General features: G+C 38.3%; 3 protein-coding genes across 3 annotated transcripts; 2 read left to right on the top strand and 1 right to left on the bottom strand.

Annotated features, from left to right (window-relative positions):
* Positions 1 to 33,198: 33,198 nt before the first annotated feature.
* Positions 33,199 to 36,720, bottom strand: LOC100485774 (cystatin-C). Its single transcript, XM_002934869.4, has 3 exons — positions 36,487 to 36,720; positions 35,222 to 35,335; positions 33,199 to 33,478 (listed from the first exon to the last, which is right to left on the bottom strand). Exons 1-3 carry the CDS (start codon positions 36,691 to 36,693, stop codon positions 33,401 to 33,403), a joined length of 399 nt encoding a protein of 132 aa, XP_002934915.1. The 5' UTR covers positions 36,694 to 36,720; the 3' UTR covers positions 33,199 to 33,400.
* A 778-nt stretch (positions 36,721 to 37,498) lies between these two features.
* On the top strand, positions 37,499 to 83,998 carry ufl1 (UFM1-specific ligase 1). The gene is made up of 19 exons (XM_002934873.5): positions 37,499 to 37,652; positions 41,068 to 41,213; positions 41,340 to 41,368; positions 43,140 to 43,237; positions 51,722 to 51,836; positions 52,147 to 52,277; positions 53,888 to 53,946; positions 58,259 to 58,405; positions 65,817 to 65,992; positions 66,590 to 66,769; positions 69,773 to 69,893; positions 73,243 to 73,362; positions 73,708 to 73,828; positions 75,626 to 75,792; positions 75,877 to 76,007; positions 76,886 to 76,966; positions 77,306 to 77,391; positions 78,452 to 78,632; positions 80,348 to 83,998. The coding sequence occupies exons 1-19, from the start codon at positions 37,576 to 37,578 to the stop codon at positions 80,564 to 80,566; spliced, it is 2,385 nt and encodes a 794-aa protein (XP_002934919.3). The 5' UTR covers positions 37,499 to 37,575; the 3' UTR covers positions 80,567 to 83,998.
* A 39,635-nt stretch (positions 83,999 to 123,633) lies between these two features.
* Positions 123,634 to 130,354, top strand: fhl5 (four and a half LIM domains 5; the record flags this gene model as incomplete). The annotated part of the gene is given in 5 exon segments (NM_001123485.1): positions 123,634 to 123,805; positions 124,541 to 124,715; positions 126,854 to 127,023; positions 127,525 to 127,711; positions 129,260 to 130,354. Coding segments are annotated over 5 exon segments (849 nt in total). The 3' UTR covers positions 129,418 to 130,354.
* Between the last annotated feature and the right edge of the window lie 13,825 nt (positions 130,355 to 144,179).

Here is a 144,179-nt window from a genome sequence, read left to right as displayed (position 1 = left end):
AAAAAGCTGTGTAAAATAAATGGAGAATGTTCGCTGTCCGAACACGAGATCTAACGCCTTTATCTTACATTATGCCAATTTTACGCATTTTTTACACAGCGAAGCTTTGCAAATTTTGTTGCCATTTTTTACACAGCATGATAAATCTGCCCCTAGATCTTTACCGTGTTCCTTTTTAGTTGTTTCTTTTCCTTTTAAAACCATATTTTTTTCCATTTTTAGTTCTAAACACTTCCTGGTAATTAAAGAGCAATTAGAAAACTTTCATTCAAAAGCCTCTTAGGTACATTTGTATGCACACTCACTCAAATTTCCAAGCTTACTTGTCATTTGCTGCAATCGCTCTTTATTCTTCCTTGGATCCAGATGTACCATTAAAATGCAAATTGAAACCATGGAAAATAACGTAGGCAAATAAGGGCTACACTGCAAAGGAAGGTGCAAATGTGGCTTTCCTGTATTTTTCCCTGTTTTTTTTAAGAGGCTATAAATTAAGCACTACTTTATGGGGTGAACTCTTCCCTTGGGTGTCACAGTGTAACGCAATTGCAGCCAGATAGGATACATACCCACCCTTTATCATTAACCCTGAAACGCTTTTAAAATAAATTTTTTATTTTATTATCTGTGAGAGATACAGTACAAGCAGTAAGGACACTGTTTGGTGTATTTTCCACCATTGTTAAAGGTGGGATACTTGTAGCATACTTCCCAACATTTTGAAAATGGAAAGAAGGACAAAAATAAATACCGTGATTTTTTTTTTACCACGTCCATTTTTGCGACCACTCCCCCAAAATACCACTCCCATTGGACTAAATTTGGCAGGTTATTTAAAGTTTGAACATATTTCTGGGGGTTTTGGGGTCTTTTTTTATGTGTTATTACAGTTTTGCTGAAAAGGTGAAATTGCCCTTTAAACTGTGAGTTTCAGTTCCCCCAAGAGACCTGTTTAGCTTATTAGTTATAATTGTATCTCAGTGCAGGGGGCTTTTTACCTTTCTAGGCTCTCTGCCAAAAGCTACTTATTTAATTAAGAGTGAGAAACAATGTTTCTAAGTGCAGGTGACGCTCGTTAAGATTTCTGGGTTCTCTGCCACAAGCTACTTTTAATTAAGGCTAATGCAAGCGAGGCGTAGGGTGGATATTTTCAGCAAGCGGAAAAGTGCTTGCTGAAAATTCCGCCCTACGCCTCCTACATGTGCCTGCACCTGAATGAATGGAAAACGCATAAAAACGCGAGTCTTTCAAACTCTCACGTTTTTATGCGTATTTCCGCTACATGTGCCTGCACCCGAGCGTATTCTATTCTTTCGGGTGCAGGCACAAGTAGGAAGCGTAGGGCGGAATTTTCGCCAAGCGTTTTTTCCGCTTGATGAAAATATCCGCCCTACGCCTCGACATCAGCCTTTTTTAGCTTCAGTGCAGGAGGTCAAAGGGAAATGAGGGACTTTTCAGTAAGAATCCGGGACTGCGGGTTGAGCTGTCAAAAGAGGGACTGTCCCCCAAAAATTGGGACAGTTGGGAGGTATGATGTAGCACGAGGGAAAATGCCTGGTGAAGCAGCAGCTAATGCTGTTATTCATGCAAGTGGATTAGGAAAAGCCAGATAGGTGAGTCCTGGAATAAATGGAGGGTTAATAGGTTATGTCCTCTATTCCTTACTCCAGTTTAGCATTTTGTAGCTGCCTGATTAGGCTGCAGGTGAGCAGTACATAAAAGAGCTTTGGGATTACCCGGGGTGGGGGGAAGACGGGTGATTGGTGATTAAGGTTGGGGACTCAGAGGGGTTCACTCTCAGAGCAGGAAGGCTGCCTGCCTGTGTTAGGAACTCCCAGAGGAGCTGGGGGTGCCACCTGCCACTGCAAGGTGCAGAGGGAGTTGTAACCAGCTGAAAGGTCTCTCAGAGCAGGACACAGGGCAGGAAGGTTGCCTGCCTGTGTTAGGAACTCCCAGAGGGGCTGGGGGTGTCACCTGCCACTGCAAGGAGCAGAGGGAGCGGTAACCAAGTGAGGAGTCACCCAGAGAAGTGCCAGGAGTCACAGAGAAAGGACTCTCAGAGCAAGGCACAGGGCAGGAAGGTTGCAGGACTGTGTGAGGAACTCCCAGAAGGTCTGGGGTGCTGCTTGCCACTGCAAGGAGCAGAGGGAGCCAGGACCACGTGTTTCTGGGCCGGAATGTTGAGGCTTGGTGAGAAGCCAAAGTGTGCCAGAAGCTGGTGAGCTGATATCCCAGGAGGGGAAAGACAGCAGGGCTGAGTGAGTAGCCCACAAGTGTGAGAGTCACCTTGAATGTGTGAAAGCCATTGGAGATGGTGGGAAGCCCCAGGAAAAAGGTTCCAGTGTGAAAGTTACCCTGGAAGGTGAGAGCCCTGAAACAGGGACAAATCATAACCATGTTTGATTAAATGTTTATGAACTGACTGTTATGTTTATGTTGGGAGAAGTTTACCCCAAATAACCGTATGTTTTTGAGGAAAAAAACGTGATGTCACATGTGGTGTCCCTGTCTCTTATGCTCCTGAACCTCTGCATACATGCCTACCTGCTAATTCCCCCAGAATTACTTGTACAGGCAGTCAGCATGTCACATACCCTTAGGGACACATTTACTAAAACTATCAAATTTCTCCTAATTTTATTTTTAAAAATTCTACACCATATTCAGGAATATCTGACATTTCCAAAAAGATCCCAACTGAAAAACTCAGAGCAGAAGCTGCAACTTTTTCAAATTGTTGCCCCGGAAACTCGAATTTTTTAAATTGTTGCACAATATCCAATGTCCAAAGTTTCAAGGCAAGAGAAGCATTGTCAGGAAAGGAAAGGGGCATCTGCTATTGACTTCTACATGATTGCTGAATGTTTTAGCTGGCAAATTTTCTGATTTTTAGCCATTTAGACGCATAGTTAATCCAATATGCCTTTTTATTAAGTAGATAATTGATAATCTCTTATTCTATACTGCAGGAGTGTGAATCTAAGTCATGCTTTAGAAAGGGCTGGCATTCTGTGAGACCATCAGCTAGTTAACACTGGGTTGATGTGTAGTGTAGCTTTTATAGAGCAAGTCTATAAAAATGGTTTTATAAGTAGGTTGAGAGATACTCAGGCCACATACATTTAAATGTAAAATATGTTATTACATTTTTACTTGCCATTACTAAATCAGTCTTCTGATTATCGGGATCATCCATAATTTTTTTATAGATCCCATGCAGTATAAAACCTCATGCCTGTATCCAGTTAAAGGGTTGTAAACCCAGCCATAATGCTGTCCCACTGCGCCCCCTAGTTTTACTATAGAAGTTGCCAAAAAACATAATTATAGATGCAAAAAGAATCACCAATGAGAAATCTACTGATTTATTATAAATGCAAAACAATTGACCAGTGATAATGCTGATTCCCAGCACTATATCAGGCACCTTGCTGTTAAATTTTTGTCATTTTTTGAATTAATTATATGACACTGAAATCAGACAGGAACGAAGAACAAGGAGCTAGATTTACATAGATCAGCTGTGATTCTCATTGGAAGACTTTTTGTGTTTTAGAAAAGTTTTGTTGTGCACGATTACTTTAAGAATAAAATCCTGATGTTTCTGGACTACAGCTCTCAGCATGCCTCTACCTTCATTATATTATTATCCTGGGATTTGTAGTCCAGCAATAACTGAGTAAAGTTTGGTTGAGCAGAGCAGTGTAGCAGGGTTTACATCACCTTTAATATAGGTATATCACCTTGCTCTTAGTAGCTTTACATTAATTAAATAAACAATGGCACATCATAGCTACAAGCATTCTGGAGAGAAACTTGGACCTCCAAAACAGATGATATTATTTGGTGGAATAATACTGTTGACAAAATGTGGGTTCCATGGCAGTGAGGTTGCATTGTACTGTTGTGACTGGCCATTGGATCTATCCAGGCTCTTTCTTTAACATTAGACCTTTCATATAATTGCAAGTCTCTTTGTTACATTTCTGCTGAGATAGGATTTAATGTGAAATCCATGGTTCGCTGCTAACATATCCTTTAGATAACACTGATAAATCTTTATGTAAGGTCATAGAGTAAAAATTACTTATTGTACAGTTAAATGTAACTTCACTTTCACAGTGTCTTGATCTTTATAATCTTTTTTTTCTCTCTAATGGAAGTGGTATATTTAATGCTTGCTGTTCCCTTGTGGTTATGGACCAATTACACATAATTATGCCTAGTTAGCCATTTAAATCATAATTAAAACATCATAACTTTGCAATGTTATAGTGCTGGTAAGACTGTTTAGAGTGAGAAAGAAATATCTCGCATCTGCATAAAATGGGGATAATTGAGACAATATCATGTTTAATTTATAATACAAATTAAACACTGTATTTTCTTTCAACAATGTCTTCATGGCTTAAATAAAGTGTAATGGCTAATTAATAACAACACAAACTGTCAGCAAATTATAATTATGTAATTAAAGGGATACAGACAATACACAATGATTCCTCCTTTTTATAAACCCATTTATTAGTTACAAGCTTGAATGGAACAGTATTGTGTTATTTTCTGTCAAATTAAAGATTTGGCGTTCATAACTTAAAATATTTTAAAAGTTGAGTGCCATTGTTTGCCTTGATTTAACTAAGTTTACTTTTGTCAGTCTCTTTTACTGACAAATAAGAAGGTCATATAAGGGTTGGTAAAAGCAGCCAACTCATCGTTCCAGACCACTTCAGAAGCGTATTGACTTACATATGGGGCCTGCCGACTGACCATGCAGCTGTGGTGCTCAGTATGTAGGTAAGACTATTCAGTGTGCTAGTACTCGTATTTTGGAACATATGTAAGCAATAGAAAGAGGTGATACCAAATCAAATTATCGATTATCGATAAACTTAATATAAAAGGAGGTGATTTTGTTAGAAGGCTGAATAAACACCTCAAGACAAAAAAAGTGGGATGAATTGTGAGTGGGATGTCAGTTGTTTCTACTAAATATTTAGGATGTATATTCCATCACTGAATCTGTAGGATTCATATTTTATTATCCTAATCGGTAATAAGTTTGTGGTTTTTTTTCTCTCTTTATCTCTTTTCCCTTTAATGGTACCTTGTTTGGAGTAAGACCGAGACTGCTAGTGGCAAGGGCTAATTGTTTTTAATGAGAGGATCTTATATGGATATTTAAACCTGTGGAAGGGTTAAACACCCAGCTTCTGAGGAAGTGGCTAAGGGCCACGAAACGCGTTAAGCTAAACAGGTGATACTTTGGGGTGAAGCCTACTATGTTGCCTTGATGTTTTTATTACACCAATAAAGACTTTTTTACTTTTAACCTTACTGGCTAGTCCTCCATGCTATGAATTAATATCCTACTGACTGACCTGCCTGTCTAATATCTGACTGAAAATCAGTGTTGGTCTCTGCATTGTTTTTCTAAAGAAACCATTGTGATGGTGACTGAAACTTGGTAGTGTAAGTACCATTTCTGTTTAGGAAACACCTTTTTTTTTTTTTTTTGCACAATCCATACTACCTTCTTTGTTTAAAGAACTAAGGTAGGTCTCTGGACACTGTATTGGAAAGCAAAGAACTTTGACAACCCCCATGAATACAGCCCTGCAGTGCTATTTACGCATACATAAGACCTGTGAATTCCACTATCTTTGATGGGAAATAGTCATTTTATATTCCTGTGGTTTTGCCACTCAAAACATACACAGGCTTAGCTGTGGTTTCAAATAAAGTAGTTGACTCTTTATTCAAAATGTCAAATATAAATGGAATATAAATTCTTGCAGTTACTGCAGGGGTCCCCATGTTGACTGTCAGGAGACTACAGGAGGCTCTGTTTGGCAGTACACATGGTTATATGCCTCATAACTTGCCTCCAAGCCAGAAATGTAAAAAATAAGCACCTGCTTTGAGGCAACTGGGAGCAACATGTTCCCTGTAAGTCACTAGTTGGGGATCACTGGGTTATTGTATATTACATTTCTGTAGGAGTTGTACCCTATTATTTCCAGTCCTCAATAAAGATTAGCAAATATTATGCTGGTAATATATGTAGACTTTTATGGAGTTTTAATTTAAAAGGTATTAAAGACAAAAATACTAATTTTGTTCACTTACTGTATGCAGTTGTCCCTCATAGTACACAGTGAGAAAGCTAATGTAGTGCCACTGAGTATTCTTCCTGCTGAAAAAGTACCATGTATTCAAAATGAAAGATAAATACCTATAAAGTGTTTCTTATTCAATCTACCCTTTATGACCCTGTTCTGGCATATAATGCGAAAGACATGAACCGAAATGTTTATGGCAGACCATAACTACGTGTGAAAATTGGTTCCAAATTGCACTCTCAGTCTATTCAAAGTTGAAGAGTTTGCTGAGAAGTATAGCAATCACAGACTGTCAGCAGCATCATTTTTCGGAGATGCAACATTTAACAATTCCCTCATTGAATCTAATGGTCCAGACATACAATGTCATTTGAAATGCTACATTGAAGCTAGTATAAAGTTAGAACACTTATCTGTGTGATGAATAACATGCAGCATTTAACTTTGGCTTCCTGAAGTTACAGAGAATTTGGAGTACATAGAAAAGTGCTACTAAACAGACATAAATGTGTAATTTAGTCATGTGAATTTGTATGCCATAGTTTATTCATTATAGTTTTTAGCACTTCTCACAGGATATTTTAATTCCTTGTTATTTGGGGAGCAGTTACATAGAATGGTATCCAACAGGGGTGGCATTAGTTGGCACAGTAATTGCTGGTTTAACACTAATATTAGCGCTGATTTGCTAATATTGGCAGGGAACTGTTTTCTTCTGAATTGCTCAGGAACTCTGCAGCTGGCTCATTAATGAATCACTCAGATTCATTTATACATTGTATATATTAGAAGTAAAACAGATTATTTTACAAATGCATATATTGCATGGAAGAGGGTAGATTCAGTCTGTCAGTTCATTACAGCACAATATTTTCTTTTTCATCATCATCATCAACATCATCATCTATTTATATAATGCTAGCAAGTTACACAGCACTTTACAATTATAGCTTTTCCACAGAGCAGAGAAGTTGTAACAGCTAAAATATGTTAATCAACTGGTTCTTGGTCAGACTCAGAGTCATTATCAAAAATCATGGGGCCTCATACTACTTAGAGCTTAGGACCCTCCCAGAGCCTTGGACAACTATGTATTAAGGACCCCAATTTTAAATGTTCATTCAAACGGAAATGCCTGACCTTGCCATTCCCTGTTACAGACAAGTGCAATCTGCACAAAGCAACCACATCTTTTCAGAATCTACCACCCCATCTGTGCCTTGTGTATCGGGACATCCTATCTGAATGGGTACCCCACTATAATGGGGCCCCTAACAAGTCTTGAAGAGGAAAGATAGGAAAACACAAAAAACAAAAATGGCTCTTAGCCTTTTATTAATACAGGTATGGGACCTGTTATCCCGAAAACTCAGGACCTGGGGTTTTCCAGATCTTTCTGAAATTTCGTCTATTTAAAACATTTAAACATTAAATAAACCCAATTGTTTTGCCTCCAAAAAGGATTAATTATATCATAGCTGGGATCAAGTACAAGTTACTGTTTTATTATTACAGATAAAAAAGGAAAATGGAGTCTATTGGATATGGGCTTCCCATAATTCAGAGCTTTTTCGGTAACCAAGCACATGAATGTAGTCATGGATGTGTCAGAATGTTCAATGTTTTTAATGTTCCCTTCCTTAGGGACATGTCTTTAACATAAAGGCGGCCCTGGACAGACTGAAAAATTGTACCGTATACTCATCAGCTCACTTTTATCATTTAAGTTTTTAGTGACATATTCTTCTACTAAAAGGATCCATCACTTCATATGAAGTCGACTTAAAGTCTCTTTGCTTTCCAAAGATAACTTTTGCACACTAGGGGGAGATTTACCAAGACCCGAACGCTCGGAGCATTCATGCGAAGAGACTTTCAGATCACCAATACGATATTATCGTGAGTAATACAATTTTTTCGTAAGCATTTTCGTGATATTTGCAATCTTCAGAAATTTTCGTATCCAATCCGAATTTTTCCCATTCGCGATTCGAACTCGTGATTTGATAAATCTGCCCCTAGGTGTAATAGTGTGCACAATAGATATTTTTTGCACATACAACCAAAAAGAGATTAGAAGAAGTACTGATTTGCAGTTGAAGCAAGAATGCCAAAGTCAAAGTCCAATCCTGCAGTTCTACGCTGCCTTTAATCATGTAAAGGGGAGCAGGTCATTTTGGAATGAGTTAAATTTCACATAAGGAAACATAGGTGCTTAATCATAGGCTAGATCCAGGTGTCCATGAAATACATGAAACATAAGGCTAGCCTTATATCATATGTAATTCTAAATAAATTTCCTGCATTCATTTATCATGTGTTCCAAGCCTGATGAGAAGGTTAAGGCAGTCGCAGTAATGTCCAAGGACCAGTTTATTAAAGAGATCTGTCATCAACAAATCCCATCAACAAATCCCTTATCTGAGATACAAGAAATGGTTTTGTACTGGCCATACTTGATCACTTTTGTCAGATAATGTAATCAATTTCAATTGTACGGCTCGACCACCTTATCTGCCCTGATGGAAAATTCCACTGCTTAGTCAAAAGAACTTACTGCTGTTCAGATTGTTTCTGCGTTTGACCCAAACAAACAGAACAATAGAAAAGTGGTTATACATACAGTATATATGGCCAGTATCCATCCGTCCAATCAGTTGGCACACCATACAGATCAGCCTGTGTATGATCACTTTGCATAGTAAAAGCTTTAAGACTTAAAGTAAATGATGCAAGCTTAGTTAAATTCTTTATACAAATCAACCCAGTTGCATTAGTGTATCATGATTATTAATATACTACAGTAGTTAGGGGGCCTACTGTGGGAGGTATAGATTTTTCACAGTTTGTAGATGTTGCTATATTCCTCATTTACAAAAATTAGGTTCAATGCTAATATAAGATCACAAAGTAAGGCAATGTTTTGAAATTAGTACTATTTAAATATTCATGTAATAATAACATGTAATGTTCCAATAGGTATAGACATGGGTATAGATGTGTAGATTTGTTTGTGACATGCTTGCGTATAAGGTTAAAACTCCCATATGGTTGCCCTTTTATTGGCTCCATTGGGATTACCTGACTGTAGCTGTCAGGTGATCCCAATGGAGCCAATAAAAGAGCAACCATATGGGAGTTTTAACCTTATACGCAAGCATGTTGCAGGTAAAACTTAGTCCCTTTGCTCAGTACTAATCTTAAATTACTTATATAGGTCAGTCAGTGTAGGACTGGCCAGAAGGGATGACTTTGACGTAGTTGGCCAGCTTGAAGTATATTGCAATGTACGGACAAACAATCCCTCTTTTTGGGGTGGGGAGGGAAGGCATTTCTTAGCAGCTGAATGCACAGAAATGTCCTAATGTCCTATTTCTACATATTGATAATGGGTGAGTGCAGAGGATTTTTGCGGTTGTTTAAATGTATTTTGTGGTCACAGCCTCATTGCACCCCCGCCTAATGGTTTACAATTTAGTAGTTGAGCACAACTTTCCCTTTTTCTTGTGTTATTGTTTATACAGGAGCTGTGGCCAGCTCCATGTTGTAGCCCCCACTATTCCCAGCTACAGTCAGGTGATCCCAATGGAGCCAATAAAAGGGCAACCATATGGGAGTTTTAACCTTATACGCAAGCATGTTGCAGGTAAAACTTAGTCCCTTTGCTCAGTACTAATCTTAAATTACTTATATAGGTCAGTCAGTGTAGGACTGGCCAGAAGGGATGACTTTGACGTAGTTGGCCAGCTTGAAGTATATTGCAATGTACGGACAAACAATCCCTCTTTTTGGGGTGGGGAGGGAAGGCATTTCTTAGTAGCTGAATGCACAGAAATGTCCTAATGTCCTATTTCTACATATTGATAATGGGTGAGTGCAGAGGATTTTTTGCGGTTGTTTAAGTGTAGACCATACCACATTTACAATACTTCTCCTTCCATCTATTCCAGGTAAAAATAAAACCTAGTGTAACCCTTTCTTGGTACACTCACTTGACTTGAGCTGTGTATAGGCTTAGAAAACAGGAGATTTGGCCCTCTTAGGATTTTAAGATACTGGGAACTGGAATGTAGCGCAGTGCCTCCACCTAGTAGACACTGAGGAACACACCTCAAGGGAATTTCCACTAGGAATAATCACATACAGTTTTGCAGCAATATCAAACTTTATATAACTATTGAAATAGAATATAACACAGCTTTAGGGATAACTGAATTTCCTGTCCTGAGGAACTTGTGCAGTCTATCACTCCTGGCACAGTCTCTGTAGGTGCCCAGTCCCAACTTGGATTCGGATAGACCCCAACCCCTAAAATCAGTTCAGTCCCTTCCCCAAGAGCTCTTTAGTCCCCCCAGGTAGTGCTACCTGCCCCAAAGTACCTTACCCTTTGAAAAGGTGGCTGCTCCCACGTAGCAGGCAAACGAGCAATACCTGTTCACTCCAGGGGACACACACAGAGATTCCACAGAGGACTTGTACTCTCTGGCAGCCCAGACGACTTTTATTCTTTCAATCTGAACACACAACACTTTGTACTGGCTGCTCACTCTGGCTCTCTCTTTCAACACTGGCAAACAACAGCAGGGGCTCTCTTTATAAACTGCTGTGCCCGCCCCTTGATTTTTGGCTCCAAACCTTAAAGGAAAAGTAACACTAAAAATTTTTAACTAAAAAATCTATTCTACCCTCCCCCAATAATTTCCCTATCCTGAAAACCATTTGTTATTTTGAATGCTTTAGTAGAACATACCTGTAAAAAACTTGGCTTCCTGTCATTTGAACAAAGGCGATATGGCAATGCCGGAAAAGTATCAGGAGATGCATCAACTATCGGCAATCGATTGATTGAGCCTAGCCTGACTTCTGTATAGGAAGGAGTCAGGCTAGGCTCGATCAATCGATCCCCGCAGTTAGTGTTACTTTTCCTTCTCCCAGACGTGCACTGGGGCATCCAGCCAATCGGGTCCTTCCCCAGTCTGTAGCTAGGCTGGATGATATCACAGACTGAGAAACAGGGGACAGGGTTCTCTGATCCCCTACACTAGTAATCATAGTTTATTAGATTATATTGGATTGTATCTGATGAGGCCTTGGATATATGTATTTTGGATGAGATTTGGCTAGAAAGAATATCCAAAGACCTAAGAGTAGAGACTGAGGAAACAGAAAAGGGAGCTAATTTCATATTTCTATGTTCTCCTCCCCTATTTTCCATAATTGTAAAGTGTGGTTGAGCAATGTAGCACTGTAAGGTTAAGACTATCTGATCAAAATTACAGAAAACTCCCTTATTAGAAGCCCCAGATTCAAAGCATTCTGGATAATAGATCCCATACCTATAGAGAATAGAAGAACATAACTAGTTGCTTAAAATTCCTTTTTCAAGTTTGGCATCAAGATGTTAGCAACACTTGCTAACTGTGCTGTACATACAGTAAACACTACTGAGAATAATCAAATTCCAAATAAATCACCAATAACAAATAATTTATTTAATGGAAAAGAGTTTTTGCTTTGTGATTTAAATGCTGTCTGGTTATGCACTGAGGGCTCTGTGACAAATATGTTATTATTCATCATTGGTTTACAACACCTGTGAATGAGAAGTAGTTACATTCTTGCTGTGTGCTCACAAGGCATATTTATATCTGAAGTATGAATTATTTGTATAAAAAACATAATTGTTTATAATTAAGCTATATCAACAATTTATGTCAGAGGGAATACACAGAGAGCATTACTTAGAATATGCAGTTAATGAGGTCTTATGATATTTATGTGCATTTAAAAACATATCTGTTTTCACTAGTAATTTGTTGTGTTTGTAGCTGATAAATAGCTGATAGATATGTGGAGGGATATTTGAATGACTCTGCTTTAAGACTGTGCTTCCCCAAATTTACAGTATGTACCCTGGAGTGCAGTTATACTGGGTCATTTACCAAACACCTGAGTGCAATTCAGATGTTGCTGAAGTTGCAGGAAGTTGCTGTAAAGTTACCAGTGCAAGATATGTGACTGGTGGAGGGTCCCATCAACACTGATTTTATCAATGATCTGGGTTTAGACAGTACAGCCTTTAACAAATCATTGAGATTGAGAGAACAGCCAGCATTTCCAGCATTTTAGGGCAGTGATCCCCAAGCAGTGGTTAGGAAGCAACATGTTGCTTACTAGCCCATTGGATGTTGCTCCCAGTGGTCTCAAAGCAGGTGCTTATTTTTTTATTCTTGGGGGGCAAGTTTTGGTTGCATAAAAACCATGAGTACTGCTAAACAGAGTCTCCTGTAGGCTGTCAGTTCACATAGGAGCTACCAAATAGCCAATAACAGCCACTATTTGGTACCCCATTAACTTTTTTCTTTAGTAGTGTACATAGTACATAGTTATGAAGAGTAGCATAGGAAAGAAAAGTAACATATTTACTCTAAAGCAGTGTTCCCCAACCAGTGGCTCATGAAGAACATGTTGCTCACCAATCCCTTTGATGTGGCTTTCAGTGGCCTCAAAGCAAATGCCCATTTTTACATTTCTGGCTAGGAGGTAAGTTTTGGAAGCATAGAGACACAGATTTACTCCAAACAAAGCCTCCTGCAGGTTAGCAGTACACATGCAGCTACCAAATAGCTAATGACAGCTTTTATTTGGCATCCTCAAGGAACTTTTTTCATTCTTGTGTGGCTCACCAACACGTGTGGTTCACGAGTAAAAAAAAGGTTGGCGAACCCAGCTCTACAGAATAGTGAATAAATTGGCCAATACTGGCAATCTAAGTGACCCCTGCACTACAAAGACAATTAGATGACCACAAAACACTTAGCATTCCCTGAAAGTACTGAGGTAGAAGATCAACAAACTCTGTAATGGAGTTTTAATGCCAGCACAATCTTGATACATTTTATGGCTCATTAGAGGATCATAGATATAACAGTAATCCCATAAGGGTTCCTGATTTAACCTAAGGGAGTAATAAACCCTGCAGCACTGCATGGCTCAGCCAACTTTACAGAATAATGTACAGTGTTACAGATGGTGTTATTATTGGGTTTACAACCCCTTTAAGGCATGATTCCAAAAATTGCACAGTTAAAGGTTTTCTGTTAAATGTACCCTTAACATATATAATAATATTTGTGTAATTTTATATTTGTGAGATGAAAAACATGGCTATTAGTTTTTAATTCATTATTCTCCTCAGAATTGACTTTTCTTACTGATACCTAAGAAACATAGAGTTTAGGAAGTTGCAGAAGAATCTGGGTGTATAGCAGCACTTATTTTGTTTTGCTTAATTGTTATCATCTGTTTGTTCATCAGTGTGATAAAATCACAAAATGCTGCAAATAAATATGTGCCCTTTTACTCTGTTCTGAATGCAAACTGAGTGATGCCAGGTTAGGGCTTTGATGGTTTTTGGCAAAACATTCATTATCGCTCAGCACGCGTTTTCATTTCCTGAATCAACATCAAGTGCGACCTTTTCTCCTTTCCCTTTTCTAAAACAGTATATAAAGTTGTCTTTGTAAAGTGCACTGTGTTGAAAAGCTATTTAATAAATACAGTTTAGAAGCTGCAACAGGTATTGTGAAAGTGCTGACAAGGCATCGTGGGAGAAATCTACTTGCTTTCATCTTCTGCAAATGTGTTCCTATTACCACATTTTGTACTGCAAGTGATAACAAAGTAATTCACCAGATATATTACTCAGAAAAATAATCATCTTCAGACATATTTCTATAAAAAATATATATATAAAAAGTGGCAGGAAGCACATTCCTTAGTTTGATGTTTGTAACTGAAATTTCACTTATGAAATTCTTATGCACAATTCAATTCCCTCATACTGTATGTATTTCTTTTTCTTGTTAAATATAACAGGAACCAAACTGAATACAAAGAAAAGTATTGTGTGATCTTATTTTCTCATATATTAAAGAATATACTGTAAAAATTCCAAAAAAAAAAAAGCAGCAACAGTGAAGCACAGTAATGACCTTCTTCGGGTAGTGTAATCTATGGCTGTTTAATCAACAAGCTGCAGCATATTTTGAACATATAAAATGTTAATTTAAATGTAATTTCATTTATAAATATGGCTATTTACTTCTTTCAGTGCAGATTTAAGACCCATGGCACAACGGGCATTGCTCCAACAGAGTATTTGTGCAGGTGATAGATCGTCGCCATTCACATCAATGGTACACACTTTCAAGGGGAAGTTAATCCCAGCATTGTTTTCTATTTTACACACTTTCAAGGGGAAGTTAATCCAATCATTGTTTTCTATTTCACACAGTGAAACTTAAACACATTATTATTTTCCAAGAATAAGCAGCAATGCTTCTAAAATGGCCACTGAAGCACTTCCTGTGTGGGGGAAAAAAAAAGGAAATAAACATCCATTTAGCATTCTCAATTTTTTTTTAAAGAATTTCCTGCAATATTATCAAAATTTTGGGGAAACATTCACCAAATTTTTCGATAAACAAATTCTTGAAATTTTCACACAACTTACAAATTACCATGAATATTAATAAATACATCACCGACTTTGAATTTTTTCATAAAAAAACTCTTCGGAGTTTATGTAAGTTTCTAAAAACCAAAAAATTTGATTTTTTTATTAAATGTGCGAATACTAAAAATTTGTTTTAGAACTGTGTGTATTTTCTACGATATATTTGTTCATTTGCACAAGTTTTTCGTACTTTGTGACAATTTGCAACAATCATATTTGTCGCAACGAGTACGAAAGTTTGGGATTCATTCAAGCTTCAGTATCGTGACTTTCCTTTGGCCAGGCTGGAGCTGCAGAGTGCCATTGAGTCCTATGGGAGGCTTCCAAAATCATGCACTGAAGGATCAAAGTCAGAAAGGTTTTCGCGCCATTTACGATCGTTTGGATACGAAAATTTCTGAACTTTTGGATCATACCATAATATTCTCTTATGGCCACGATGCGATCCTAAATTTTCGGATCTAATACAATTTTTTCCCATTCGGACTTTGATAAGTCAGCCCCTTAGGGGCACATTTACTAACCCACGAACCTGAATCCGAATTGGAAAAATTCCGATTGGAAAACGAACATTTTGCGACTTTTTCGTATTTTTTGCGATTTTTTCGGCGCCTTTACGACTTTTCGGAAATTGTCGCGACTTTTTCGTTACCAATACGATTAGCGCGAAAAAACGCGAGTTTTTCTTAGCCATTACGATGCGCTCGTATCTTGTCACGACTTTTTCATATTGAGCGCTCGTAAGCGGCGGGCGAAACTTTCAGACTTAGCATGATTTTGGAAGCCTCCCATAGGACTCAATGGCACCCTGCAGCTCCAACCTGGCCCAAGAAAAGTCACCATACTGAAGCTTGAATGAATCCGAATCTTTCGTACTCGGCGCGAAGGCTATGAAAAAGTTGCGACTTTTCGCGCAAGTAGTAACGCTACGAAAAAATCGCCAGATTTTGCGCAACATTCGGAATGGCAACGAAAAAGTCACAACAATTTTCCGAAAAATCGCCAAATACCGATCATTACGAAAAAAACGCAATCGGACGCATTCGGCCCGTTCGTGAGTAAGTAAATGTGCCCCTTAGTGTTCCATTTTTTCATATGTTGCCATCAGGCTTTATTCTCCAACATCTTCATTTAGGAAGTTATTTTCTACAAATAAAACCTACAGTGAAAAAGTATTTGGTATAAAATTCAATCATCTTAGAGGCATTGGAATTTAAATATCACTTCTGCTGGCACAATACACTGAAATCCTGTATTCGTGACAACAACGTTCTTTAAAAATGCAAGGAGAACAAATAAAATATTATAGTAGATTCAGCTCACGGTGTCAGAGTTTTTACAGCACTTGCTATACAATGGTCTTGAGGCTGCCAAAAGGTTTGTACAGGTATGGGATCCATTATCTGGAAACCCATTATCCAGAAATTTCCAAATTTAGGGGCAGATTTGCTAAAATTCTCTAACAATTCAACTCATTTCCACGAATGTCTGACATTTACTAAAAAACCTGAACTGAAAAAGTCTGTGTGGGAAAAAGTTGCAAAAAATACACTCGAAAATTCACGGCTTTTTGTTTCCGCAACTTTTAGAAAGAAATATCCAAATCTGATGAAAAAAAAAATACAGACGGTTAATAAATGGACCTGGGTAAAGGCCATTATTTAAATTTAAAAAAATAATTTGCTTTTACTCTGTAATAATAAAACAGTACCTTGTACTTTATCCCAACTAAGATACAATTCATTCTTATTGCAGAACAATCCTATCAGGTTTAATTAATGTTTAATTAACTCATTTTCTTTAGTAGACGTAAGGTAAGGAGATCCAAATTACAGAAAAAACCCCCAAATCCCAGGTCCCAAGAATTCTGGTTAAAAGATCCCATACCTGTACATTATGCTCCAAATTAGCACAATCTGAGACAAAGCAGAATTGGAATATGTACTCTCATCTTAATATATAGTTATTCGGTTTGAAGATAAAGGCTGGTGTTGGAACTAAAGCTAGCAACCACATTCCCTATTACATTGCTAATAATAGCTTGCCTGACTGGTCCTGAAGCTTTCAATAAGTAATTAACTTACTGGTCAAGCCTACAGACTGTTGCAGGAAAAGGATTTTTAGGAAACTGAGATATATTATAAAAAAAAAACACCAGGCATGCATCCAGCAGCTATTTATACCTCTCCCAAGCTTTACAATCCCATCCATACGTGCATCATACCTTTTTTGTCATCTGTGCTGCATGATCAGACATCAAAGAAAAATTTTCTCCCATGTCAGAGTAGCAACTGTCAAGTAAGGGTTCCCTTTAAACAAACAATACTTGAACCTTGTATAACAGTTATTTGTAAATGTAATACCATTTGAAAGCAGTATCTGTCCTTTATGGGCTGCTGGTACTGACTTTGGAAACAGTAGCAAAAGACAGCTCTCCTCTAGCCAAGACTGCAGTCCACACAATGCCTTGCAAGCTTCTTCATAAGTTCAATCAGCTGTCTTCTGCTACATTGTTTGGATAGTCAGAAATACTGCAGCTTTCCTCTTTGAACGCAGGCCCCCTAACAGAAAATTAAGCAGAAGCACCACAAGTCATTCAGATCACTTTAGTGGTCACTAACAAGAAGATAGGACTGAATAGGTTAAAACACATTTAAATACTTTTAGCAAATCTACATCACAGCATGAAAGGCAGTTTTAAGTCACTAAAGCATAACAATTCAGATGGAATTTCAAAAAAAGGGAATTCATTATGATTAATATACTGTAAGTTAGGATGCAAAAGCATTACACTCAAAAACCCAAGACTTACTCATATTACAAAGTTAAGAGACAGCACTGATGTAGATAGTTATGAAACATTAGCAACATTATGTGGAGTGCTATAGTGGTTAAATAAATGAGTCAACCTAGTGCAAACACTTAAGATATATAATGGCTAAAGCATGAATTGCACAAACCTTAACTGATCTTTGGAAATGCAAAGAACATTCTACACAAAAAAATGGTTATCAATGTGGTTTATTAGCAAGAGACTGTTTCAAAATCACCAAGACAGGTAATGACAAGTTACAGCTACTTTTTTTGCTCTAAGTCACATTATGGGGGCCATTTACAAATGGTTGGATTTTGTTTTTTTCAAGTCAGATTTTTTAGCTCTAATCTCACAGTTTAATAAATCTGCCCCTAAGGGCAGTGATACACGGGGAGAAGAGTCGTTTCCTCTCAAGACAACTTTGGGCGACTGTGGGACATCGCAGCGACATGTACTGTATGTCATCCCACCAGCGATTTACATTCTAGCCGGTGGGATGGCATTGCGGGAAGATTAGTAAAGTCTGAAAGGAAATCTGTATGGACAAATCATTCATATGTAGATGCATCAGATGAATCTCATACACTAACGTGAAATATAAGTTTCATTAAAGTGATACATTTCCAAGCCCAGTGATTTCACATGCCATCTGTGTACATCTGCATATGTCAGTCACACTGGGCAGGGCTGCCATCAGAAATCATGAGTGCCCTACCTGTTTTGGGGCCCCCATGAAGCACATAGTGCCAACATTTTTGTCCACAGCCCAAAAGATCCACTAGCAGGTAGATAGGTTTAGGTAAGAGGCAATATTAAATGTAATAAATGTTTTTTTTCAACTACAGCTACTATAATATAAACTCACAAGTTAATTACCAACTAGAAAAACTAGGAACTATATGGACCCAGAGGGATAAGCAGCTGCAATATATATATATATATATATATATATATATATTATATATATATATATATATATATATATAGTGTAAAAAAAGACCAGCAACACCGGGATTTCTTGTGAAAAATGAAAAACATATATTTAAAGCAACATGAACATGTTCATGTTCCTTTAAATATATGTTTTTCATTTTTCACAAGAAATCCCGGTGTTGCTGGTCTTTTTACACTATTGGAATTTTTTACCGCGCACCCAGGGTATGTTACATAGCGGTGTGCCATCCTTTGTGTATGTATATATATATATATATATATATATATATACATATATATGAAAAATATCTCCTTCCCAAAGCTTAGAGACCCAATGATCATGCTGTGGAGCCCAATAACTAGTCATCCCATTGCTGGAAATTCATGTAGGCTCATATAATTGAGTAAATACTCACAAGATAAACAGTAAATGTATATGCTTTAATACATGGTTAATATACAGTAATTCATAAATGTGCTAATAAGTGGGTCCATTTATTAATGATCAGTGGAATTTTCCCTAATTTTAAGCCCTGCACACCTGCCTGCCCCTGCTCTGCATTATGATTACCTAATACGTAATTTATTATTAGTGATGAGCGACTCTGCCCCGTTTCGCTTCACTGAAAAACTCAAAAAATGGCAAAAATTAATGGAATGCATTAAAGTCTATGGGTGTTTTTTTGCAGTGACTGGTTCCACATCTTGCAACTTTTTTTTTTTACTGTGTAACTTTTTTTTGTCACCATTGCAGTCTACTGGCCTGCGGCAAAACCATGGCTCATCACTAGTTACTATGTAAGCTATGTAAGCTTCTATGTAAGATATGCAATTTATGTAACTTTACGCTAACCTGGAAAACAGTTTCTTCTGTATCCCCTCCCATGGCAGCCCTGCAAGGGGGTGACACAATCCTCCTAAAGCCTGGAAATTATAATCGAGAGGAAAGTCTCAGTTTCAGTTGACCTAAACCTGTTTTTTAGTCTTCTGAAGTATGCATCAAAAACATACATAATAAAATATTTATATTACAGTGCTACAGTTACTACACTCGAACATCAGGAATGAGTGCGTAGGAGCCTGCTGAAGTCAAATAGGAGTCCTATTGAAGGCTCAGTTGGGCAAGCGCCAAAAGCAGATGGAAAGCAGCTTGAAATGCCCAGGTATAAGAGCCCTAAGGATTGAATCAGTTTAGTGACTCCTGTTGTCAGACAATAAAGTACCTGCAGTATTAAAAGATCATTATTTTAACATAATTCCTCCCAGAATAATCTTCTCCACAAATATTTTGCAACAAATCAAAATCTGCAGTAGCATTACAAAGCAGAAAGTAAAATTTTAATATGTTTACTTTGAAATAACAACAATAATCTCATAAAGAAATGCCATCATAACATTAAAAAGCCTTTATCTCTGCATACTAATCCTATGTGATAATAATAACACAGCAGGGATACAATTTACTTTAATTTTTAAAAGGCCACAGTCACTGATGCAAGCTGATTTCATATTGGATATGTTTTTTAAAATGGATGGTTAGGCTCTTGTTCAGCAATACCTTGCCTTTAATTTTTCTGGACTACAATTCCCAGCATATTTTATCATATTAGAAAAAGATAAGTTACATTTACCAAACCCCCAGCTGTCCTATGAAAATTAAGATAGTTTGGTAAATGTAACTTATGTTTTTCTAATATGATAAAATATGCTGGGAATTGTAGTCCAGAAAAATTAAAGGTAATGTATTGTATCCTAATTTCCATGGGAAGCCTTGATTGTGAAGGTATGTCCTGTGATCCCGGAGAGCTACTCATGGTCGAAATTTAGCATCAGCCCTGGAGATGACATCTGGGACTCAAGACCTTGGTGAGCACTCTTTTCCCTCCTCACTAATGACTTCCTTTTCTCCTACTGTCACAAATGAGTATCATGAAGTGGATGAAAGGTGTCAACAGGTGATCTGAAGAACTTTCTTTCTCGTATTTGGAATGGAGCAGAAGAAAATAAGGGAAAAAAGAATGGAAGGCAAGATCAGAGGAAGCATGAGGTCAGTTCAGGAGGGGATCATTTTGATTATATTTTATTATTACAGGGAAACTCCTCCAAACACAACTTGAGTTTTTTGAAAAGTACACATAATTTCAAGCAAAAATAACAAGTAATAATATGTTTTGGAACAATTACCTAAACCTTACCCCCTGTTCTCCTGCTTTTCTGGCCGACTACTTTTAGGCTAAAAAAAAATACAACAGGAACCAACTGTCCTTAGCCTGCTTTCAGCCTGCATCCTCCAAATCCCACAATTCCCTGCACACATGATGTCAATAAGCACAGAAACATCACAGTGCAATGTATTGTGGGTTGTGTAGTTCCTGCATGCTGTCTGTAAACTGTGGATAATTTGTAACATCAATGTTTGAGTCCCTCCTCTCCTGCCAGGATTTCAAATGATGCAGATGAAAACAACTGATTTGCAGCTGGATTTCATCATACCCCTAGTTCTATATAGAAGAAGAAGAAGGGACACTAAAACCAAACGTGAAGTTGTTCTGCTGTGCCCCCTAATACTCTGTAAAAGTTGAGAAAAAACTTAATAACAAATGCAAGAAATTACAGTTACAGAAGAAGGACCCACCCCCAAAGGATTGAAATACCTCTCTCCGCCATCCAGATTCCCTTTTCGTTCATCTTCTTTGTACCAAGGCCCCTTGAGTGCAGGGAGACAGAGGCTGTATTGACGCAACTTCAATTCTCTTCTCAAGGTGCTTGGTGGGGATGCAGAGAATATGGGTCCAAGACAGTGTTTCTGAACCAGTTTGAGGGAACAAGCGTGATCGTCCATTCAGACAGTAGTAGCTTATATCCGTAAGTAGGTGGAACCAGGAGCATGAGGCTTATGGGAGAAGGGGACTCCCATTTTTATTTGAGCTTAGAGGCACCTACCGTATGCAATTTGACAGCATATTACATTCTGGGATCCCAGAACCTCTATACAGATTATTTGAGCAGGAATCCAATCAGCAGAGGGATGGGAGCTCAATGAGGCAATATTCACCCAGATTGTGAGGTTAGGATTGCCCCAGATAGTTACATAGGGTTGAAAAAAGACCAGAGTCCATCAAGTTCAACCCTTCCAAGTAAACCCAGCACACACAAACCTATACTTACCTATATATACTTTGTATCACCCCAAAATCTTGTGTATGTGCCAGAATAGGGGACCAGATGCCCATGCCTATGCACTGGCTATACAATTAGATGGTTAGGAGGGAGGGGGAAAGTGAGAACTGAATTGAAAGTTATGCCTTAGGCATAGAGGCGGGGCAGACAATATATGGTTGACAGCTGGGATTTTTAAATGTCTTTATAATGGGTTTGGATTATGTTAATATAGAAAAGAATTTGGGTTTCTAGTTTAATTTTGAAAAGTACTTTTATTATACAGCTTTTTATGTCTGGGTGACAGGTCCACTTTAAAGGCATTAATAGAATCTGCCATTACAACATCACTAGGAAGGGCATTCCACAACCTCAGTGCCCTCACCGTGAAAAACCACCTACGCTGCTTCAAATGGAAGCTCCATTCCTCTAATCTAAAGGGGTGACCTCTGGTGCATTGATTGTTTACTAGGGACCTATAAAGAGGCAAAATTATGTTTATTATCCCTTGAGTCAATGCCCTTTTTTATACAAGACAGCACTTTATTTGTATTAGTAGCCACAGAATGACAGTGCCTGGAATTAGACAACTTGTTATCTACAAAACCCAGATCCTTCTCCATGAAGGATATCCCCAACAAACTACCATTTAGTAGATAGCTTGCATTTATATTATTTCTACCAAAGTGCATAACTTTGCACTTGTCAACATTGAACCTCACTTTCCATTTTGCTGCCCAGTTTTCCAATTTTGTCAAATCGCTCTGCAAAGTGGCAGCATCCTGCATGGAACTTATAGTTGCTTTTTAAAGTACACAAAATTCGTATTTGAAAATACGAAAAAATTGTATCTGATCATATAATGGCCGAAGAGTATGATTTTTTTGTATCTGAATGATCGTAACATGCAGGAAAACCTTGCTGACTTCAATCCTTCTGTGCATGATTTTGGAAGACTCAATGGCACTCTGCAGCTCCAACTTGGCCCATGGAAAGTCACAATACCGAAACTTGAATGAATCCGAAACTTTCGTACTCGGCGAAACAATACGATTTTGTTGCGCTTTTTGTCTCAAATGTACGAAAAAGTCGCAGAAAATACGCAAAACTTGTAACCTTTAAAAAAAATACTATTTTTATGTATTTGGACCAATCGTACTTTGATGAATGTGCACCTTGGTGTCATTAGCAAAAATAGAACCAGTAATTTCTATGCCCACCTCCAGGTCATTAATAAACAAGTTAAAAAGCAAAGGACCAAGGACTGACACCTGCGGTACTCCACTAACAACACTGGTCCAATTAGAAAATGTTCCATTTACCACCATGATCTGTTACACAAATAACCATGCTGGCACAAACTTATAGTATTTTGAACTGCAATGTATTCAAGTACCCTATCCCTTATAACCCCTTCCAAAATCTTTCCTACTACTGATGTCAGACTAACAGGCCTATAGTTTTCAGGCTGAGAACGGGATCCCTTTTTAAATAACGGCACCACATTAGCAATTCGCCAGTCTCTCAGCACAATGCCAGACCTCAATGTCGTGGGCGACTAGTCTCCCCATGTGCCAGAGCCCTAACACTTTTTCTCAGCCATAAAGGTTTTGCTTTTCGATGCCTCTCCTTGCTTACAAGGAAAATATACTGATCTGTACACATGCTAAGCAATGTTTTAAAGATGTTCCATTTTCCTTCTGTGTCTAAGACTATGAAAAGCCTTCTCCAGTTGACACGTTGCAGAGATTCCCTTATACTGGCAAAGTCTGCACGTCTAAAATTGAGTGTTTTAGTTAATCCCTTCCCTAATCTCTGCAGCATTATCTCACAGGAGACAATGTTATGATCAATGTTCCCCAAATGCTCACCCACACAAATGTTAGAGATGAGTTCAGTATTATTAGATGTTACCAGGTCCAAAATAGAGTCATTCCTAGTAGGTTCTTGACCTGCCTGAAATAAAAAGTTGTCGTTTAGCACAGTGCTGTCCAACTTCTGTGGTGCCAGAATTTCTCTAGCATACATGGTGGAAGGCCGCTAATGGAAGCCAGTTTTGACCACTCCCTCTATTTAAACCACACCCACTTCAAACCACACCCATTTTATCACAATGGTGGTAGTGCAGCTAAAACCCAAATGTTTAGTCCTCACTGCGGGGATATAACCATCATTCATATGTGAAAGAATTATATTATGTCATATTAAGACACAACCTTAAATCCATATGCCTCCTCCTCCTCTGTGGATAGCACAGCAACCCCCAGCACATAATTACACACCTTAGGGACCATTTAATGGTTATTTCCAACTTCTAACAAACTCCCAGAACAAACCCCTGCCAGGTTCACCTCCCACAGGCAGCATAGGGCAGGAAGAGTACGGAACACACAAGCAGCACTCTGCCTGTCCTATGCTGCCTGTGTGTGCCATGCTCTGCCTGCCCTATGCTGCCTGTGTGTGCCATACTCTGCCTGCCCTATGCTGCCTGTGTGTGCCATACTCTGCCTGCCCTATGCTGCCTGTGTGTGCCATACTCTGCCTGCCCTATGCTGCCTGTGTGTGCCATACTCTACCTGCCCTATGCTGCCTGTGTGTGCCATACTCTGTCTGCCCTACCCTGCCTGTGTGCTATACTCTGCCTGTCCTATGCTGCCTGTGTGTGCCATACTCTGCCTGCCCTATGCTGCCTGTGTGTTATACTCTGCCTGCCCTATGCTGCCTGTGTGTGCCATACTCTGCCTGCCCTACCCTGCCTGTGTGTGCCATACTCTGCCTGCCCTATGCTGCCTGTGTGTGTCATACTCTGCCTGCTCTATGCTGCCTGTGTGTGCCGTGCTCTGTCTGCCCTATGCTGCCTGTGTGTGCCATACTCTGCCTGCCCTACCCTGCCTGTCTGTGCCATACCCTCCCTGCCCTATGCTGCCTGCAGCATAGGTCAGGCAGTACATACAATGTCTGAGGTATGAACAGGTGAACAATTACAGCCTGAGGTGTGAATTCTGCAGGGGGTGAAAAATGCATGGATTAAAAGGTGTGAACAACACAGGGGATTACATTATTAAACAATACAGGTGGTTTACAGCCTGAATCTGAGGTGAGAACCATTCAGGGAGCCAGTTAATCTCAGTACTGATACAATTTAAATCTTACACAAAGGTAAGCCATCAAAGCAGCCAGACAGGTGGGGGCCACACAGAGGGGGGTTGCCAGTTGGACAGCACTGGTTTAGCATATTTACAAACCTACTAGCTTTTTCTGACTTAGCCACCCCCATTACTCCTGTCAATGTCCGAATAATTAAAGTCCCCCATAATAACAACTTGACCTAGTTGAGAAGCCTCCTCCATTTGCAATAGTAGCTGGGCCTCATCTCCCTCACTTATACAGGGTGGTTTAGCCCTGCTGAAATTTCTACCCAAAGGGATTCAACATTTTCATTGATAATGTCTTTAGCACATGGCTTTAAATCTGACTTTACATAAAGACAAACCCCTCCACCCTTTTTAATCTCTCTGTCCTTTCTAAAAAGTGTATAACCATTTAAATTTACAGCCCAGTCGCATTTATCATCCCACCAGGTCTCAGTGATACCAATTAAATCATAATTTTCAATACATGCAATAGCTTGCAGCTCCCCTAATTTACCCGACAAGCTACGCGCATTAGCCAGCATGCAGTGGAGATTACTACTTCTCCCTCTGTTTACATTAGCTAACGGAGAGTTAGACCTAGGTTAGTGTTAGTCTGTTTCCCTTGTAACAATGGAAACTCTTTTCTAAATAGCACCCAGCTTACTGCCTCATCATCCTTTCGCTGCTCCCCTCCCCTAAACTATCTGACCCCGCTAGCTCCTGCTAAGTGAGCAAAAGACTCCTCTCAAGATTGTCAATTGAACACAGTGTTGCAACTTGTTTCTCTAGGGCTCTAATACGAGCAATTCGCTAAAATCCACAATAGAGGTATGCACTTTGGAACTGTTGCTCCACAACTGCATACATGTGGCAGCTGTGCACTTTGTCAGACCTTCAGTGTTGCTGCCACTCATTTTCTCAGTTACAGAAAAGCAGTTAAACAAAACTAGGGGAAAAAAACTTTGAATAAATACAAATGTTGTACCTTGTTTTAAATCCTTTCATTTGTAACTCCTGTTTATAACTCCACTTACAGAGTCCCCACTTCAACAGCAATCAGTTAAAGAGCACCAACCACCAGAGCAAGATAGATAGATGCAATGGCTTCACCCAGGAATGCAAAGGTACAAGTTTTCTTCTCAAGATTTTCTTGCCTGCAGGCCATGGTTGGCCTAGGATTGGAGGGGATTATTGATTTATGGGTTCCCTCCTTTTCCCTTGATTCTGCCAGTCCTTCTGAAAATTCCACAAGAGAAGGCAGCGGTGATATTGATAACCCCATTATGGCCTCACAGACACAGGGTTTCCCCCTGTTGTTGAAGATGTCAAGGGCCAGTCCTTGGAGATTGCTATTGAGGGACGACCTTTTGAGCCAGGGACCGGTGTTTTACCTGAGGAGTCAGTTATTTTAAGTCTTACAGCATGGAGGCTTAGTGGCAAAGACTGAAGCCGCAAGGTTTTTCTGAAGCCACAATGGAAATTCTTTTAAAATTATTTAAGAGATCAACCTCAGTGATGTATGAGAAAATCTGGGAGAAGTTTGTGGATCTAGCTATCAGAGAAAAAAGGTGGCCATACACGGCAAGATCCACTCCTAAGGTGGATGATATCGGGCTAATTCGAACGCTTGGGCCAAATGATCAAACTACAACGGTGGGCCATTCTTCCATGAACCTTCCTGTCAGCAGGATTCTGGCATAATCTGTATTTGTGCAGATGTTTGCAAATTTATTTGGACAGAGTCAAAGAATTTCAGAAAGTCGGATAGGCTATTTGTCATTCCATTTGCTCCCGGGAAGGGGCAGGCAGCCTCTACATCACCTGTTGGTAGATCGATAGTATTGGCAATTTCTAAACCATATACAGTTACAGGCAAGCCCATCCTTCAGTTTGTGAAGGCACATTCAACCAGGGCCATGGTAGCATCATGGGCATTTGAGGCAGGGATGTCAACAGAATCTGTCTGTAAAGGGGCTGTCTGGTCCTTGGTCCGTACGTTTGCTAAGCATTACTGGCTGGATGTTAAAGCTGTGGCAGAAGCATAATTTTGGCAGAATAAATATTTTCAGGTTTTGTATCAATTTGAGTCTTGGGTATCTTTTCTTTCCCCTCCCTGAATGTTTGCTTGGGTATTTCCCATAGTTTTTATGCTGCCAGGGAGATTGGCCAGGAAAAGAAAATTACAGTAAGTACGGGCAAGAATTTTCTTTTTTCTTTGTGTTTGAGCATATTTACTGCCCCAAAGACAGCATAGTAACAAAAGGTCACATTACTGTCAAATTATATTATACTTCTCTTTTAGAATTGGAAACTAGACTATATTATTGAAATGTAAAACTAAAATCATAATAGAAATATTCCAGTAAATATAAGCATTGAACATAATACCAGACGTAAGCTAACTTTTAGTGAGATGCAGACTAGTAGAGATAATGACTGGAACTCACGTTAAATCAACTATTGTTATTTTAATAACATTTTGGATTTCTAATTTGAATTAGATGAGATAAAGAAAACCATTTCTTTGGAATTTACGAAAATATTTTTTCTTCCTCTAATGCATCTTCATATTTAAACCCATTATTTATTATCATGGGATCTAACTTTCTTAAATTGAGCTGAGCCATAAAGCACATGCAAGTTATCTAGGGATGCATAGAAAATGATTTACTTAACAACAGAAATGTATTGAGAAAATATACTACAATCTGGAAAAAATTACTGAGAATGAAAGCAAGGTGGTTTAGAATTACTAATAAGCTAATAAATTATTTTCATAGAAGAGATCAATATCAACACACTTTGCTAAGATAATTCAAAAGCACAAATTTGTCTTACAGTCAAAGCTTAATCAAAATTGTAATGCAGAAGTTCTTGTTATAGAAATAATGGATATGTTTAGCAGTGCCAGGCCTAGCCGGAATAGGGGAGCAGAGGAGGTACGTGCCTAGTGCTTCCCCGTAATGCATAGGCATGTGCTTCTTCTGCCTACCCCCAGTTCTGACCCAATTTTACATAAATATACATGGTGTGACGTCCCTGAGCACGGGACCAGACTATGGGCACATAAGCAGCACAGGGGCAGGTAACGGTACAACACAGCTTTAATAACAAGCAATCCCTTAGGCACAAACAAGGTGTAACTGCCCAACAAAGGCACAACTGTAGGGGGTATTTGTGGCCCAGTCCCTTATATTAGTCACTTGCAGCTCCCAGGCAGCCCAGTAACAGCTCCCCTCACAGTGAGGCTCCCAGTTGCACTTCTGTAGGTGGGGGGTATAACTGGCAGATTAACTTAACTGCTGGAGTGTAACTCAGGTGCTGGAGTGTAACTCAGGTGCTGGAGTGTGACTCAGGTGCTGGAGTGTGACTCAGGTGCTGGAGTGTGACTCAGGTGCTGGAGTGTGACTCAGGTGCTGGAGTGTGACTCAGGTGCTGGAGTGTGACTCAGGGGCTGGAGTGTGACTCAGGGGCTGGAGTGTGACTCAGGTGCTGGAGTGTGACTCAGGTGCTGGAGTGTGACTCAGGTGCTGGAGTGTGACTCAGGGGCTGGAGTGTAACTCAGGGGCTGGAGTGTAACTCAGGTGCTGGAGTGTGACTCAGGGGTCAGTGCTGGGGAAATCCAATCCAAAATGAGGGGACGCCGCAGCTTATCCCACTCTGCTTTGCAGTCACCAGTTCCCACTGCAGCCTTTCCAGCAGCTTCTTTCTCAACAGCCACTTCCTCTTCCCTCTGACCTCTCTGAGCCAACTGCTTCCTGTCCCTGGGACCTCCCGGCCCCTCCCTCCTGAGCCAGCAGCTTCCACAGCTATTAGGAGTCTTTTCACACATGGGACTAACAATAGGAATGTGTTGTTGTCTTCAGTTCGGTGGCCAAAAAGTTCTTCACCACTGATCATAGCTCTTCTAATGTACCAAGACAAATAGGCACAGCCTAGCAACCCAAATAGTCTGGGGAATATAATATTGGACATGGCTCTCTGTCTAGTGCTCTAAATAGAGTTCTTTATAGCACAGGCAATAGTTTAAAGGGAACAAAAACCATACATCAACAACCTCAACCTTTTTAGGTTCACCTTATAGAAGAACTTTATTGTTACCTGCTTGCTAGACAGGCAGCAGAGATCAGCACCGCCTCAGGGGTCCTAGCTGCCTGAGGCGGCCAAGTTGATGCGCCCCCCTCGTGTTTAGCTTTTTTGCGTCAGAGGGGGGCGACTGTGGACCACATAGCTAGTGCAGAGAGAGCAATAGTGCTCTGTGCACTAGAAGAGCCAAAATTTATAAGGAGTTTTAAAGGAGAAGGAAAGGCTAGTAAAGAGTTAATCTCAAGCTGCAGGCATACCTTCAGTTGTCTCAATAGGGCCCTTAAGTCTCCCCATATTTCACCTGTTCAGAAGATCTAAAGCCAAACAGGAAGAAAAAACGCTGAGCTGTGTAAAAAAGTTCCCATAATGCCTTACTCCTGCACAGACACCCAGACCAAACTGAACATGCTCAGTTAGTAAGACTATAGGGCTGATTTACTAATCCACGAATCCGAATCCCGAATGGGAAAAAATCGGATTGGAAACGAACATTTTGCTATTTTTTCGTCACCGCCGCGACTTTTTCGTAGCCGTTACGACTTGCGCGAATTGTCGCGACTTTTTTGTAGCTGTTACGACTTGCACGAGTTGTCGCGACTTTTTCGTATTGAGCGCTAGTAAATGGCGGGCAAACCTTTCCAATTTTTTTTTGCGACGGCTACGAAAAAGTCACGACAATTCGCGCAAGTTGTAACGGCTACGAAAAAGTCGCGACGGCGACGAAAAAAACCGCAAAATACCAATCATTACAAAAAAAACGCATTCGGGCGCTTTCGATCCGTTCATGGATTAGTAAATCGGCCCCTATGAGTCAGCTTCCTGCTGATTGGCTCAGATCCACATTCCTAAGGGGGGGTTGAGTTCTTAGCATTCTTGAGGGAGGGGGAACAGGAAAGAGCAGAGAACAGAAAGCTGCGTGTCTCTGGCACAGGAATTACAGACACAACTAATATTTTTTCAGAGAAGTCAGTGCAGCGTTTCTGTGAGTGCTTATGGCTGTATTTACATCGACCTTTCTGATAAAGCTTACTTAGTTTTTACCTTTCCTTCTCCTTTAAACATCAGAAATTTGGCTCTTTAATTTATCAGAAGCGTCTTTGTGCTACCCCTGGTAACTTGCCGGGCACTACCACCTGAGGTGAGTTTCTCAACTTGCCTCATGGCTGCAGCGACCCTGGCAGAGATGGTTGAACAGGGGGGAAAGTCTTCTCACCCAAAGCTCTACAAAGCCTCCAGACTTCAAAGCCCTTAACATTAGTTTTAAACAATCTGAGAAAAAATCATTTGTTTCCTTCAAATTATACCAACCCTGGGGCACTTCACCATATGTAGGTGATAAACCTAGGTGAAATACATACCCCATTCACAACTTTTTCAGCCAGTGCATCATATTATACAGTATATCCACACCTGTCTCTTCTTTTATTCTCTCCTTTTTCCCTCACCCTGTATTTCTGGTTTTCCCCTAATCATAGCCTTACAATCTCTATGAGAAATGTTTTTTAAGAGCTCAGTTTCAAGACAGAACTGTCATAACCTGTAGAAAGGTGTTTCTGGAATAATGCTTCAACATCTGCCAGTCTGGCAAATTTGGGTTTGGCAGATGCCTAGAAAACGCTACATGTATGCATAGTAACAATTGTATTTATTAGGAATAATGGCCTGGGTTTTTAACAATGTTCTAGATAAATTGTTGGGGGGCAATTTTTTAGTTTCAACTTGACTAGGTCCAGGAAGAAATGGTTTCAAAGGTTAATAACCAGTGTCCAGCAACAATAGGGTTTAAATACTTTTTTTAGCAATAGGAACTTGTAAAAACGACTTTAAGGCTTTAAGGGCCACTAACCCCTTCTGTGCTGCTCAAGTACACTTTATTCAGTATTATTACAGTGCAATATAAGTCAAAACAACATACTGTATATACTCAAGTATAAGCCTACTTTTTCAGTACCCAAAATGTGCTGAAAGTCACCCTCTACTTAAACTCAAGTTGGGTGCCATGGGTCCCTCCTGACTAGCACCTTGTTAAAAGGCAAAAGTTACACTATTACTGGACCCCCTTGCTTGAGACCCAAAACAAAGTAGCAAGTCTGACTCCTTGTCACCAGGATAGCTGCTAGGCTGATTTGGAAACAATTTTAACAACACACACAGCTCGGCTCCTGGGTGCAGCTGCTGGCTTACAAACAGAGTAACAAGTCTGTATGTATATCTTTATTTATAAAGCGCTACTTATTGTACTTACTGTATGCAGCGCTGTACAGTAGAATACATTAATATAAACAGGGGGTATTAAGATAATAATAAATACAAAGTACAAATATAAATACAGATGGATACAAGATAAATACAGTTGCAATAAGTTAAGAGTCAAAGCCACTAGAGGATGGAGGTCCCTGCCCTGTAGAGCTTACAATCTATATGGGAGGGTAACTTACAGACACAAATAGGCAAATGCAGTATAAGTGCTGTAGGACACAGTGGGTGACACTATAATATAAGTGCGGATTCCCAGATCAGGTGCTGGGTGAGTGCTCCAAAAGGTAGTCTTTAAGTTTAGTTTTAAAAAGACTGGGGGAGGATTCTCTTTGGAGGAAATCAGGGAGGGCATTCCAAATGTAAGGGGCAGCAAGGCAGAAAGGGCTAAGGCAGGAAACAGCAGTAGTAGTGAGGGGCGCAACCAAACGATTGCTCTACGAGGAACAAAGGAGTCGGCCAGTAACATACGGAGACACAAGAGATGAGATGTAGTGAGGAGCAGAGGAATGTAGAGCTTTGAAGGTTAAGAGAAGGAGTTTGTAAGATATTCTTTTTTTAATAGGAAGCCACGATAAGGACTTTAGCAGGGGAAGGGCCTGAACCCTCCTGGATGAGAGGAGGAGAATTCTGGCAGCAATATTTAATATAGACTGTAGGGGGGAAAGATGGGAGTTAGGGAGGCCGATTAGTAGCAGGTTATAGTCCAGTCGGGATAGGATGGGAGCATGCATGAGCAGCCTGGCTGTTGCAGTAGAAAGAAAGGGACGGATTTTGGCAATATTGCGTAAGAAAAAGTGACAGGTTTTGACAGTGGTGTTAATATGGTCAGAGAAGGAGAGACTGGAGTCAAAGATCACTCCCAAACAACGTGCCGAATCGACAGGGTTGATGAGGGTGCCATCAATAGAGATAGAAAAGGGGGGTTAGGACCAGGCTTAGGCGGAAAGATCATTAGTTCAGTTTTTGTTAGGTTCAGTTTGAGGTGGCGTTGGTTCATCAAATTAGAGATAGCCAGGAGGCAGTTAGAGATTTGAGTCTCAGTTTCAACTGTTAACGAAGGGGACGACAAATAAATTTGGATACCATCAACATACAGATGATATTTAAAGCCGAATGAACGGATAAGATCTCCCAAAGACAATCTGTAAAGGGAGAACAACAACGGCCCAAGTACAGAGCCTTGGGGTACCCCCACATTAAGAGGAACTGGAGATGAGGTTTTGTTAGCATAGGAGTGGATTTTCTTGCTGCTGCTTTGTTGAGCTAACCTAACCTGCTGCAGCAAACTTTGGGGGTGGGGTATTCCGTAATGCCCATGGCACACGGCCACCTTCTTTACCAGGCAGCTTCTTAAATTTAATTTAATTTTTAAATCCCAAAAGTCTGTTTCCCCCTTTAGTTTGCTGTCCCACATTTTTTTTTTTTAATCTTTATGCCTGAACTGTCCCCTTCTCTCTATGCTCTACCCACAGGCATCCTTCTATAGACTCTGGCTGCAACTTTTTCACCTCCAGTTGCTTCAACCACCATCCTCACCTGCCGCATCCTGCACTAGACATTGCACTTTATATTCTATATAAACTATATATAGTTTTGGACAATTTTAACTCTTGGTTGCTGATTGAGCTAAGTGGGTAGTACTCTTAAAGTATCATTCTTAATACCATATTGTTTTTGTTGACCCGTTTCTCCACTTACAGAGCTAGATACTGGTTTTCTTTGAAATAAATATTTAAAAACATATTCCCACTGATGCCTTAATTAATGTTATTTTATTGGTATTTATTTTGATTATTGAAACTTACCAGTAGCTGCTGCATTTCCCACTCTAGGCTCACAACATGTACCTATGAACTGCCAGTGCAGTTACTGCTCATGCCTATCCCTTCACTCATTTACAGAGTTTGTATTGACAATCAACATGATTTATGTATTGCTAATGAGCAGGAAGAACTGAAACTTGCACTGCTCTGCCTGTTCCAGAGGAAGAAAATTCTGAACCTAATCGGTAAAGTTCATATTTGACTACAAAAGTGTGAAGAAACAGCAATTTTCTATGACAAGTCTTTTATGCTTATTTTGGCAGTAGGGACTTATGCTTTGTTTAGCAGACGGATTTCATTTTCTAAATAGACAGCATAGCATTTGCAGGAAACCACTCGTTACAATATACAAACTACCATAGGTATCAAATCCTTTATTTAGATTTTTGAAATTTTTGTTAAAATGCTTTTAATTTAAGCTTTAAAACACTTACATTTCAGTGCAAAGTATGTTAGACAGCAAAGTTAAAAACAAGCATGGCTTTAAAATATTGCTAGATAACTTAATGGATTAGCTGTATTACAATATTCATGATCAAGAAGATCTTGAATTAGGAGCACTCATGCTTTTCCAGTGAAATTGTTCTCATCCAAGGAACAGAAAACACTTCAAATTTGCAATTCATACTCTGCAAGACAAAATAAGAGTCAGAACTACATAGTACAAGGAACTCTATACCACAATAAACTTTCACATTTTCTCAATTTAAAAAAACAGGACATTTTAGAGCTAGTCTAAGTCATGCAGACAGGCCCAGACTGGAAATCTGTGTGTTACGGCAAATACCAAAGGGGCTGCTGTAAGACGTCATCCACAGTCACAATTAATTGGGCCTGTGTTAGGTTGCTTGGCCCTCTGTGTACTTGAAATGCCAGAGCCTATTTTGATACCCAGTCCAGACCTGCATGCAAACATCCTAACTACCCACAACAACTTAGTAAAACTAGAGGCTTTTATCATGTAACTTATTAAAAACAGGCTCAGCCCATTTACACTATAATAAAGAATTATAGCGCAAATGGACAGAGCCTGTTTTCAAAGGGGATGTAAACCTTGCTACACTGCTCAACCAAACTTTGCTGGACTACAAATCCCAGAATAACGTAACATTTAATGAAGGTTGTGGCATGCTGGGAGCTGTAGTCCAGCAACATCAGGGTTGTATTCATAAAGCAATATTGCTCAATAAAACTTTTCCCCAAATCTCCACAGCCAGCAACTGCTTTGAAATGTGAAAGGAGGACTGCACCAATAGACAATCAATACAAGTATTGTGTATGTATGTATGTATGTATGTATGTATGTCTTTATTTATAAAGCGCTACTTATGTACGCAGCGCTGTACAGTAGAATACATTAATACAAACGGGGTTATTAAGATAATAGATAAATACAAAGTATAACAATAAATACAGTTAAAGGTAAATACAGTTGCAACAAGTTAAAGGAACAGTAACACCAAAAAATTCAAGTGTATGAAAGAAATTCCAATATAATATACTGCTGCCCTGCACTGGTACAACTGGGGTGTTTGCCTCAGAAACACTACTATGGTTTATATAAAGAATGCAGCTATGTAGCCATGGGGGCAGCCATTCAAAGGAGAAAAGGCACAGGCACTTAGCAGATAACAGATAAAACACTATTGTATTCTACAGAGCTTATTAGTTATCTGCTATGTAACCTGTGCCTTTTCTCCATTTTTCCAGCTTAAATGGCTGCCCCCGGGGCTAAACAACACCTTATTATATATAAACTATAGTAGAGTTACTGTAGCAAACACACAACTTTTACCAGTGCAGGGCAACAGTACATTATATTTCATTTACTTTAAAACTCTTTAATTTTTTGGTGTTACTGTTCCTTTAAGAGTGAAAGACACAAGATGAAGGAGGTCCCTGCCCCATAGAGCTTACAATCTATATGGGAGGGTAACTTACAGACACAAATAGGCAAATATAAGTGCTGCGGGTCACAATAAGTGACTCTACAATATTAGCGCTAGTTCCCAGATCAGGTGCTGGGTGGAAAGTAACAGTGAGTGCATGGACTTGTTACTTATTGTTTAAAACTGGCAGGCAAATTGTGATTCCGAAAATATTAATAAGAAACCCAGAAACATCTGGGAATATTATACCTTAAAATAAGAATATTTTAAGTCATCAATAAGTTCTATAACCATACAAAGGCACAAGGCTAAAGGCAGAGTACTTTTATACAGGTCATGGACTTCTAACATCCTCAAAATTTACAACAGGAGGCACATTATTTTTATAGTATAAAAGTGAGTCAGACACAAATTACATCACTAAGCAGCGATTATAACTGATGACAGTTAAGCAGTTATTTATTTTAATTAACTAAAGCATACCTTGACAAAGTCTGGGTCAGTGTGGAGAGGACAATTTTGTACACCAACAGCTGACTTTTTGCACTCAGTCCGAGCTATGTCAGCATCTATACGGTACAGCGTACCGGCCACAATCTGTAAAAGCAGTTAATATAAGTGTCAGATCATACAGACAGTATCAGACGATCATGGCTACTTTTGAACACTTATAGCAATTCCTTATTATTCAGTTAGAACTACATAGTATAATGTAAGTCATTCAATAATAATTAAAAACATATGGGGAATATAGTAAGAGTCATTAAAAAAAATAAAACCTGCAAAATGATTTATTTAGTAGACTTAAAGGAGAAGGAAAGGCTAAGTCACTTGGGGGTGCCAAAATGTTAGGCACCCCCAAGTGACTTAGATCGCTTACCTTTTACCCTGGGCTGGTGCCCCTGTACAGACAGAAAAGTACCAGCCCGGGGTAGCAGCGAGCGCTTCCTCCTTCCTATTCGCATGCGCAGTAGAGTGAAAAGCCGAACTTAAACAAGAAAGTCGGCTTTTCACTCTACTGCGCATGCGCCGCCCGACGGATTTCGCCGGGAGAAGAAAGAGGAAGCGCTTCCTGCAGCTACCCCGGGCTGGTGCTGTTTTCTCCTAACAGGGGCACCAGCCCAGGGTACAAGGTAAGCGATTAAAGTCACTTGGGGGTGCCTAACATTTTGGCACCCCCAAGTGACTTAGCCTTTCCTTCCCCTTTAAGGTATGGGGATCCAAATTATGAAAACATCCCTTATCCAGAATGCCCCAGGTTCCAAGCTTTCTGGATAACAGGTCTCATACCTGTATTACATTAAATAATGCCATGCTGTGGGCATTTTTGGAACAAAAACAACTTTCACAAAATGGAAGAAAGAGAAAAAGAAGCTCTGCCTTCACCTAAACCCACAAATACTATACACACAGAACAGACCTACAGTAGGCTGCTAACAGCAGATCTCATTTATGAACAAGTCAGAATCCCATAGAAACCAATTAGTAATTAGCTTTGGTCAGACAGCTAAAAGAAATACAGCAAAAGCAAAAATGCGATTGGTAGTCATTGCACTAGTACATATTCGCCCATTGTTAGTAAATATCCCCTTTCTTCTCTGAGTGTTGTTGCAAGTAATCTAATCACCCTAAAAAGCGATTTCTCTACGGTACTTGTTGTTTACATCCAGCACAGTCTATACCTCTTACAGCACAATACCCCATTTACCTCCCCAGTCCATGTCACCCCCAAGGTGCGCTCTACAGACCTGTTTGGTTACTCCGTTAACCTTGGTGATCGTATTGACGAACATGTCGTTGCTGCGTTTGTTATATTCTTCCATGGCGAACGCCATAGCTTGCTGCACACCTTGTTCATTTACACTTGCAGGTCGCAGTCCACCTACGGCTGTACCTCTCGAAGCCGATGCGGCGGCCGCAACCATGAGAAACATAACCACCACAGCCGCATCCATTGCTAATCTAGCGGATTTGTTCTGGAATTCCCTTAGGGGCGGGGTTATATACTGCGTGAGTCATGTGGGCTGGATGCCTGTTATTGTGGTGTTAGTCTGAACGTTTCGATGTTCTTATTTGCAACATTTACTTCACGCTGTAACACAGGGAATAGAAATAAGGAGATAATCCACATGTGAGATACAATTCCAATCTTGCTTATTCGCTATGTGTTACAATGCGTTTTTTATTTAATTAAGCATACAATATTTTGCCAACATCAAATATGTCCGCGCATTTCTCCATGTTCGCAGATGACGCAGGGCGTTACCTCCACGCCCATAGCGTGAGAAAGTAAATAACAATACAGTGTGTAGTTCGATGCGGAACCTTTTATTTGCTTAAATATGTATATTTTAGCGTTATTTCAGACTTATTAAGAATTATTAATGTAGTATTTTTGTATATTTAAAATAAAAAGCATTCTGGGAAGGAAACCCAGTTTCGATTTTTGTTTTCCTAGCATACGGTATCATGCACAGCACAGGTATCTGGCGACGTGCCCAAATAATCTTAAAAGCTCTGTTATACTTTTTTTTATAGAAATCAATCGATATAGACATGAAATAAGCAACAACAGCAACATTATTTTTGGCAGCGGCAGCTCAATTGTCTACGTCAAACCTCCAATTCATTTCCATAACCGGACCATTTACTAAACTACATTGCGGCGTTAATGTGATCAGCTATTTTGACATTCTGTTAATAATAAAAAAAACACAGGTCCTTAAACTGCTTTGCATATAACTCATAGCTGCGTTTTGAAGTATTCTGGTTCTTCTCGCTCGCCGTAGTTAGCTGACGTGTGTCAGTAGAGAGCGCTACAGGTATCCACCACAAACATGTCCGCTGATTGGGAAGAGATTCGGCGACTGGCCGCTGATTTTCAGCGGGCCCAGCTGAGTGATACAGTGCAGAGGTAATAGTGCCGGACTTTCTGTAAATCATAGATAAGTGCAAAATAGAAATGGGGGCGCTGCTGTCACACTGTGAACAAACCTAAATTGGTCCTTTACAGCTGTTGCAGAATACAACTTCGAGCGAAGCCCATTTAGGGAGACAGATTAGATTGTGGCAGGCTTTGGTGAATAAGGAGCAGACGTATAACATATGCCATGTAGTATATGCAGGGTCACAAGACTGACTGCAAGAAAAATAACATGCTGCTGTCAGAAGATGTCCCATACAACGTGAAATAGGTCACTATTTTATATATGATAACGTTTAGATTAACATAACCTAATTTGTGCCCACCCCAGTTTTCTTCTGGTATACTTCTACATGCAGATGCTTTATTATGGGCTTAGAGAGCAATAACAAGTGCCTGAGGCATCAAATTCAACATATCTAGAATCAAAAAGCTCAAAACAAAGGCTGTAGTGACTGAAATGAGAAGGAAAGTCATTTTGGCATTTTACTGGCAATAGATTTGCCACATTAGTGCCACCTAGAATGCTATATTTAATCTGCAGAAAGCATTACCATACCTGAGTACCTGAGCACCCTAGATGCTGCTGGTTTAAGATTGCAGCTGCCATTTAGCTTGGTCTTCCTAGCTTCCTGCTGCAGCTCTAACTGTTGGTAGCTCAGATTACACATTCCTAAGGGAGGGGGAGTGAGTTTTATGAATTCTTAAGGGAGCTGGGAGCAGGAGAGATCTTTGCAGACTCTGGCCTTGGAATGAAGAATTTTTCTGAAAGAGAAAGTTTGATGATAAAGAAAATGTTTATAAAAAAGGATACAAGAAATCATGTGTTTCTTTAGATAGAGGACTCAGTGCAGCTTTTCAATGGGTGCTTATGACTGTATTTACATAAACCTTTCTGATAAAGCTTACTTAGTTTTTGCCTTTCCTTCTTTAAAGGATTATGGGTGAAACTACACATGAGATTTTGATCTGATCTTGTGTTGTTTCCACAATGTATGTAGCGTGTGACATCACTTCTGTGACCTAGGTTGGCACTGGACCTAAATACAGCCCTGGACTTACTCTACAATTAACTTGCTTTCTGAATTTTTCCAATCGAAAATAACCACGTTAACTTCAGCATTTGCTGTAGAAAAAAAAAATTCAAGAAAAAGCCAATATTACACTGCCATCATAAGAAAAGTAGACGCAGTTTTGTTTTGTGTTTGGGCTAGCAACTAGTATGTTTAAGGCTTTAAAGTGGTAGTTCAAATGTATTTAATTTTTACACAGGCATACCTGATTCCACAAAATGAAAGGAAACCATAATAATCAGTTTGTGCATTTGCTAGTTCCTTAACCCTCCAGATTCTAACTCTAATGCCACCCAAGTTGTGGATTTTATTCCATTGGAAGTAATGAATTCTGGGATATGAAGTCCCTCTGCTTTCCAGAGTCCCTCTGCACCAGAATTCATAACTTCACAGGGAAGTGGGAGGGGGTTGCACTGTCATTATAAGGGATCTTGGGAAATAGCTTGTTGGAATTATCATGGTTTCATGGTATGTGGTAAAATGTATATTTGTGTAAAACCATGTGTCTGTGTATATATATATATATATATATATATATATATATATATATATATATATATATATGTGTGTGTGTCTGAAAGTTCATGCAAAAAGGGGAATATATTTTCTCTTTAACACTTGATAATATGCTGAGCTATGCTGGATATTGTAGTTCAACAGCATCTAGATAAAGCTGTTCTGTTTGAGAACGTGTTCTCATCTGCTTTAATTCTGGTATGTACAGTCATATATAGTTTATCATATGGATCTAATTTCATTCTAATAACCCATGCAGTATGAGGAATTTATATGTGCGCATTTAATCTGTGATCCGGAAACAGTGATCACATGCAGTCTTATGATTTGTGTGGTGTCATCCACTTCTAAATGATAACCTGCAGCTGGACTGTGTTGGTTAGTTTTTGCCCTCAGGCTAAATTACCGCAGCTTGTATTGGTGTACTCTAGAAACTCTAAATAATACAAATGAATAGTACAAATGAATTGTGGATGTTTTTGCAGAATAAGCACATTAGATAAGAGCATTACAAGTTTTCATGGAAATGGAATATCCCTATGAAAATTTTCTAAAAAAAAAAACCAAGGAAACCACACCAATGCTAGTGAAGATGCACTGGTTGTAGCCTATAGCCCCCCCCCCCCCCCTTGTGTGGGCTGTACCACCTCTTAGTGACCCTAAAGTGAATCTATATGCTACCTATTACCAGGAAAAAAGAGAAGAGAGAACGAAAGAAAGAGATGGTGAAAAGACAGTGGTTATGGAAAGGAAATAAAAAGGGGGGTTTGATTTAGTCGCTGCAGTTTATAAAAAGTGGGTTCCAGCGACTAGTCACTCGTTTTGCCTCTATATAGAGAAGAATATAAATTGGCAGTACCTAAACTGTCAATACTACTTCAAATGGCTTATCACTCTGAAGTGCTATGAGACCCCTTTTGGAGCAATTTTACAAAGAAAGCATTGTCATTTAAAACTGTAGGAATCGCGGAAAGTAAAACCCACTGAGAAGTAAGTCACAGTTATTTCCCTGTTGCACTGAATGATTTCTAATTGTGGGCCGAGAATATGACACCTGGATTTGTGGGAAATAGAATCACTAGTAATTGCTTGTTAGGAAAAGATGAGCGACTTGTCACTGTAACTTGCTTTTTAAAAATCGCAGCAACTAAATCTACCTGTGGGACACTAGCCTTAATGTAGAGAACCTAAAAGAGAAAGATCACAAATAGGAAAAAATCCATATCTATCTTATGATTGTATAAATAAAAGTTGTTTTTATTGTGGAGGAGGTAGGGTTTTTGTTAGAAATTTAAGTTAGAGAAAAAGAAAGAATTTGGCCTTCCGTTTCTAAAGGTCCCCATACACGGGCAGATTGTAGCTGCCGATATCGGTCCCTTGGACCGATATTGGAAGCTTATCTGCCCGTGTAGGGGCAGAAACGAGGGGCCTGGCCGACCGATATCTGGCCTGAAATTGGCCAGATATTGATCGGCCAGGTTAGAAAATCCAGTTGGATCGGGGACCGCATGGGCCGTCAATATAATTCGATCGTTTGGGTGCAGATCATATCGGGTGCGAGATCGCCAGTCGAGCGGATCTCAGCGTGTATGGGGACCTTTAGAAGTTGGACAGACTTGATCTGTGGGGTTTCTGGACAGGACTTTTGAATAGATACAGTATGGTAACTCCCAATAATAAAATCAGATCAGTCCTCACTCTATTTACATAATGGTGATATCCATCAAAAAAGAAGGTATCGCTATTACAGTAATTTATATTTTTGTAGACGTTCTGGTAACCTTTATAGCTTAAATGTTATATTTCTGTAAATGCAGGTTATCGGAACGTAACTGCATAGAAATTGTTGCCAAGTTAATTGCTGAAAAACAACTGGATGTAGTACACACTCTTGATGGAAAGGAATATGTTACACCCTCGCAGATTACTAAAGAAATTAAGGATGAGCTACAGATCCGAGGAGGTGCGTATCCTCCCTTCTCGTTTTTATTTGTACTTTTTAATACATTAATGTTACAGTTTAGGTCAATGTCCATGTGAAATACTTTCATTTTCTAAAATTAATTTTCATAAATTTTGTTGTTTAAAGGTCGCGTCAACATAGTTGAACTTCAGCAGGTAAGTTTGCTTTTCAGGCTCTTGCCCAAAATAATTTCATAAATATATTGTATTTATCTTAATTAAGTCCCATTTCTAACTTTTACAAATGTTACAGTTTTCAAGGCAATCTTTTAATTTGAACCTGAATTTTTTACTCTTGCAAACTTGTGTTTAGTTCAAAGGAATACCTGTACAGGCTATAGCCAGCCTTTGGAACATGTTCTTTCTGTGGCTTTGTCTGTTTAGTTCCATTGTCAACCTTTTCATCTTGACATGCCCCCAGTAAAAATCAGACCATGTCTCCTTGGTTGTTGACTTAAAGGGAATGTGTTTACTGAAGTACTATGGGTTTTATTAATAAAGCTTTTCAATAGATGGCAAGTGGAGCGTGGTAATTTACATTTGGCACTAAGTACAAACTAATTTATTAAAACTTTTGTAGAAAGTAATAAAAGCAAATTGAAAAGTAAGTAAATTTAGTGCTAGATTAAATTATAATACAAAGATTTGCAATCAAAATTGAATTAATGTTCAGTGGAATTACTTTCCAGTTACTAGAATTTCCTTTAAATCTGTTTAGGTGATCTGCATTTATAGAAAATAGCAAGAAATTATGGATTAGTTATGAAGGGGCATAGTCACCAAAACAACTCCCCAAACCAAAGTAAAAAGCAATCATTACAAGTAAAGTATTAGAAAACATATCTGAAGACATTTTTATATGCAATTGGTAATTACCAATATTCCTTAGCTCCCTCTTTACAAAGAGTATATATGAATAAAAATCAATTAAAAACTACAAAAATATTTCTAAAATGCACGATTCATTCCCCCCATTTTTTTTTTGGTCCCCTGAAAGATGTAAGATAGGGGTCCTACTGTATTTGTAATACAATAAGCAGACAGAGTATAAATAATCAAGACTCATATTTTTCAGAGTATGCATAGAACACTTCATATAAAAGACAATTTATCATTTACACTGGCTATAAAAAAAACACACAAATTAAAATCCCTCTTCAAACCCCTGGGATTAAGTATCAAGTTTATAGATCCAATGTACTTAACACCTTTTCAACATCAAAATTCAGTTAGCTTCTCTTGTTATTTGGGGATGTGTTGTATAACTCAGAATGTATAATCTTTATCTGAAAGACGTGTCTTCAAAAATGTTTGTATTGAAGTGTAATGCTTCTGTTAATTGTTAACCTACTATATACTGAGATCTGATATTAGACCTTTTGTGTGGTCTTGCCAACATAATTCAAATCACAGGAACACACCAATATGTATACCACAAAACTGATAGCACTGCTGGTATTTTCTCCCTGTATCATGTGTAGCATTTTAAAATAAGGATGCAAAAATGCTGGTACTGTTAACAGGGCCAGACTGGCCTGCCAGGAGAAATCCCAGTGGCTTTGCTGCACCTTACCCACATCATGTCCAGGATTTGCTGTGTGGAGGGAGCAGTTTGTCTATGGGGGGTGTGAGAAGCACCAGGCTATGTTGGCATGTGGGATGCTGCAGGGGAAGGAAGGTGTGGGGTTGGTTCACAATAGGATTGAGTTAGGTCATCTGTTTTTCTTCACATTTCATTCTTTCCTACACATTTACACCTCGTTGCAACTATCTGTTGGGAGCTCTCCTATCGTCCTTGTCTGCTTTGCTGTTAGTTTCACCTTTCTTTCGTTGTCTGTGTTTTTTTTTTTTTTAGTAAAAAAATTGTATTTTGATATATGCAATTTTTGCCACAGAAATGGTATCTAATGTTATGCATCTAATGTAGGTGATCAATGTTGATTTGACACATATCGAAAGCAGAGCCAATGATCTTGTTAAATTAGATAAAGATATCCAGCTTGTACTTGGACAGCTTGTGGATGGGTAAGTAATCAGAATAGCATAGTACTGTTTACTGTTTTAATAAATTATATTCAGCCTGGAACATACGAATGCCAGGTTCTTATGCTTATCTGCTTGGCTTGTTAGTCTAACAAATGTTTTATATATTTTTACCCAGTTGCATTTTACTTTTGATGGCTAATATTAAGATGTGTTGTCACAAATTTGGGATTTTTTTATTTTTTTCTGAATAAGTTTGGCCAAGTATCAAACCAAATTCAAGCTTATTTCAAGCTTATTTAGATGTAAGAAACAATTAAAAAAAGGCATCATCTGTGAACATGCATTTGTCACATTTTGATGTCCAGAGCTTTGAAATCATATAGTTACATAGTTACACTGGGTTGAAAAAAGATCATCAAGTTAAAGGAGACATTTTATATAAAGTTCATATTCAGTTATAATATTCATCCTCCCTCAAAATGTTAAATGATGCAGAAAGAAAGATGTTTTGAAAGCATTTTACCTCCTAAAACTGCCATAATATGAGAGCTGCATACACAACCTCACTGATCAGAAGTCAAAGCCAAATGAGACATGGGAGTGTCGCTTTAGTCTCCCACAGGAACTGGTCACAGCACTGACTGTCAGGCTTTACTCAGCAGCAGCAAGGAAAACCCCTCCCTCCTTCTGTGTCTCTCTGCTTGTGCTGCTGCGGGGGGGGAGGAGTAGAGCAGGAACTGACTGCCTGTGACATTGCTAAGCCCCGCCCACTCTATGAATATTCACTTCACTTTAAATAGGTGAGGGTGTAATAGAAGTCTATGAGGGCCGGCGGCTCTGAGCGATATACTGAAGAGTCTAAACCGGAAGCTGGCATAAGGTCTGGGTAAAGCACAGTAGTTATGGGCATATTTGAACCCAAAGGTATTAAAATAAAAGCACTTCCTTCTATTTTACATTATTTGACATGGTTTAGTGCATTGTAAAAATTTATGGTATATATCCCCTTTAAGCCCTTCCATGTAAACCCAGCACACACAAATCTATACTGACCTATCTTTACACTCACATACATAAACTACATATACCAACATTAATACTAACTGAAGATTTTAGTATCACAATAGCTTTGGATACTATGCTTGTTCAAGAAATCATCCTGGCCCCTCTTAAAGGCATTAACAGAATCTGCCATTACAACATTACAACATCTGTGAAAAAACACTTACGCTGCTTCAAATGAAAGTTACTTTCCTCCAATCTAAAGGGGTGGCCTCTGGTGCGCTGATCGTTTTTATGGGAAAAAAGAACACCCCTTATCTGCCTATAATCCCCTCTAATGTACTTGTACAGAGTAATCATGTCCCCTTGCAAGCACCTTATTTTCAGAGACAACAACCCCAACCTTGACAGTCTAACCTCATAGTTAAAATCTTCCATCCCCTTTACCAGTTTATTTGCATGTCTCTGCACTCTCTCCCGTTTATTAATATCCTTCTTAAGGACTAGAGCCCAAAACTGAACTGCATACTCAAGGTGAGGCCTTACCAAAGACTTAAAAAGACAAGACAGCACTTTATTTGCTTTAGTAGCCGCAGAATGACACTGCCTGGAATTAGACAACTTGTTATCTACAAAAAACCCCAGATCCTTCTCCATTAAATGACATGTAAACCCCACACACAAAAATGTAATCAGTGAACAGCCTCTTTGAAATCTTTCAATACCTGCTACACTGGTCGTCCAGAGGTTAATAGTAAGGCTGCAACATCTTCTTAATCACTTAGATTTCCTTTCTCCTCCAGTAACCGACTTAGCCCCTCCCTCGGGAATTTTCTTTGGCTGTTGGCTTGTGGGCATGCTCAGTTGTTCTAAGATCAGATTACTAAACATGCCCCCAGTCTAGCAGCCAGTAAAGAGATGGCATTGCTTGTTCCCATTGAAACTAAGCTCTAGCTGTCTGCTTCAATTTTTTTCTCCCAACTAACTCTCCTGAGCAGAAATTTTATCAGAGACAGTTCTGCCTGGTGAGCCTGTATTCTTGATGAAATGTATGCTGAATAAGGGTCTGTGTGTGTGTATGCTGTTTGCAGATTTAAATGTAACTGATTATGTATCAGAGGAAAAATGGCCACCGGGTGAAAGTTGCTATTTGCTTTAGGAACATGTGATGGTGCTGCCAAGTGGAGGGGATATATGCAGTAGAAATGATGCCATTTGGATGGGAGAGACATGCCCAACTGATATACATTGTAGGCAAATGTAGGCTTCACATGTCCTTTAAGGATACCCTATAGGGGCAGATTTATCAAAGTACAATTTTTGTACGTTTAAAAAGCACGATACAAAAAAATCGCATCAAATACGATTTTTTTGTATCGTGCTTTGTAAAGTCCGAAAAATTCGGATTTGAAAATACGGAAAAATCGTATCTGATCGTAACCTTGCTGACTTTGAGCTTTCTGTGCGTGATTTTGGAAACCTCCCATAGGACTCAATGGCATTCTGCAGCTCCAACTTGGCCCAAGGAAAGTCACAATACCAAAACTTGAATGAATCTGAAACTTTCATACTCGGCGCGACAATACAATTTTGTTGCGCTGTTTTGTCGCAAATGTACGAAAAAGTCGCAGAAAATAGGCAAAAGTTGTAACCTTTAAAAAAAATACAAATGTTTTGTATTCGGACCTGTCGTACTTTGATGAATGTGCCCCATAGTGTATAACTTGCATTTACAGTCATGGACAAAATTGTTGGCACCCCAGAAATTTTTCCAGAAAATCAAGTATTTCTCACAGAAAAGTATTGCAGTTACACATGTTTTGCTATACACATGTTTATTCCGTTTGTGTGTATTGGAACAGAACAAAAAAGGGAGGAAAATAAGCAAATTGGACATAATATCACACAAAACTCCAAAAATGGTTGGACAAAATTATTGGCACCCTTTCAAAATTGTGGATAAATAAGATTGTTTCAAACATGTGATGCTCCTTTAAACTTGTCTGGGGCAAGTAACAGGTGTGGGCAATATAAAAATCACACCTGAAAGCAGATAAAAAGGAGAGAAGTTCACTTTGCATTGTGTGTCACACTAAGCATGGACAACAGAAAGAGGTGAAGAGAACTGTCTGAGGACTTGAGAACCAAAATTGTGGAAAAATATCAACAATCTCAAGGTTACAAGTCCATCTCCAGAGATCTAGATTTGCCTTTGTCCACAGTGCGCAACATTATCAAGAAGTTTGCAACCCACGGCACTGTAGGTAATCTTCCTGGGCGTGGACGGAAGAGAAAAATTGATGAAAGGGTGCAATGCAGGATAGTCCGGATGGTGGATAAGAAGCCCCAAACAAGTTCCAAAGAAATTCAAGCTGTCCTACAGGCTCAGGGAGCATCAGTGTCAGCGCCAACTATCCGTCAACATTTAAATGAAAGAAACGCTATGGCAGGAGACCCAGGAGGACCCCACTGCTGACACAAAGACATAAAAAAGCAAGACTACAGTTTGCCAAAATGTACTTGAGTAAGCCACAATCCTTCTGGGAAAACGTCTTGTGGACAGATGAGACCAAGGTAGAGCTTTTTGGTAAAGCACATCATTCTACTGTTTACCGAAAACGGAATGAGGTCTACAAAAAAAAGAACACAGTACCTACAGTGAAATATGGTGGAGGTTCAATGATGTTTTGGAGTTGTCTTGCTGCCTCTGGTCCGAGATCTTGGGTCTTCCAGCAGGACAATGACCCCAAACATATGTCAAAAAGCAACCAGAAATGGATGGCAACAAAGCACTGGGGAGTTCTGAAGTGGCCAGCAATGTGTCCAGATCTAAATCCCATTGAACATCTGTGGAGAGATCTTAAAATTGCTGTTGGGAAAAGGCGCCCTTCCAATAAGAGAGACCTGGAGCAGTTTGCAAAGGAAGAGTGGTCCAAAATTCCCCGTGAGAGGTGTAAGAAGCTTATTGATGGTTGTAGGAAGCGACTGATTTCAGTTATTTTTTCCAAAGGGTGTGCAACCAAATATTAAGTTAAGGGTGCCAATAATTTTGTCCAGCCCATTTTTGGAGTTTTCTGTGACATTATGTCCAATCTGCATTTTTTTCCTCCCTTTTTTGTTCTATTCCAATACACACAAAGGGAATAAACATGTGTATAGCAAAACATGTGTTACTGCAATACTTTTCTGTGAGAAATACTTGATTTTCTGGAAAAATTTCTGGGGTGCCAACAATTTTGGCCATGACTGTATATTATTTCTACCAAAGTACATAACTTGTTGCACTTGTCAGCATTGAACCTCATTTTCCATTTTGCTTCGCAGTTTTCCAATTTAATCAAATTGCTCTGCATTGGCAGCATCCTGCATGGAACCTATAGTTTTGCACAATTTAGTATCATTAATAAACAAATTAAAAAGCAAAGTACCATGGACTGACCCCTGCGGTACTCCACTAACAACACTGGCACAATTCCATTTACCACCACTATTTGTAATCTATCCTTCAGCCAGTTTTCTATCCAATTACAAATATTATGTTCTAGGCCAATATTCCTCAATTTTATCATTAACTTTCCGTGAGGTACTGTATCAAACACTTTAGCAAAATCTAAGTAGATGACATCCACTGCCATTCCAGCATCAAGCTTCCTGCTCACCTCCTCATAAAAGGCAATTACATTACTCTGGCAAGATCTGTTACGCATAAAACCATGCTGGCACAAACTTATAGTATTGTGATTTGCAATGTATTAAAGTACCCTATCCCTTATTACCCCTTCCAAAAGCTTTCCTACTACAGACTAAACAGGCCTATAGTTTTCAGGCTGAGAACGGGATCCCTTTTTAAATAATGGCACCACAACAGCAATTTACCAGTCTTTCTGCACCATGCCAGATTTCAGTGAATCCTAAAAGATTAAGTGAAGAGGTATGGCAGTCACAGAGCTAAGCTTGTTTAATACTCTGGGATGAATACCATCAGGTCCTGGACCTTTGTATACCTTTATATGTTGAAATCTCTTTTGAATTATGACTTTAGGTATTCAATCAAGCAAATTTCAAGCTCTAATTATTCGGCCAAGTCCTGCAAGAAGTGATGGAATTCAGCCAAATCCTAGCTGAATCTGGGATTTGGTGCATCCCTAGTTAAGAGTATATTACAGTTCTTTATCCAAACAGTGTACTATAAGCAGTATCATAACTGCAAAAATACAGAAAGTAGTAAGGCTTAAAGGAGAATGCAAGTCAAAATTTAAAAAGCATACTGCCCAATAGTCCTCCTATTGTTTAGTAAAAACACTTTTGGCTCACCTAATCAAATATTTACTCAGTCACACTTACTTCACATTTTCTAGAACAGGCAGCCATCTCTAAAAAGGTATTCTCCCTTCCTTTCCCTCCTTGCTTCATACCGCACATGTGTTTCATTCCCTCCCCCCCCTCCCCTCTGGCAGATCCGCTTCTGATTGGCTGGTGGGCATGTGTAGCTCAGAACAGGAGACAGGATCAAGTTACACACATGCTCAGAGAATAGGAAGGCTGCCGCTGGCAGCCTACAGGAAGGACAGAGAGATTTCAGTGATGTCACTGTAGTCTTCACACTGCTGTAGGCTGCCAGCACCATATCTCAGAGGAGCAAGCAGGGATCTGGGAATTTAGATATGTAATAAGTACTTAAAAAGAATGCCTTCAGACTTACTTTTAATTTATATTAACCTTTCATTGTCCTTTAAGGATTTATGATATGGCTAGTTATCCATTACCTGGAACCTGGTAGTTTTAATTGCTTACCTCTTCAGACATTTTCACCCACTTCTTAGTGCAAATCCAAACACAGTGAGTTGTTGAAAATGTTTTACAGCAGAACCTTAGGCTGTTGAGGCCCTCCAGCAAGTGTCACCTGTCACTGGAGATGTGCTGAACACATTTCCCAGCTATTCTCACTTTATTTAGGGAGTCAGGCAGTTTTCAGCTCACAGGTTCACTTTTGAACAGGCCACAAGTGATGAAAGGAAGTTCCCACATGCATTACTGTTTCTGACCAACCATGTGCATTTAGGGGCAGATATATCAAAATTCGAGTTCTTGAAAAGAAAAAAAAAATACACTGATGTGAAAAAAAATAACATGACAAACTTGTGCGACTTTTCTTCTCGAATGCTAGCTTTTAATAAAAAAACACAACAGAATATTCCCGCATGCGTTTTGTATTAGAAAAAAGTTGCATGCTGGTGAGAACCTTCTACCTAATTCTTCACTTTGTAGTTGTCTCCTCACAAAAGGCAACTACAAGAAACCAATGTTGTGCAATCTGTGTGACCCCAGCCTAGGGTTTTGTTTTGTATGTAAACTGCAGTCCTCCGGTCCCGCCACAGATTTGTATTTCAGTATATTTAGGTTAGAAATTTTGCTAGGCCTCTCAAGTGTAGCACCTGACATTATTATAGTATTGTAGCTTGCTAATGGCTAAACTTACATTTGCAAGAATATACAATTAATTTGTATTTAAACCCCTTATAACAGGGCCCACAAAAAGGAGTGCCAATTCTAGGTATCTTGTTTATGAGAAGATTAACTGTCCAGCTGTATTATTTTGTATCCTCTATTGTAATTTTGTCATGCTTCATATTTAATGATGCCAAGCAAACTGCTAGTAATTAATCTAAAATACTTTACAGCAGCCATAATCTACTTTTCAGTTGCAAGACCATAAATAGGAGTTATTACCTGAATTAAGTTGCAGTTAACTGTGTTTCTTCCAAATTAATATGTTTAGCGAAAGTAAAAAATACATAGGTGTTGCTTAATAACAAAGCCCCACATTTGGAGTTTATATTAAAGAATGAGCAATGGTAAGGATTGTCAATTGGTAAAAATATTGGGCAACGTGAATAGAGTATCTTAAACTTTCTCTGCTGCTTCATGCTACTGCAATAGCTCACAAATCTCTCCTCATTGCTAAAAATCCTCTCCTTGTGTTCAAGAGCTGAATTATATTAATATGATGATGTCATGCAGCAAAGTCAGACTGGGGCTATAAAAACCCTTTGGAGGGCCACATCTGGCCCATGGTCCTCCATTTGGACAACCCTGGTTTAGGCCTTGCCTTAAAATAAATCAAACATGGTACTTGAGTTTAATGTCATTTGAGATTTTATCATATACTTCAGTGCTGTCCAACTTCTGCGGTGCCGAGGGCCGGAATTTCTCTAGCATACATATTGGAGGGCCGCTAATGAAAGCCGGTTTTGACCACTCCCCCTTTTAAACCACACCCACTTCAAACCACACCTATGTTATCACAAGAGCTTTTAAGACCATGCCCACATTAATAGTGGTAGTGCAGCAAAAACCCAAATGGTTGGTGCTCACTGCAGGGATATCAGACTTCATTCAAATGTGAAAGAATTATATTATGTCATATTAAGACATACCCTTAAATCTATATGCCTTTCCCTCCCATGTGGGTATCACAGCAACCCCCAGCACATAATTACACACCTTAGGGACCATTTAATGGCTATATCCAACTGCTAACACACTCCCAGAATAAACCCCTGCCAGGTACACCTCCCACAGGCAGCATAGGGCAGGCAGAGTATGACACACACAGGTAGTATAGGGCACGCAGAGTATGGCACACATAGACAGCATAGGGCAGCCAGAGTATGGCACACACAGGCAGCATAGGGCAGGAAGAGTATGGCACACAAAGGCAGTACTCTGCCTGCCCTATGTTGCCTGTGTGTGCCATACTCTGCCTGCCCTATGCTGCCTGAGTGTGCCATACTCTGCCTGGCCTACTCTGTCTGTGTGTGCCATACTCTGCCTGGCCTACTCTGTCTGTGTGTGCCATACTCTGCCTGCCCTATGCTTTTCTATGTGCCATACTCTGTCTGTCTGTGTCATACACACAGGCAGAATAGGGAAGGTAATACATACAGTGACACAATACTGGCACTGCTCCTACTGTCTGAGGTGTGAACAGGTAAACAATGTGGGTGATTAGAGCCTGAGCCTGAGGTGTGAACACTGCAGGGGGTGAACAATGCAGAAACTAAAAGGTGTGAATATGTCTATGAAGATTTTCATTCATCCAGGTCATGGTATATCTAGTATAAATAAATTTGAAGCAACTGGACTTGTTTAGTAATCATTGAAGACGTTTCACTACTCATCCGAGCAGCTTCTTCAGTTCAACTGACTGGTATGGGAAGTCCTCAGCATATATACTCTTCCACTAATCCAATCACAATGGCACTATGTAACTCTTCAGAAAGGTGACATCTGTACTGTGTGAACAGTACAGGGGATTAAATGTTTAAACAATACAGGGGGATTACAGCCTGAAAATGAGGTGTGGGCAATGCAGTACCATTTGAATCTTACACAATAGTAAGCCATCAAAGCAGCCAGACAGGTGGGGGGCCACACAGAGGGGGGTCGCAGGCCACCAGTTGGACAGCACTGATATACTTTATGCTGTTTTATATAGGAACATGTATTTTCTGTTTTCAGCAACTATCTGGACCAAATTGCAGAAGAGGTTAACGATAAACTGCAGGCAGCTGGCCAAGTGACTATATCAGAATTGTGCAAAACATACGACCTTCCCGGAGACTTCCTGAAAGAGGTGATAAAAGATTAATCCACAAGCATATTTTATGAATGCTATTCCTATTATTTTATTTATTACTCCATTATGGCACCAAATCAATTACATTTAAATCTGACATTTACTGGAATGCAATGTTTCTGGTAAATATAAACACTGCTCTTAAAAAATGGGAAGGCCTTCAAAAATATGGAAATTAATGTTATAGATTATCTTCTGTGTGTGATGATATACAGTATACATTTATGAATTTGAATTTGTTTGCATAAGGATCTATGTTGCAAGAAATAGTTTAGCCATAATGAGCACTGTATTTTTTTATCCACAGTCTTTCAGTTTGCGTCTTGGCAGGATAATTCAGGGAAAGATCGATGAAAGTAACAGAGGCGTATTCTATACAGAGGCTTTTGTGGCACAACATCGGGCACGTATAAGGGGCCTATTTACAGCAATCACAAAGTAAGGGTTCCTTTTTACAAAAACCATTAGAAATAACAATTGTTCTTAACATTGATGTCATGTCAATGGACAAGTAGTTTTATATAGCTTTTTCAGGAATACAGCACATCTTCAACTTACTATAAGTTTTACAGTATGATTTTTTGATTCGATTGGGCTGGCCTCCCTGAATGACAAAATGCCACACCCCTTCTTCTCTGACGTTTTGTGATGGTATTATAAAAACAATAGTATCCCTTAGAATGGTAAAAAGAAGTCTCTGTCAAGCCTTGTAGATTGTAAGCTGTTTTGGGCAGGGCTCTCTTCACCTCTTGTATCGGTTATTAATTGCTTTATATGTTACTCTGTATGTCCAATGTATGAAACCCACTTGTTGTACAGCGCTGCGGAATATGTTGGCGCTTTATAAATAAATGTTAATTAATAATAAAGGCTACCAGTAAAACTGTGGTTGTTTAAAGATGCACATATGCAAATAAAAATAGATTAGAAATATGAAATAAATAAAATTTAGCTCCTCTATTTCCTAAGGACATAGAAAAAAAATATTTTTTTTGCTTATTTTTTTGCTTATTAAATGTCCCAACAAGGACCAAAACGTTGGAATACACAGTGTAATAAAATAGCACTTGTTTTCACTCTTTTTACTGATATTCATCTATTTTTGCTCCAGAACCCTAATAAGACAAGTTTGCATGGGGACACACAACTGATATATGTGTGTATAAATATATTGGTTCTTAAAATCTTGCTTGTTTGTGTTTATAGAGATAGATATGCCTTTTTTTACATTTTGAACAGATGTATATCTCTGTTCATCTGTGTGTATATATATATGGATTTGGGTCTACAGATATTTTTTGTTGTTATCTTAAAAAACAGTTATGTGAATGCATTTTTGGGGGGTGTTCCTGTCTTTTTCAATTGTAAAACACAGGGGTTATGTGTTCCTCAAAGCTGCCTGTGAAGAAAACATACTAGGAAAGATGTGCAGATATATATGTTATATATACACTCACCTAAAGGATTATTAGGAACACCATACTAATATCCTTCTCTGACCTCTAGCATCAACAAGGCATTTTCGCCCACAGGACTGCCGCATACTGGATGTTTTCCCTTTTCACACCATTCTTTGTAAACCCTAGAAATGGTTGTGCGTGAAAATCCCAGTAACTGAGCACCAACAACCATGCCACGCTCAAAATTGCTTAAATCACCTTTCTTTCCCATTCTGACATTCAGTTTGGAGTTCAGGAGGTTGTCTTGACCAGGACCACACCCCTAAATGCATTGAATCAACTGCCATGTGATTGGTTGATTAGATAATTGCATTAATGAGAAATTGAACAGGTGTTCCTAATAAACCTTTAGGTGAGTGTATATATAATATCTGCAGACCCAAATCACATTTTTTTTTATAATTAACTTTTAATCTGCTAATTTATTACTGAAACCATTGTTTTTTTGTTGAATTTCAAATGCTAACATTTTTTACCTGAACCAAAGGAAACAAGACTGAAGGCAGATTTTATTTTATTTATAATCCTTAATCAGGCCTTATAAATAAGCACATTGAGTATTTTACAGTTTTTTTTTTTGTTTTTTAGACCAACACCTGTAAGCAATATGATTTCCATTTACGGCTTTCAGGAACATCTACTATATTGTAAGTATATCTGTTGCATAGACCGTGGGTTTTGTTATCTGTTCTTTAGCAAACATGCAGTGTTTTAAAAAAATTGTACCAGTGTTGTTTTTACTCCACAAAATTACAAAGGGGAGGTTTAACAACATTTTTTTTTTTTTTTTTTTTTAATTCTCATATCTCAAATATTTATGTATTTTTTTTAAAAAACTCAGTCGCTTAAAAATGGGAAACTACAATGTGAATTTAGTGAAATCGCATTTTATACTTGATTTTCAATCAATCTGTCAAATTTATTGCGGAAAACTTGAACTGAAAAATAGATTGGAATGAAAAATACAACTCTCATTGACTAGAACATGCCAGGTCTTATTAGGTTTTTTTTGTTTTTTTGCTCTTAATGCATTTTTAAAACTTGATCTTCAGAAACTCAAATTGCAACTTTTCCTGCTGAAAACTCAAATTTGTGTAGTTTGACATATAGCTAAACTCCTTTCTTCATCAGTTCATTGAGACAGACTGGTAAGCTTCAATTTATTAACAAAGGGGAAAGTGAAACTAGAGAGAATAGAAACAGTATTTAATGGAACTGTACATGCAGGAAAAGTTGATGTACTGTGCTAGCCAGTCAAAATGTTATAGAGTAACTCTGTATAAAGGTGGTAGCATTATCGGCTAACTAAGATAACCATAGCTATCTTAGTTAGCCAATAAAGGTATCACCTTTATACCATTTTTGTTATTTTTTATTTCAAAAGGGTTACCCTGTAACATGGAACTGTACAGCAATATAGCAAAGTGAAGAACATTAAACACTCAATATCAAGTACAATATCAAGTACAATAATGCATAAAAGAAGAGAGAAGGACTAAGGCCTAGATGCCTGGGCAAAAACTGATACAGTAGTACCATGATATAGTGGCATATAACAGACTGTAAACTTAAATAGAAAATAAAAATAACAAAATAATCATCTGCTTCTATAAACCAGGGTTGGAGATTAATATTACCTTTTAACAATGCTTCCACAGGGCTGGAAGGGGTGGGATTACTTAAGAATGAATATCACTAGCTGTTGACACTGTGAAGATGGCAGCTATAATAATAATTTCCTGGATTTACATGTGGTCACATGGTAAAGAATGGTGACCAAAGAAAGACATTTCTAAGACATTTCTAAAATGTGAACATTATACAAATCAGTAGGTGGCGTAATAAAATAATAAAACAGTGCTAGAGGCATAACAGTGCCCCATAGTAAAAATTTAAACTTAAAGAAATGTTTATTTTTCTTTGTGCGCAGGATGCAAGAATAAATCTTAATACATGTGAAAACATCCCCCTAACTCTTAAAGGAGAACTAAGGCTTATCTAAAGAAGTAGGGCAGAAATGTTGTAAATTATGTTTCTGTACCAGCCGAAGGCAACCACAGCCCTTTAGCCGGAAAGATCTGTGCCTCCAAAAATGCCCCAGTAGCTCCCCATCTTCTTCTCTGCTGATTCACTGCACATGCTCTGTGCTGCTGTCACTTACCTGAGCTTAGGGACTGACCCACAATATACTGTATATACTGAATATAAATGTCACAATATAATGCTGGTTCCTCCCAAACAGTCATTCCAACAGGATTGGGAAAAAGACCTTGGTACAGAACTTCCCGAACAGATATGGGAAAATTTTTTTATAACAATCCATAAATCTGCAAGAGCAGTTCGAGTTAGAGAAATGAACTACAAATTAGCCACCAGATGGCATCATACACCCGTGAAACTCAAAAAAATGTATAAGAACAGTTCAAACCTCTGCTGGAGGTGCGAGGCGGAGGTGGGAACACACCTACATATCTGGTTCTCTTGCCCCAACCTGAAACAATTTTGGGACCAGATCATCCCTGACATATACAAAATTACCCAGATACCGATTAAAGAAACAGAGGCCTCAACAATCCTCCTAAACATAACTCCAGACAAAAAGAAAACCCTCTCAGACCCACTTACCTTACATTTGCTTCACGCAGCCAAAACATTGATCCCACGAAACTGGAAATCCACAATCCCTCCGTCCTACAATGAATGGATCAATTTAGTGGAAGATATAAGAAAGATGGAGGAGATTACTCACATTATACACAACACAAGCCCACAATACTGGAGAATCTGGGAACCATGGTTAAACTTTATAGAGGTTAATTCTCTTACTAGATGTGATCAAGTCAGATAGACCTGACAGTAGGAGAACACACGACAGGAAATTATTGGACTAGAGACACACTCATTGCCATGCTTGAATTTACATTGTATCTTAATTGTAACTATGCTATATGATTACCCCTCCCCTCTTCCCTTCTGTATCCCCCATTTACCTGTTCCAAAATAAAGAAAATAAAGAATATTTAAAAAAAAAAAAAAAATAAAGCTGGTTCCTAAATAATATAGGACCATAAAAGCAGTGCAATAAGCATCAGAATTTAATAATCAGCCCTGTAGCATCAGCCTATATGGTAGGCAAACTTAATTTTTGCTTGATAATGTTTTAGAAATTCAATGTTTTATATTCTAAACTATTTGCCCCAGCCTAGAGGTTCAGAATCTCTGTAATAATTCAGTACTTGAACATTGTCATAGGAGCTCACCATCTTGGATTCTATTAGAACTGTCATTGACACTCACATGCTCCGTGTCGTCTGGGCACCTAAGGTTAGCTCCTCCACAACTGCCCGGAGCACAATGAGCATGTGGGTGTCACTGACCTGTCTATCAAAAAACAAGATGATGAGCTCTTGTGCTGAAGGGCTGAAACATTGCTACTATAGAAATTCTGAACCTCTAGGCTGGTGCAATAAAAATAACCAAATGCCATTAAATAAGCATATTTGCTTTATAGCAGTAGCATGCATGTATCTGCAGTTTACATTTTAGTTACCACTTGGTTGCCAAGTAGGTGCATTTATAAGTCACGTAATTACAGAAAATAATACTGCTTCACCTTTGAGCCATCTCTTGTGGGCAGAAAAAATTACTGTATAATGACTGTTAGCTAGTTCTTGCCTAAGCCAGTGTCTACCACTAGCAAAAGAAAAGTTGCATTTTATAGACTATGGCCTTTTTAGTCTTTACTTAATTAATATCTCTTTTTTGTTATTTTTTGCACTAAACAGCAAAAAATGTGAATTGAAAGTAAAGTCACATTCTACTTCTGTTTTGTACAAACACAATCAAAACAAATCAGAAGACTGCTGAGAAGCCCTCTGTGTAATGAATTGGTCTTTATCTCAAAGTCTAACAGGCTACAGCTGGGGGAAGGGAGGAGCTTTTCAGAGTACTGCAGATTTGTTTTGATTGTTTGGCCGGATCACGAATCCATCATAAAAGGTTTGGCCAAATCCTGAACCGAAACCAGATCCTTAATTTGCATGTGCATATTAGGCAACAGACGCAAGCGGAGTAAAAAAAAATTAAATTTTCGTGTTCATGTGATGAAAGTTATGTGCTTTTAAGGATACGGATTTAGTTCGGGCGAAACTGAATCCTGCTAAAAAAAGGCTGAATCCTGGATTTGGTGCTTTTTCTAAACATAATTATTGGAGGCTGGAACATGGGAAATAAAAAAATTAAAATAAAAACTATTCTTTTATATATTGCATTATATATTTTTATTATATGCAGTTAAGTGCTCCCTATCTATATTTGGAGATTGTGAAATAGAAAGTTTAGATGATTTATCCAAGGTCATTAGGAGCTGACCCACTTGTTGATGCTGGAATCAAACCCAGGATATCTGTGACAAAATCCAGGCCAACCACTAAACAATAAAAATGATTTAAAAATGGCAGAATAACAACAGCATCAAAATATACCATCCATTTCTTCTGTGGAATGTGGCATTGTATGGTATTTATTTTTTATCTTGTTATTATCCATTTTATCTTGGACCAGGACACCTGTTGTGTCCTCCTAACTTGCTTGTTATTTTGTTCATCATTCATGGTAGATTTAGGATTTCCATATAATGCTGTTGGCACTGTAAATAAGTGGGTACTTAAATGTTGCTAAGTTATACAGTGTACCAGTTTGTTCTATAAACAAAGTTGAGCATATTTCACTCTTTGTACTTTTGTCATAGATACTGAAATGTTCAGTTAGGTAACCTGCAGGTGCAAGATGCTGGCAGATGGGTTGGTTGAAGTATACTAAAATTCTTATATTCTTTGGCACACAACAGAGAGCATTACAACTCCCCATGTGTGAAAAGCATTTCAATGCATAGCTAAAATACTTCTTTCTTAGATATTATTTTTTAAAAATGTATGTCACTTTCATTCTTTCCTGCAGCTCTGTTGGAGGAGCTTGTTAACTGTGGACGTTTGAAAGGCACAGTGGTTGGTGGAAGACAGGATAAGGCTGTGTTCATGCCTGACATTTACGCCAAAACACAGAGCAACTGGATAGACGCTTTTTTCAAGCAAAACTGTTACCTAGGTAACACTTCTCTTTACTTTCCCGAGACAAGAGGTTCTTTGTAAATTCTGTTTTCAGCTACATTAAGGTGATTTAGAGAATGCAGGAAAAAATGCAGATACTTTTTTTATTTTTGCCAAATAATATTTATATTATAATATGTCATTCTACAGTTAGAGTTTTTCTCATAGAGTTTTTTTCATAATCACAAATGAAAAATAGAGGTATAAAATCATGGCAAAGAAATGAAAAAAAGTTAATTGCACCATGTTTTTTAACTTAGAGGTTAATATTCACAAGTATAACAATATTATAATAACTATATGTATTTGTGAGTGTTGGAACTTGTTTTGCAAAATGCCAAGATATTACCAAATTAATATATCCACTTTGTATGGAAATGAAATCATACTCTCTCTGATGATTTCCAAAAGCATCTATTTCTGTCTGTGATTATTCATATTTTAATCACCTTTGGTGCATAAACATATGTTGTATTTTTCTTTATTTATCTCTTCCTTAAAGCAGAAGGAAAGGCTAAGTCACTTGGGGGTGCCAAAATGCACAGTAGAGTGAAAAAGCCAAACTTAAACTATGAATTCGGCTTTTCACTCTACTGCGCATGCGATTGTCCCGGGAATTTGCAGGCAGCGCGAATACGGAAGGAGGAAGAGCTGGCTACAGGTACCCTGGGCTGGTGCAATTTTGCATTTTGGCACCCCACGTGACTTAGCCTTTCCTTGTCCTTTAACAGCTTACCTGTAGTTACATAGCTTGTTGTGTCCCAACCCAAGTAGGTTTTTTTTTATCATAATAAAAATGTCAGCAGAATCACACAGGAAGGGCATTAAAAGTGGTTATTCCATCAAGCAAGCATATTCATAATTTGCAACGGCCACTTTTCAAAAAGTCTCCCTTTTCTTTACATGGCTTTTATCATTTTAGGCTTAAATCTGTATTATAAAATGGTGGATACATATACATGAAATGGTAATACGGAAATGATTTTACAGTTTGAATGCTATGTCCTGCTTGCCTGGGATTGAATAACTGGAAAGGGGCCTTCTCATTACTCCAGTGTCAGCAATATGCAGAATGTGCAACAGATTTTTGTACCAAATATTTCCTTAATTCTTAAACCCACATGTTGTTTACCTACCCATGTCAAAAGTGTTGTTTACTGTTAATCTAAATGTTAGTTCTTAAAGGGTGTTTGTAATTCTTCTTACTTTCTAAAGCCTTTTTTCAGCATTTGTTCTTTCTGTATGCAGCCCTCATGTACATGGAAAATTCCGCCAACCTTTTATAAAGAGGGTTTGCATTCTCATATTCTATTCCTTAAATATTTTAAGGTTTCTTGGTTTCCTATGCATTAGTCTCCTTTCTCCTGTGTCGTGTCTGTAGTCTATCATTCTGAATCACTAATTAACTTTTACTCTCAAATTCTATGTATCTACATTACTCTACCTTTCCTGAAAAAAGGAATGAATCCTTTTATTTTTTTTTTTTTTGCAAACGTCTGTTAATGATATAGACATAACCCAAAAGCGCAAAGGGCCTTTTTATAGTTATTAAAATGTGTGCTAGCTGTGTGCGTTTTCCTCTGTTTAACATCGTCCACTGATGATAGCAAAAATTTAGATCTCAGAGGTCAAGTAATGGTGGATGTCTGGATTACAAAGCAGCCTAAAAGTAACCTCTTACACAAATGGCAGTTTCTTATTTTAGTTAGCAAAAAGCAAAATGCAGATTCTCTTATTAAAATGTGAAATTTGTCAATATTTTCTGTCTTTTGAGAAATGTTCTGATCTCCTACCTTAAGGGGCAGATTTATCAAAATGTGAGTTTAGAGCTTAAAACATAAAAACTCACCCCCATTCTATTCATTCCTATGGGATTTTTAAAAGTGTATTTAACAGTGGGTGAAAGTGAGAGTTCACCATTTGATAAATTTGCTCCTAAAAATCCTATAGGAATGAATAGAACATGGGTGAGTTTTTATGTTACATAGTTACATAGTGTTGAAAAAAGACCATTGTCCATCAAGTTCAACCCATCCGAGTAAACCCAGCACACAACCTATACTAACCAATCTATACACTCACATACATAAACTATATATACAACCAGTAATACTAACTGTAGATATTAGTATCACAATAGCCTTGGATATTCTGCTTGTTCAAAAACTCATCCAGGCCCCTCTTATAGGCATTAACAGAGTCTGCCATTACCACATCACTAGGAAGGGCATTCCACAGCCTCACTGCCCTCACCGTGAAAAACCACCTACGCTGCTTTAAATGGAAGCTCCGTTCCTCTAATCTATAGGGATGACCTCTGGTGCGCTGATTGTTTTTATGGGAAAAAAGAACATCCCCCAACTGCCTATAATCCCCTCTAATGTACTTGTACAGAGTAATCATGTCCCCTCGCAAGCGCCTCTTTTCCAGAGAAAACAACCCCAACCTCGACAGTCTAACCTCATAGCTTAAATCTTCCATCCCCTTTACCAATTTAGTTGCACGTCTCTGCACTCTCTCCAGCTCATTAATATCCTTCTTAAGGACTGGAGCCCAAAACTGCACTGCATACTCAAGGTGAGGCCTTACCAGGGACCTATAAAGCGGCAAAAATATGTTCTCATCCCTTGAGTCAATGCCCTTTTTTATACAAGACAGCACTTTATTTGCTGTAGTAGCCACAGAATGACACTGCCTGGAATTAGACAACTTGTGATCTACAAAAACCCCTAGATCCTTCTCCATTAAGGAAACCCCCAACACACTACCATTCAGTAGATAGTTTGCGTTTATATTATTCCTACCAAAGTGCATAACTTTGCACTTGTCAACATTGAACCTCATTTTCCAGTTTGCTGCCCAGTTTTCCAATTTTGTCAAATCGCTCTGCAAAGCGGCAGCATCCTGCATGGAACTTATAGTTTTGCACAATTTATTGTCATCAGCAAAAATAGAAACAGTACTCTCTATGCCCACCTCCAGGTCATTAATAAACAAGTTAAAAAGCAAAGGACCAAGGACTGACCCCTGCGGTACTCCACTAACCACACTGGTCCAATTAGAAAATGTTCCATTTACCACCACTCTTTGTACTCTATCCTTCAGCCAGTTTTCTATTCAATTACAAATATTATGTTCTAGGCCAATATTCCTCAATTTGATCATTAACCTTCTGTGAGGTACTGTATCAAACGCTTTAGCAAAATCTAAGTAGATGACATCAACTGCCATTCCAGCATCAAGGTTCCTGCTCACCTCCTCATAAAAGGCAACTAAATTAGTCTGGCAAGATCTGTTACGCATAAAACCATGCTGGCACAAACTAATAGTATTGTGAACTGCAATGTATTCATCTATCCTATCCCTTATTACCCCTTCCAGAAGCTTTCCTACTACTGATGTCAGACTAACAGGCCTATAGTTTTCAGGCTGAGAACGAGATCCCTTTTTAAATAATGGCACCACATTAGCAATCCGCCAGTCTCTCGGCACCATGCCAAACCTCAACGAATCCTGAAAAATTATGTGAAGAGGCTTGGCAATCACAGCGCTCAGCTCATTTAATACCCTGGGATGAATCCCATCCGGTCCTGTACCTTTGTTTACCTTTACATGTTCAAGTCTCTTTTGAATTTCCTCCTGAGTGACCCATGCGTCAGTAGCTAAATTACTAGCACTGGGTATATTAAAAGGGAAGCCTTCATTATCTGGCTCCTCAGATGTAAGAGGATGTAAGATGAAAAATAAGAGTTCAAAATTTCTGCTTTTTCCCCGTTCTCATCAACCAATGTACCCCCCCGTGATAATAAAGTTCCCACCCCTTCTTGCTTCATTTTTTTACTATTCACATAATTAAAAAATAATTTTGGATTCTTTTTACTCCTTGCTGCAATATCCCTTTCCATCTCTATTTTAGCTTGCTTGATAGCTTTTTTGCATGCTTTATTTGCTTCCTTGTACCTGATGAAAGTTTCCGCTGTCCCAGCTAACTTGAATGCTTTAAAAGCACGTTTTTTATTACCAACCTCGACCTTAACTCTTTTATTCAGCCATAAAGGTTTTGCTTTGCGATGCCTCTCCTTGCTTACAAGGGGAATATACTGTTGTGTATACTTGCAAAGCAATGTTTTAAAGATGTTCCATTTTCCTTCTGTGTCTAACCCCATGAAAAGCCTTTCCCAGTTGACACATTGCAGAGATGCCCTTAAACTGGCAAAGTCTGCACGTCTAAAATTGAGCGTTTTAGTTACTCCCTTATAGAGCTGTCTCTGTAGCATTATCTCAAAGGAGACCATGTTGTGATCACTGTTCCCCAAATGCTCACCCACACAAATGTTAGAGATAAGTTCAGTATTATTAGATATTACCAGGTCCAAAATAGAATCATTCCGAGTAGGTTCTTGAACCACCTGAAATAAAAAGTTGTCATTTAGCATATTTACAAACCTACTAGCTTTTTCTGACTTAGCCACCCCATTACTGCAGTCAACGTCCGGATAATTAAAGTCCCCCATAATAACAACTTGACCCAATTTTGAAGCCTCCTCCATTTGCAAAAGTAGCTGGGCCTCATCCCCCTCATCTATACGGGGTGGTTTATAGCATACACCAATGATCATTTTCTTTGTGACCTTCAGCCCTACTGAAATTTCTACCCAAAGAGATTCAACGTTTTCATTGGTAATGTCTTTATTACATGGCTTTAAATCTGACTTTACATAAAGACAAACCCCTCCACCCTTTTTAATCCCTCTGTCCCTCCTAAAAAGCGTATACCCATCCAAATTCACAGCCCAGTCGCATCCCCCATCCCACCAGGTCTCAGTGATACCAATTAAGTCATAATTTTCAATACATGTAATAGCCTGCAGCTCCCCTATTTTTCCCGATAAGCTACGCGCATTAGCCAGCATGCAGCGGAGATTACTACTTCTTCTTCCTCTGATGCTTACATTAGCTAAAGGACAGTTAGAGCTAAGGTGAAAATTAGTCTGTTTCCCTTGTAACAATGGAAGCTCCTTATCTGATAAACTATATGCCCCCCTCACTCCTCCCCCACAACCCTTTACTGGTCCCACTGCCCCATCTACACTAGCTCTCCCATAAGAATCTAGCTTACCAACCCCCCCCTTGTCTAGTTTAAACACTCCTCCAGCCTCTTAACCATTCTCTCCCCTAGCACAGTAGACCCCCTTCCATTGAGGTGCAATCCGTCAGGGCTGTATAGATTGTACCCCAAAGAAAAGTCAGCCCAGTGCTCTAGGAACCCAAACCCTTCCTTCCTACACCAAAACTTTAGCCACGCATTTAAGCTCTAAACTCACATTTTGGTAAATCTGCCCCTTAGTCTACAAAAAAAAAGTGTTTAAACAGTAATTAAACCTAATAGGATTGTTTTGCCTCCAATAAGGAATAATTATATCTTAGTTGGGATCAAGTACAAGGTACTGTTTTATTATCACAGAGAAAAAGGAAATCATTTTTAAAAATGTGAATTATTTGATTACAATGGAGTCTATGGAAGATGGCCTTTCCGTAATTCAGAACTTTCTGGATAATAGGTTTCCAGATAAGGGGTCCGATACCTGTATAATTGTTGTTGTTGTTGTTAAGAGTAAGACATATTTATAAAGCGTCAACATATATAGCATCAATGTACAATAAATGGATGTATACTTTGAGCACACATATTACATACAATTACATTATAGCAAGCAAGACCGATGGTCTTCACAAGTCACCTTCCCTCTGGGCTATACACAGCTGTGACGCCACATAATCCTGCTGCCATTTTTGGTCTAGCACTTCTCCTGGCCTGTGCTCACAAATGGAGACCAGAATCTTGGCAAAACCCTGCAGCAAGAAAATACTGCCTCAGCAATAATACCTACAGCATGCCTTATGGCAGGGGTGGCCAATTGATTCCCTGTGGATTCTGGTGGACCGCATTGAAGCCAGGAAATGCGGAAGTGCGGCGGTTCCGCGTGTTTATTGAGTATGCATACGTACGCGGGGAGGAGCCAAAAGTCGATCATCGGGGAAAAAAGTATGCGCACCCCTGCCTTATGGTGTGTCTGCCTTATGGAACTAGCATGCCTGCAGTATCATTATAATTAGTAGTGGAAGACCTCTTGGCTGTGAGAAAGTTGCCCAACTTTTCACCCCTTTGAGGTTCCTTTCATGGAGTCCACATTTACTCTTCTTTTTTCAGCTATTCCCAGCAAATCTTTCTGCTGATTTTTTACTCTCTTGTCCTAAATTTGTCTATTCAGTTCCTCTTCCTTCTTTTTCAAACTACCCTATAGACAGTAGAAGACATGATTAGCAGTAACCTGACGTAGAACTGCACCTCTCACCTCCTAAAGTGTGATGTAATAAAGGCTTAATGCTTTGATAAAGAGGTGCATTATGGGTTGTTGTCCAAGCTGAGCACCAAAGGCACACACCAAAGCACATACTCATGTGTCTACCCTTTCTAAGATGTTCTACTCATCTTATGACAAGTTTAGAGAGTCTCTTGGCAAGTCCCTTAAAAGCTAATGAAACTACATTATTTTAAAATAATGGTGTCTACTGTTTAAGGAGATTGTTTGTACTCATCGGTGCATAAAACATACAAATAACCATGTTTAACCTAAATAAACAAGCATATTTCCACTACAGGTATGGGATCCCTTATCCGGAAACCCGTTATCCAGAAAGTTCCAAATTACGGAAAGGCCATCTCCCATAGACTCCATTATAAGCAAATAATTCTAATGTTTTAAAATTATATACTTTTTCTCTGTAATATTAAAACAGTACCTTGTACTTGATCCCAACTAAGGTATAATTTGTCCTTATTGGAGGCAAAACAATCCTATTGGGTTTATTCAATATTTAAATGATTTTTAGCAGACTTAAGTTATGGAGATCCACATTACGGAAAGATCCCTTATCTGGAAAACCCCAGGTCCCGAGCATTCTGGATAACAGGCCCCATACCTGTACAATAAGTTATTGGCTGTCATACGTAATTCTGCAGTTTTATTATATTTATATATTATTAACTGTATTTCACTGGGGAGGGGGTGCAAAAATGTTTGCAAAAACCTGACTAAGGGAGGGAGTGCCCCTCGAAACTTTGATTTTGTGTGGTACACTAGCAGATTAAATGGGGTAAGCTCCCCAGCTAAAACTTGTTTAAGTGCAGTCTCTATTTCCTTTTTCCTATGCAAAAAAACTGCACCAGCCCAGTGTTGCACTGGATCTTTGCTTGCCTTTTGATAAGACAGAATACTTTTATGTTTCTTCCTTTGTTTGTATTCTTCCAGTATAGACACTGCAGATTTGGTAATTAATAAATGTTTTTCTATAAGTTATCAGCAAATTATTGACTTGCTCATTAACCATTTCTCTCTGTATGCCAGAATTTGATTCACTGTCCAGGCTTGGGATTCCAGACCCTGTTGGATACATCAAAAAGAGATACAAGTCCACACATATGTTGTATTTGAAGTCAGCATGCATTGGCCAAGGCATAGTGGATCACGTGGAAGCTTCTGTAGAGGAGGCAATAAGCTCAGGGTCATGGTTGGATATTATGGTATATGTTATTTCAAATCTCATAATATTATGTTTGTGTGAACTGACATATATAGAGCATTTTAAATGATGTGCTTAAATGAAAAAAAAATCTTATTCCATACCTAAATAAAACTTATGGTGTAAATTTTAGGCCACAGTTTTGCCAAGATATTGATTTTACTTTTTTACTAAAATTCCAGCGCACTGGGGTGTGTTTAAGTGCTCCCCCTACTCATTTGCTGACTTGCCTGTCATTCATAGCAGGCAGTAAAGGAAGACTGTATTGTGCCCTGTGGCACTGCCCTATATGTTTCTGAATGAAAACTAAGGGTTGGGTTATTAATAAATGAGGCCCTTGGTCCAAAATTTATATATAAAATATTGTAATGATCCTAAAATATATAAAATAATGTTTTCAGTACTGAAGAAGACTGAATCTAGAGAATTTTATTGCATGGTATTATATCACCTTCTAAAAGAAATGTATTTGTTGTGCAGCCTTCTTTAGTTAGTTTTAGATTCAATCTATTATTGTTATACCAGGTTTACATTTGTTAGTTTTAGCCATTTTCATTTGATTCCTAATTTAATCATTTTATTATCAATCTTATTTTAGCCTTTGCTTCCAAGTTGTCTTTCTCAAGAAGATGCTGGAATTCTGCTTCAGCAAGTAATAAGAACACTGAACAATTCTTCTTCTGCCCGAGTGTTTGGAGATACTATTGTTGTCAGTGAAAAATTTATAAGTGAATGTGCTAATCTATTTAACAAACTTATGCACCACAAAGCTGAAAAGGTAAGCTGTCATTGTTTGCTAAATTTTTTATTTATTTCAGGATGAATTTTGGCCAGTGTTATCTGACCAAAATCCACCCCATATGCGCACTGACAGGCAGTTTTGAGCAAACTGCCATTTTTTATCCAAGTGTGCCCATGAGTGCCATTAGCCTTAAAAATAGCCTTAAATCCGTTGACTTAGTAGGCTGGCAGAAATATTGCAACATCTGCCATTAGCCTAAATAACTTTTCAAACATTCTCGCAGAAATCAAATTCCCTTCCTGGTGTGTTAATCACAGGCTTCTACTGCAGTGTTTCAGGAGTCAAAAGCAGCAGTCAAGAGAACATAAACAGCCACCCTGACACCACTAAAACATTTAAATTAATGCATATTAGAAACTGCTTATAATGATGATATTTTTTTTTCCAAAACAAGTTAAGTGGAGATCATCTTTAAATAAAAAACAAGCTAAGCTTTAGCCAAATCAAAAGTGTACATGGGCAAATCTGCCAAAGCAATCTGCCAAACCCCCCTTGCAATGCATTTGTCCATGAACCACATCCACAGGTTTATATATTAAAGGAGAAGGAAAGGCAAAGTCACTTGGGGGTGCCAAAATGTTAGGCACCCCCAATTAACTTTAATTGCTTACCTTTTACCCCGGGCTGGTGCCCCTGTTTGGAGAGAACAGCACCAGCCCGGGGTAGCTGCAGCGCTTCCTCCTTCCTGCTTTGCTCGCGCGCGCATGCGCAGTAGAGTGAAAAGCCGAACTTAAACAGAGAAGTCGGCTTTTCACTCTACTGCGCATGCGCCTGTCGTTTAATCGTTGCAAAACGAAGCAGGAAGGAGGAAGCGATCCGCTACAGGTAACCCGGGCTGGTGCTGTTTTCTCCTAACGGGCACCAGCCCAGGGTAAAAGGTAAGCGATTAAAGTCACTTGGGGGTGCCTAACATTTTGGCACCCCCAAGTGACTTAGCCTTTCCTTGTCCTTTAATATAAATTAGCAAAATTCATCAGGAGAACTTCAAGTATTCCAGTATAGTGAATGTATGTAGAGAGATGTGGTACATCTCCACTGGTTTATGTTGTGAACCACATCTCTCTACATAAATTCACTATACTGGAATACTTGAAGTTCTCCTGATGAATGTTGTTGCTGTGCTGATTAATTGTATAAGAGTTACTTGATCACCACAAGGCAAGAACTTCTACACTGTTGGCAGTTTAAATATTTGGTCTTGCAAATCTGTGTTCTGCATCTGATTAAGCCTAATCAGATATTGATCAGAAACATTGATCCTTTGGTTCTTTACACAGGCTAATGCACTGCCAGTGAACTGAAGAATGACTAAATTACCAACTAGTATCAAACTTTGTATTGGCACCTTTACAAGTGCCATGACTGCTGAATATAACTCTTTACTTCAGCTGCACAAAATAATTGGCAAAGTATAATAACATTGTATGCATGTTTGGTTTGGAAGTGTAACAATTATGGAAAAAAATGGCAGGTACTCTATAAAAGTATGATCTATATATCTGTATCACTAACCAAGAGCTTTCAAACACAGGCAGTGCATTCTAGCAATATCTATGCTACATGAAAGCTCCTAACTTCAGTTCATACAAAGGATTTAATTTCTGTTATTATTCAGATACAATAGCTTTGATTTAGCGATTGGCTTCTTTTGGATTTGAGTGGTATTTGTGCTAAGGTACTGTACTAATGTTACAATAGATTTGTACAGGTTTCTTAAATTACACTGTAACTCAGACTTACTGGTATGAACATATTTGCAAAGCTCTGTTGCTTTGCCTAAAAATAGCAATCCTGGAACTTCCAACAAGTATTAGGGCTTCCTGTGATGGCATTTTCCTGCATTCCACCGCAGAGGAGCACAGCAATGAATGCATTATTTTCTTCCATATGTGCCTATACTCACCTGTGTTCAGTGCTTGTGTAAGTACCAGCACAAACAGCCCTGTCCTGTGGGGGAACGCAGGAGAACTCCACCGCAGGGGATCGCAGAAACTAACGCTCATGAGTACAAGCCCTTAGACTTCGGGGCCCATTCATGAAACCACGATGGAAAAAATTAGGAGTAACCACAAAAATTCTTTTCTTGGTCATACAAAAATATTGTGGTTGCAATCCGAAAGTCACAAAATTTTCATATCCGAACGATTGTAAACGGTGCAAAAACCTTTCTGGCTTTGAAACTTCAATGCATAATTTTGGAAGCCTTCCATTGGACTCAATGGCACTCTACAGCTCCAACCTGGCCAAAAGAAAGTCACGATACCAAAGCTTGAATGAATTCCGAAATGATCGTAGTCTTTGCGAAAAATACAACTTTTTCGTGGAAGTTAACGAAAACCACGAAAAAGTCGTACTATTTTAACAATATTATCACGGTCAATACGAAAAGCTCTAAAAATTAGAAATAAATACGTATTTTTCTGAAGAAAAAAATCATGGCTTAATGAATGGGCCCCTTAGTGAATATTTGTAGCATCAACTTAGATCTTAAAAAATTTTTTCAAAAAAACATATTAAAGGAGAAGGAAAGGCTAAGTCACTTTGGGTGCCAAAATGTTAGGCACCCCCAAGTGACTTTACCCTGGGCTGGTGCCCTTGTTAGGAGAAAACCACACCAGCCCAGGGTACCTGCAGCGAGCGCTTCCTTCTTCCTTGTTCCTTCTGTTGGCAAAGTTCCTGGGCGCATGATCAATAGAGTGGAAAGCCGACTTTTTTGTTAAAGTTCGGCTTTTCATTCTACTGCGCAAGCGCGAAGCAGGAGGAGGAGACACTCGCTGCTACCCCGGGCTGGTGCAGTTCTCTCCTAACAGGGGCACCAGCCCAGGGTACAAGGTAAGCAACTAAAGTCACTTGGGGCGCCTAACATTTTGGCACCCCCAAGTGACTTAGCCTTTCCTTCTCCTTTAAATGTAACTGTAGTTTGGGTTACCAAGCACAGTGTGATAACACCTAAAATGCTAATATATAAACACATTCTAGGAAATGAAGAGCAGCCCTGTGTTCATAGTGACAGAAGAGGATCTTAAGCAAGCAGCCATATTAGAAAATGAAGTTTTAAGCAAAAAGGATAAAAAGGAAGAAAGAAGGAAAAAAGCAACAGGTCAGCATCTTTTAATTCTACTGATCTGTAGCAAAATGTATTACTTTATTGATGAATTTTCGAAGTTCACCTGTATAGTTTGTATTGTAGATTGGCTCATTATGTATTCCTAACCTGAAAGCATTTATAATTACAGTTTGGCCTGCATTAAGCTGACCAAACATATTTGGTGTGAGGCAGGACTTGTCTACATGCTACCATTCTGATTCTGTAAACAGATGCAAACTTGATGCAGCCTCATTAGATGTTGTAGTTCAAAATGGAAAATATCCTAAACTTTTAACACAAATAAACAGATGTAGGGTTCATTGGTTAACCAACACGCAGGTAGGGCAGGCAGCATACTGCTTTTAAAAAAAAAAAAAGTCGTACAGGTATAGGACCCATTATCCAGAATGCTCGGGACCAAGGGTATTCCGGATAAGGGGTCTTTCCGTAATTTGGAATTCCATACCTTAAGTCTACTAAAAAATCAATAAAACATTAATTAAACCCAATAGGGTTGTTTTGCATCCAATAAGGATTATTTATATCTTAGTTGGGATCAATTACAAGGTACTGTTTAATTTCTACAGAGAAAAAGGAAATCAGTTTTAAAATTGTGAGTTATTTGATTTAAAATGGAGTCTATGGGAGACGGGCTTACCGTAATTCGGAGCTTTCTGGATAACGGGTTTCCGGAAAAGAGATCCCATACCTGTACAGCCCTTGTACAGCCAGTGTAGTTTCTATGTGTTCATTTGGCAGTTTAAGCATGTATTTTTAGGGGTCTATTAAATTAATGTTTTGAATATTTATTTTACATGATATTGTTTGCTTAATATTTATTTAAGCGTCAAATTATCGTAGTGGAATCAAATTCATAAATGCAAATAGGAAAATGTTTCTGCTTGAACTCCTGAGTATGTGCCATCTGTTTCAAGTCGATTCCATTGTATCTAGTTTTAGAAAATAATAGTTAGTATAGGAAGCCTGTTGGCATCACCTGAATAGAATGCAGAAGGTAAACAACCCACTTCCAGAGCAAATGTACAACATATATTATGTAGTCTGGAAGTAAGAAGAAATTCTGTCTACAGGAGGTGTGCATAATTTTTAGCATGAGATTGGTTCAATCAACACAGCAATTACAATAAGTGTCTCTCATATAGTATCATTTGCTTTCATCAAGCATTTATTTTTAATGGTAAACTTAAAATAGATCCTTGTAACATTATATACTCTAATGTAATTCTTTGCTGAAATGAAGCCATCTAATTCCGCTGTCTGTACATTATTCTCCTAAGCTAAGCAAATGTAGCTGTGAGAAACTACTATCCAGTAGATAATCATGGGCAGCATCATTGCTTGCAAGTGTATTATCCTTTTACAGTTCTTTGTATAAGTATTCACAGACTGTTTCACATTTTGTTTGGTTATTACTTTTTATTAAAATGGATCATTTAGAATTTCTACAGTTTGAATTGGCAAAACATACTTAGCTCCTTTAAGGTGTCCAATATTTCTATTTACTATACCAGAAAAGCTAATTAATATTTAAATACTTATTGGTTTCATAAGTAACCACCCCTGAATCTAGGTGCCTTGTTAAAATAGAAGAACGAATAGTACAAAAAATGCTGCAAAATATCAGGATAGCTTTGTGCTTGTTATAATGGATCCCATATCCCTATTTTTAGATCCTAAAAAGTCAAAGAAAAGCACAGAGATAGGGTTCATGGGGGATTTTCAGTGTAATGTAAATAGAATAAACTGGTGGTTCTTCCTATTGTGTTACACATTTTAGCATTTCCAATAAAATTTAATTTATACTTGTGTAATTAATATTCAAAATCTCAAATTCTTCATGAATTTCAGCAAAACTAAATTCATCACATCACAATACTAAAGCACATTAAAACCAGACACCCCAAAGGCAAACAAATAATGACGGTTAGCTACACCATTAGTCTGTGCAGCAATTTCACAGAATTTAATGCAAGTCAGAGCACCATATTCATGAGTCTGGTTAATTATTGATGTATAATGTATGAAGTATACAGTTTACAGTAACAACACTCAAGGCATGGTGATATGTATAGAATTAATTTTTGAAATACAAGTTGGGAAAGAATTCATTTCAGTCTGCTGAAAATTGCATCTTGGAAAAAGATTAATTACCCACCTATATAAAAGCAACATCGGAGTTCAAGAACAAAACCTTTTGCAGATTTGTAACAGGTTGTTCCCCTTTGAGTTACCTTTTAGTATGTTGTAGACAGTAATATTATGAGATCATTTGTAAATGGTCTTCATTTTTTATTATTTGTAGTTTTTTAGTTATTTAATTTTTTGTTCAGCAGCTCCCCAGTTTGGTGCTTCAGCAACTATCCGGTTGCTATGGTCCTAATTACAGTAACAACCAGGGAGTGATTTGATTGAGAGATTCATATATGAATAGGGGCAGATCTGAATAGAAAAATAGTTATAAAAAGTACCGATAACAATAAAAATGTAGCCTCACAGAGCAATAGTTTTTTGGCTTCTGGGATCAGTGACCCCCATTTGAAAGATACAAAGAGAAGAATAAGAAATATAATTCATAAACTGTAAAAAATAAATAAATAATGAAAACCAATTGAAAAGTTGCTTAGAATAGGCCATTCTATAATATACTAAAAGTTAATTTAAAGGTGGACCACCCCTTTAGAATTAGTCAGATGACCCTTGTGCACCTCACTGTCACCTTTTTTATTAAGCCACTTCATTGGGATTTTGGGCTTGTTATTGGAATCGTGGTGGTGGCAGCATTTTGTTGTGGGATTGCTTTCATCAAGGAGGCACTGCATATTTTGTTCAAACAGAATAATGTGTGGATGTTGCAGAATACAGGAAAATACTGCGTAACAACCGTCTGCTAAAATAAACTCTGGTTTGGAAGTTAATCTTTCAGTAGGACAATTATCCCAAACAGAAGGCCAAGATAATACTACACGTGGCTCAAAAACATAAAGCTTTAATGTCCTTCAATGACCAGTCATATCACATCCATAATTACCCACATTGGTCAATATAACTGTGGTGGTCTTTGAAAACAAAGGAACAAAAGTATCATCTGACTAATCTTAATAACCTTGACCAAAGTTTCTTAGACGAATAGGCCAAATTCACCTGTGAACCGTGTCCAAAGCTGGTACATATTTACCCCAATATATCTAAAGCTGTTATTTCTGCATTGTATTAAAGTGTACTGATTGAATAGTTATCCAAACAGAATATTTGTCTTTTTTATAAGATGTTTTTTATAAGATGCCTGATTTTTGGCTACATACCTGCTGCTTTTTAATACCGATGCCATTGTCGCCACCAGAGGGCAGTGGAAGCACTAGAACTGGCGGTTGTGGTAATGCAAGAGAAATAAAAATAAAAAAGTCTAAGAAGAAAGCAAGAAAGGATGAAGATGATGATGAATCACAAACCTCATACCCAGGTAAACAGATTAACCACGAGAACAAGCCACACTACAGTCACATGAATAGACACCTTCTTGACCATTAAGTATAGACATTTCTTTTGTTAACACAGTGAGTTCTGCATTATGTTTTTATATTGTTACTCTGTCAGTGTTTTTCTACTTCTTTTATGTTATTGTGACTTGTTACTAATCACAAACATGTTAGCTACCATGTATATTTTTATTTAACACATTCTTGAAAACAAAATCAAACCTATATGTAGCAGTGAAGGCAAACATTTACAAACTAAAATAGATTAATTTTATGATGATGTTTTAATTGCACTTTAAACATAACCTATATTGATCTTGCCACTTTAGGTAAACCAAAAGAACGAGAAGCTGCATTTATGTCTCTTGAAGAAATTCAAGATGTTTTGAGAAAACATGCACCGGACAGCCCAGATGAATTGGTCATTGAACTCTCTGAAAATCTAATTAGGTAGCTATTTAGCATGCCGCCAAATGCCATTTTGTTTTTGTCCTTCAATCTAAAACTGATACTGCAGCCTAAAATAATATCCTCCTATCTGGTGGAAGGAACACTGCTGAATTAAACCAGTAAGGGAGAATCAGTGGGGTTTTTGTTTGGAATGAAAATAACGTGTACGTTTGCATTGCAAAAATCTGCAGTACAAAGAAGTGTGAAAATGTGCAGGGTCTGACATAGAAAATAATACCTATCATGGTTTTCTACTTTTTTGCAAATTAATGTTTCTGCTTGCAAACTTTGAAATCTTAAAGGCCCAGTAACACCAAAGATGATTAATTTTAATTAATATTAATTGAAATGCCATTTACTCCTGTCCTGTGCATGTAACAATATTTCCTTTGGAAAAGAAGTCAGTTGTCTTCGTATTCTGCTAACTTCCCCATCATAATGTATGTGGTAAAAGCACAACGTTTGCCCCGGGTTTAGTAACCCTTTTGAACCAATAAGATGCTTTTAAATAGGTGACAAGTCAATGCTTCTTGCTGATTAGTTGCTATACTATAGGTGACCAGACCTGTAGCCAATTTACATAACCCTTTTTATCTGTTAAATAAACAAAGCTCCACCTGGTCTATTGTGTTCTATGTAACCTTTGATAATACTTATTCATGAACAGCCACCAAAAGCCTAACTAAAGAAACCATAGGTATTTTTAAATAGAAATATCTTACACGTTGTTATTGGCATTTTCAACAAGGTGTAGATGCTAGCAGGATGATTTCTTACGAAACATGATAAAGTATTTCATTTATTCTACATACAGAACAACTATTAACTTGGTTTATAATGATGCCCTGTTTATTATAAACCTGTCAAAGGTAACCACAGTTTGCATGCCTCCATGTCTAGCATTACATAGTCCTACTAAGTACTATTTTACTTGTCCTACCTTTACAGAATTTTTTTTAAGGAAGAGAGGGGGAGGCGGGGAGGGTTTTGATTAAGTTAAGAATATTGTTTGTAAGAAAATTGTTTTTTAAACATCATCAAGGGAGACATGAAGGGGCCCTGAAGAGCCAGTGCAGTTTTTTCTTTCTAACATTGCAATGTACTTTTCTCTGTTTATCTGCCTATCAACTCTCAAGGTGTCTATTGACCTACATAGGTGTGTTACCTGCATTAATATGTGATCGGGAAAATCAAACTAGGAATTACGTATCTGCATTGAGAAAATCTGCCTAATAGTGTGAAGAATATTATCTGGGAGCTGCTTAGAAAGGCATATGTGTTTTTCAGAACATTGTGCCACATTGTGCCACATGCATATACAATCATTTGACAAAAAGAGTACATCCCAAGGAAATTGTTTTCTTTTGTAACATATAGACATTTCAATTTGATCTTTATTTAAATAGTATATACATGTTATGTCACTGTAAGCGTTTCCATTGTCCCTCCCTCAGTTTTAGTCGGCTGTTACTGTATTGTTAGGTTTGTTCTCCTGAGGCAGGTCCTAGCAGGGGACCGAAATGTTAAGGATACTATGGCTCAGTTCAATAAATATTATTATTATTTTTTTTTTATAATTAAGTCCTGTGAGTGCAGTTCTTTTGCATTCTCATATATAGTTTGTTTACCAGCACCCAGGCAACTATTGTTGTTTGTGGATATGCAACCCTTTTTGCAGTCTTTTAAATAAATATAAAGTATATGTCATTGAAGATTTAAGATTTATTTTGTATGTTGGTCTGGATTTTTTTGTGTTTGTGATGTCATCTAATGTTACATAATATGTATTTTGTGCAGGCCCCTTACCAAGAGCTACCAGGAGGTAGTGCGGTCTGTGTTCTTGTCCTCAACCTCTTCCTCATCAGGAGCCAGTAGAAAACAGACCATGAAAGACTTCCAAGAAGAAGTGACCAGTCTTTACAACAACATCCGGTTGTTTGAAAGGGGAATCAAATTCTTTACAGGTGACTTAAGTTAAGTTTTGTTACCTGATGCTGCTTAATGAATTCCTAAAGTACTAGATGAAAACGATATTGTATCTTTTACAGATGAAACTCAAAACAACCTTGCCAAGCACCTGCTGAAGACAATTTGCACAGACATTACAAATATTATTTTTAACTTCCTGGCAGCTGATTTTATGATGGCAGCAGAAGATTATACCACCATCACTAGTGAGGTATAAATTTGTACTGATGTAATACAGGTATGGGACCTGTTATCCGAAAAGCTCAGACCCTGGGGTTTTCCAGATAAGGGATCTTTTCATAATTTAGATCACCATGCCTTAAGGCTACTAAAAAATAATTTAAATATTAAATCCAATAGGATTGTTTTGCCTCTAATAAGGATTGATAATATCCAAGTTTAGTTAAAGTACAATGTATTGTTTTATCACTACTGAGAAAAAGAAAATATTTTTTTAAAATGTGAATTATATCATTAAAATGGAGTGTACGTGAGATAGCCTTCCTGTAATTCAGAGCTTTCTGAATAATAGGTTTCTGGATAATGGATCTGATACCTGTATTACTATCAGGATGATCAAAGCAATTTCTTTCAATATTTCTTCACTCTATATGAATCAGTAAATGTGTGACCAGAATGTAGTCTTCTAGCACTGTTGTACTGTTTATTTGATAGAATATCAAGCAGAATTGTAGGGATTCTTAATCTCTCTTCTTTCTTATTCTACCTAGTAATTTAGCACTAAAATGTTTCTGAGGAACCACATAGGTCCAGTGGGTACAATTGCAAGAAAGCAGCAAAAGAAGTGATTTAAAAACTATAACAAAAAAATGAGGATTCGATGACACAGTTACAGCGTACTAAATATTCATTTAAAGGTGTACGTGTTTTTCTGCCTGTGGAAATGTGGGAACATAGTGTTTTTAGTCAGTTAAGAAATGAAATTGGTAAAGGTAATAGTTCTGACAGGATTTGTCTGCAGAGATGGAACTGTCTAGTAACTATTGGTAAAGAAGAAGGGTGGATTAAATGTATTGAATTAATAGAGCTCTTTGGTTTGCCTTTTTTTTTTTTTTTTTTTACTTCTAGGTTAGAAAAAAGATGTTAAGCAAGCTCCAAGAGGAGGCTAAAGGCCCTTTGACAAAGCTTCATAGTTCATTATCTGGAAAGGTAAGATGTACAGCCAAAATATAGAATATATTGGTTTTGAAAAGCACTTTGTTTCGAGTGTGTTATTCTGGAAAAGATCCTGTTGCTATAAAAATATATGTGATCATATTAACATTTCTAGCAGTTTTTTACATTTGTGAAACAGCACAGGAGCAAAATTATTTATATAAGCAATAGGGTTGATTAAAATAAAGACGATAACTTGCAACATTCCTGCACATCTGCAAAATAGCCTATACGTGAATTCACTAGAAAAGTCTGCTTAGTTAGTTTTATTTTTAAGAATTGACTAAAATTACATTTATTTTTTCATGAAATTTGGTTCTGTATATTTTGTAGAGTATTGAAGAATTCTCATCCTATGTGGACTCAGCTGCAGATGCATGTGGAATATTAATGAAAAAAGGAGATAAGAAGAAAGAAAGGTATTTTTTTTTTTTTTTACTGACATGCAAAAAAAAACTTTTTGTTACCCTAAAAATTTAGCAAATGAATCCTAAATAAACAGTGGGTAATATGCACAAGACTGTATTGTGAGAAAATAGAATGCTGTTCTATTCAAGTTGTAATATATATTATACCATTATTGTTTGCTTAGGGCAGAGAACTGCTTAGGGGCAATATATCCCTATTTAGTGTAAGAATATATTCTGTGGGAAAGCCCAGAAAATACAAAAAGCAAAACTCCTAGTGCAGTATATTCAGATAAATAAAGTCCTGTCCAAGCGCACAAAACCTGCACATATTCTGAGGAAGTGTGGCGGACCATGCAAAACGCATAGGGAAACACAGGTTGTGGACTTTGTTTGAATACTTGTACAATGCTCTATTATTTGCTGTCTTTGTGAGTATACCCACTTGGGGATCTTTTATCTAATATTAAAAGGAGTACTTCACTATTTGTTTTTCCTATGTTTGTTTTTGCTAAAGGATTTGAAAATTTAATTGATTGTATTTGGAACATACACTCCCTACATCTGGTAAGTAGGCAATCTCCTCAGAAGGGCTTATTTCACCTTCACCAGTTGTGCTGTGTTCACACTGATACATGGCTTGTGGTTTTGTGCACTTGGATAGCACTTTATTTATCTGAATATACTTCACTAGGTGTTCTTGTGTTCTCTGCGCTTTCCCACAGAATATACTCTCAAGCCTATGTGACAGTCCTGCAAGGTTGACTTATTTAGTGGGAGCTGCAATCAAAAATAATCCTTTTTATTGCCATCACAGTGCCAATTGTATTTCTCTGCTATATATCACTATTTAGTACCGTTATTTTTTTTTTCTTCGCTTTATTTAAAAAAAATCAGGTAGAAATAATATGTTAGATGTTTGAGCACAATGTGTTAAAGGACAAAATAAGGAAAATGTATTGTAGCAGCACCACTACGCTACCCATATTTGCATTACAGTAAAATCGTAAAAAGGCTTTTGTTGTCCTTTAAATGTATTTCATTCTTGTTCTGTTGTTCTCTTGTTTTTCAGACAAATTATGTTTCAGCATCGACATGCTCTTATCGAACAGTTGAAAGTCACTGAAGATCCTGCTCTTGTGCTGCATCTGACATCTGTTTTAATGTTTCAGTTGACAACTCATTGTATGCTCCATGCACCAGGGAGATGTGTCCCACAGATCATTGCTTTCCTTCACACAAAGATTCCTGAGGTATTGGTGTCCATACTAATACAATGCACAGTAAAAACAAATTGCTCCATATATACAATCAACAATATATAGATGGTGCACTCAGGGACTCTTTCAAATAGGCAAAAAAAAGTTTGCTCAAAGCAGTGAAACATTCTGATGATTGTTGTATCTGTCTGCTTTGATAAACAGTGCACGTTACCACGTTTAAATGCGTGTTTAGGCGCGAAGACACTTGTTGCTAGGTAACCATATACATAAACACAAGTATAAGTACATAAAATGGTTAAAGATAATATACCCGGCAAATGTGCGGTGTCCCTATATGACCCGATCACTCTGCTTCCCAGGTGACAGCCGTTAATGGTAGGACCCAGTGTGATCACAAACCGGCCACGGGGTATGGTGTTACAGGTCCGTGCCGTCGGGCCGCTGCACTTATTTTGAGTATCGGGTCTCCGCCTGCTGGCTTTCGGTTTGTGATCACACTGGGTCCTACCATTAACGGTTGTCACCTGGGGAGCAGAGTGATCGGGTCATAAAGGACACCGCACTGTTTGTTTTCCCTGACGAAAGTCCAAGTAATGGACTGAAACGTTGGACCAATAAATCCTCACCATTCGCAGTTGATATGTGATTTCTCAATTTTTATTATTTTCACTTTTGATGCGCAAATCCTTTGAGTGCCGTCACTGTTCATTTTATATATATATATATATATATATACTGCTCAAAAAAATAGGGAACACTTAAACAACACAATGTAACTCTAAGTCAATCACACTTCTGTGAAATCAAACTGTCCGCTTAGGTAGCAACACTGATTGACAATCAATTTCACATGCTGTTGTGCAGGTGGTGACACAGACCACTTCTCAGTTCCTATGCTTTCTGGCTGATGTTTTGGTCACTTTTGAATGCTGGCGGTGCGTTCACTCTAGTGGTAGCATGAGAAGGAGTCTACAACCCACACAAATGTCTCAGGTAGTGCAGCTCATCCAGGATGGCACATCAATGTGAGCTGTGGCAAGAAGGTGTGCTGTGTCTGTCAGCGTAGTGTCCAGAGCATGGAGGCGCTACTAGGAGACAGGCCAGTAGAGGAGGCCGTAGGAGGGCAACAACCCAGCAGCAGGACCGCTACCTCCGCCTTTGTGCAAGGAGGAACAGGAGGATCACTGCCAGAGCCCTGCAAAATGACCTCCAGCGGGCCACAAATGTGCATGTGTCTGCTCATACGGTCAGAAACAGACGCCATGAGGGTGGTATGAGGGCCCGACGTCCACAGGTGTGGGGGTTGTGCTTACAGCCCAACAACGTGCAGGACATTTGGCATTTGCCAGAGAACACCAAGATTGGCAAATGCGACACTGGCGCCCTGTGCTCTTCACAGATGAAAGCAGGTTCACACTGAGCACATGTGACAGAGTCTGGAGACTCTGGAGAATCACCAGTTTATTTAGTACCCATATCTACTCATTTCGATCCCCACAGGATCGTTGTCAGGATCCTGACAACAATCCTGTGGGGATCAAAACGCGTAGATATAGGTACTAAATAAACTGGTGATTGATATACACAGTTTTGGTGCTTTGAGTGCTTTCAGTGCCTGCAATTGTATTTTGATGGTCAGCACCCGGCCATTACCTACAAGTGGTGAGCTGCAGTGTGTGTACCCTTTCTGGGACTTTATGACAGCTTGTTACGTTAAATTTTAAAGTTTTTCTTTTTCCTTTTAGGACCAGCACAAACTTCTTGTTAACTACCAGACTCTTGTTGTAAAGCAACTAATAGGCAATACCAAGCAGAAGGATGAAGAAGATGTGGACACAATGGAGGACACACAAGAGGGGACAGAAAAAGGAACTGATAATATTAGAAAGGAACTTCAAGAAATGTCCCCTGTAATCAAGGATTTAGTTCTTCGATCTAGAAAATCATCCATGAATGATGAATGACCTGTTTATTTTTGGTTAAAACACCCATGTGTTCAAGCTAATTTAAGATAATTTAATACTAATAATTCAACCCACAACTAAATTAAAATCAGAATTCTAACAATCAAATTTAAACTGAGATTGCTTGCCAACTTTTCATATTACTTGGGAAAAGCAGCTTCACATTGTAATTACAGTGCAGCAGAAATGAATATGTTGTTCTTGCAAAACCATAATTGACATTTAATAAAGGGATTTTTTTCTGAAGATACAGCAACTCCAAAATAGGAGAGAGATCCCAGATACCTGTTCCCAAGCATTTAGCTGCAAAATAAAAAAACAGGGCTGTAAATCGCTGAAAGCAATTACTGATACCTTACAGCTGTTCCCTTGGAATTCTAATATTATCTTATGGGGTCACCTTTATCAAGGGTGCATTTGTATAATTTTCTATTACATGTTCCTTCTTTGGGGGCAGTTAAAACCTCACATATTACAGCTGCTGATTTGTTTCTTCCTTTTGAATGACAATGATTAAACAGTTAAACACTATAGAGAGCAGCATGCTTTAAACAGGATCAGTTACCAACATAAATATTTTTCTTATTAAAATAGCTAGAATCTCAGCCATAAAGCAGGTCTTTTGTAACAAAAGGGTAGGGATATGATAGTAATAGTGTATACAATACTCAAACACAGAACTGAACAAAAGTTTGGTTTATAATATTCAACTTTACTAAACAATATTTTGTGACAAATGTAAAAAGGTTATTATGATGATTCTGTTCAACAGGCGTATGCATAAAACTTTCCAGGAACCAGACATTGCTACATTTCCTTATGTAGATGTGGAGGGTTCTAAAAAGTATTATGTCACTGGAAGTATTCATTCTGAAAAGTATTATGTCACAGGAAGTACTCATTCTGAAAAGTATTATGTCACAGGAAGTACTCATTCTGAAAACTATTATTTCACAGGAAGCACTCATTCTGAAAATCACAACACTTGTGCAGAGATACAGTAGAACCCAGATTTTACATACCTGGATTTATTTTTTTAAATTGATGCAGTTTTTTCTTGGTCCCATGCAGGCCAGTGGTGTCTTTTTTCATGGATTTTACATTTTTCTGGAATCTATACCATTCCCCGGGAAACATAAGAGCGGATAATACTGTATATCCATAGCCACTTATAAACAAGTTAAACATAAGAGCCGCCATATCCATCTATTTTCCTCCGGTTGGCTTATGAATATTGCAAAAGCATTGTTGAGGCTCTCCTTTAGCCACACCAGTAACTAATCGGATGCACAAATGATTAGGAAAGTAACCTAATTCAATAAAATGCTTAGGCAGATATTGGTAAAAACAAAAATCTCAAACAAAATCTCTACAATTTTAATGACAATTTGGACTAATTTGAAATATACATTTCAATATAACCACTGTGGTATTCCATTATAAGAGCTCAAAGCTCAAACATTATTCTCATTCAGCCAGTTAGAACAGCACATACAATTGAAATATTGTAGGTTCTGCGAAGCGCTTTCTGCATATAATGTGTTACATCAGTGTCTGACCCACTACTTTAATCCCTTCTAATATACTGTACCTATATTTTACTGTAATAAGTACTGTAATTATATGTTCTGTGTGCTGATTTTACCACTAGCTCACACAGAACCTTTATGGGATCTCTACTACAGCTTTTAGAAATGTTAGCCATGTTAAGAAAAGAATGCGTAGACCCACACAAACGTTAAGTATACAAAATGGAACCCATTTCTTTTGCTTACAGTAAATGCTTTTCAGATGGTTTATAAAAAGATTTAAAAAAAAAAAAAAAAAAAATCATTTTTGGAACTAATCCCAGTAAAAGGAGGGTTAGAATAGAGTCCTTCTTGTCCCTGTTGTAGCCAGCGGTGTACTACTTAGTGTAATAAGCTCTATGTTTCATTTATGCTGGTTACATTTAAAAGAGTGTTACTTTACAACGGTTTTGTAAGACAGTTCTAGTTCAATGAAAAACTTGCAGTTGTTTGTACATTTTTAAATGAACACAACATGGAAACAATTTGTAATGTAAGCAAATAGAAAAAATGAAAATATTTTCTTTAATAAATATTGTTAGAAACAGTGGGTATTTGTGTGTTGCTTTACCCTTCAGCCCTTGGGACATTCTCAAATGTTCACATAAATTAGAAGAAGCTTCTAGATTTTTTTTATTTATCTGAAAAAGGTTCATGGGAAAATATATGTCTCCTTTTAATATTGAATGTAAATTCACCACTGATATAGTAGTCCTGGGGCACAGCAAGATTAATGTGCTCTGTACTCTTTTGTTCAGTTGCATAAATAAGAAAAAATCTTCAGTCTCAGAATGCAGAGAAAGGATCAAACTGCATTTATAATACAGTAGAACCTTGATTTTACATTTCCCAGGGGACAGTGTCAAAACAATGTAAATTTAGGAAAGTAAACCAGGAGAAAAAAAGACGCCACTTGCCTGTATGGGACAGTGAAAAACTGCTGTAAAATCTAGGAAAATATAAAATCTTAGTATGTAATATTGGGGTTCTGCTGTACTTACTATAGAGCAATGCTTTTCACTAAAGGTTCAAGAATATAGCAGCCATAGTTTTATATGTTCCCTATCTTTAGACTACAAACATAAAGGATTTCCTAGCAAGTAGGAGCATAGTTCATGGTGATCACTGGACTTGTGGGATAAGTAAGCAAGTGTTGCACCACAATGCCCGTGATCAATAAGGCATTACCAATTCTTGTTACTTTTCCAGTAAAAAATAGAAACCAAATCCCAAATGCGCCATTTCCCTAAGACTAACCTACTAACAGAGCAAAAAGAACATAACAACTGTACAGTTTGTGATATTTTTCCCAACAATGAAGTGTTTTTCCAAATACTTCCATGATAAAATGGGCATTATGTGATTGTGGTACAGCCATTTATATGCCTCTCAAATGTGCATGATTTCAAAAGCATTGCACGCGCATATGCAATGCTGCTCAGGGTAAACAACTAGGCCCCTTTGGTCTTTTGTACACTGCACAAGGAAACTGGGGCACGACCAACAGTCTAAACTTGTGCAAACTTGCTTACATTTCTGCAGCTAGTCTTTGCTAGTCTATGTGTTTGAAATCCGTTCATAATAACAGAATTTGATAAACAGGAAATGAGGTAAGTCATAAAAACAACAATCTGAACCTTGTACATACTAGTGGAGGCTTGTGTAAAGTGCATTATAGTTATTTTTTACCAATAATGCATAATGCTGCCAGTATAATTAATTGTGCTCCTGCTGTTAATGCAAGAATACTCAATGCGCACAAATTGGCAGGTCCAGGTTGAAACTACAGGATTCCCTTACATTAAAAAGACCTCCTCTTTCTGCCCAGTTACAATAAAGTACTTTCTGCGTGGTGTCAATTTCAGCATGTGTGTATGTTTGTATCATTGCATTTGAATATAGTAGATGTGGTGTCCTGGGTTTTATTAGATATTGTGGAACACTGAACAGATAGCACATCTGTACATATGGAAGGGAGAAGCCATTTACATCAAAAAAATCACACCCAGTAGAGAACTACATTCCTTCTGCCATAAATGTTAAAGGTTCTAAACCCAGCCAAGATGCTGTCCCACTGTGCCCCCTAGTTTTGCTGTAGAAGTTGTCAAAGAACGTAATTATAGATGCAGGAAAATTCACCAATGAGCATTCTACTGACTAAAAACCTCATTATAAGTGCAAGAGAAGTGACCAATGAGAACAATGATTCCCAGCACTATGTCAGGCATCATGCTGTTATCTTACATATAGAGATAATGATGTATTTTTTTTCCTTCATTATATGACACTGGAATCAGACATGGGAATAAAAGGCAGGTTTGTTAAGTGCTGGGAAACTGATTAATGTTCCCAACTCCAAAGAACAGGGAGTTAGATTTATACAGATCAGCTGGGATTCTCATTGGAGGATTTTTTTTATTTTATTGCAGCTGCTGGCCCTGGAGCTTTGAGTAAAAGTTTAGGAAAATTTTAATGTGCAATATTGCTTAAAGGATACAATCCTAATGTTGCTGGACTACAGCTCCCAGCATGCTGTGACCTTATTATATGTAACTGTAGGGACCCATAGGGTTAACAGGCCCCTATGGTTTTAAACCCTACAATGTCCTTAGTTTATGCTGTTACTGGGCAAAGACCCATGTATCTAGTTTATCCTTTTCACTTGTGCCTTATTGGTTTACAGGTTGACTCCACCCTTTGCACTCCAATATAGTGTTTAGCAAAGGGTGGGTCTTCCTCTTTGGCTGCCTCTGTGTCTCAGGTGAAGGTTCACTGAGCCTGGGATCAACAGGGCCCCAGTAAAGACATACTTTACCCTAGACTCACTATCTTATACTCTAGTGAAGTCGTTCACCCCGTGAGTGAGGACCAGTTAGATAGTTACTCTTGTGGAGCACTTTTTAGGAAAGTGAGATAGAGAGGGAAGGAAGCAAGAGCAGTTTTGGCTCCACCAAGGAAAGTAGCTGGAAGTACACTTTCCATACAAGCACTGTTGCCTCAGCATAGGGCCACAGTTAAGACAGTATCTCAACCCTGATCCACAGTTGGTTGTAGGACTCTTAAAGCTAGAGGTATTCAACCTGAGGACTGAGGTATCTATCCAGACTGCTTCCATAGGGGTACCGAGCTGACCAGGTGCATTTACCCTGCCCAGTCTCCCAAAGAGGTGGGATAAACCAGTGTGCATCATCTCTTCTTGCCCTCAGTGTACTATCATATAACATCTGCATTGTGAGTATTTGAACTAACCCTGCATCTTGATTTATTTGTCTCTGACAATAAAGCCACTTCTATTGTTCAACTGCAAGAGCCTTCTGCCGTCCATTATTGCTAATTTGCACTGCACACAGCTACTGTGAGTTGTAGCACTACACCCCTGTTTCCCGTGGTTACTTCCATTTAGCGAAGGCCCATCCTGAAGGATTGAGTCACATGTACCCCATGCTCTAGACCTATACTACCAGTGGCCTGTTTACAGCTAAATAGGTGTTACATAACATTATTCTGGGATTTGTAGTCCAGCAACAGCTCAGTAAAGTTTGGTTGAACAGTGCAGTGGACCAGGGTTTAGTACCCCTTCAACATTAAATTCTTTTTAATATTATTTTCCATGACCAGTAAAGCAAATTGCTAATCGGTTGTGTGGGTGAGCTAATGCTTTTTTCTTGTACTATCCCTACATTAACGGCTTACTGCTCTCTCATTTGGCAACACCCACCCATGATACAACCCCCTTTATTGAATATTTTATTCTTCTTTGTAGAGAGCCAGCGCCCTGAAACTCAAAATTAGAATGAATGATTTGCTGATGATGTTTGTTTTTACTTAAATTATATTAATTGCTAGCAGACAGCAAAAATAAAAGTAGCCAGTCTTGACCGTTATATCATCTGGACTTATTTATGCAATGAGCCTGGAGCTACCGTTCTATCCGACCTCTCTTTAATCAAGTGTTGCAAAGAGAACATTTTCAGCTACAGTGTGATTTCCTTCCTGTATATCAAAAACAGTTTTTTGCCATTGCAGAAACATTGTGTATATGTTCTGTGTGTGCATTTACAATGTAATAATTTTTCAAAATATACAGTGGCTTGCAAAAGTATTCGGCCCCCTTGAACTTTTCCACATTTTTTCACATTACAGCCACAAACATGAATCAATTTTATTGGAATTCCACGTGAAAGACCAATACAAAGTGTTCTACACGTGAGAAGTGGAAGGAAAATCATACATGATTCCAAACATTTTTACAAATAACTGCAAAGTGGGGTGTGCGTAATTATTCAGCCCCCTGAGTCAATACTTTGTAGAACCACCTTTTGCTGCAATTACAGCTGCCAGTCTTTTAGGGTATGTCTCTACCAGCTTTGCACATCTACAGACTGAAATCCTTGCCCATTCTTCTTTGCAAAACAGCTCCAGCTCAGTCAGATTAGATGGACAGCGTTTGTGAACAGCAGTTTTCAGATCTTGCCACAGATTCTCGATTGGATTTAGATCTGGATTTTGACTTGGCCATTCTAACACATGGATATGTTTTGTTTTAAACCATTCCATTGTTGCCCTGGCTTTATGTTTAGGGTCGTTCTTCTGCTGGAAGGTGAACCTCCGCCCCAGTCTCAAGTCTTTTGCAGACTCCAAGAGGTTTTCTTCCAAGATTGCCCTGTATTTGGCTCCATCCATCTTCCCATCAACTCTGACCAGCTTCCCTGTCCCTGCTGAAGAGAAGCACCCCCAGAGCATGATGCTGCCACCACCATATCTGACAGTGGGGATGGTGTGTTCAGAGTGATGTGCAGTGTTAGTTTTCCGCCACACATAGCGTTTTGCATTTTGGCCAAAAAGTTCCATTTTGGTCTCATCTGACCAGAGCACCTTCTCCCACATGTTTGCTGTGTCCCCCACATGGCTTGTGGCAAACTGCAAATGGGACTTCTTATGGTTTTCTGTTAACAAAGGCTTTCTTCTTGCCACTCTTCCATAAAGGCCAACTTTATGCAGTGCATGACTAATAGTTGTCCTATGGACAGATTCCCCCACCTGAGCTGTAGATCTCTGCAGCTCGTCCAGAGTCACCATGGGCCTCTTGGCTGCATTTCTGATCAGCGCTCTCCTTGTTCGGCCTGTGAGTTTAGGTGGACGGCCTTGTCTTGGTAGGTTTACAGTTGTGCCATACTCCTTCAATTTCTGAATGATCGCTTGAACAGTGCTCCGTGGGATGTTCAAGACTTTGGAAATCTTTTTGTAGCCTAAGCCTGCTTTAAATTTCTCAATAACTTTTTCCCTGACCTGTCTGGTGTGTTCTTTGGACTTCATGGTGTTGTTGCTCCCAATATTCTCTTAGACAACCTCTGAGGCCGTCACAGAGCAGCTGTATTTGTACTGACATTAGATTACACACAGGTGCACTCTATTTAGTCATTAGCACTCATCAGGCAATGTCTATGGGCAACTGACTGCACTCAGACCAAAGGGGGCTGAATAATTACGCACACCCCACTTTGCAGTTATTTATTTGTAAAAAATGTTTGAAATCATGTTTGATTTTCATTCCACTTCTCACATGTACACCACTTTGTATTGGTCTTCCACGTGGAATTCCAATAAAATTGATTCATGTTTGTGGCTGTAATGTGACAAAATGTGGAAAAGTTCAAGGGGGCCGAATACTTTTGCAAGCCACTGTACACATAGTTTACAATTAATTGTTCTTCAATTTCATATTTTTAATTTTCATATTTTCTGCTGGTTTATCTCTAAAGTTGTTTGTTTTTTTATGCTAAAAGTCACTTTTAGATGGCAATTTTTTACCTTTGCGTTTTTGAGCACTTAATAAATACCAGACATTCGAGTTTTTGAAAACTGAGGTGCAAAAAAACTCGAATTGTGAAAAAAAGGTCACAACTGAGGATTTTTTACAGGTGGGCCGCAAGTGGCCCTGAAATACAGTATATTGAATAAACAATAAGGAAAATAACATATTGTAGCTTTACAGAGAGTATGTCTTTTATGGTTGCCAGGGTCAGATAGAATTTAAAAACCAACCTGGAGAGAGGCCGAACACAAAGTCAGCAATAGCAATGGCAAGCAGAAAGTCTAACAGTCTAACACTGCTGAGCCCAGGTAGCACTGGGTTTACCCGGAATTGCAGGTCCTTGCACTCTATTCTGGAGTTTAAGGACGTGCACTCTCTGGATGGATACAGCAAGAGCATGATTTTGCACCCCTTAGTGCTATAGCACTTGCATCTGGGCATTTTTAAAAGACCCCTTAGATCTTTATAGTAAAGAGATCTATCTATGCATTATTGTGACAGGGGATGACAAATAACACATCTGATCATAAAACAACATTTTCCCATGTGTCACTCGTATCCTTAAATTAAAATGAATATTACATAGTAGTGTATTGCAAATATCAGTGAATTAGAGCAATATTCCTGGCTAGATGTGTTGGTTACAACTGCACACCATCAGCTTCACATTCCAGGCATTTCTTCAGCCACTAACATTCCATCAAGTTAGCCCTTTGGGCCCTGGCCGTGGTTTAAAGGAAGCAATCTGAACTCTACATTCCTTATTTAATCTATGCTGCTTTCCTTAATTTGCACATTTAGAACCTGAACATAAACATCCGTTATTACAGAGTGAGGAGAGACAGCCCTTTCCCAAAGCCAAAAGCTGACAAGCCCCCAAATCCAAGACCTCTGGAAACCAGTCTGCTGCTTCAGTATGTGAAAGGTCCGCAGCTTCCAGTGATCGAGCTCTGAATAGAAAAACCCAATGTAAGTAACAACCTTTTAAAGAACATCCCTTCTACTTCAACACGCTGGTATACTAAGGCATATAAGAATTGCTTACTGTATGTAGAAATGCAGAATTCAGTAATGAAATGACTGTGTGATGTCCTGTACTAATGTATCCAATAGCAATTTATTGTTTTTTAAGCAACTGAAGGCAGCATAATACCACATAAAGCTTTTTTTTCCAAGTATCTGTCCTAGCAAGGACAAAGGTTATTGCAGGAAATTCTTTAGTTTTAATAATGCCTTCCTTTTGATAAAGCTGGCCTTTTAAAAGGATTTTTCGTTATCATTAAATGCGGTGTTTTGACTTTGCACGCTGTTCCCTGACAACCACGACTGTCAAAGAGCACAGAGTACAAACACTCATATATTCTGCAGAGGAAAAAGGCAAGAATTATAATAAACCCCAGCAGGCACAGCTAAATTATTTTGTGCTTTTGGGAACTAAGCATAGCAGTGCACACATAATATATTAATATATGAAGCACAATTTAGTTGCAGATCTTTAAAACAGGGTTCAAAGGGAAACAAGCAATGATCTTAAGCTCTTGCTAAACTACAGTTATCAGCACTCCCACCCAACCAGCAGAATATTAGACTGAGTATTAGCAGAAGATAACAAGCCATATCTTGTATATCTCTGACTTAAATAAATTAATGTGTTATTATGGTTTAATGTTATTATACTTTATTTTTCTAATGCAGATACCAGGCCACTATCTGCAAGGAGTTTGTATGTTCTCTCCATGCACATGTGTTTGCCCCATATACCTCGGTTTTCTCCCACACTCTACAGACATACAGGGAGGTTAATTGGTTCCTGATAAAAATTGTCCACAGTGCATGTGAATGTAATAGGGGCCCTAGATCCAGATCCGTAGCCAGGGACTTTAAAGGGAACCTACTGCGCTAAGAAATCATTTACCCATAATGCTGTCCCACTCCTTTGGAAGTTGCCAAAAACATAATTATAGATGCAAGAAAATTCACCAATAAGAATTCTACTGATAAAAAATGTATTAAAAACTCACTATAGATACAAATTGACCAGTGAGAATGCTGATTTCCAACACTACGTCAATAATCCTGCTGTTATCTTACATATAGAGATAATTATGTCATTTTTTACTTCATTATGACACTGGAATCAGACATGGGGATAAAGGACAGGTATGTTCAGTGCTGGGAAACTGTGCTTAAAGCTTCCAACTCCAATTGCAGGAATAAAGAACAGGGAGCCAGATTTATAAAGATCATCTGGGATTATTATTGGAAGATTTTCTGCATTTTAAAGCAGTCACTGGCTGTGGAGATTTGGAGAAAAGTTTTATTGTGCAATATTGCTTTAAAGGGGTTGTAAACCCAGTCCTAATGCTGTCCCATTGCACCGCCTAGTTTTGCTATAAAACTTGCCAAAAAGCATAATTATAGATGCAAGAAAATTCACCAAAATTCTACTGATAAAAAACTTCATTATAAATGCAGAATTGACCAGTAAGAATGTTGATTCCCAGCATGCCAGGCATTGTGTTGTTATCTTACATATATAGATAATTATGCCAACTTGTAACTTCATTATATGACACTGGAATCAGACATGGGGATAAAGGAGAGGTTTGTTCAGTGCTGGGAAACTGTGCTTAATGCTCCCAACTCCAATTGCAGGAACACAGAACAGGGACCTAGGTTTATACAGATCAGCTGGGATTCTCACTGGAGTACTGTAAAGCAGTAGTTGGCTGTGGAGATTTAGGGAAAAGTTTAGGAAAAGTTTTATTGTACAATATTGCTTTAAGACTATAACCACAGAGAGAGAGAGGGAGAGATTTGCCTGTATGGGTTCCCTATTGGTAGGAGTGGTCAACTTAGCAATGTGGTATCAGTACTTTTAATATCTTGTGTGATATTTAATTTGTAAGTAGTGGACTAAACATTGTTATTTTTTTCATTATCAAAGCCAGCTTCCCTCTCTCAGAGAGTTCCAATTTCTCACCTAGCTACCATTAATTTTGAAAGTGACCTTTTCTTGTATATAAAGGAAAATCTTCAGAGGCTTTCGCAGTATAATTAGAGTTTATCAACAGAATGTTTCATCATAAGGAAGTAGAGTTAAATTCTACAGAATTGAAGGACATAGGAGATAACACCTTTAAAGCACTGCAGAAGACCAGTGCTATATATAAATATAAATATATATGCATGTACATGTATATAAACACATTAATTACCTAGTTATAGAGGCCAGCATTTAATTAAGGCAGTAGCTCTTTAAATGTCCCATGCGCCAATGGGAGGGTGTGCATATTCTCAACAGGGGTAGGGGCCTGGATGGCAGGGGCCCTTGCAGTGGTTTCCAGTGGGCCCAAAAACCCCAGTCTGACACTAGCCCTAACTTTCAGTATGATGCTGCCTTGCTGTACTGGGGTCTCGGTTCATTTCCAACCTCAGCACAATCTGCAGGGAGTTTAGATGGTAGCCCCATGTGATACTGACTATTTGGTACCAGTGGGTACCAAAAGGTGCTCCCTCTAAGACAACGTAAAGGGCAGATAGGGACAGTTTGGGAAGATTTCCTGTTTGCTTTGCTAGATACTCCTGGAAGCCCATCTTAAGAAGGGGTGAACACTTCTTTTATGCCCTTGATATTCTTGGAGTTATGGCTAAATAATATTAGCTATGTTACGGCAATTTTCTATAGGTTATACATTTTATTGTTTTGAGTTTTGGAACTATGTTGCAGTAACTAACTATGTTGCAGTATCAACCAGAGACTGTTTCATCCACATCATCCTCAAAATTATTTATAAATGTGAAAAGGGAAAAGTAATGGGAGTCCCACTAAAGCTCAAAAAAGAGCAAAATATAGCAAAATAGAAGTGGTTAACTTACAGCAGCCCTGCAAAATATTGTATGTAGCACTGTGACCTAGGACACCAGTATGTAGCAGGCAGTTTGATTAGATTTGATATACTTATAAGGGAGAGAGGGTGGACTGCAAAAAGCAAAATCAAAGTGCAAACAAGGGCAACAAAAAAAATGTAAAATGATATAAAAGGTAATTTTCCACATAAACAAAAATCTTGGTTTGAACAAACTAGTCAGGATGCGAATGAAGCCCAGTAAATTGTTCCTTACAATCTGGAGCGACTCCATTCTCCAGTGCAGCTAAATGAAAATTCTGGTGAGTCATAATGGAGGAAAACTATAACCTCAAACATTGCAGGTCTCTTAAATATCACATCCACCAGCACAGTTTGGGACAAATAGAGCCTTTTTCATGAACAACATATTTTTGTTCATCGTTTTTTGTGGCACTGGATTTTTAACCACGGCTATTTCAGGAAATAAGTTTGTCCTTGCGGTTCATAGCACTGTGCTCACATACAGTACAAACCAAGGGTAAAAGCTCCATCAGCCAATGAATAGACACAGCTGTGTCTGTTATTCCCACACTTCTGCCCATTACAGTACAATGTAGAACCCACATTATTTTCTGTCAGGTGATCTCTGAAGGAGGACTCAGAGCATCACAAAATGGCTTCTTAAGGTAAATAATGTAAAGAGTGATATTTGCAGATATGTATATTCCCCTTATTTGGATATAGATCACCTGTGGATTAAGTTTTCCTTTAGAATGTATAGTTCTGCTTTTAACATTAATGAAATCTAATGAGTTCCACTGTGTAAGCTGATCCTCAGGAATAGTCTCATTATTATGAATGTAAATGTAAGCTTATAGTTAAAAGCAGCTCTATACATCTCAAGTTTAAATTTGGCTTTGGAACAAAGCAAGAAAAGATGAATTCTCCAAGGTCACGAGGGCTTATTATCTGACAGAACTGAATTTGGCATTGTTATTTTTTCAACTAAATCATCAGGAAAATTCAAATTTGCTTTACAGCAGGAAATGTGGAAGAGACTTTGGTATGTTTTTCATGCAGTAGCTAAAAATAGCGCAGAGAGAAAAATAGCCAGAGAAAATCCTCTCTGGGCTTTAAATGTTTTCTTTGGCCCCGTACGATCGCTTCTTTCAGCTATATGTAATTATTTAGGTATAAGATGCTAATGTAGTGCTAGGTGGCTGGGAAATCATTCTAGCTTTATTATTGCTTTATTCCACATTACATAAAAAGAGCAGCAGGCATAAATCCTCTGTTCCTTTTGGTGAGCAGTGCAATGTACTTCAGGGCAGTAGAAAATGGGAGGTAATAAAGCTGTGTGAGGCTAAACTAATAATAGATCAGCCACTTTATGGTTACGATCTGCGAGATCTGAAAACACAGCTCAGTTCTTTTCACCTTTATTCTCAGTGATTTGTGCTAGGATTCCCATAATGCTTTTCAAACGCTCTGGGCTATTGAATGTTCTTGCAGTGTATGGAAGAAAAGACTATATTTTTTGGGATGGAAGTTTTTGTAATTCAAGAAAACTCCCCTATTAAAGGGGTTGTAAATTCAGCCATTATGGGGTTCCACTGCACCCCCTAGATTTGCTGTAGAAGTTGCCAAAAACATAATTATGCATGCAAGAAAAATTTACCAATGACAATTCTACTGATAAAAAACTTCATTTAAAATGCAAAAGAATTGACCAGTGAGAATGCTGATTCCCAACACTGTGCGCATTTTTTACCTTCTTTAAATGACACAGGAATTAGACATGGAATCAGACAGGTTTGTTTAGTACTGGAAAACTGTGCTTAAAGCTTCCAACTCCAATGGCAGGAACAAAGAACAGGGAGCCAGATTTACACACATCAGCTGGGATTCTCAGATGAGGATGTTTTAGTGCTCCAGAAGATAACAGCTAAGCTTTTTCTTAAAGAGAGTGGGTGAGTGTTCCCTACGGAGGGATTCAGGGATAGAGTTCCAGAGGTAAGGAGCAGCGAGATAGAAAGGTTTAAGATGAGAGAGCGCAGTGGGTTTGGATGGTGTAAAGAGACGGAGGCTCTGAGAGGTGCGGAGGAGACGACCAGGAACATGCAGGGAGACAAGTGAAGAAATGTAGTGAGGAGCAGGTGATTGAAGGGCTTTGCATTTAGCAGAAGGATTTTGTAAGCTATTCTTTGCTTAACAGGTAACCATGCAAGAGAGCTTAAGTGAGGCTGAGCAGGTTCCCTCTTAGGAGAGAGCAGGAGGATCCTGGCATCAGAGTTTAAGATTGATTGCAGGGGAGAGAGGTGGGAGTCTGGGAGGCCGGTTAGTAGGAGATTGCAGTAATCTAAGCGGGAAAGGTTAATGGCATGGATTAGTGTTTTAGCTGTTACTTGTGAAAGTAAGGGGCGTATCTTGGCAATATTGCGAAGGAAAAAGCAGCAGGTTTTGGCAGTAATATTGCTGATGTTGCTGGACTACAGCTCCCAGCATGCATCTACCTTCATTATATGTTACATTATTCTGAGATTTGTGGACCAACTGATTAAAGTTTGATTGAGCAGTGCAGTGCAGAAGGGTTTATATCCCCTTTAAGGATATCATTTAATTATTATCATTGTATATTTTATTACTTTACTGCATAGTCCATGGCATTTATGCAGAAGAATAAGCATACTATATAAAATACCCCAAGTCTTCCTAAAATAAAATGGGGCTTTATAAAGCAATATTTGTAATAATCATTGTTCACTGCAGAACAGCAGGAGATTATTACCCTTTGTTGTAGTGGGCCCTACAGCATTGTTGCAGGTAGTAAATACCATATTCCTGCAGGCTTCTTAGGATTGGTAAGAAAAGATAAAACAATGGTAGGCCTGTTTAATTCCCCTCTAGAATGTGAAACCTATCCAGTACCCAGGTTATGTTATAGAGCCTCGGTGTTCACTTAGACTGAAATCAAATTTGCAACAAACAGTGGCATACCTAAGGGCAATAATGGCAGATGACCTGTAATTTCACATGCATTGCTGTTACCAGCGCCCTCCCCTACTGAGGAAGCAGACCAGAGCCCCCCTGCTGCCCAGGCTCTGCTCCCTCTGTAGTTATGGCACTGAAACCAAATAGGCTTTATCTAGTATTGTTATTATTATTAGAATTTATTTATAAAGCGCCAACATATTCCGCAGCGCTGTACAATAAGTGGGTTTCATACATTGGACATACAGAGTAACATATAAAGCAATCAATAACCGATACAAGAGGTGAAGAGAGCCCTGCCCAAAAGAGCTTACAATCTACAAGTATATTATCATTTCATACTGTAATTTACTTATTTGGAAATATGGCAATAGGCTTTGCAAGTATGCAAGAATTCAATTGTTCTAATTGATGAATTCCCCTATATTTTCATTTTCAGTCCTCACCTGGGCCCTTGATATGTCTCAGACATTATGCAAGTGCACCTGGTGCTTAAACAGAAGAAATGGCTATTTCACTAAACTCTGTATTTATTTTGTAGCGGCCAGCCCACATATTTTTCTGCATTGCTGCACATGCAAGAGACTAACAAAAAGAAAGAAAATATCATGCTTGTTTTTGCAAATGTACATGTTATGGGCACCAAAGTACTTTGCCATTCAGACAGATGCAGTTTACCCATGTTTCCACTTTATTTATCTATCTGTAATTAAGACATATTTATCAAAGAATGAGAATAGAGTTTGTCTCAGTTTGACAGAGAGGAACTCCAAAGCTTGGTATTAACTTGTATTGTTTTATTAGGGGGTACACTGATTAATTGCGGAACTACATTTTAACCCTTTGATAAAAATTGCCATAAAAATCCTATACTACAAATAGAGAGCTATATAATTTCCCTCTAGTTTACTGTTTCAAACTCTGTGTACACCCTTTGATACATGTGTGCCTTTCTGCACCAGTGAACACAGGAGGGAATGTTTGTACTGCAATTGTCTTAATACACACCTTTTCACAAGCTGTAAAAACTGGCATTCACCAAACAGGAAGAGGATCAGGAGATGTCTGAGTTAATGTCTGGAAAGGTAAGTCTCAGCTAAACTGATTAATTAAATGTGTAACATTTCTTTGCATAAATATATTATGCTTTTTATAACATCTCTAAACAACCTCTAGAAGTGTGTGTGTGTTAGCACCCCAGCAATTTTGTCAGTATGGTTACAAAAATGGGATAAGAGGCTGAGAAAAAGGTGCAGCACTGTGTGTGTGTGTTGACTTCAAAGTAGCATCGTGGCTAGAAAAAAGATTTCTAATACCAAAAATGAATTAGTTATAGATTGGTGAGATATCATCACCAACCGCCCACTGAGATTCAGTTAAAAAAGATATGCTGGACTCCTGAGTCTATAGCAGCGCATAGGCATTTAGAAAAGAGTATAAGAGGGACATTTGTACTTATTTTTTTCAAGTTGTATTTTTGTAACCAGTAATCATAATAACAAATTGTATATATTTATGAGGAGATAGGTCTTGCTTAACTGTATTCTACTGCCATAAAATCAGTTGTCTGATTCTCACATTATCAAGTCTATGGGGACAGTGTGCTCTAAAATATTGTAGTTTATGTAGATAGGAGTGGTAACGCTGCTTTACAGTTGTGCCATTCTGCTAGATAGTTTTCTTCTCTCATAGGAATCTATTAATAAATATAGTAACACCTAAAATGCATGTGTGATTGCAAAAATATGAAAATGTTTTCAAAAAATATATCATTTTATGTGAGCCAGTATGGAAATCAGAATGCGATTTATATAATTGTAGCACAATCGGATCCCTTTAGCACAATCGGATCATGGCATATTCCTACTACCTTTAACACAAAAGGATTTATTATATCTTTATATATCTGGCTGCAACACAACTTTGTCTCATTTGTCATTTTGTTATTATCTCAAAGCAAAGAAGCAGTGCACATAGCATCCTGCACTGATCTTCATTCACCACTGTATGGGTTCATATATGTCCACATTTCTAACTTTATAACTTATGCAAGCAAATTCTACCTAATTTATGGGAATCCTCTCTGAAATTAATAGCATTGTGATTTATTTTTTAAATGGTGCTATTGCACCTAAATCATGTGATTATGCAAATAAATGTGCTACAACTACGGATTTTTTCCACATCAAAACCTCTATTATGCAAGCTTCAGTTCGTACAATATGATAAGGCTGGTAAAGAAAATATTCCTTTGAAACACCTTTATCAACTAGGAAATGTATCCAAAGATACATGTTATCAATCAGAAATTCAGTTCATCCTTCTTCACTTGGACTTTTAGGCTCCATCATGTCCAAGAATTAAATGTCCACTGAATTAGTAATCTCAAGCAAAGGAAGGGCCATACTGGCTTCCATGAGAAAAACTTGTTACATGGTTTATGCCCTGAAAACTCAATATAAGTCTATAAGAAAATTTCTCATGCAATTGAATCTGTCGCATTGTTTGAAGAAAAAAATGCAAAACAGTTGATCATAATTTTAAGAGACAAAGATTTATGAAGAATTCAAAAAAGATTTAACATACTGTTTAGAGAACTTGTTTTCAAATTCACAATAGAATAATATGAATAGCTGAAATGGTCAGTCCATAAGGCAGAACACAAAGGGTTCCCTTTCCTCCCTGATAGGACAGATAGCACAGAAAATAGCTCTTCTTTAAAAAGCCATAACACTTAGCCCCAGCCCCAGCATGGTATTTTCCTTGGCAAAAAAAGACAAAACACTCTATGCTGTCAACATGCATTTATTTATAGGGAGGCATACTGTGCTGTTTTACAGACTAATGGAAAATAAAATGTTGTTGGTAAGTATACCAATTATCCAATTCCATTACGTCCTACAGGCAGAACACAAAGGAAAATTACTAGATTTCCAATACTGAGAGGTATATGCAGTCCCAGATTTGCAAATTGGATGCCCCTGTCTCAGCGCGTCACCCTCGCAAACCCTCCCTTTCTTGTGCGGACATGCACACATTTCCATTGTTGGGTACAAAGGCTGTATCTTGTGCAGACAAGATTTCTGTAATGTTTCACAAATGTATCCTGTCTTGACCACATTGCTGCCTTGCTGAGACACATATGCTCTATATGCCCAAGAATGTCTGGATTCTCTGTACACTTTGTTCTAGGAGAATAGCTTCTTAATCTATCATTAAAAAAGGCCTCTTAGATGGTCTTGGCCTGTCTTGGGGTAACATAATCCACCCAACTCCTTGTAGACTCCCTATTAAAGGAGACATATTGGATAAATGGGAAAAACCCTAATTTTGTAGGCAATTATGAATAATATATGGTGCTGGTTTCACTTTGGGCTAAAAATTAATCCTATCTATAAAAATGGCCCCTTTATTGGAGCTCCCTATAGATCCTCTCAGGTATGTGTTTCAAATGAAGAGTGGGCGTGTCCTAACAGTCCCTGCCAGAAGCACAGTAGGAGGGGGATAGCCAATCACAGCCTTGCACTCACACAAGCAAAAACAGGCTTTAGCTCTCTATCAGGTCAGCCTAGCTGCTGATTGGTTCCTATCCTACAGTGCAGTGTACTGAGAGCCACCGGCTCCCCTGCACATCCAGAGAACTCTGCCAGCAGGAAGTGGAACAGATGGGCGGGACTAGTGGGGTTTTGGTAAAATTTCTCAATAAGTCAGTCCGAAACTTTTTTTAAGTACTATCCTTCTGAATTTAGAGGAGTATAATTCACTGGTACATTCCTAATCCTAAAACATGATATGTCTCCTTTAAGGAGTCCAACTTTGAACTACCACATTTACCTGGTTAAAAGCATGCAGCACAAGCTGATCTTGGAGGATAAATCTTCCTTGCATGCCTTCATCAGCTCTCCTTCCCACCAATGATAATGCCATAGGTCTTTCCAACAACTACAATGAATCTATTGCTGTATCACACAAAATCATTGTCTTCTGCTAGGAAGGTTATTTAACCATCACTCCAATATCCTTGTGACAGAAACAGCTGCTACAGATGTTTTTTTTTATAATTCAGTTGCTGCTACATAAGACACCTGGGGGTGTCACGTCTTCTAGATGGATCCTTCCATTCTGCCTGCATTAATTCTTTAAGGTATCTGAACTCTGCTGTGAAAAAATTAGAAGTGTGGCTTTCTGTGTTTCCTGTTTCTTCTTTTTATTCTGATCTTCCATCACCTTATTTACTGCCTTAATTAATTTTTGAGTCTTGTCTGGAAGAAATAAGAAAATACTTTCCTCACAATCCCATTTGGCAGATGAAGAGGAAGACAATTACCCAGAGTCTGAATCTACAGACACCTGATCAATCACAATCTAGTCTTCTTTATCATCAGTAGAATACAGCATTACCGAGTGCACCATTTCATCAAATGCTTGTGTCATGATGTTTTTAAACCAATCAGTGATGCATTCTATTTGTTGCACTTGATCTCCACTAATGGTTGCTTTCATAAATGCCTTTGGGCATGGTCATCTGGTAGTTTGTGCTCACATGCCACAGAACATCTATGTTTCAGGTTCTGAGCCTTCTTAGCGAGAGACATAGACATCTAAGGAAGCATAATCAAACCTGAGTCAGAAAATATAATGGTGAGATTAATAACAGTGAGAATAATAAAGCTGTTAAGGATACTAATGCATGAGCATTAATGAACTATCTCATGCCCATTGACCACGATGGGCCTTGTGGTGGGAATACATACAACATATAAATTAGGGATGCAGTTTGGGTTTCAGCCAAATCCAAGTGCCTGGCCAAACTGAAAAAGAACCCTTAGATTCACATGACTTTTGGTCACATAATTAGTGAAATTTCTACATTTTTTAGCGTACTGTGTGTGTGGATCCCCCCCCCCCCCCCTTTACAGACACTAAGCTGCATATGTGTAGCACACCGGTTTTGGCTTTAATAAGAATTGAGCATGTGTGTGCATTTTAGCTGTATGCAAGTCATGTAGGCACCTTGACCAGGAAGAGTACTTTGACAACTCCTTGCAACTTCCAATTTCCCTTAATTTTCCCTTAAATACTATACCCCGGGCATGCTCCAGCTAAGCTGTAGGAAAGGGCTGTCAGATAGGCATTGGTCACTAGCAATTGTGACAAATAATTAGGACGATGGGGAGCTCTTGCAAATACAAACTTTATTTATTGATCTCCAGACAATAGTCATTCATCAGCAAATAATAGTGAAGATTTCTCAAATGTCTGCACACTTAGGACACCGTCTTCACCCAGGGAGACACCTTCCTTCCAGCTCCTATCTACTCTGAGCTTACACTCTGATCACTAGCAGTCAAATTCACCACAGGGTCCTAACCCGTCTGATCTCGTCGGTCGGGCTTAGAACTGCCTGTCTAGATAACCTAATCTTACATTTCACTCCTAGAGCAACTATTACAAAGCTAACTATGTTAACTGTCCTTAACTAAAAACTGTAGCCACCTCTAAGTGAGGTGAAGTCCCAGGAAAGACCCTGAGTGCCACAAAGTTTTTTTTTTATACACAAATGTACTGCCACCTAGTGCGCATTTCTAAGACCACAGATTAATTACTTTAACATTTAATAAAGAAGTATTTACCACACATAAGGTTTAGGACCACCTTAGGCGACTACTCTAAATTAAGGCCACTTAGCTGGCCAAATTCTCAAGGAACTGTTTAAAGGGGTACTAAAACCTGGTCCACTGCACTGCTCAACCAAACGTTACCCAGCTGTTGCTGGACTACAAATCCCAGAATAATGTAACATATAATAAGGTTGAGGCATGCTGGGAGCTGTAGTCCAGCAACATCAGGGTTGTATTCTTAAAGCAATATTGCACAATAAACCTTTTGTAAACTTTTCCCCGAATCTCCTGGGTCAGCGGCTTCATTAAAATGCAGGAACTGCATGGGAATCAGTGTTCTTATTGGCCACTTCTCTTGCACTTATAATGAGGTTTTAAGTCAGTATAAAGCTCACTGGTGAATTTTCCTGCATCTATAATTATGTTTTTTGACAACTTCTACAGCAAAACTAGGGGTCGCAGTGGGACAGAATCATGGCTCGGTTTACAAACCCTTTAACTAAAGGGTAACTAAATCTTTAAGCTCCCTATATATGAAAAGTAGGATTTGGACTCAGTTGAATTCTTTTAGGAAAGATTTTCAAATACGTAAATTTGGTGCATCCCTAATATACAGTGTTATAAAACGTAATACCTAAGGCATAGTTAGTACCAAAGCATAGTTACAAGACATCATGAACTTTCTGAGCAAACAAATGTCATCTTTCCTTCTGCCCTATACTTTCTCAGCTCAAGTGTTACAGTGTCACTCCCTAATTTTTTAATAGCATAGTTCACCTTTGAGTACAAATAAAATGATATATCTATAAGAGTTCTGAGCCAAAAACAAAGGAGATCTGCAATAAAGAATTTGCTGAATCACATTACGGAAAGAGGTACCACTAAATAATTAACTTAGCTTTTGCATTTTTCTGCTACATACTTTCCAGAGAGAACAGAAGCCACAAAATAGACTGGCTTCTTCTCTTATGGGAATTCAACCCGACGCGCATATGCTAATTTACATGGAACTGATTTACTAATGAAATGTGCGTGTTTTTGCCAAAAATTCTTCTTGGCTTGTGTCCAAAGCCAAAAGAGCTGGAAATAATATCAAGTCTGTAGTGACATTCACATGACTCCATAAACCTTTCAATTCTCTCCTCTGCCCTTCAGGTTACTACTGACCTTTTGGTGAAAAACAGACCATTTACTTCCCATAATAAGTAAGGTTTGCTCAAAATATAGATAGCATCAAATTCAGGATTAAGTATTACTTATTTTTTAAGAAGAAAGTTGAAAAAAAAAACCCATTTGGCAAACATTTTGTTTGTTGCTTTTAGAAAATATGAGTCTTGTTTTAAAATTCAGATTCACCAAGAAAAAAGCCGTGTCAGATTGCATTTAAATGTATTTAGTGGTTTTGGCATAGTACAGTATGTTCATATTAAAACTCACAGGTATTTTGCTTTGTGTTCAATGAAAACACTTTAATCAGTTGAGTATGATTCTGCTGATTCTTAAAAAAAAATGAAATTTGGCCTGTTTGCTATTGCGCTTGCCATTTTAGAATACCCCGTTAGTCATAGTTGTCATATGGAAGCCAGTATCAGCGGTTTTGCCATCTCTGACGAAACTCAAGTTGTCAATAATTGCACAGATGCATTGTAGTCTGATAAAGAATGTTTTATTTGAACAGGGCTTTTTTGAGTCTTTTAAAATACAAAAGATAAGGAAAAGCTTATAAAAAATATAAAAATTAAACTGCATGACAAATGAATCATAGATATGTCGAGTGGAAGGAGCATTCTCTCTGCAGCTTACCCAGGCAAATAACTCAAAGCATTTTTGGAGTGTTAACTTTTATGTTGACCACCTAATGCTACTTATTGGCACCATACATAAACTCATATATACTGTAAATTCATGCCAAAGTTGCAAACAAAAATTCATTAATTTTTCATTAATTTTTAAACCACATCAAAATCTTGCAAAGATCAGGATAGTGGTCTCTGCACTCATTGACTTCTATGTTAGCTCCAAACACAGTTGTTCAGTGCAGCAATTCTCCAACTTATGTCCAACAGGAGAGTACAGGATTACATACTCAGATTGTACATAGCTTTCAGTAGAGGCCAAAGGTTGCACTTGCAGGTGCCACAATATCACTTAAACCGATTGGACCTCTATTGAAAAGCAATTTGACTTGAAATGGAAGCTAGTAGTTTAAACAATATTGAAGAAGCTCTTTTTTTCCTAGGAGAGTGAGAAGACAGGAGTGTAAAACGGGTTCCATTTGTACAGTTCAATAAAATCGTTATAACCAATGTTGTAACAATATAGACAGACGATTCTGTAACTGCATTGGGTAGGCAGCATACAGTAGGTATACTATTGTGGAGTGCACTCTAATCAGGTTAGGCTTCTGGCAACCATATAGTGTTTCTCTAGAATGTCCTGCCTATGGGCCTTTGGGCTTTTCAGTGGCATGTTCAAGGCTGTAGTAATTAAGTATTTTTGCTTGGTTGTCCTCTACTGATAACAGAAATAATTTATGACACTATACACACCCTATTTATTGCAACTTTATTAATAAGCACAACTTATCTGCCACTTGCTGAGCTCAGAAATTATTTTAGTCCAATGTATGAATCTTATATCTTCCAATACTACAGTGGGAATCTTAATTTTGACTTTATTAATGTGTTTTACATTTAATTTTTTTAACTTCAGGCATTTATTGAATTTTAATTTCACAGTATCAATATATACAATGCATAAGTAACAATATTGCAATATTAGTTACACATTAATAATATTGTAAGCCTTTATCGCTTACTATAGCATAACAGTAAAACATTATAGTTTAACACATTTGAGTCATAGACACTTTTTCCCCCCTCAGCATAACACAGTGAGTTGCCATTTATCCCATATTTTGTGGTATTTTTTGGGGCTACCCCTTTACCGATAGATAAGATTTTCCAGGGTGGATATACGTTTAACTTCTAGAACCCATTGGGAGGGATTGGGAGGTGTGGACTGCTTCCATTTTCTTGTAATAAGCTTCTTTGCTGTGAATAGTGCTTTATTAATAAAGGTGCTTTGATACCGTGTGTATGACTCTTGTAATCCTATACCAAATAAAGATACCCGCGGTGTTCTGGAGAGTTGTATTCCCAGCACTGTGTCTATGGTATCAAGGACCTCTTTCCAGTATATTACTAGTATTGGGCATTCCCAAACCATATGTATAAAGGAGGCTTGCTGTATACCACATCTAGGGCATTCTGAGGAGGATCCTGGAAACAGTTTGTGTAATTTGGCAGGATAGTAGTAGGCTCTATGGAGAAAATATAATTGGATCATGCGATCTCTATAGTTCAGAGATATCAGTAAAAGGGATTCCAACAACTGGTCCCATTCTTCATCATCACATTGGCCTATATCTCCTTCCCATTTATTTCTAATGGTTTCAAGGGGCTATTATTCAGTTTAGCATGAAGTTCTTGATATAAAAGGCCTCTAGTTGAGCTTTGTTGTAAACGATCGGTTAGTGAGTATTGGGCAAGGAGGATGGTGTTTTTATTGTTTTGTGATTTCAGACATTTTTGAACTTGGATATATTTCAACCATTGATGTGGCGGTAAGTGAAATAGCTGCTTGAGAGTATCAAAAGAAGCTACAGAGCCTCCTTGCCAAACATCACCTATAGTGCAAATGCCACACCTTTCCCATATGGGGTTACCCCCTAATTTAGCTAGGTTTGGAAAATATAGATTTTCCCATAGGGGGGTCTGGGGTAGCATGTTTTTAATATGCTGCGTTTTTTGTGTTTTACATTTATAAATAACCAAGCAGATTACTGCATTGATGATGCATGGTCTGTACTCCTAAATACCTTGGTGAATTTGGATTCTGTTTGGCTGAATTGCTCAATGCTGGTGTGACCTCTATGGCATGTGTATGGCCAATATTGTCTCCACACCCCATTAAGACCAGGCCTCAGTGCCTCTTTAGATTTACCAAATATTTGTGTTCTTTCACCTACTAAAACTGATGATAGTAGTAAAAAAATTTTTATCAGTGCACAGCAACAAGCATGGACTTTGTTAATTCTGCAACATGAAATACCCCCAACATTTACATATGTTCACGAACTTTGATCTTTTTATCCTGGGGTATCGGATGGAGGGAAAAGCATAAAATATTGTTTGTTGTTAAACAGAAATGTAAATTATGTTTTAATTATTTTATGTATGTTTGTGATTTGCTACAGAAATGTCCTAAGTGAAGTCATTATCTAACCAGAAGTACCATGCAAAACTGTCCACCCTCCTTTGAATACTATAAAGAGTTTCATAATAATTAGTAATTATAAACTGTCATCTTAGTTAAAAAAGCCCTGAGAACTTTCAGCACATACCGTATATTTCTTTGCTGTGTTGTATGAATTCTTTGTTGAGGCTTGTGCTTTTCACTTCCTTGCTGTTACGCATGGGTGTTGTGGCCAAAATTACTGTGGCTGGTTCTGTAACTTTTGGTCTGCCTTTGGCACCAAATTAAAGATGGAACAGACCCTATCACACTGCTGTTATATACTCTGCATGAAGGAGAACAGAAGCAGCTCTAACTTAAGGATCAGGACAGCTGACCATGGGAACCTACACATCTTTACAAGCCCTGTGCCCTATATGTTCTTTTATTTGAATGTTAAACATTAATCTTAATGGCAAATATAGATGACCAACTAATTATGACCATAATTATAATCCTTGCTTTATATAATGCCGACATTGGCCAAAGTAGGATAAAGAGAGTAGCTAGCCCAGGCATGGGCAAGGTTGGCTCTGATAGTACTTTTGTAATGCTCCTAGAGAATGAATCACAAAAGTGTTAAATGAGCCCTATCATAACTGTTTGTGGCTAAGTTGAGTATTTATGACCCTTTAGCTTAAAAAGGTTCCAAGTATGCAAATACATTGCTTAAAAAAAACTTTATCATACTTTCTTGGCCAGTGGTTATGATGAGAGTATTATGGGTGAATCAGTACAGCAAGGGTTAACCTGCAGATTTGTGCACTCTTTCACCGATCAGCCTGAACAGCCCAGTGATAACCACAGACCCCCCCTTACTTGGATGGATTCTATTCTCAAGCTAGCCTTGGTTATTTCTACCATGGCCTTGAAGACAAAACCATTGGTTTAGCAGCTTCTTGTTTTCTGTGCTGTGACCAGATATCTCTATGCACTTATAAACCAGTAATGCCCATGCTCATACGTTTTCTGTGTCGTATGCTACTATGTCACAAAATCTATAAAAACACAGTGTTGTCTTTGTTCTGTAGTTCTGACTCTTGGCTTTGTTCAGAACCCATGTATGTGTCAAATAAACCTTACCTTTTTTGGTATCAGACTTTCCATAACAAGAGGTTCTGGAGGACTGATGAGGAAACTATGGAACAGGCAGGACACTCATGACTGGTGTGGGCAAGATAGGCTTTGCTTTTTATTTAGGTACAAACAGTGCAGGCGATGCAGGCAAAGTTGACTCTGATTGTAGATAGGGCTAGACAGTCATAAAGGTACTGCAAACAGGAAAACAAGGAAAGGTAAAGAAAAGGTAAAGTAGGTAGCTAGCCCAGGAATGGTCAAGCCAGGCAGAGTTCAGAATTCAAAGCCAGGAAACAAGTAAATATACAGAAAATTGGTAGTAAAAACATTTAGGAATAGGGTACATAGACCTAGGATCTGGTAAATGCATTGGTGACAATTGGGGCTTTAAATAGGTCTTCACCTAATGCAGCATCCTCACCTCACTCACATTGTCCCCATTTTGTAATATTGATATTAGCCCACTGCCACCAGCCTCCTTGCGCAGGAGCAAGGGCATCAGCACCTCTGCACCATAGGCTCTGTCTTATAATTAGTCATTAATGCATAGAGTTTATGTGTTCATCTCACAATATCTAAAAGAAATATTAGGCATTACCCCCAAATTTTTCCTAGTTGGTATCCAGGCTGGGGCCCTCCTTCCAGAGTTCCAGGGTCCTTCCATTGGGTTTGCGATATCAAACTAGAAAAATGAAAATAAATACACAAATTATTTGCATGGATTTAGCAATAATTAATTGTCATGATTCTATAAAGAAACACTACCCTTCTGTACAATTTAACATTTTCCTTTAAACTTTACATAACCACTAAATGAGGTGTTCTAACAGCAAGTGCCAGGGAAGCAGTAAGTAGGCATCTGCTTTGTATCACAAGATTCCACTGCATAGCTCTCTCTCTTGGGAGACCTTCAGAGTGACCTCCACAGAAGGAACATCTTGCATCTATGAGACTAATGATTCAGACAGTATTCCTCTGGGTGATTTAGATGAGAACACCAGAGCATACTTGATTTTAATAGATTTATTTAGCAGATGTCTGAATAAAATGTAAAATAATAAAAGTGAAAAATTAGTCCTTGTACATTGTTACCTTTTTAAATTTTACATTAAGCTTTTCGATAGAATGCTCTTCACAAGCTCCAATCATGTAACTCTGTGTATGGGCACCTTAAATGGACACTATATCCAACCATAAAGGTGCCCTACTGCTCCCTAATTCTATATAGAAGTTAACAAGAAACTTAAAATAAATGGGTAATGAATAAAAAAGGGAGTTAGCCACTTCTGGGGGGATAGTTCATTCAAAAGTTATTGTATATAATGGTTGATAATGAGCCATTCTCTCCTTTAGGGCACTAGGCTACTGCCCAATTATTAAAGTGGTCCTGGCTTGTTGATTTAAAATCTCCTATATTCTGACTTTTTACAGTTACTCATTATAATAATCTTTCTCTTAATCAGCCAGACTAATTATTACTTTATTTCTGTATAATTTCTACTAATGTGAATAGACTAACTGACTAGCTAAAGTAATTGTGAAAGGATCATTATGAAGAGAAATGAGACATGCAATTAGTGCTCCTCGTGCAATTTAGCTGTCAGAAAAGTCCTCCCATTTTTCCAGTTCTTAGGATGTTAAGTTAAAGGGGTTGTAAACCCAGCCATGATGCTGTCCCACTGCGCCCCCTAGTTTTGCTGTAGAAGTTGTCAAGAAACATATTTATAGGTGCAAGAAAATTCACCAATGAGGTTTCTACTGATAAAAAAAACATCCTTATAAATGCAAAAGAATTGACCAGTGAGAATGCTGATTCCCAGCACTATGTCAGGCATCTTACTGTTATCTTACATATAGAGATAATAATGTCATTTTTTGACTTCATAATAAAGGACAGATGTTCAGTGCTGAAAAACTGTACTTCAATTGCAGGAACAAAGAACAAGGATCCAGGTTTACACAAATCAACTGGAGGATTTTTTGCATTTTAATGCAGCCACTGGCCCTGGAGATTTGAGGAAGAGTTTAGGAAAAGTTTTACTGTGCAATATTGCTTTAAGGATACAACCCTGATGTTGCTGGACTACAGCTCCCAGCATGCCTTTATTATATGTTACATTATTCTGGGATTTGTAGTCCTGTAAAGTTTGCAGGGTTTACATCCAAGGCCCTTTGAGTGTAGTATAGAGCAGGGGTCGGGAACCTTTTTGGCTGAGAGAGCCATAAGCACCACATATTTTAAAATGTAGTTCCGTGAGAGCCATACAATATGTTTGGCCGCGGCTGCTGCGGGGCAAGGTAGGGTGGGTCCCAAGGATGCCGGATGCGATGCGAAGGAGAGCGTGGCCTGCGCTTGGTGGATAAAAGACGTATTCTAAGGCTTAGAACGTGTCTTCTATCCGCCGAGCGCAGGCCACATCCCCCGTTATTTTTTTTATTAAAGATTTGTCAGTGAGCCAGATGCAGCCATCAAAAGAGCCACATCTGGCTCCCGAGCCATAGGTTCCCTACCCCTGGTATAGAGCATGGATTCAAAAAGGGAATAGGAAAGCCATACCATTCCAAAATTTCCCTTGCAATTGTATGTTTTAATGTATTACCAGGTAGATTCTAAATTCTAAAATAAATGGTGTCTTTATCAGTTTTATGTAGATGTATTACAGGTATGGGACCTGTTATCCAAAATGCTTTTTAGACCTGGGGTTTTCCAGATAAGGGATTTTTTTCGTAATTTGGATCTCCATAACTTTAAATCTGCTAAATATCATTTGAATATTGAATAAACCCAAGGATTAATTATATGTTAGTTGGGATCAGGTACAAGGTTCTGTTTATTATTACTGAGAAAAAGAGGAAATCATTTTTAAAAATTAGAATTATTTGATTATAATGGAGTCTATGGGAGATGGCCTTTCCATAATTTGGAACTTTCTGGATAATGGGTTACCTGTACTGTAATCTGGCCCAGTTGGATTTCACAATCCACTGTATATTTCCCCTGCATACTATAAGAAAAAAGTAAGATCTGAGCGATTAATCCTATCTCTTGGACTGACTGGGAGAGCCAGAATGACAATTTAACACCAAAGCTTACAGAAATGCTTTATTCACAAAACTGTGGGTAAACCAAAGTAAACAATTCCTCCATTAATCTTTCTGTGTCCCATTTTATTTTACTCCACATTTGTGCAGAGACCCCCCACTGAGTCAAATTCATGCAGTAGCTTGCTGGCCTACTTAGGTGATCCAGACTCTGTAACCAATAACACACAGCCCTTAGGGTAAAGACACATGGAACTACTTAGTAGCAACTACTTGTCACAGCTACTAAAAGGCAGAAAACACAGTATTTGCCATAGGCAATACTGAAAATTGTCTCTGCTAAAACACACGTAGAGACAATTATCAGTAATTGATCAAACATTGTCTATATTAGTAGCCACTACAAGTAGCTGCTACTAGTAGCTCCATGTGTCTTCACCCTTAACTGAAGTGATGGGATTGTTGCAAAAGTTGCAGCTCTCAAGATCCAAAAAAATTAAGATATTTGTAATATGCATTTCAGAATATTTTCATTTATCTTATAAGTAATACCAAAAATGAATAGGTCGCACCTACAAAAATATATACTATGGCCACTATTTTCCCATAGGTCTGGAGAACACAGAAAACTAGAACAACATTTAGCTGCATCTATAATTAAGTTTTTAGTCAATAGAATTATTATCAGTGAATTGGTTTCCATGTGTAATTATGTTTTTCAGCAACTTCTATAGAGAACTAGGGGGCACAGTGGGACAGCTTTACTGTTGGGTTTAGTGTCCCTTAAAAGTATGATGGAAAATGTAGTCCAGCAACAACTGAGAAAAGTGTGGTTGAGCAGCGCAGTAAAGTAATATTTAAAGTCCTTTTACGTTTATAATGTTTGTCAGGCAGCTACCCATAGTTAGTATAACAGGTGCACTCAGACATTTTTGGCTTCTATACCAGAAAGGTTGTGTACAGAATGTACAGCAAAAAGGCCAGGTTGTACAATGGATTGCTACATTTATTCCTGTGTTCAGTAGTATGGTGCAGGCTATTTTTAGTTATTGTAAACCACTAATGCAACTTCAGAAGGGAGGCCAGAGGGCCTTATGACTGCTGTGTTGTGCCATGTAGGCCTAAAACAACAATTAGAAAATAAATATATTTAACAGTATCTTGAGGAATATCATGGTATATTTGCCCTTTACTAATACTGTTTTTTTAAAGATGTTTTATTTAAAATATATTTAAAAATGATTTCTTCTAGTGCTGCTTTTTTGCCAGATCTGCCAATCAGCCAATATTTGTCCACAGGACCAATTTTACAGGAAATTTTTTAACTATTTTTAACTGCTAATATAATGAATTTTGCAACACCATCGCCACCTGCTGCTCAACTGTCAAACAGTTTGGAAAAAACATTAAGGGGCAGATTTATCAAAATTCGAGACCATGAAAAAAAAAAAACAGATGCAAAAAAAAATAACTGAGACAAAACTTGTGAGACTTTTCTTCTCAAACACTAGTTTATGTAAGAGAACAACGGGACAGAATATTCCCACGCTGGCAAGAATCACATTGTTCCATTTATTTTTAATGAGGCTAAAAACTCAAATGTTCTAATAAACTGGGAAAATAAATAAACAAATAAAGACAATGACCATTGACTTCTATTGAACCTCACCAACTTTTACTTGCTGAGTATTTTCTGGCAACTTTTTGAAGATTTTTTTCTTTAATAAATACCAACTATTTGTGGTTCTTAAGAATATTCTCGAGTATATTTCTCAAATCTTGAAAATGGATCAAACTCAAATTGTGATAAATTTGTCCTTAACTCTGAGAAATCTGTTTTGATGTTTCTCTGCGTAATAGTTATTAAAGAAAGATCACATTACTCTTCTAACAATGTTCTAAGCAGAGCAGCATCACAACACCTAAGTAAGTTCCTCACTGTAGTTGGCCAAGATGACTATTACTGTATATACTCGAGTATAAGCCTAGTTTTTCAGCACCCAAAATGTGCTGAAAAAAGTCACCCTCGGCTTATACTCGAGTTGGGTGCCATGGGTCCCTCTAGACTAGCACCCTCTCTCGTTTGTGTGCAAATTAGGCCACCCACAGCCAGACCCTCCAGTTCCCTGGCTTAGGCTCCCACTAGCAATACTTATTTCCCCTTACATCTCCTCCGGGACTGGGTCTGCTGCCAGTTTGCCAATGCACAATGAGCGTGGGGTAGTACTCATATTGTTTTTGTTGACCCTCTTCTCCGCTTACAGAGCTAGTTTACTGTTTTTCTTTTAAATAAATATTGAAAAACATATACCCCACTGATGCCTCAATTAATAAATAAAAATAAAATTAGGTACCTCGGCTTATATTCGGATCGGCTTATACTCGAGTATATACGGTATATGCTCTCCTATATAATGGTACAATTGCTTCCAAGAGTAAAGTCTCTAAATCTTAAATACATTAATAAAAGTGAGAGGCAATGGTTCCTGACTCCCCAGACCCTACCCCTACCATTGTAAAAAGCAGATTCCCGGGAGGCTGGAGAAGGTTTAGCATTGTACAGATGTATATGAGTACAGCACCCAAGCAGGAGAAATAGGAGCAGGGTTCAACACTCATTTAGAGAAACAGGGAAAACATTGAATTGGAGAAATAAGAGCTGCCTAAAATGACTTGCTTTGTGCTGCACTGTGATGGTTGTTTTTGAAAGCACAGGATTATGCCTAATGAACTGAGATGGCTATGTTTATTGGTTTAAGAGTACAACATTTTAAATGGTAAAATAAATTATTGCCAATGCACTGTATAATATAGTACTAAAAACTACTCCATAAAAACAATCATGATAATGTAACAATTCCCATTTCTTTTTTTTTTTGTATAATTCTCAGGATCTGATCTTGTTATTGCGCCACCTAGATCATGCTAAATTACTATACTCAAAAAGAAAGAAAGATTGGCAGCAATTAGTTTGCCTTTAAAAATAATTTTTACAAAAAATGAGGTGTTAGTACCACACTTTGGCCAAAATATGTAAGCTCACGTGCCACGTCAAGGCCCCTCATTGTACGTGAGTCCTACACTGTCTAATGACTTTGAGTCTGTGATGCAATTAAAATAAAGTCCCCCAGCAAACAATGTGACTCAGTAGTAAGACCTATTGCACCTACCTTTAGCTCAAAAAGGCTCTAGTGGGAAAGCAGGGAGCTTTTAAGCCTCAGCTCATTAGCACACACATGAAAGTGATTCATTGGTTTAATGGCTACATAGCAGCTAGAAGCAAAATTTGGCTACAATTTGTACACAAAAATAAATTACTATACTGTCTGTATTTTCCTCCCACTTTCACATATTTTTTTGGTGTTCTCCCATATGTTGTGTTTTTTGTTTACTTGCTTCATATTAATTTTGATACCTTATTCTGTCACCTAATTATTTTTTTAAAACACACTTATGCACGGTCTAATTATATATTATGGATGTAAATACAGTATCCCAAGTAAATATGCAAATGTGATTTGCTGATTGCATTGAAGGGCATTTTAATCATTTCTGAGTAAGAAGCGCTGCATTACTAAACACATAATTATTGTGTCATTTTGTTAAACTGCACACTGAACATGATTCAAACCACAAATTCTCCTGTGGCTGTGTAAATTACAGACATATATTATTATTATTATCTATCTCAACATAATGGAGTAGGTGACAAAACATGTTTAGAAAAGGCGTATGGGTAGACCACAGTTTCAGGCCCAAATTTGGAGAGGCCACAAAGGCCCAGGCCTAAGGCGGCAGAAATTTAGGGGGGGGGGGGGAATTTGCGCATGCCCCTCTGGAGGGGGGGGAGACCAACGGGGGGCAGCCTTGGGGTGCCTGGAACACAAATCCAGCGCTGCACTTTTTTTTTTGCATTTTTAAATTAGGTCTTTGGTCAATAGAATTCTCATTGGTGACTTGATACATGTGTAATTACATCTTTCTTAAACCTCTATTGAGGTTAAATAAAGTTGCAGTGGGACAGATTTACAGTTGGGTTTAGTGCCCCAGACATGTCAGTAGAAGGGGTCCAGCAACTTCAGAGTTGTATTCTTAAAGCAATATTGTTCAATAAAACATTCCTCCAGCTCCTCAGAACTAACAGCTGCACTAAAATGCAAAATAATCCTCCAATGAGAATCCTACCTGATCTGTGTTAATTTGAAGAGTTGTAAGCATTAAATACATTTTTGTCAACACTGGAACAAAGCAACTATGAAAATCCACAACCGTAATATTTATCAAAACTGTGAATATATCCATGGTCAAGCATAGGGGAAGGCAGTTTTGCCCCAAGTGCTGCTGAAAAAAATCGATTTGGAAAACACCCTCTAATGTTAAATGATTTGAACTAGCCTTATAATTATGCAACTCTTCAAAAGCAGTTTTGCTACGGGAGCTGAATTTCATTTGTGCTGTAGATAGCAGTATCATGTGCTCCTTTTCCCAGAAGCTATTTGTGGCGCTTGCTAGATAAAATGATTGCCTGCGACTGTTTATTTTGGTAACATGGCAAATAAGCAGATTACTGTCTCACTTGGAGAAGAAATAAAGAATCCAAGATATTTCACATGCACATATTTCAAAATAAGTTATCAGCAGGCTGCTGGGCAGATATGACAGCTATCAAACTATCCTTTTACGATGCACAACGGTTTCTGAGTATAAAAATGTAAATGATGTGAAAGTCAATTAAAAGCAGACCAAGTAAAATAGTTGCCATGATTACAGAATCATTGTCTCTCTATCACTGTATTGCCCACCTATAACCACAATGTATGAGGCAGCCGCGCTGTGTATTTACTCACTGTGAGGGGGAATTTGTTACTACTTCAGAAGAAGCTGAAATTATTCCACAAATTTCCAGAAAGGAGCTATGACTTATTCTGTCAGTCTGCTGACATATTTCACTTCTGGCACACAGATGGCTTAAAAAATACTACAGATATGGCACTGAGCTCTGCAAGGTACAAAAAAGGTTACTTTTAATCCTTTCTGCTCCTTAAATTTAAATGTACATTCCACCCAAAGAGACAGATAAAGGACAGAACCATTCCTTTATAGGCAGTCCAGAAATAAGGGTGCTAATAACATAGGAGAGTTACTGTACCAGCCCATTTACTTTAGCAGCCAAAGGGACATTTACTTAACAGGCACAATGTACAAAGTACAGGATTTGGACACAAATCACAGTTTTTTTACCCACAATTTTGTGATTGTTCCCAGAGAAATTGTGGCTATGCAGAAAGTTCTATCCACTGCAATGGCACCCAATGCATCAAAATGAGTGTAATTGTATATGTATGTGTTCACAAATAAGGTGCAAGTTAAGACACTTTTCTATCTTACTAAATTAGCCCTGTAATTCCTGAGCAATGCTTAAAGTTGATTTTGACAAAATAACTAAATATTTCATAGATTACCTCTTAATAGATAGATTTACAAAATTTGATAACAGTCCCTTTCTTTATACCAGTATCTTACCATTTTGAATGGCTTTTTCTGTTTATAAAGCATTAGCTCTGATAATGTTTGCTTCCTTCTGTTCAGCAAATAAGCTTTGCATTTATATTTGAAAATTCCTCAGTTAATTCAAGAAAAGCCATCACATCAGATTTCATTTGGTAAAACTCATTGAACTCAGTTGCTGTAGGGCATTAAATGTAATTGACTTTTTCAGAAACTCATATTAAGCAAGTTCTCCATGCCATCCCAGAGGGTTAACTGCAGAGCAGTCTTCTTCTATGAAAAGCTCATTTGAGAAAAGTCATCACTTCAGATTTTAGCTGGGAATTGAAGGGATGAAGTATGTGTTACTAACCTTTTCAAAAAACGATATAAATAACCATCTCCGTTGGTCTCCCACAAGGTCTAACTGCAAAGAAACCTGCCCGAGTAGGGGTAGTAGCTTGGTGCTTCTTTAGGGTAAAGAGACTAACTGTGCTTACAGTATGCATACAGAATTTTCATTTTGCGCTGCATTTTTCAGATAAATATCCCCATAGTGCTGTAAGCTGCACAGTACAGTTCTTTTATTTTTTTATATTGTAGGTGAATCAAATATACCAGTTGATATGATACTAGTCAGTCTATCCAACAACACATTGATTATGTATGTATGTATGTATATCTTTATTTATAAAGCGCTACTTATGTACGCAGCGCTGTACAGTAGAATTCATTAATACAGACAGGGGGTTAAAGATAATGGATAAATACAGTATGATTATTAAAAGGGAACTAAACCCAAACATAAAGCTTCAGAGCTGTGAGTTGGGGTTGTTCCCCTTTCTAGGGTTAGAGTTCCCTGTTGGTTCTGTAGTTGGTCACTCTGGTGAAAACAGGGACAGGGACCTCGTGAACGAGGACCAGTTAGATAGTTACTCTTGTAAGAGCACTCTCTAGGAGAGTGAGATAGAGAGGGAAGGAAGCAAGCGCAGTTTTGGCTCCACCAAGGAAAGTAGTGGAAGTACCCTTCCATACAGGCAATGTTGCCTCAGCATAGGGCCACAGTTAAGACATAGGAGACAGGCTGTACCTTAACCCTGATCCACAGTCGACTGTAGTATTCTGTAAAGCTACAGGACTGAGGTATTTATCCTGACTGCTTCCAAAGGGGTGCCAAGCTGACCAGGTGCATTTACCCTGCCCAGACTCTAAAGGAGGTGGGATAAACCGGTGTGCATCCTCCCTTTGCTGTCCGCAGAGTACCACTGTATCTCTATTGTTAGTATTTCATTTAACCCTGCCTCTTTAATTGTCTCTGACAATAAATCTATTCTATGGTTCAACTGCAAAAACCTACTGGCGTCCATCTTTGCTAAATTGCACTGCACACAGCTACAGTGAGTTGTTGTTATACTACACCCCCATATGCCCCCCCCCCCCCCTTTAGGTCACTGATTTTTAACAGGTTATAGAGCTGCAGAGGAGGAAATTAAGTTATGACTATTATGTTAGATGTTCGCTCACTTCAGCATTTATAGTTTACATTTTTGGCTAACTGACTGTATTGAAAACATTTTTCATTTTGTGCAGTCTATCTATTTACTAAGTTTCCTTTTTACACTGAACTGTTCCTTTAAGGGCACTACACTCAAAACTTACGCATGGACTTCAGGGTCCATACACCAGTCAGCACAGTTGGAGTACCTAAAGTGTTGTCCATTCAAGAACCACTGCCTCTCAAATTACTGATAGATCTGTTACTGTATATGTGTGTAAGTCAGTGTGCTTACCCTTCTTTCACCAATACACAGAGGACCCACCTGTGCAAAAGAGTCCCATGTAACACATGTTGCACTGGGTTTAGCAGCTAGTTGTGACTTACCCAGCCAATTCTATGTATCACCTTCAGGAGGTCATAACAGGCCATCATTAAAAGTTACATGTACTTAATACTTCCAACTCCAAATGTGCATAGCGCCAGATTTATACTTCTCAGTGGGATTCTCTTTGCAGGATTACTTTACATTATGAGCCAATGCTACCTTTAGTGAGTACAATACAGTACTTGGGACTCCTCCAGTTAACTGTTAGTAGACAGGGGCACAAAAAGCTGCTTGCGGTAACTTAAACAGCTGAAATTCTGATTTTTAAAGCAGAATTTCGGCTCCTCTAGTGCAGAGAGCACTAATGCACACTCTCTGCACTAGGGATGTGCTATATAAATACATTTGTTGATTCAGTAATACAAATAAACAGTGTAATTTAGAAATGAAAATGACACCAGCATGACAGAGTCTCTTTAAGATCATTGTATTACTTTATTCTTCTGTCAGGTATAGGACAGGTGAGGGTATACAAAACAGAGAACCTCATATTAGAGGCAGAATATATGTTAATGAATTTTAGCTAATATTTTAATGTTTTTGCTTCTTTTTTGTAGCAACTGCCTTCAATGGACAAAAATTATTGTTGATAAATAAGCATATGTAGAGTATAATATATTAACTTTATAGAAATTACATTGGCAAGCTTCCAAAGTGCTATTGTATAACAAACACAGTTTTTTGTAAAATCAAGAAAGAGAAAGAATGCCAAAATGAATCACATAGGCTGGGTAAGTATGAATCATTCAAATGATGAGCATGAGATTTATTTGTCTTTTCATTTTTAGCTGGAAAATAAATCACCTCAGATATTAAAAATCTAATCTAGTTAGCTGTTATTATGAAGCATTTTATACATTTTTAACATGCTTGTTGATATAACCTTGCAAAAAATTAATACACCAAATCATTTGTTTTTTCTTCTTTTAACAGGGAGGGAATATTGCATACTTTATTTTTGAGCTGTTAGCAATCAGTGACTTGAGGGGGACCAAATAGGACATAACTATTCAGTTGATTTGCTTTTGAATCAGACCTGCTTCCTCACAACTAACTGATCAGTTACAGTATGTCCCATGTGGCCCCCATTAAAGTCACTGACTAACTAAGAGGTTAGACAGCTGAAAGCAGTAAGTAGTGTTCTGGCTATTATGTTAGACATCTGGTCACTCCAGGCTTTACCGATTACATTTTTGCCTAACTTACTGTATTAGAAATATTGTTTATTTTGCACAGTCTGTCTGTTTTACCCAGTTTCATTTGTATTCCTTTAAGGAAGAAAAATATAATGTAAAAGGAAAAGATAGTATAAATATTATATAAACATATAAACATCTCAGATGCTTTATTCATCAGCAGGTTCTTCCAGCAAGCACAAGGGCAGCCCTTCAAATTAGAAGAAAGGAGGTTCCATTTTAAGATTAGGAAAGGTGTTTTTACAGCGAGGAACTCTCACCCTGAGGCAGTTGCCCGGCAGACACAATACATAGTTTTAATACAGGGCTGAAAGTCATTTTAGGAAGTGAGAACATACCAAGCTACTGAAGTAAATTCTAGTACAAAGTTAATCCAGCAACTTTGGTTATACGGTTCTTTAGTGCTCAGCCTAAAGGTGGCCACACAAGTGGCGATTTCCGATCTTTCATGCAACCATCGGTCGTACAATCCGCCACTAACAGCTTACTAACAGGCTGGTGGCTTACTAACAGGCTGGTGGCTGGTTGAATCAACTTGCTTTCATTTCAACTAAAAAGGGATAAGTATTCTTTACTAACTTTATCAAAACCATTGTGTTTTTTTACTGTTGGGTTTTATTTATTTTTTTTCATAAGTAATTGTTGTTTTTGGAGCTAATTTACAAAGTTTGTGGGATCCATAGGCTTACAGCAGGTTACATTCCCTTGTAATTACCCTCAGCTTGAGGAGGGTGGGGTTTGATTAGTTCACCTTTACAGACTGCATAAATAGAACCACAGGCACTCCAGTGGAGCTTGCTCTGGTGGTAGGTGCTCTGTAAGTGTTTGCTCTTGAAGTGGGGGCTCTGTAAGTGGAGTTATAAACTCAGGGAGTTAAACACTAAGGGAGTTAAAAACAAGGTAAAACAAGGTATTTACTACAAGTCCTTATACCTATTTTTGTTTAACTGTTCTTGTAACTGGGAGAATGAGTGGTAGCAACATTGAAGGTCTGACACAGTGCACAGCCTGCCACATGTATGCAGTTGTGGAACAACAGTTCCAAAGTGCATACCTCTGTTGTGGATGTGAGCGAATTGCCACTTTAGAGGCTCGCGTTAGAGTCCTAGAGGAACACGTCGCAACACTGCGTTCAATCAACAATCTTGAGAGGGGTCTCTTGTTAACTGAACAAGAACTAGTGGGGTCAGATAGTAGGGGGGGAGGGGAACAGCAAAAGGATGATAGGGCAGTAAGCTGGGTGACAGTTAGAAAATCTAGTGTGGGGAAAAGGAAAAGGGAGGCTGCTCCAGGGTTTGCGCATCCCAACAGATTTGCCAGATTGTGTGAAGAAGATGGGAGTGTGAACTCTGGATTGGCGGTTCTAGGTGAGGCTGATCTCTCTAACAGCCGGGAGACCAGTTTCACTAGTAGTGGTGGGGAGGAGAGCAGAGCTAGGCCTAAACAGATGGTGGTTATAGGGGATTCGATCATTAGGAAAGTGGACAGGGTAATCTGTCAAGCGGATCGCTTCAACCGGACAGTTTGCTGTCTTCCTGGTGCCAGGGTTCGGCATGTGGTTGATCGGGTTGACACATTATTGGGAGGGGCTGGGCATGACCCGGCTGTCTTGGTACATATCGGTACTAACGACAAAATGAACGGTAGGTGGGGGACTTTAAAGAGTGAGTTCAGGGATCTAGGCTCTAAGATTAGGCAAAGGTCCTCCAATGTCATTTTTTCGGAAATTTTGCCGGTGCCACGTGCAAGTTTAGGGAGACAGCGGGAGCTTAGGGAGCTAAATGCGTGGCTAAAGTCTTGGTGTAGGAAGGAAGGGTTTGGGTTCCTAGAGCACTGGGCTGACTTTTCCTTGGGGTACAATCTATACAGCCCTGACGGATTGCACCTCAATGGAAGGGGGTCTGCTGTGCTAGGGGAGAGAATGGTTAAGAGGTTGGAGGAGTGTTTAAACTAGACAAGGGGGGGGTGGGTGAGCTAGAATTCCATGGGAAAATTAGTGTAGACGGGGTAGGGGGACTAGCAAAGGGTTGTGGGGGAGGAGTGAGGGGGGCATATAGTTTATCAGATAAGGAGCTTCCGTTACAAGGAAAGCAGTCTCATAATTGCCTTAGCTCTAATTCTCCCTTAGCTAATGTAAACATCAGAGGGAGAAGTAATAATCTCCGCTGCATGCTGGCTAATGCGCGTAGCTTGTCGGGTAAATTAGGGGAGCTGCAAGCTATTGCATGTATTGAAAATTATGATTTAATAGGTATCACTGAGACCTGGTGGGATGATAAATGCGACTGGGCTGTGAATTTAAATGGTTATACACTTTTTAGGAGGGACAGAGAGATTAAAAAGGGTGGAGGGGTTTGTCTTTACGTAAAGTCAGACTTAAAGCCATGTAATAAAGACATTACCAATGAAAACGTTGAATCTCTTTGGGTAGAAATTTCAGTAGGGCTGAAGGTCACAAAGAAAATGATCATTGGTGTATGTTATAAACCACCCCGTATAGATGAGGGGGATGAGGCCCAGCTATTGTTGCAAATGGAGGAGGCTTCAAAACTGGGTCAAGTTGTTGTTATGGGGGACTTTAATTATCCGGACATTGACTGGAGTAATGGGGTGGCTAAGTCAGAAAAAGCTAGTAGGTTTGTAAATATGCTAAATGACAACTTTTTATTTCAGGCGGTTCAAGAACCCACTAGGAATGACGCTATTTTGGACCTGGTGATTTCTAATAATAATGAACTTATCTCTAACATTTGTGTGGGTGAGCATTTGGGGAACAGTGATCACAACATGGTCTCCTTTGAGATAATGCTGCAGAGACAGCTCTATAAGGGAGTAACTAAAACACTCAATTTTAGACGTGCAGACTTTGCCAGTATAAGGGCATCTCTGCAATGTGTCAACTGGGAAAGGCTTTTCATGGGGTTAGACACAGAAGGAAAATGGAACATCTTTAAAACATTGCTTTGTAGGTATACACAACAGTATATCCCCCTAGTAAGCAAGGAGAGGCATCGCAAAGCAAAACCTTTATGGCTGAATAAAAGTGTTATTGTCGAGGTTGGTAAGAAAAAACGTGCTTTTAGGGCATTCAAGTTAGCTGGGACAGCGGAAACTTTCATCAGGTACAAGGAAGCAAATAAAGCATGCAAAAAAGCTATCAGGCAAGCTAAAATAGAGATGGAAAGGGATATTGCAGCTAGGAGTAAAAAGAATCCAAAATTATTTTTTAATTATGTGAATAGTAAAAAAATGAAGCAAGAAGGGGTGGGAACTTTATTATCACGGGGGGGTACGTTGGTTGATGAAAACGGGGAAAAAGCTGAAATTTTGAACTCTTATTTTTCATCTGTCTATACATCTGAGGAGCCAGATAATGAAGGCTTCCCTTGTAATATGCCCAGTTCTAGTAATTTAGCTACTGACGCATGGGTCACTCGGGAGGAAATTCAAAAGAGACTTGAACATGTAAAGGTAAACAAAGGTCCAGGGCCGGATGGGATTCATCCCAGGGTATTAAATGAGCTGAGCGCTGTGATTGCCAAACCTCTTCACTTAATTTTTCAGGATTCATTGAGGTCTGGCATGGTGCCAAGAGACTGGCGGATTGCTAATGTGGTGCCGTTATTTAAAAAGGGATCCCGTTCTCAGCCTGAAAACTATAGGCCTGTTAGTCTGACATCAGTAGTAGGAAAACTTTTGGAAGGGGTAATAAGGGATAGGGTACTTGAATACATTGCAGTTCACAATACTATTAGTTTGTGCCAGCATGGTTTTATGCGTAACAGATCTTGCCAGACTAATTTAGTTGCCTTTTATGAGGAGGTGAGTAGGAACCTTGATGCTGGAATGGCAGTTGATGTCATCTACTTGGACTTTGCTAAAGCGTTTGATACAGTACCTCACAGAAGGTTAATGATCAAATTAAGGAATATTGGCCTAGAACATAATATTTGTAATTGGATAGAGAACTGGCTGAAGGATAGAGTACAAAGAGTGGTTGTAAATGGAACATTTTCTAATTGGACCAGTGTGGTTAGTGGAGTACCGCAGGGGTCAGTCCTTGGGCCTTTGCTGTTTAACTTGTTTATTAATGACCTGGAGGTGGGCATAGACAGTATTGTTTCTATTTTTGCTGATGACACTAAATTGTGCAAAACTATAAGTTCCATGCAGGATGCTGCCGCTTTGCAGAGCAATTTGACAAAATTAGATAACTGGGCAGCAAACTGGAAAATGAGGTTCAATGTTGATAAGTGCAAAGTTATGCACTTTGGTAGAAATAATATAAACGCAAACTATCTACTGAATGGTAGTGTGTTGGGGGTATCCTTAATGGAGAAGGATCTAGGGGTTTTTGTTGATAACAAGTTGTCTAATTCCAGGCAGTGTCATTCTGTGGCTACTAAAGCAAATAAAGTGCTGTCTTGTATAAAAAAGGGCATTGACTCAAGGGATGAGAACATAATTTTGCCCCTTTATAGGTCCCTGGTAAGGCCTCACCTTGAGTATGCAGTGCAGTTTTGGGCTCCAGTCCTTAAGAAGGATATTAATGAGCTGGAGAAAGTGCAGAGACGTGCAACTAAACTGGTAAAGGGGATGGAAGATTTAAACTATGAGGTTAGACTGTCGAGGTTGGGGTTGTTTTCTCTGGAAAAGAGGCGCTTGCGAGGGGACATGATTACTCTGTACAAGTACATTAGAGGGGATTATAGGCAGTTGGGGGATGTTCTTTTTTCCCATAAAAACAATCAACGCACCAGAGGTCACCCCTTTAGATTAGAGGAAAGGAGTTTCCATTTGAAGCAGCGTAGGTGGTTTTTCACGGTGAGGGCAGTGAGGTTATGGAATGCCCTTCCTAGTGATGTGGTAATGGCAGATTCTGTTAATGCCTTTAAGAGGGGCCTGGATGAGTTCTTGATCAATCAGAATATCCAAGGCTATTGTGATACTAATATCTACAGTTAGTACTAGTGGTTGTATTTATAGTTTATGTATGTGAGTGTATAGATTGGTAGGTGTGGGTTAGGTGTGCTGGGTTTACTTGGATGGGTTGAACTTGATGGACACAGGTCTTTTTTCAACCCTATGTAACTATGTAACTATGTAACTAACGTTCAGGGCTGAAACAGCAGATAAGGAGGTAGAAACAATAGGATTTCTACCTCCTTCTGCCGATTCAGCCCTGAAGGCAGATTTTGCTCAGGCGCCTTCTATGGCACCCAATCAAAATCTTTTAACCTGCCCGATCGGTAAGTCGACCGATATCAGCAGCCTTGTAGGATAATATCGGTGCATAAAACTGTTTATTTAGCGTGCCATACTCATTTGTTTCTGGCTCTTTTATCAAGTGCCCTTTATCAAGTGTACTTTTCTCAAAACGCTAGTGAGCATATAAGAATACTAAAAACAACCTCCCCATTCTGTTACCAATAGAGTTAAGGCAGTTAATGTTTATCACTTTATCAGGCCTCTAACAATGTCCATTATAGTTTATTGTCAAAGTTCAATATCACAATATTCAGATTTGTGTACCTATAAGAATAAAGTTTCAGCTTAGAATCAAGTACATGCTACTGTTTTATTTTTACAGAGAAAAAGGAAATCACTTTTTAATCAAATTAGAATCATTTGCTAATATATGGGAGGGTGGTCTTTCTGTAAGTCGGAGCTTTCCAGCTATAAGGGTGGAGGTTCTTCAAACAAACCCCCCCCCCTTCAAACAAACACTGCTTGCCATTTTATAACAAGCATCCGGGGACTGGTGCTATTGGCCTCTTGGGAGACATAAGGGAATATTTTTTTCTCTCTGAGGTAAATTAAAGAGGCCTTATATGGTGATTTTTCTCTTTCCTCTACATCAACTAGCAGTTAGGCAGGTTGAACTTGATGGACATGGATCTTTTTTCAACCTCATCTACTGTGTTACTATGTTGACATGGACCTTCAACTTTGTTAAAACACCATCTCCCAGTATGCCTAAAAGATAAATTAAGGTTACTGTGATATTAGAGTAAGTTACAACCGTGAGGCTACAAACCTTTAACACTTCAATTCAACAGTTGGGTCACAATTTCTACAATTACAACTTGAGTTATAGCCTACAAAGCATCAGGGTTAAGACTTGTCAGTCTTGTGTTTGCCTAAGCAAATTGAATTGAACTTTTCATTCTTACTGTATAGAGAAAATGAATACATTCTCAATAATACCCAATTAAAAAGCAATATGTGTTTTTTTTTCAGTTAAACTTCTAATATGGAAAAAGAAATATTTGACTGCTTCCACTGCAAGGAGTCCTTGTATGGAAAGAAATATACTTTGAAGGATGACATTCCATATTGTATTAAATGCTTTAACAGCCTTTTTGCAAACCTCTGTGAAAGATGCAAAAAACCTATTGAATGTAATTCTAAGGTAAATATCCCATCATAAAATAGCCCATGTTACATTATTTTTTACAGTGTGGCTTGATATTTTTCACTGCTCTCATTTTGTATTTTATAATGGTGCCTTAGCCCAGACTTTAGCAAGGTGAGGTCTACTTTTAGTGACATAGCACATCAGGATCTACCGTATTAGGCAGACCAGTATACGATGCTGTCTCAGCCACATCAGCATTGGATTGACAATATATTGGCCTATGTGGGGCCAACCTATAATCCTGCCAGAGTGATTTCTGGATAGGGATCAGACAGATATCTATTGAGCAAGTAGAAACATCCTGGAGGGTGAGTGGCATATGTCCAGCTTTACAATGCCTTAGATAATGTAACTTCCTTTCATTATCCTGGAACAAACCAGATGCAGAATATGTAGGCACTTTAGCAATGCTTTATAATAATAATATACCAAAAACCTACACAGTCTGTAGAGCTCCACTCTAGCCTGGAGTGCATATAACCATAGTTTATCCTATATCCAGATTTAATATTGACTGTAATTTGGATCAGCTCTATGGTGCATGAAGTATCAACCCCTCTTAACAACTAAAAGTGCTATATTTGCTTAACATGGTGATTAAACATGAGGCACATGTCTTTTGAATTTATTCCAGATGATTATTACTGCAATTCCCAATACTGGTACTTTGCATTACTGTGTAACTGTTTAATCCTAATTTCTTGGCATTATCTTTTGCTTACTTTGAAGGACCTTGCATATAAAGACAGCCACTGGCATGAAACATGTTTCAAATGCGACAAGTGTGACCATTCTCTGGTGGAGAAACCCTTTGCTGCCAAAGATGAGCTATTACTGTGCATCGAGTGTTACTCTACTGAATACTCCTCAAAGTGTTTTGGCTGCAGAGCTACCATAATGCCTGGTAATGGTACATCAGTAGGATAATTCTTTTTCTAAATAAGGGCTCTTTCGTTAGTCACATTAAATTAGAATTAATATATAATCAATTTTTATAATGGCAGGATATGGAGCAATGACTTTTTTCCCGAGCAGATGTACAAATTAGAGTTTAATGTTAATTAATTTATTCAGTTTTAATTCCTCACACAGGATTGATGTATATATTGTTTTACAAAGACTAACATTAAATGTTTAAATACATTTTTATTACCTAGGCATTTCATTAACGCATCATTCTGGTACAAAGAGAAACAGCAAAATAATGTTTTTTTATAATACTGTTTAACCTATCTTATACGTTTTACATAGTAGTAACATAGTAACATAGTAAGTTGGGTTGAAAAAAGACATACGTCCATCAAGTTCAACCATAATGCCTATATATAACCTGCCTAACTACTAGTTGACTAACTACTAGTTGATCCAGAGGAAGGCAAAAAACCCCATCTGAAGCCTCTCTAATTTGCCACAGAGGGGAAAAAATTCCTTCCTGACTCCAAGATGGCAATCGGACCAGTCCCTGGATCAACTAGTACTAAGAGCTATCTCCCATAACCCTGTATTCCCTCACTTGTACTGAGAGCTATCTCCCATAACCCTGTATTCCCTCACTTGTACTGAGAGCTATCTCCCATAACCCTGTATTCCCTCACTTGTACTGAGAGCTATCTCCCATAACCCTGTATTCCCTCACTTGTACTAAGAGCTATCTCCCATAACCCTGTATTCCCTCACTTGTACTGAGAGCTATCTCCCATAACCCTGTATTCCCTCACTTGTACTGAGAGCTATCTCCCATAACCCTGTATTCCCTCACTTGTACTAAGAGCTATCTCCCATAACCCTGTATTCCCTCACTTGTACTAAGAGCTATCTCCCATAACCCTGTATTCCCTCACTTGCTAAGAATTCATCCAGCCCCTTCTTAAAGTTTTACAAATATGTGTAACTTTTTCAGCAGTGGTTTGGGAATATTACTTTATTATTTAGGCAGATGACTCTCATACCAACTATTGAATGAATCCTGTTTCAGGGATAAATGTTAGTTCTAATTTTGTATGAATGAATTCATGCTTATGACTTGTACTGATGCCAATAAAGTCTAAATCACATAAAAAAAACATGTACTTACATGAAACAAGACTTCAGTCCCAGTATTACCTGTCTAGAGAACACATATATCCACTTTTGAAAGCGAATTCCAGGACAATGTAGATGTTAAACTGTGATGGATACTGAAGGTTCCTCTAGAACAGGGATCCCCCAACCTTTTATACCTGTGAGCAACATTCAAATAGAAAAAGTTTTGGAAAGCAACAAAGCATGAAAATTGTCCTGGAGGTGCCAATGAGAGATATAATTGGTTATTTGGTAGTTCTATGTTGACTGCAAGCCTACAGAAGGCTCTGTTTGGCAATTACACTGGGGTTTTATGCAATCGCAGCTTGCCTCCTAACTAGAAATTAAAAATAAGCACTTGCTGTGAGGCCACTGGGAGCAACATCCAAAGGGTTGACGAGCAACATGTTGCACACAAGCCACTGGTTGGGGATCACTGCTCTAGAAAACCACTAGGTTATTTCTACACTTACTTTTATTATCTGTATTTCTTAAGGGTATCCCTATTGTATTTGATTTTGTATTTTTCTTTCTTTTTTTCTTTCAAATGACTGGAATGGACTAAAATGCAATGGAAGTGGTTTTTTTTTCATATTGTGCCTGTATAGTACAGGTATAGGACCCGTTATCCAGAATCCCCGGGACCAAGGGTATTCCGGATAAGCTGTCTTTCCATAATTTGGATCTCCATACCTTAAGTCTACTAAAAAATCATTAAACCATAAATTAAACCCAATAGGATTGTTTTGCATCCAATAAGGATTATTTATATCTAAGTTGGGATCAATTACAAGGCACTGTTATATTACTACAGAGAAAAAGGAAATCAGTTTTAAAATTTTTTTTGCTTAAAAATTTAATTTGCTTAAAATAGAGTCTATGGGAGACAGGCTTTCCGTAATTTGGACCTTTATGGATAATGGGTTTCCGGATAAGGGATCCCATACCTCTACTCAAATACATCCTCTTTCTCCTTTGTAGGATCACGCAAAATGGAGTATAATGGCAGTAACTGGCATGAAACCTGTTTTGTTTGCCAAAGTTGCAGAGAGCCAGTAGGAAATAAGCCATTTATCCCCAAGGAGTCCAAGATATACTGCATGCCATGCTATGAGAAACAATTTGCTAACCAGTGCAAGTCTTGTCGAAAGGTATAAAAAATTCATGGAATTGTAATCCTTTAATATAGTGTGAATCTTTGTCCTACTATAGTGCTAGTAATGTCCAGTGTTACAGTATTAGCATAGTTTAAAAAGGAGATGGACATTTTAGTCAGACTTTGTATTACATTGCCATTCGAAGGGCTATCACTTCAAGGTGCATGTGTAAAAAATTGTGATGTCACAAGGATAGGCAACTGAATATTTCAAGCTCAATAGGTAAGTTCACCCCAAAATTTAGTAGCATAGATCTGCTGCACATCTCTGTCCATCAATACAAACTGAAAGAGCAGTTGTCCTTTTAAATAATCAAATTAATTTACAATTCTATCAACAATATTGAGAAAGACGGAGATATAAAACTACATTCTTTTTTTTTAATTGCTTTAGTTTTAAAGAGACACTTTAATTATGCAACCCCCTCTGTATGGCAAGAAATTGTCATGAACTAAAAACCACTGTTGCCAATAAAACATTTGTGTGTTAATTCAGGCAATCACCAAAGGTGGACTTTCTTTCCAAGAGCAGCAGTGGCACAGAGAGTGCTTTGTCTGCACAAGCTGCAAAAAAAACCTGGTCGGAGAAAAATCTACTTCTAGAGATGAATCTCCATACTGTGTGGACTGCTTTGATAATCTGTATGCCAAAAAATGTGCTGCTTGTGCAAAGCCTATTACTGGTAAGTGATTCAGATATACATAAAGGAGATTTACTCTCCAAGTTCACTTTGTTCAAGAATTCATAAAATCAATGAGAATTCTAGTGATCAAAAACTTCATTATAAATGCAAAAAAATTGACCAATGAGAATACTGAAACATTTTCAAAATTGGAGATTATGGACTGAATACATAGAAAACAGTTAAAGAACGTATGTTATTCCAATCTATGAGTTGCAACTCCAAAGAAAATCAAAATATAGTAGAGATATACAGTGTTATATAAGAAACATCTTTTTTAAGTCTGAGTAATATACTATTTACTATGAAAAATTGTCTCTAAATCCAATTGCAATAACAGTAATATCATGAGAATGCAAAATCACTGTGTTATGTCATGTTATCTATATGTCTTTAAACTGTAATACTTACCTTTACCCTAACCCTCCGTTTCTTTCTGTACCCCCAAAAACCTGAAAATTAATAAAAAGTTATTTGAAAAAAAAAAAAAAATTGACCAATGAGAATGCTGATTCCCAGCACTGTCAGGCATGCTGCTGTTATTCTACATATAGAGATTATTATGTCCCTTTTTCCATCCATTATATGACACTGGAATCAGACATGGGGATACAGAGTTGTTCAGTGCTGGGAAACTGTGCTTAAAGCTTCCAAATCCAATTCCTGGAACAAAGAACAGGGAGCCAGATTTACACACATCAGCTGTGATTCTCATTGGAGGATTTATTGCATTTTTATTCAGCCACTGGCCATGGAGAATTCATGGAAAGTTTTGGAAATGTTTTATTGTGCAATATTGCTTTAAGAATACAACCCTGATGTTGCTGGACTACAGCTCCCAGAATGCCTCAACCTTCATTATGTGTTACATTTTTCTGAGATTTGTAGTCCAGCAACAGCTGAGTAAAGTTTGGTTTAGCAGTTCAGTACCCTGGTTTACATCCCTTTTTTAAAGGCACAGATCTGGCCTTGAAACTCGTACAAACTTGACTCGGTAATCTTTTGAATAAAACACAATCATTCTTGCATTTATTTATTTATTAAATGTCACAATAATTTTGGTAGCTTTAAACTAAAATATTGAGTTTATTGTCCCAAAATCACAATTTTTTTTCGAGCTGAAAATTTGGCCGTTAATTTCCATGAATCCCATTTATATTTTCCAAACAGGAAGTGCTCCAGCTTCTATTTTAGGAGCACTGGCGCTCATTCTTGGAAAATAATAATGTGTTTAGACTGCGTGAAATAGAAAACTCTTCCCCTTGAAAGTGTCTGATATAGAAAACAATAATTTGTTTAACTTCCCCTTGAAAATGTGTCAAGGACAGTTTGTCACTGACTATTCTATTCGTCTACTATTATAAGCCTCCATTGGACTCGCGGCATTTAAACCTGGTGGACTTTTTGCCAGTCTATAAAAGTCACATAAAGTTATAAATCTCGAACATTAGTTTGTTTCTTGAATTTGTGCCATTGAAAATACTGCATTACCTAATTAATAGCTGCATGCTGTATGCTAAAGTAACCAGCACTTCCATTTCTGTTTAGGGCAAGGTGGAGCCAAGTACATCTCTTTTGAAGACCGTCAGTGGCACAGCGATTGTTTCACCTGCGCCAAATGCTCCAAATCACTTGTTGGAGAGAAATTCCATACTAATGAGGATGATGTACTGTGTCCTTCCTGTGGGTTGGCCATAAAAATGTGAATTGTCTTCTCTTTCATTGTTCACTTTATTCTCTGATATCTTATATTCATTACTACTTCAATTCTTGTAACCTCAGGCACATTTTTTTATCGTTTATTCTTTCAGATATTTGGCAGGCCTGACATTTTTATAAAAATGCTATGAAAAAGTAATGGTACCTTTTAGTAGTATATTATCTTGGCTGGAATAGGACCTTCCAATATAAGAAGCAGTAAATATGTCAATGCTTGAAGTTAGAACTTAAAACCTGGGAAGGTGGCTGCAGTCCAGTGACTCAGTAGATGGGTTTATTTATGAGGCTGCCAAATTTATACAAGCAAGTAATAATCTTCATTGACAACAAACACATAGCTGGGGTTTAAACATATAGGAAGCAGACCCTGTCACCGCTTGGGACCCAGGTGAGTAGGGGGTCTGGTAGGAATTTTCAATTAACTTTTGAGAAACAGCTAATCTTTCTAAAGTTTTGGGGGGAGTATTTGATGTTGGTCCAACATATGCAAATAAAAATACTAAGCAATTAATACAGCTCTTCTCTTATCCTAATGCCGGCCAAAACACAGATAGGCAGCTACTCTCTTGAATACAACGCTGTCTGCATTTAGAAGTTGTCTAATAAAGAAGGGCAGACAAGCACATAGGTATCCCTCCTCCGACCCCCTAACTTGTGGTAGAGGCACAAGGAGGAAGAGGATGCAGCTTGCATCAGAGCCATATCCCAAGTACAGGAATGGCCTGCTCCCCCTGATACAGTGGTCTGCACCTCAAAGGGATGTGCTCTTGTGCCCCAGTCTGTAGTAAATGTCAAATACTTTTTGTAAAGAGACTGTCACCTTTAGAGCTATTGCTGTCTTACAGTCATAGCCATGGAAATCCTTGAAGATTTTGGTATTTCACTTTTCTTATTTGTGATTAATAAAAAATCTGTGATGCTGTTGTTTTTTTTCAATTTTTTTTATTTGAACATCGGGGGTATCCAACATGCAGCATTCATGCTGTTGTTGACCATGACAAATCCTTAGGATTTAGACGGGTTAATGATAATTGGCTGTAGCCATAGGTTTGGCATTCCTGGCTCCTGGATCTTCTGAACAATGATAAATACTATTTGTAATATACAGTACATGACTGGGGTTTTTTTTGCATTTCATCCGAAAGAAAATATAAAGCCCAATACCATTTGTATTTGCATCAGTGAAGGCTGTTCTCGTAGAATACATCTTACCTTAGTAATGATCTGAGAAGAAATTACCACATAGGGTGAACTAGTGTACATAAAAAGTCAGGTTTTTTATCTGTAGTTTGTCTCTCCTACATGTAAGGACACTTATATAAGGTTAAAAGCATGCAACAACTAATTGGATAATCTCACAGGAAAAGGATATTATTTTTAATAGGCAACTCTCAATGAGCTTGGGAGCAAATACACATATCAGTCTATCTCCACGCAGTATATAATGGATATGTATTTATGGGATAAGTCAGGAAATGCATATAAAATTGGACAATTAACTCATACTCAGCAAAATTATCTTGAGGGGTTTGTTCAGAACTAAAACTTCACTAAACACTGTATAAGGTTACAAATAACATGAGATATATACACTTGTTATAATAAAGTTTGCCTCCATTTGGGTGATTATAGGCAGTTCCAATAGGAGAATGAATGCCTGGATTGGAGATGAAAAGGATTCCCTATTATTCTAAATCGTAGATACTGCTATAGGACAATGAAATGCTTGTTTCTCATTTTATACACTGATTCTTTTCAAATACAAAAACCTTGGTTATTAGATTGTACAGCACATTTATTGGCTTCAGTGCATCCGCTGCTACACAGCGCTCCCTACAGCTGAAAATGGGGTACTATAATGTTCATCACATTGTATCAGTGTATTTACTGCAAATATAATATTGATGATTATATGTTCTGTGAGCCTTGCTGTTCAAGGCATAAAACCGACATCCTACAATCTGTATAAAATAATAATTCTATGCAGTGTCGGACTGGGGTACCTGGGGCCCACCAGAAAACATCACCTAAGGGGCCCACAAAATACATAAGTACACCTGCCACAGCAAATGCCACCCACCCCCTGCTGTGTACACAGGGAGCAGGGCTGTCTTAAGGTTTGGTAAAAAGCATTAGAACCCAAATAATGCGCTTTACCACAATGGTCCCTTGCAACATCCTTTAGCCATATTTTACCAAATGTACCAGTAAGATTGCTGCAGAAAATGGATTGTAAACTCATTAACCACCAGACATGCCAATAAGATTGCTGCAGAAATGGACTATGAACCTATTTACTCTAAACATGTAAGATCAATGCAGAAACACATTATAAGATCATTAACATGAGATGTTAGTAAGGTCACTGCATAAACTTTCCAATAAACACATTAACCACAGACATGCCCATATGCCAGTTAGACTGAAAGCATAACCTCACCTAATTTTGCTCAAGATGTATGCAGCGCTGCCTCAGAGGGACATTGGTTGTGTACTCTGCACTAGAGGAGCAAAAAATTCTGATTTAAAAATCGGAAATTCAGCTCTTTAAGTTACCAGGTAGACTTTTTGCCGCCCCTGGTAACTTGCCGTGCACTGCCACCTGAGATGGGTTTCTCAACTCGCATTATGGCAGTAGTGCCCCTGGTAGTATGCTATCTTATTTTTCAGCGTTTTTGTGTTGCTTGCCCCGCTATGCCTCCTGCATAAAAATTAAAGATTTTGGAAGTAGTCAGCACAGCAACTTGTATAAACTTAAGGACAATGCAGGTTCTCCAATGGCCATTTCTCATTGGTTTATCAAACTGCAGACAATCTGGAAAAGCACCAATCTCTTTTTCTTTTTAAAAAAAATAAAATGCCTTTATTGCATACTCTTAGGGCATTACATTAACATTTCAGGCCTTGTGTAGCCTTTTAACAAGTTTACTAACAATTAAACACTTCCTTTTTTATACCCTTGTACACCACCTGGTGGATGCAACCATATCTACAACAGTGTATTAAAGAACAGTGTATCAAAAAGCAGTGTACCCATCAATGTGTCTTTACAAGGCAACTGTATCAAATCCAGAAATATATGTGAGCCATAAAATGTAGATTAGCAAAAAACCTGTAAAACATAAAAACATATAAATACCACATAGAATCCGGAAGGAGGGAATTTATCTGAAAATAGGTCTTAAATCAAATTCCTTATTTAGCCCCAAAGGGCTTAATATTTCTAACTTTTGAATCCTGAATGCTTCCTTATATATAAAAAGAATTGTACAGTTGCCTTGTAAAGACACATGCCTTGTAAGACATGTAAATATGGTTGAATAGACTAGGTGGTGTTGAAGGGTATTAAGAGGGAGGTGTTTAATTGTTAGTAAGCTTGTTGGTACTACATTTGAAAACAAATTTAATACCAACATGTAACAAATGTAGCTACCCATAAGCAAAGGGAATGTTAAAGGAGCAGTAACACCAAATTTTTTAATACTTAATTCCCCCCAAAACAGCTTTACTGATAGGCTTACTTCCCTTTGGATTATTTTTAAAACTTCAGCTTGAATTTGACTTGGAAAGTGTCCTATTGGAGAAAGGCTTTTGCCAATGAACAGCATGTACAGGCAGATCCACCTTCACCGAAGTTAGGGTAAGACCCACAAAGTCTTGGCCGAGGGTCAAGCCCAGAGGACTATGACACCTATCCGGGGTGCACAAATCAAACACAAAAAGGGTGCAGAAGTGTACAGGTGCAATGCCATTAATCACCTTGGTAAGGTTCCAGCTGGCAGCTGGAAAGAAAAATCCCTCCCACCCACCTAATGGCTGGGGCAAAAGAAGTGAAGCATGATTAGGCAGAAGGAGAATGTGCGAAGCCACCAACAAAAAATAAGCCAGCAGCTTTTCCCTCATGGGAACACAGCTCCTCCTCTTTCATCAAGCTTCCGCCTGACAACCTAAAGGCCAGAGGACCAAGTGGTTCTCATTTCGATACTACACTTGGGGGCATATTTATTATGCTGTGTAAAAAACATAGAGAAAATTTGCCACACACCGTCAGGCTTCACTGTGTAAAAACTGGCGTAAAATTGGTGGAATTTTTTATGCATTTTTTTTTCCGCCGGAAAATAATGGTGTAAAATCTGGCGTTCAGACAGCGATTCTCTGTTTATTTTACACAGCTTTTTACGCTGTTTTTTCAGCGAATTCGTTTGACACAGCTTAATAACTATGCCCCTAGATCATAGCCAAAAGGCTGAGAAACAAAACGAGGAATCAGATCAGTGGAAAAAGTATCATAAGAATAACGCAGCAGTATTTACCATCATAAAAAGTGCAACAAATTAAATTTTTTTAAGGCCACGTAGGAATTTTGATTGTAATGCCCAAATCCAATGGCAATGCAAAAAAGCATGCAATAAGCGTTATCACACTTTAGTGAATCAGCACCTTAGTATCTTACTAAGTATTTTAATAAAAAATTTGGCCTGCTACTTAGCCTTTGTTTTAGATTTCGGCCCCCTTATGTGATTGAGTTTGACACCCCTTCTTTAAAGGATGTGTTACATATTCTACTGCGAAGACCACAAACTGATATTGCGCTCTCTGCAAAAAAAAATATAGCAAAAGTAAATTTATTTTTTACCACTAGGGTGCAGCAAAGCAAAGTAAACTCTTTATAATGAAAGAAATAAACACTGCTATCAGTCCTACCTGTTTTTCCCAGCAGCTAGCTATAAAAAAAAATAAAATCATTCATACATAGATTATTAATAAATAAGTATATGCCTCAAAAATACAGTTTTGGTAAACAAATATCTCCACTGAAACAATTCCATCTTCCTGTTATCACAAATAGATGACTATTCAGTTTTGCATTGTGTAAAGGACCACTAAAGCCCAAAATAGTTTTTTCTCCATTTATTTATTTATTCGTTGGCTATGGGTTCACTGGGCTGATTTTCGGCCAGTGGATCAGCCTACCCCTGTGTCTGCACCTTGTGCACTGCAGGCACATTGAGAGGATTTAAGCACTGAAATGCATACTTGCTCATTTTGGGGCAAAAATATGCTCCGTGTGCCTGCACCGGAGTTAACAAAGTGGCTCTGGGGGCAGGCACAAGGGTATGCTGATTGGAGTGCAGGGGCTGATTCTCAGACTGTTATCGGTATGCTGAAAATCAGGTTGATGTGCCTGTAGCCTTAGATTATAGGGTCTAGCAGGCTGGGCCCTCCCCTATTATTTCCTAACAATATAAAAATCTAACTGTACTTCTGTTCTGGTGAAATGTATGTCCATATATGTAAACTGTTTTTCATATGTTTCCCATTAATCTGTAATGTGGTGAAGAAAACAGTGGTGCAGTATAAATAATGATAACTACTTAAAAGGATGTGGTATGTGTATCCTTCAGTGGAACAACTCAAAAGGGTCTTTGTTTTACATCTTTCAAAACCCAAGTAAACTACTGCATTTAGATTTGCATTTAGGTTTCATGCCACCCACACACACTGGTGTCCAGGACACAGACACACAGACACAATCAGCAGTGATCATCCTCCATATAAAAGTCAGCATATGGGAAGCATGCTGGCATAAAGCCAGTTGGCATAGGGAAAAACCTAAAATAGTTATAGCTATGAGTTTGAATCAGGGCAGACTGATTTTTTTTCTTTTTTTATAAGCAGCATTTTTGGAGAAAGCATTTAACTTGGGAAAGTTTAACTTAAACCATCAGGGGTGTATTCTTAAAGCAAAATTGTTCAAATAAATAAATAAAACTTTCCCCCAACTCTCCAGGCCCTGCAGTAGCAATAGAATGCAAAATAATCCTCCAGCAGAGAATCCCACTTGATCTGTGTAAATCTTGCTAAATGTTCTTTTTTCCCTGCAATTGGAGGCATTAAAGGGTTTGTAAACCCAGCCATGATGCTGTCCCACTGTGCCCCCTAGTTTGCTATAGAAGTTTCCAAAAAACATAATTATACATGCAATAAATTTCACCAATGAGAATTTTACTGATAAAATGTTTTATTAGAAATGCAAAAAAATTCACCAGTGAGGATGCTGACTCCCAGTCAGGCATCTTACTGTTATATTACATAGAGAGATAATTATATAATTTTATTTTTACTTCATTATATGACACAAGAATCAGACATGGGGATAAAGAACATACTTATTCAGTGCTGGGAAACTGTGCTTAATGCTCCCAACTCCAATTGCAGGAACAAAGAATAGGGAGCCAGATTTACGTCATTGGACGATTTTTTTGCATTTTAAAGAAGTCTCCTGGCTGTGGAGATTTGGGGAAAAGTTTAGGAAAAGATTTATTGAGCAATATTGCTTTAAAGGGGCACTAAACCCTGCTGCACTGCACTGCTTAATATAACTTTAGCTGTTGCTGGACTACAAATCCCAGAACAATTTAACATTTTGCAATTTAACATTGCACAATAAAACTTTTCCTCAAATTTCCACAGCCAGCGAGTGCTATAGGGTAAGAACCCACAGAGCAGTTCAGTCACCCGCATTAGATCTCTGCTATTGCTGGCAACTCCAACATGGCTTTCCACCAGCAACAATAGGAGTGGCTGGTGGAAAGCCATTCGCATCACTTTGGTATTCTGAAGTCGTGCAAAGTTTCCTCCTGCAGGCAACTTCACCTGACTTTGGAATAAAAAGTTATATGAAGGGTTTTCCACTGGCGACTCCTATTGTTGCAGGTGGAAAGCCATTTCGGAGGAGTTAGTCACCCGTGATCTATCGCGGGCAACCAAAGCACTCCGTTGGTTCTTACCCTTAAAAACCGAGAAATCCTCAAATTCTATAAATGTATGAATGTATATAAACCTGGCTCCCTGTTCTGTGTTCCTGCAATTGGAGTTGGGAGAATTAAGCAGTTTCCCAGCCATGAATAAGTCTGTCCTTTAACAGCAAGATGCCTGACTTAGTTCTAGGAATCAGCATTCTCATTGGTCGCTTCTCTTGCACTTAAATAGAGATTTTTGGTCAGTAGAATGCTCAGCGATTAATTTCCTTGCATCTATAATTACATATTTCGGCAACTTCTACAGTATAGCAAAACTAGGAGGGGCAGTGGGGCAGCATCATGATTGAGTTTACAACCCCTTTAAGTTTTTTTTAACAGCTTCAATAGGGTGCATAGGTGGAGGGGATAGTGGGACAGCTGTATGGTTTGGTTTAGTATCCCTTTAAGTGAAAATAAACTAAATGTTTTAGCAACAAGCTCTAACGATCATATTCCCCCTTCTGTTATCTGTTATTATATTATTAAGGTAAAGCTGAAAATAATTTTAATATGTTGGACAACAAATATAACAAATATAGCAATTGCAGGGATGATAATTGGGTAAACTTCTCACTCTGTAATGTAGGTAAATAAGTACTGTAGGTAGGTAGTGTGGTGGGGTGTTGGAAATATGATAGGTTTAACCCTTTGAGCACTTAATTTTATTCTGTTGTGCTTTGTGTTGGTTACAAACATAAATAGCATGGGTTGACAGGAAATGCAAAATTGGCAATGCTGGTAATTCACAATAGCACTGTACGTTTTAGGTTTGCTGGCATGTCGAGCGTTAAGGAAGCTTTATGTACCTTAATAATGATTTGACTTAAATAGGTAATTAAAGGCTGCTGCAAAGACACCAATATGAAAAAGGAGAAAAAACTATGGTAAACAAAACCAATTCATCCTAAAGCAAATAGAACAGCAATGAGTCAGAAAAGCATGCTATATGATTTATGGCTACGTCGGAAAGGTTATTGTACATGGTCGTTTCCTTCTGATGCTTAAAATAGCAATGTGTTCTATTTATTATGTGGCAAACAATCGTTCTACTACACTTTACATTTCATTGGAATGGGAAGAGGTTGACTCATTAGAAGAATACATTTACTGTATATAGCCATAATTTCCTTTTGCATAAAATCAAATGTGCAAAATGACTTGAGGCAGAGCTGAGAATGTATTGTTAATTTAGCTCTTGCTTCTAGAATGTGCTATATATAGAAATTGGTGCTTAGGAGCTCCACTGAGAGAAGGACATTTAGCGCTTTAGACTGTGAAATATATCAAGTGCTTTCAGATAATATGGCTGCTTCAGTCATCTAATGTCTTAAATCTTATTCACTAATGTATAACATTTACTGCAAATATAACTCCCAGCGTACGTATCATTAGGCGAAAGAGCATATAATGCACAGTAACAGTAATGTTTGCTTGATATAGATTGTCATTAACCAACCCTAAAACACTATGGCACAGAAGGATTTTTTTTTTTTTTTACTGATCCATGCCTTGGGGGAATTCAGGGCTCTCTTTGTGCTTTGCACTTAGATGTGGCCTCTTTGCTGTTACTTAGAAGCCCCCGCGTAAGGAGTGTGCACATTGAGGCAAATGGACTGCCCATGTGCTGCCTTTTTCATGGAAAGAGACCCTGACACAAAACAGGACTCTTTGCACCACTTCTTTGCACTCCTTACTGTCGTAAGTAAGCCCATAAACTTTCCCTGACTGCTTCTATGCAGCATGAGAGTTATTTTTTTATTTCCTTCGAAAAAAAATAGCTTTAGAAAAGAAAAAGAAATACAAACATTTCATTAAACCTCCCATCTCAGCACTGCCCCCTCAATTTATTGCTAGATCTACCAGCATGAGCTAGTATATTATCAAAGGTTAAAGAGGTCTAAACCGAAAAAATTATTTAATGTAAAATGACTCAGCATGTTCCTCTGAGGACTTTTGTTTTAGAGATAACTTTGGTCTTAAACTACTAATACCAGGCTTTCAGCTCAACACCTCTCTAATAGAGATGTAGCGAACTGTTCGCCGCGTTTTTTTTCGCTGCGTTTTTTCGCTGCGTTTTTTCTCTGCGTTTTTTCTCAGCCTAAAAAAACGCCGCACAACCACACATGGCGTTTTTCAGCCTAGTACTGGTGTAAGCAAATCCCGTTTCCATGGTGCCAATAGCGCGAAATAGCAAAAAACGCCGCGTATTTCCGCTAGGTCTGCCCGTTTTTACACAACGCTTTTTCAACAAAGTATTTTTTAGAGAAATTTTTACCCTTGATCCCCCTCCTGCATGCCACTGTCCAGGTTGTGGCACCCTTTAAACAAATTTAAAATCAGTTTTCTGGCCAGAAATGGCTTTTCTAGGTTTTAAAGTTCGCCTTCCCATTGAAGTCTATGGGGTTCGCAAAGTTCGCGAATATTCGCGCTCTTTGGCGTAAGTTCGCGAACGCGTTCGCAAACTTTTTTTTTTTAGGTTCGCTACATCCCTACTCTCTAAGTCAAAAACCTTAATGGGGGTTATAAACCCAGCCATGATGCTGTCCCACTGCACCCCTAGTTTTGCTGTAGAAGTTGGCAAAAAACATAATTACAGATGCAAGAAAATTAACCAATGAGAATTCTACTGACCAAAAACCTAATTTTCAGTGCAAGAGAACTAACCAATGAGAATGCTAATTCCCAGCACAATGTCAAGCATCGTGTTATCTTACATACATAGATAATTATGTAATTTTTCCCCTCATTATTTGACACTGGAATCAGACATGGGGATAAAAGACAGGTTTGTTCAATGCTGGGAAACTGTGCTTACAGTTTCCAACTCCAATTGCAGGAACAAAGAACAGGGAGCCAGATTTACACAGATCAGCTGGGATTCTCATTGGAAGATTTTTCGCATTTTAAAGCAGTAGCTGGCTATGCAGATTTGGGGAAAAGTTAGGAAAAGTTTGTGCAATAATTTTTTTTATAATACAACTTTGATCAGGGACGGAACTAGGGGTAGGCAGAAGAGGCAGCTGCCTAGGGCGCAACCATTGGGGGGCGCCACGCAGGAGCCTCTCTTGCCTACCCCTAGTCTGTGCTCCATTTTCATTGCCCCCGCCGCTTGACATTATGCAGTGGGGGCAATGAACTATCGATTTGCATTGCAACCCCCCCGCTGCACACTGCGCATGCACGCGAAAACAGATGGGGGGGTGAGATGCAATAACGCAGGTGCAGGGGTGAGGTGCCCGAGCCGACCGGGTTGCCTAGGGCGCCCAGTCGGCTCGGCCCACTCCTGACTCTGATGTTGCTGGACTATAGCTCACACAATGAGCAAAAGTGCTCAGGAAAGAACCCATGAAGTATGTTTACAAAAATTTTTATATAATGTATATTTGACTTACTGCTGTTTAGGTGTTCAGACTTTGAAAAATGTATTTGATTTCATTAATGACAATTATATAAAACCAAGAAGAGATACTAGTTTACGTACTTCCATTTCTGCAGTGCTTTACAGAGATTATATATCATTCACATCAGTGCCTGCCCCAGTGGAATTTACAATCTAAAGTCCAAAATTCAATCTATTCGATAAAATTCACGCACACAGAGGGGACAATTTTTAGGGCTGTGGCACATGGGGAGAATAGTCACCCGCAACAAATCTCCCTTGTCACGGCAACTAATCTCCCCGAAATTTCATCCCACCAGCGAAAATGTAAATCGTGGTGGGATGGCATACGTGGTGCCGCGTATACCATCCCACCAGCGATTTACATACTCGCCGGTGGGATGGTATTTCGGGGAGACTAGTCGCCCGTGACAAGAGGGATTTGTCGCGGGCGACTAGTCTCCCCATCTGCCACAGCCCTTATACCTGAGATAGATGATAGATAGATAGACAGACAGACAGACAGAAAGACAGACAGAGACAGATAGATGAGGACTTGCCCTGTGCTTTAAGAATCTATTTCTGTTGTTGCTATGGTTCCCATCATGTTTTAACCACTACTAATATGCTAGAGAATGCTAGGAGATGCAGCTCAGAGACCTTTGGATGGAGGAGCACTGCTGTAAAACCTTTGTGTCCCTGCGGACAAAGGACTTGTTAGATCGTCCAGTGGTTGGCAAATGGGGTATTGATTATGGTTTTCCAAAGGAGTGTTGTAATGCTTATAATATATTCTTTTGTATCATTTGCAATATCACTTCGGGTCTTATTTTATTTTCACTGGTTAACCCAGTTCACTTTATGTTTCAGGAAAGCATTGTTATAGGAACATTTCCTTCATTTTGTGCCTTAGATGATCACTCAGTTGTAACTGTTTTTCAAATGGGTTTCAGTCTCTTGATTTATTTACTTCACAACAACATTGTTCAGTGCTCATTATGCATGAATTACCAGCTAATTTATTTTTCAGATGAATACCCTTGTGCGTGTGTTTCAGTGGGTGGACAGTTGCTGTTGTCTGTGACCCGATGTAATCTCACCTAAGGAAAGAAACTGTCATTGTTAGCAAGGGAAATGGTATGAATCCAGCATGACCGTGACAAATGTACTTGCACACAATATAAGTTTGTTTAGGAAATGGCAAGAAGGATGTCCATTCTGCCTTCTCTATAATATATATAATTTTATATATCATTTTAGGTAATAAAAAGCAATACAGGTATGGGACCCGTTATCCAGAATGCTTGGGACATGGGGTTTTCCGGACAAGGGGTCTTAATTCGGATCTCCTACCTTAAGTCTGCTAATTAAAGTATTTAAACAGTAATTAAACCCAAAAGGATTGTTTTGGCTCCAATAAGGATTAATTATATCTTAGTTGGAATCAAGTACAAGGTACTATTTTCTTATTACAGAGATAAAGGAAGCCATTTTTAAAAATGTGAATTATTTTATTAAAATGGAGTCTATGGGAGATGTCCTTTATGTAATTTGGAACTTTCTGGATAATGGGCTTCCTGATAAGGGGTCCGATACCTGTATTTCTGATTTCTATCTGTTCTTAAAGCCTAGCAAAGGATTGGAATAGAAGTTATTGGAAGTATGGACCTTATGCATAGGGCTTAATATAGTATTTCAGGGGTACTGTAGTTTTATTTCAGTTAAGATCCATGGCAGAGGAAGAGATGGTTGTGATTGCAGCTGACCCTGGTTCCTTTGAGGTAAGACAGTAATCCAGCCAACATTTTGTATCTGGGAGAACATGTTACACCCCTGGCTACATGGCTGCATAAAATCAAGTTTAGCCTTAAGCAGGGTCGCCCAACTGGAGACCTGCGGGCCGATGTGGCCCTCCAAATCATTTTTATAGCTGCTCTAGGGCTCCACAGACTTCATGGTATCACATAATCATTTTAATTTCATCTTGCCCTTGAACACACAATGAGAATTAATCAGCCTACTACATGTAATAAGTTGGACAACAATGGCCAGAGCAGTGCTGTCCAACTTACTACATGTAGTGGACCCATTATATGTCATACAGCATGTTGTAGAGCCAGATTAAATTAAAATGATGATATCATATAGTGAAGTCTATAAAGCCTTTGAGCAAACTGCAGAGCAATACTTTGGAGGGGCACATCCGTCCCATGGGCCTCCAGTTGGACAGCCCTAGCCTAGAGTATGTAGGTAGCAGATTAATATTAAGATATATAGATGTAGAATAATGGATTTATAGGTATTCTTTACAAAAATTATATTTTTTGTTCTATAATTATCAAATCTTAGCCCAACATGGGCACAGAAATATTACGCAGGCAAGTAACTGCTGCTATTAATATGACATGCCTCCAGCCTGTGACAGGCAATAATTACAGACTGCCATCATCATTTTTTTTATATAGCACAGCCATGTTATACAACTTTCCATTCATTTATAACAAATAGGGGTCTTACATTAATGTAACAAGGGTTGCAGAGTAAAAAGTATGATCAGAGTGCCCTGCTCACAAGAGCTTACAATCTAGGTTAGGGTACATTTGAAACATAAGGGAGATAAAAACAATTGGTGATGTATGATAAGCTCATAAGAAGTTGATCAGTCAAGATGCAATAAATATAATTTGCTCAATAGGTAGGTCTTTAGGTCTTCAGGTCTGATGCCCTGAGGCAGAGAGTTCCAGAGACAGGCAGAAGCCTGGGAGAAGTCTTGCAGTCGGGAGGGGGATGATAAAGTAATGAGACAAGAAAAGAGGCAAAGGTCAGAGGCAAATCATAGGTTGTGTGAAGTAGTGTATTTTGAAATCAGAGCTGACATAATGGGAGGACCTTGAATAAGTAATAAGTGTTAGTAATTTGAATTTGATTTGAGGGAACTGTGCCATGGGACCCAGTATTATTTCCAAAGTAATGTTATAAAAGTGTTAAATGCTACCCACAGCCTGGTTTCTATGGGTTACTAGACCTTGTGCATGCCTTGTCAATTTTATTACATTACCCTAAAAGGTCACATTAACTTAGCAAGGAAAACCATAACAAACATATTACAATAAGTTAAATGTAAACTCCTTTAGTATAAAAGGCAAAGTAACCATTGGTTGTACATATATTATGACCCATCAATTAATGTTTAACTAAAGGCCAGATTTCTGCCATTCCACGGTTCAAGCAATCATAAAGAGAACCCCTTAACTCACAGAGGATTTCAGGGGGAAAAACTTGTTGGTTGAGGTATTTTTTCTGAAAGCAGGCTCTTTTTTGTGGCAACTTTTAGATGAAAAATGCCTCAACTGGTAGCTGGAGCAATCATAAATCTGCCCCTGAATGTTAAAAAAAAAAAGATAAACACAAAATTTACCTTAGTGAGACAATACATGAAATTTAGCTATAATGCCACAAGACTTATTTATACAGGTCTTTTCTCCCATTGGAGTGTTTTACAGCAGTTAAGGTAGCACACATAGGGGCCTATTTATTAAAATAAATAAAATTTGCTAATAAATGGTGAAATTATCTAGGTGTGTTTTATTTTACACCATTCAAACTCGAGATTTGACACCATCGTTTCCGGCAAAGTCACTCTAAGAAAAAAACGTGTAAAAACGTGCCATAGTTTATTTGGCAAAGCATGGCGAATTTTGTCACCATTTTTACAACGCATAATAAATTTATCCCCAGGTATGCTGAGACATCAGGCCACTGAGCCTCTAGGAAAGGATTGTTTTGAGTTAGGCAGGCACTCCGGAATTCCAAATAATTTTGAATTACAGCTCAAGTATAAAGTAAAAATATAGTAATTTTATTGATAAGTACACATATAAGCTATGAAGCCACTGAGCCTCTAGTTCCAAACCTTCCCCTGTTAACTTCATAGCTTGTGCAAACTCTATGTCTTTTGGTGTATGACAAAAGGAAAGACATTTGAAAAGCAATATCCAGAAGCAAAAACACATTGGAAAACTTTGAGATTCTAGAATAAATTATAGTCAACAATGTTAAATAAAGATGCTATTTGTTACAAATCTTAAAATAGGAAGAACGTGGATTTTGAAACTGCAAGCTTCAGAAGTCCAAATGCAAGGCCAGCAAAAAGATAAAAAAATGAGCTGGTTTGAGTCATAGTCAGAATCTGAATGTTGTGTACAAGACAGAGGATATAAATAGAACATGCAGAGCAAAAAGAGATGCACTTCCCGCAGAAGACTTTTTAATATACTTTCAAGGGCAGGGGAAGAGTCAGAAAACAAATCAGGCTTACAGTATAAGGGAGCTTGGCAGAGATCCTTCTTATTTGACTTCACTGTCTAATTCTCTGCAGTAACTGCCTTACGTCATCAAGGGCAATGACAAGCCGGGTGATGCCATGCGTTGAGTTAAACAAGAAAATGCACTGATCCTTTCAAGTAATTGCTATTCAAAATGAGTGTGGGGGAAGAAAAATACACAAATTCACCCTGTGTGCCATTGCCCTAATAAAGCTCTCATAATGCGTGTCCCCTGGGTGTGA

Source organism: Xenopus tropicalis, chromosome 5 (genome assembly GCF_000004195.4).
Source record: "Xenopus tropicalis strain Nigerian chromosome 5, UCB_Xtro_10.0, whole genome shotgun sequence".
In the NCBI taxonomy this organism is placed as follows: domain Eukaryota; kingdom Metazoa; phylum Chordata; class Amphibia; order Anura; family Pipidae; genus Xenopus; species Xenopus tropicalis.
Note: the sequence above shows the minus strand (reverse complement) of the source record. Positions and strands in the feature narration are given on the sequence as shown.

Coding starts and splice junctions, on each gene's coding strand:
- LOC100485774 (XM_002934869.4), bottom strand. CDS start 36,693: ATGGATGCGGCTGTGGTGGTTATGTTTCTCATGGTTGCGGCCGCCGCA. Junction 35,336..36,486: donor TTAACGGAGTAACCAAACAG/GTCTGTAGAGCG, acceptor CTGCTTTTACAG/ATTGTGGCCGGTACGCTGTA. Junction 33,479..35,221: donor CTGACCCAGACTTTGTCAAG/GTATGCTTTAGT, acceptor TTTGTCTTGCAG/AGTATGAATTGCAAATTTGA.
- ufl1 (XM_002934873.5), top strand. CDS start 37,576: ATGTCCGCTGATTGGGAAGAGATTCGGCGACTGGCCGCTGATTTTCAG. Junction 51,837..52,146: donor CCGGAGACTTCCTGAAAGAG/GTGATAAAAGAT, acceptor TTTTATCCACAG/TCTTTCAGTTTGCGTCTTGG. Junction 58,406..65,816: donor CAAGCAAAACTGTTACCTAG/GTAACACTTCTC, acceptor TCTGTATGCCAG/AATTTGATTCACTGTCCAGG.